This window comes from Bufo gargarizans, chromosome 4 (assembly GCF_014858855.1).
Source record: "Bufo gargarizans isolate SCDJY-AF-19 chromosome 4, ASM1485885v1, whole genome shotgun sequence".
NCBI lineage: Eukaryota > Metazoa > Chordata > Amphibia > Anura > Bufonidae > Bufo > Bufo gargarizans.
This window is the reverse complement of record NC_058083.1, coordinates 410636549-410780727: the sequence shown is the minus strand read 5'-3', so window position 1 is coordinate 410780727 and position 144179 is coordinate 410636549. Positions and strand designations below refer to the sequence as shown.

The 144179-nt window shown below is 44.0% G+C and overlaps 1 protein-coding gene across 1 annotated transcript; it reads right to left on the bottom strand.

The window, feature by feature from the left end:
- Nucleotides 1-66385: 66385 nt before the first annotated feature.
- MYCT1 (MYC target 1) lies at nt 66386-135932 on the bottom strand. Its single transcript, XM_044290105.1, has 2 exons — nt 135731-135932; nt 66386-68442 (listed from the first exon to the last, which is right to left on the bottom strand). The coding sequence occupies exons 1-2, from the start codon at nt 135819-135821 to the stop codon at nt 67913-67915; spliced, it is 621 nt and encodes a 206-aa protein (XP_044146040.1). The 5' UTR covers nt 135822-135932; the 3' UTR covers nt 66386-67912.
- Nucleotides 135933-144179: the final 8247 nt, after the last annotated feature.

The window sequence follows — 144179 nt, the reverse complement described above, 5'->3', positions numbered from 1 at the left end:
GTCCTTATGATTGCCCAGTTAACCTTATTCCCGGCGCAAAATTACCCAAGACCAGGTTATATAATCTTTCGGGTCCAGAGAGACAAGCCATGAAAGATTATATCTCTGAGAGCTTGGCTAAGGGACACATCAGGCCCTCTTCTTCACCCGTGGCTGCAGGGTTTTTCTTCGTTAAAAAGAAAGATGGGGGCCTGCGTCCTTGCTTAGATTTTCGCGAATTAAATCGGATAACCATCCGAGACCCATACCCTCTTCCGCTCATTCCTGACCTGTTTAATCAGATTGCGGGTGCTAGGTGGTTCTCCAAACTTGATCTTAGGGGGGCCTACAATCTGATTCGTATTAAGGAGGGGGATGAGTGGAAGACAGCGTTTAACACCCCTGAGTGGCATTATGAAAATCTAGTTATCCCTTTCGGTCTGACCAATGCTCCTGCCGTCTTTCAACATTTCGTTAATGACATTTTTAGTCATCTAATCGGCAGGTTTGTGGTAATATACCTAGATGATATTTTAATTTATTCGTCTGATCTGAGAACACATGAGGAGCATGTCAGACAAGTACTGCAGGTCCTACGGACGAATGAATTATATGCTAAGATTGAAAAATGTGTCTTCGCCGTTCAGGAAATACAATTCCTGGGTTATTTTTTATCAGCTTCAGGTTTCCGTATGGATCCTAGGAAGGTCCAGGCAATTTTAGATTGGGATCTTCCTGAAAACCTCAAAGCACTACAACGGTTCTTGGGCTTCGCGAATTTCTATAGGAAATTCATTAAAGATTATTCACTTATTGTAAAACCGCTTACTGATATGACTAGGAAGGGGACTGATTTTTCTAAATGGTCTGACGCCGCTAAAGTTGCTTTTTCCTCTCTAAAAGAGAGGTTTACCTCAGCACCTGTACTAGTCCAACCTGATGTCTCTCAGCCTTTTATTGTTGAAGTCGATGCATCAGAGGTGGGAGTGGGGGCGGTGCTGTCTCAGGGTCCGTCTCCTGGCAAATGGCGTCCTTGTGCTTTCTTCTCGAAAAAACTATCTGCAGCAGAAAAGAACTACGATATTGGCAATAGGGAACTATTAGCTATTAAACTTGCATTTGAGGAGTGGCGCAACTTCTTAGAGGGGGCAGTCCACCCCGTCACTGTGATTACGGACCACAAAAATCTCCTGTACCTCGAATCAGCTAAGCGTCTCACCCCTAGACAGGCTTGGTGGTCGCTATTTTTTATCAGGTTTAACTTTGTTATTACCTATTGTCCTGGGGCAAAGAACACCAAGACTGATGCACTCTCTCGTTGTTTCCCTGGAGGGGGTAATGTGAGTGATCCGGTGCCCATTCTACAAAGAGGAGTGGTTGTCTCTGCGGTACACTCTGTTTTGGAGGGGAAGGTGTTAGAGGCCCAGGGGGACGCCCCGGTCTCTTGCCCCTCAGAGAAATTGTTTGTACCGTTGAACCTACGTTTCGAATTATTAAAGGAACATCATAATTCGGCACTTGCTGGGCACCCGGGTAGTAAAGCAACCTTGGAGCTATTGTCTCGTCGTTTTTGGTGGCCAAGGTTGCGTCAGGATGTATTGGATTTTGTGTCTTCTTGTTCTACCTGTGCGCGCGCAAAAGTTTCACATACACGTCCTGCAGGGTCTCTATTACCACTCGTCATTCCCAATAGACCGTGGACACATCTGTCAATGGATTTTATCACTGACTTACCTTTGTCTGCGGGTAAAACAGTGATTTTGGTAGTAGTGGACAGGTTTAGCAAAATGGTACACTTCATTGCGTTACCCGCACTACCTAATGCTAAGACTCTTGCTCAGGTATTCGTCAGTGAAATCGTGAAGCTTCACGGGGTCCCCTCCGATGTTGTTTCGGATCGGGGTACCCAGTTTATTTCTAAATTTTGGAAAGCTTTTTGTTCCCGTTTGGGGGTACACTTGTCCTTTTCCTCAGCTTTCCATCCTCAGTCGAATGGACAGACTGAGCGAACCAACCAAAACCTTGAGACATATCTAAGATGTTTTGTGTCTGAAAACCAAGAGTTGTGGTCATCATATTTACCGTTAACTGAGTTTGCCATAAATAATCGTCGTCAGGAATCCACTGGCAAGTCACCATTTCTTGGTGCATATGGTTTTCATCCCCAATTCTGTACTTTCAAAGAGGGGGGGTCTTCTGGGGTTCCCGAAGAGGAACGTTTTTCGTCATCTCTTTCATCGGTATGGCAGAAGGTGCAAGCTAACTTGAAAAATATGGGAGGTAAATACAAATGCATGGCTGATAAGAGACGGTCGCCAGGTCCGGACCTAGGAGTGAATGACTATGTGTGGTTGTCTACTAGGAATATTAAATTGAAGGTTCCCTCTTGGAAACTGGGTCCTAGGTTTATTGGCCCTTACAAAATTGTAGCCATCATCAACCCCGTGGCTTTTTGCCTGGAGTTACCTCAGACTTTTAAAATTCATAATGTTTTTCATAAGTCGTTACTCAAAAAATATGTTCCACCTCTAGAACCATCACCGCTGCCATCCTCTCCTGTTGTCGTGGATGGTAATCTAGAATTTCAGATATCCAAAATTGTTGATTCTCGTCGGGTCTGCCGCTCTCTTCAATATCTGGTGCATTGGAGAGGTTACGGTCCCGAGGAAAGAATGTGGGTTCCTGCGTCTGAGGTAAACGCCAACAGGTTAGTTCGGGTTTTTCATGCCTCTCATCCTGAGAGACCTGGTCCTGAGTGTCCGGAGGCCCCTCGTAGAGAGGGGGGTACTGTCACGAGGGTATCGAGAACCACGCCTGACTCCGTTATACCCGGGGTCAGGAAGTCGCAGCGGTTGGCTGCACGCTCTATTTAAGATAGGGCTGTTTTCCTTATGGTAGCTTTCTGGGTTTGCTTTGCAAACCCTTTTGGCTCACTCAGGGATCCGTAGCTCCTTCTCCTCAGCTGTTCCTTGTCCAGCACTCCCAAAACTCCTTATATTCCTCTCTCACACTTCTCTGGTTGCCAGAGATAGAGCTTCCTGCCTGGACATCTATCCTGACCCACTGGAGCTGTGTTGCTGCATTCTCTGACTGTTGATTCAGAACGCTACCCTCCGGATCCCTGTTGGACCTTTGTGGACAGTTATTGTCGTCCACCTGGGTGTTTGTGTTTGTCTGTGTTTGTCTGTCCTCTCCCTGGTGTTTCCCTCTTAGTGCAGTGGTGAGGACTAGCGATCCTCCCGGCCCGTTCACTATCTAGGGCTCATTTCAGGGAAAGCCAGGGTTTAGGCACGTGATCGCCGCACGGGTGAGGAACCCGTCTAGGGACGTCAGGGCAGTCAGGTGCCAGCCGCAAGGTGAGTTAGGGGTCACCACCTTTCCCTCTCCCTTAGGCAGGGCTTTCCCTGTTTTCCTCCCCGTGCGTGAACCGGTCATTACATCTACACATTTTTTTCACATGAATGAAAAAAACTTTAAACTAGTACACTGCCCTACCCACTAGTGAAAAGCAGACTACACACGGCTGCCTTCAACGTGCTGTCATGCTGACCGATTGACTTAAATGGACCAGTCCTGTATGAAACACAAATAGATAGAACATGTTGAGATTTTTCCTGAACAAACAGATGGTTAGTTAAAAAAAACCTGATGTGAATCAACCCATGGACTATAATGGAGCACTGTTTAATTTGGATGCTGTCACTTGTAAAATGTACAGTATACAGACAGAAACATCGTGAAATTGACTAAGGCTAATGAGAATAACAAAAACAGAGGTCCATAAACTGTGAAAGACAGGGCTGTGCCCAGAGGTGTAGCTAAAGATTAATGGGCCTTGGTGCAATGTGTTCAGCTTGGGTCTCCCCCCCCCCTTCCCTCAGTGCCATGTGGCAAGGGGCGCACATAGCCTTCCTGCTGCCTGAGATGAAAATTGAAATGGCACCCCCCTCCCATGCCAAATTCTTGACCCAACCTCTTCCCTCCAACCAGTGGTGTAACTTGACTAGCATGTTCTTTCTATAATACACCATCTTCTTATGCGGCACTCAGGCTCCTGGGCCTGGTAGTGACTGCTACACTGCACCCCCTATAGCTACGCCCCTGGCTGTGCCACTACTCCTACATGTGCCCCAGTGATGTCACACATGAGGGAAAAGTCATCTCTGTGGCTAATGATTGGTTGCAATGGCCACATCAAACCACATGTCTACATGTCTCTGTCATGAGGGGGGAGGGGTCTGGGAAAAATCCCCCTGAGGGTGAACCCATTTACAGTAAGGTGAATAGTGATGTCACTTCAAGTGGGTGTAACTCCATAAAGCAAATTCTGTTTTGTAGATCGGCCCAGATCTAACTTCATTGTCTGAAACACCGAAAACACTGCCACATACAATAGTTATTAACCCATATACAGGTCCTTCAAAAAAAATTAGCATATTGTGATAAAGTTCATTTTCTGTAATGTACTGATAAACATTAGACTTTCATATATTTTAGATTCATTACACACAACTGAAGTAGTTCAAACCTTTTATTGTTTTAATATTGATGATTTTGGCATACAGCTCATGAAAACCCAAAATTCCTATCTAAAAAAATTTGCATATTTAATCCGACTAATAAAAGAATAGTGTTTTTAATACAAAAAAAGTCAACCTTCAAATAATTATGTTCAGTTATGCACTCAATACTTGGTCGGGAATCCTTTTGCAGAAATGACTGCTTCAATACGGCGTGGCATGGAGGCAATCAGCCTGTGGCACTGCTGAGGTGTTATGGAGGCCCAGGATGCTTCGATAGCGGCCTTAAGCTCATCCAGAGTGTTGGGTCTTGCGTCTCTCAACTTTCTCTTCCCAATATCCCACAGATTCTCTATGGGGTTCAGGTCAGGAGAGTTGGCAGGCCAATTGAGCACAGTAATACCATGGTCAGTAAACCATTTTCCAGTGGTTTTGGCACTGTGAGCAGGTGCCAGGTCGTGCTGAAAAATGAAATCTTCATCTCCATAAAGATTTTCAGCAGATGGAAGCATGAAGTGCTCCAAAATCTCCTGATAGCTAGCTGCATTGACCCTGCCCTTGATAAAACACAGTGGACCAACACCAGCAGCTGACATGGCACCCCAGACCATCACTGACTGTGGGTACTTGACACTGGCATTTTGGCATTTCCCTCTCCCCAGTCTTCCTCCAGACTCTGGCACCTTGATTTCCGAATGACATGCAAAATTAGCTTTCACCCGAAAAAAGTACTTTGGACCACTGAGCAACAGTCCAGTGCTGCTTCTCTGTAGCCCAGGTCAGGCACTTCTGCTGCTGTTTCTGGTTCAAAAGTAGCTTGACCTGGGGAATGCGGCACCTGTAGCCCATTTCCTGCACACGCCTGTACACGGTGGCTCTGGATGTTTCTACTCCAGACTCAGTCCACTGCTTCCGCAGGTCCCCCAAGGTCTAGAATCGGTCCTTCTCCACAATCTTCCTCAGAGTCCGATCACCTCTTCTCGTTGTGCAGAGTTTTCTGCCACACTTTTTCCTTCCCACTGAGGTGCCTTGATACAGCACTCTGGGAACAGCCTATTTGTTCAGAAATTTATTTCTGTGTCTTACCCTCTTGCTTGAGGGTGTCAATGATGGCCTTCTGGACAGCAGTCAGTTCGGCAGTCTTACCCATGATTGCGGTTTTGAGTAATGAACCAGGCTGGGAGTTTTTAAAAGCCTCAGGAATCTTTTGCAGGTGTTTAGAGTTAATTAGTTGATTCAGATGATTAGGTTAATAGCTCGTTTAGAGAACCTTTTCATGATATGCTAATTTTTTTAGATAGGAATTTTGGGTTTTCATGAGCTGTATGCCCAAATCATCAATATTAAAACAATAAAAGGCTTGAACTACTTCAGTTGTGTGTAATGAATCTAAAATATATGAAAGTCTAATGTTTATCAGTACATTACAGAAAATAATGAACTTTATCACAATATGATAATTTTTTTAGAAGGACCTGTATATATATGACAACACAAAAACCATTATGAAAAGATATTATAACCACACAGTATCGATGATTAAGTACTATACATTGTATTAACAATTGTAATTAGAGTTGAGCGGACACCTGAATGTTCGGGTTCGAGAAGCTCGGCCGAACTTCCCGGAAATGTTCGGGTTCGGGATCCGAACCCGATCCGAACTTTGTCCCGAACCCCATTGAAGTCAATGGGGACCCGAACTTTTCGGCACTAAAAAGGCTGTAAAACAGCCCAGGAAAGAGCTAGAAGGCTGCAAAAGGCAGCAACATGTAGGTAAATCCCCTGCAAACAAATGTGGATAGGGAAATGAATAAAAATAAAAATAAAATAGATAAAAATTAACCAATTTCAATTGGAGAGAGGTCCCATAGCAGAGAATCAGGCTTCACGTCAGCCACCACTGCAACAGTCCATTGGCATATATTTAGGCCCAGGCACCCAGGCAGAGGAGAGAGGTCCCGTAACAGAGAATCTGGCTTCATGTCAGCAGAGAATCAGTCTGCATGTCATAGCAGAGAATCAGGCTTCACGTCAGCCACCACTGCAACAGTCCATTGTCATATATTTAGGCCCAGCACCCAGGCAGAGGAGAGAGGTCCCGTAACAGAGAATCTGGCTTCATGTCAGCAGAGAATCAGTCTGCATGTCATAGCAGAGAATCAGGCTTCACGTCAGCCACCACTGCAACAGTCCATTTTCATAAATTTAGGCCAAGCACCCAGGCAGAGGAGAGAGGTCCCGTAACAGAGAATCTGGCTTCATGTCAGCAGAGAATCAGTCTGCATGTCATAGCAGAGAATCAGGCTTCATGTCACCCAACATTGGAACAGTCCATTGGCATATATTTAGGCCCCGGCACCCAGACAGAGGAGAGGTTCATTCAACTTTGGGTAGCCTCGCAATATAATGGTAAAATGAAAATAAAAATAGGATTGAATGAGGAAGTGCCCTGGAGTACAATAATATATGGTTAAGGGGAGGTAGTTAATGTCTAATCTGCACAAGGGATGGACAGGTCCTGTGGGATCCATGCCTGGTTCATTTTTATGAACGTCAGCTTGTCCACATTGGCTGTAGACAGGCGGCTGCGTTTGTCTGTAATGACCCCCCCTGCCGTGCTGAATACACGTTCAGACAAAACGCTGGCCGCCGGGCAGGCCAGCACCTCCAAGGCATAAAAGGCTAGCTCTGGCCACGTGGACAGTTTAGAGACCCAGAAGTTGAATGGGGCCGAACCATCAGTCAGTACGTGGAGGGGTGTGCACACGTACTGATCCACCATGTTAGTGAAATGTTGCCTCCTGCTAACACGTTGCGTATCAGGTGGTGGTGCAGTTAGCTGTGGCGTGTTGACAAAACTTTTCCACATCTCTGCCATGCTAACCCTGCCCTCAGAGGAGCTGGCCGTGACACAGCTGCCTTGGCGACCTCTTGCTCCTCCTCTGCCTTGGCCTTGGGCTTCCACTTGTTCCCCTGTGACATTTGGGAATGCTCTCAGTAGCGCGTCTACCAAAGTGCGCTTGTACTCGCGCATCTTCCTATCACGCTCCAGTGCAGGAAGTAAGGTGGGCACATTGTCTTTGTACCGTGGATCCAGCAGGGTGGCAACCCAGTAGTCCGCACACATTAAAATGTGGGCAACTCTGCTGTCGTTGCGCAGGCACTGCAGCATGTAGTCGCTCATGTGTGCCAGGCTGCCCAGGGGTAAGGACAAGCTGTCTTCTGTGGGAGGCGTATCGTCATCGTCCTGCCTTTCCCCCCAGCCACGCACCAGTGATGGGCCCGAGCTGCGTTGGGTGCCACCCCGCTGTGACCATGCTTCATCCTCATCCTCCTCCACCTCCTCCTCATCCTTGTCCTCCAGTAGTGGGCCCTGGCTGGCCACATTTGTACCTGGCCTCTGCTGCTGCAAAAAACCTCCCTCTGAGTCACTTCGAAGAGACTGGCCTAAGTGTGCTAAAAATGACCCCTCTTCCTCCTCCTCCTCCTCCTGGGCCACCTCCTCTTCCATCATCGCCCTAAGTGTTTTCTCAAGGAGACATAGAAGTGGTATTGTAACGCTGATAACGGCGTCATCGCCACTGGCCATGTTGGTGGAGTACTCGAAACAGCGCAACAGGGCACACAGGTCTCGCATGGAGGCCCAGTCATTGGTGGTGAAGTGGTGCTGTTCCATAGTGCGACTGACCCGTGCGTGCTGCAGCTGAAACTCCACTATGGCCTGCTGCTGCTCGCACAGTCTGTCCAGCATGTGCAAGGTGGAGTTCCACCTGGTGGGCACGTCGCATATGAGGCGGTGAGCGGAAAGGCCGAAGTTACGCTGTAGCGCAGACAGGCGAGCAGCGGCAGGATGTGAACGCCGGAAGCGCGAACAGACGGCCCGCACTTTATGCAGCAGCTCTGACATGTCGGGGTAGTTGTGAATGAACTTCTGCACCACCAAATTCAGCACATGCGCCAAGCAAGGGATGTGCGTCAAACCGGCTAGTCCCAGAGCTGCAACGAGATTTCGCCCATTATCGCACACCACCAGGCCGGGCTTGAGGCTCACCGGCAGCAACCACTCGTCAGTCTGTTGTTCTATACCCCGCCACAACTCCTGTGCGGTGTGGGGCCTGTCCCCCAAACATATGAGTTTCAGAATGGCCTGCTGACGTTTACCCCGGGCTGTGGTGAAGTCGGTGGTGAAGGTGTGTAGCTGACTGGATGAGCAGGTGGAAGAAGAGGAGGAGGAAGCTGAGTAGGAGGAGGTGGCAACAGGAGGCAAAGAATCTTGCCCTGCGATCCTTGGCTGCGGACGGAGGTGCGCCAAACAGCTCTCCGCCTGGGGCCCAGCTGCCACTACATTTACCCAGTGTGCAGTTAGGGAGATATAGCGTCCCTGGCCGTGCTTACTGGTCCACGTATCTGTGGTTAGGTGGACCTTGCCACAGATGGCGTTGCGCAGTGCACACTTGATTTTATCGGATACTTGGTTGTGCAGGGAAGGCACGGCTCTCTTGGAGAATTAGTGCCGGCTAGGAACAACATACTGTGGGACAGAAAGCGACATGAGCTGTTTGAAGCTGTCTGTGTCCACCAGCCTAAATGACAGCATTTCATAGGCCAGTAGTTTAGAAATGCTGGCATTCAGGGCCAGGGATCGAGGTGGGAATTTAGGTGGGAATTTACGCTTTCTCTCAAATGTTTGTGAGATGGAGAGCTGAACGCTGCCGTGTGACATGGTTGAGATGCTTGGTGACAGAGGTGGTGGTGTTGGTGGTACATCCCCTGTTTGCTGGGCGGCAGGTGCCAACGTTCCTCCAGAGGCGGAGGAAGAGGCCGAGGCGGCAGCAGCAGAAGAGGCAGCAGGGGGAGCCTGAGTGACTTCCTTGTTTTTAAGGTGTTTACTTCACTGCAGTTCATGCTTTGCATGCAGGTGCCTGGTCATGCAGGTTGTGCTAAGGTTCAGAACGTTAATGCCTCGCTTCAGGCTCTGATGGCACAGCGTGCAAACCACTCGGATCTTGTCGTCAGCACATTGTTTAAAGAAGTGCCATGCCAGGGAACTCCTTGAAGCTGCCTTTGGGGTGCTCGGTCCCAGATGGCGGCGGTCAGTAGCAGGCGGAGTCTCTTGGCGGCGGGTGTTCTGCTTTTGCCCACTGCTCCCTCTTTTGCTACGCTGTTGGCTCGGTCTCACCACTGCCTCTTCCTCCGAACTGTGAAAGTCAGTGGCACGACCTTCATTCCATGTGGGGTCTAGGACCTCATCGTCCCCTGCATAGTCTTCCACCCAGTCTTGATCCCTGACCTCCTGTTCAGTCTGCACACTGCAGAAAGACGCAGCAGTTGGCACCTGTGTTTCGTCATCAGAGACATGCTGAGGTGGTATTCCCATGTCCTCATCATCAGGAAACATAAGTGGTTGTGCGTCAGTGCATTCTATGTCTTCCACCGCTGGGGATGGGCTAGGTGGATGCCCTTGGGAAACCCTGCCGGCGGAGTCTTCAAACAGCATAAGAGACTGCTTCATAACTTGCGGCTCAGACAGTTTCCCTGGTATGCATGGGGGTGATGTGACAGACTGATGGGCTTGGTTTTCAGGCGCCATCTGTGCCCTTTCTGCAGAAGACTGGGTGGGAGATAATGTGAACGTGCTGGATCCACTGTTGGCCACCCAATTGACTAATGCCTGTACCTGCTCAGGCCTTACCATCCTTAAAACGGCATTGGGCCCCACCAAATATCGCTGTAAATTATGGCGGCTACTGGGACCTGAGGTAGTTGGTACACTAGGACGTGTGGCTGTGGCAGAACGGCCACGTCCTCTCCCAGCACCAGAGGGTCCACTAACACCACCACGACCATGTCCGCGTCCCTTACTAGATGTTTTCCTCATTGTTACCGTTCACCACAATAAGAAAAATATTATTTGGCCCAATGTATTGAATTCAAATTCAGGCCTTTTTTTTTTTTACAGACACCTAACACTATCTGGCTATCTATTTAGGTACCGTATTACACTAATACAGGCACAGCAGTAACGACAGATTTAGCTGTATATAAATTTGAGGCCTATTATTTAGGCGCTGGGTGACAGGTATACGTTTACTGACAGAATTAGACTTGGAAATGCACAGTAGCGTGTGTGTGAAGTTATTCAGAATGACCCTATGTGCACCTTGAATCTTATATACCCTTTTAGGGATAGATTTAAAATAGCTCTGATACAGCAGAAACCACTAAATTAGGAAATTGCTAAATTGGGAATTGTATTTCAACCCAGAACAAAAACTGTGCTTTGACGGACACTAAATAACTTGACCAGCCACAGCAGTAACCACAGATTTAGCTGGATATAAATTTGAGGCCTATTATTTAGGCGCTGGGTGACAGGTATACGTTTACTGACAGAATTAGACTGGGATATGGCCAAAAAATAACCACACTATTGATGGTTAAATGCACTTGGTGAGACAGCTTGACCAACCACACTATTGAGGGTTAAATGCACTTGGTGACAGGCTCAGCTTGCCCCTGATGTAGTATATGGCCAAAAAATAACCACAGACTATTGATGGTTAAATGCACTTGATGTGAAAGCTTGACCCTGATGTAGGATTTAGCCAAAAAACAACCACACCATTGAGGGTTAAACGCACTTGGTGGCAGCTTGTGCTGGCACACCACAAGTCACAAAATGGCCGCCGATCACCCCAGAAAAAAGTGACTGAAAAACGCTCTGGGCAGCCTAAAAACAGTGAGCAATTCAATAGCAGCAGTTCAATCATCCACAGCTGCAGATCGATCTCTGAATGAAGTCTTTTGGAGGAGTTAATCACTGCCTAATCTCGCCCTAATGTCGCAGCTGCAACCTCTCCCTATGCTGATCAGAGCAGAGTGACGGGCGGCGCTATGTGACTCTAGCTTAAAAAGAGGCTGGGTCACATGGTGCTCTGGCCAAACACAGCCATGCCAATAGTAGGCATGGCTGTGACGCCTCTTGGGGCAAGTAGTATGACGCTTGTTGATTGGCTGCTTTGCAGTCTTTCAAAAAGCGCCAAGAAAGCGACGAACACCGAACCCGAACTTTTACGAAAATGTCCGGGTTCGGGTCCGTGTCACGGACACCCCAAAATATACAGTTCGGGTTCGCTCATCCCTAATTGTAATCAAACATGATTAGCGAGACACAAACATATTTAAAAACATTTAAAATACACCAAGAAGGTGGTCTAGGAGCAGAAAAAGTATATAAAGTATAAGCGCAAAAATAAATTAGAATTGCTATTGCCAATAACGCAAAAAAAATTACCTTGCATGTGAAATGAATAATGGCTCGAAATATGACAAGTGCACAAAGTAAACAGGACCAAGTAATTGTAAAATATAATACTAAAATGGATATAAATACCACAGGTAATGACATTACATATCGGATAATAGTGGCTCAAAATATAACAAGTGCATAAAATATAATACTAAAAGGGATATAAATAACACAGGTAATGACCAGGTCAGTAAAGGATGTAATAATTAAAGAAATATCAGGCAATAAGCATACTAACAAATAATTAATCCCACACCAAAAAAAAAAAAAAGACCTTCTGCTTCCTCAAGGGGATAATGGCTGATGTTTTTTTTTTCATCGTCTGACACTGTTGATGTGAATCAGAAGTCTACAGAAGATATATACAGTACAGACCAAAAGTTTGGACACACCTTCTCATTCAAAGAGTTTTCTTTATTTTCATGACTATGAAAATTGTAGATTCACACTGAAGGCATCAAAACTATGAATTAACACATGTGGAATTATATACATAACAAAAAAGTGTGAAACAACTGAAAATATGTAATATTCTAGGTTCTTCAAAGTAGCCACCTTTTGCTTTGATTACTGCTTTGCACACTCTTGGCATTCTCTTGATGAGCTTCAAGAGGTAGTCACCTGAAATGGTTTTCCAACAGTCTTGAAGGAGTTCCCAGAGATGCTTAGTAATTGTTGGCCCTTTTGCCTTCACTCTGCGGTCCAGCTCACCCCAAACCATCTCGATTGGGTTCAGGTCCGGTGACTGTGGAGGCCAGGTCATCTGGCGCAGCACCCAATCACTCTCCTTCATGGTCAAATAGCCCTTACACAGCCTGGAGGTGTGTTTGGGGTCATTGTCCTGTTGAAAAATAAATGATGGTCCAACTAAACGCAAACCGGATGGAATAGCATGCCGCTGCAAGATGCTGTGGTAGCCATGCTGGTTCAGTATGCCTTCAATTTTGAATAAATCCCCAACAGTGTCACCAGCAAAGCACCCCCACACCATCACACATCCTCCTCCATGCTTCACGGTGGGAACCAGGCATGTAGAGTCCATCCGTTCACCTTTTCTGCGCCGCACAAAGACACGGTGGTTGGAACCAAAGATCTCAAATTTGGACTCATCAGACCAAAGCACAGATTTCCACTGGTCTAATGTCCATTCCTTGTGTTCTTTAGCCCAAACAAGTCTCTTCTGCTTCTTGCCTGTCCTTAGCAGTGGTTTCCTAGCAGATATTCTACCATGAAGGCTTGATTCACACAGTTGTTCTAGAGATGTGTCTGCTGCTAGAACTCTGTGTGGCATTGACCTGGTCTCTAATCTGAGCTGCTGTTAACCTGCGATTTCTGAGGCTGGTGACTCGGATGAACTTATCCTCTGCAGCAGAGGCGACTCTTGGTCTTCCTTTCCTGGGGCGGTCCGCATGTGAGACAGTTTCTTTGTAACGCTTGATGGTTTTTGTGACTGCACTTGGGGACACTTTCAACGTTTTCCCAATTTTTTGGACTGACTGACCTTCATTTCTTAAAGTAATGATGGCCACTCGTTTTTCTTTACTTAGAATTTGTATTACGGCAAGAAAAAAAGCAGCTAACAGTCTATTCAGTAGGACTATCAGCTGTGTATCCACCTGACTTCTCCACAACGCAACTGATGGTCCCTACCCCATTTATAAGTCAAGAAATCCCATTTATTAAACCTGACAGGGCACACCTGTGAAGTGAAAACCATTTCAGGTGACTACCTCTTGAAGCTCATCAAGAGAATGCCAAGAGTGTGCAAAGCAGTAATCAAAGCAAAAGGTGGCTACTTTGAAGAACCTAGAATATGACATTTTCAGTTGTTTCACACTTTTTTGTTATGCATATAATTCCACATGTGTTAATTCATAGTTTTGATGCCTTCAGTGTGAATCTACAATTTTCATAGTCATGAAAATAAAGAAGGTGTGTCCGAACTTTTGGTCTGTACTGTATATACATATACACACACACACAGAATAATTTCATTGTATCTAAAAAAAGTATATATAGTAGCAATGATAACAGGGCCTATTAGGGTCAGTCTGAGCAACAGAATTTGCTTTGTGGTATTTCAGTAGGATCACCAGAAACAACACTGATGTCAGCGAACTTGACACTAGAGTCTGTTTGTATATTTTTGGGCTAGTTCCAAGTTTTTCAACGATCTCTACATTTTTAAGGTGAAGATCACGCGGTTAGTTTGTCAGTTGACATAGCATTTTTATTATTATTATAAGGTCTAAAGGCCCTTTTAATATGAAGCCATAATTTACTGAATTAGCATTCTTAAGAATTGGTCTGTCAAAGTACCCCAAATCCCGTTCAGGCAAAGTTGAGGCTAAAAGTATGAGGTAGAGCTGCCTTCAAGATTATAAACCAACTTAAAAAAAAAAAAAGTTTGCAGTAGTTCTAGGTTCATGAAGTTCTCTGTGCTTCTGGCATTTTCTCATTTTTCTTAAGGACTTGAAAATGAAATAAAAACACATGCTACATTATCTACAAATGTAACAAAATAAAAACACCACTAAAAACGCTTGTTTATCTCACATTTTAATTATTTTGGCATATGAACTATGTTTGTTCTGAATATAAAATTATTAAAAAATCATTTAGTGTGTTGATATCTGGATGCATTATGTATCTCAAACACACAGCTCACACAAACACAGCCATTAAATAAGATCTGTCATATATTCTGACATGTTTGTCTTAGTAGATACTTGCATTCTCCTTGAAATAACCATTCTGAAGCATCTATTCCTATTATTCTCTGTGTTATGCATTTCTTCTGTTATTCCCCTTAGAGATGTATAAATAAATTAGCTAATGAGAACAGGAGATCCCGCAAAGCATAGTGGACATTATTGAGAAGTACTGAGCAGTGTTGCTGTAAATCCAGCAATGTGGTGAGACAGAACACTTACTAGAAGCACTGTGTCACTTTCTCACTCTTTTATTTCAGAATAAGTGACTATTAGGGTTGGCAGTGAAGAAGAGAAGTATCTACTATGTGGAGACAGAGGTGCTTTTTTCTGTAATGAGATATATTACAAAGCTTTTTTGTTTGTTTTTTACCACCGCTTATACTATTGATTTATGGCAAAAACTTGAAACAATAGTTACAAATTTATTTAATTTTCTTCATTTTAAAATCTGGTCAGAAGTTTTGCTAAAATAATGCATGTACTCATGTAATGGCAATTTTCTACAGACATTTTTATTTATCTCAATATAATATATATTAATGATAATTGTAACCTAAGACAAAAATTGCTTCAGAAATATGTCCCAGCTCTGGCACCAGCTTCTATCTCTGGAATGGAGTCACTGGAGTGGAGGGCACACCGTGCATGCACTGCGTTTTCTCTATCCACTGCTATAGGAGTTCCAAAATTGCTGAGCGAGCAGGCTTGCCTATTTTCAGAAGTCCCATAGCAGTGAATGGAGAACGCACTGCACATGAACAGCCCCTTCTCCATTCACCGCTATAGGACTATTAGAAATAGCTGAGCCAGCACTTATTTTGGAAAATCCATAGCAGTGAACAGAGGGTGGCTGCACATGCACAGCTGCTCACCCTTTACTTTGGGAGGGGGGGCTGTTCTTTCTTTGGCGAATAAGTAGGAGCAGAACAGATACTTTTAGATTATATTTATAACCAGCAGATAGAAATTGCTGTTATTGTCCCATTCTTCCGAGTTCAGAAACCCATGCTACAGAAACAGCCTCATTCAGATTAATGATACACATTGTTCTGCCCATCAGGGTTAAAGAATCATTACAGATCACGTCTGCCTCAGTCTTTGTATTTTTTAAGTGTTTAGTAAGGTTATAGCATCATCTAGCAGTTTTAAGTTATATTACACTTTGTTTTTCCTGTTACAATACTACTGCATTGTGAGTGGTGCACTGCATTGTGGGAGTGCAAAGCATCCTGGGAAAGAGCAGTCTCCAGGACACATCAGCATAGTTGTCTTTTTGCATATCTCCTTCTCAAACTCCACCATCCTTGTAAAAGCATATCTGGTGAGAGATCTACCTTTGTTTTAGGAATATTGTGTGTTGCAGAGCTGTTCAGTTAGTTGTAATTGTTACTCAGGGAGTTGTTATTACTGTTAGCTAACTATGCAATCTTATGTATAGGCAACCATTTTACCATCTGCTTCAGTGTTAATGTAATGTTATAGTACATGGTATGCTATGCTTAATACTTATACATGTTATTTGTATTCTTGTAGTTTTACCAAACAATCTTGTTTTACCAATCAATCAATCGTATGTAATCAATTAATCACATATGTACGACCTGCTGACCAATAAACAAGTTAGACTACAAAGAACAGTCCTCTTAGGCTCCTTTCACACCTGCGTTCAGGTGTCCGCTCGTGAGCTCCGTTTGAAGGGGCTCACAAGCGGCCCTGAACGCAGCCGTCTGGCCCTAATGCATTCTCAGTGGAGGCGGATCCACTGAGAATGCATCCGTCTGCCAGCGCTCAGCCTCCGCTCCGCTCAGTGAGCGGACACCTGAACGCTGCAAGCAGTGTTCGGGTGTCCGCCTGGCCGTGTGGAGGCGAGCGGATCCGTTCCGACTTAACCATATGGCTCAATCTTCAAGCGGATCCGCCCCCCATTGACTTTCAATGTAAAGTCTGAACGGATCGGCTCAGGCTACTTTCACACTTAGAAAATTTTTCTAAGTTATAAAGCAGACGGATCCGTTCTGAACGGAGCCACCGTCTGCATTAATATGAGCGGATCCGTTCAGAACGGATCCGATCGAACGCTAGTGTGAAAGTAGCCTTATTTAGAAGACAGGATTGGTTTATGCTGAATGTCAGACTGCACACTGTGTGAATGTGTATGAAGACAGAACACACAGTCGTGGATATTTCTGCAACAAACATAAATGATGCATTAAACAGTCTTCTCCCTGCACAGTTGAGGAGTCTTTGATATTGCCACTATCTATGGACATTTTCCTTGGCAGTTTGTTTTATACCAGATATGGGCACCGTAAGGCTAAAATACACAGATATGTTTGTATCATAAAATCTATCAGAAGTCGCAAGTTTCCACCTTAAAATGTAAGCACACCTATGAATGCTGATTTACAGATATAATGTACATGAAAAGGTGACTTTATAAATGTATTGCATTGCTTAAGGCTACTTTCAAACTAGCGTTTGTTTGTTTTGTCCCCATTCATTGTCAATGGGGACAAAACGTAACTGAACAGAATGCATTCCGTTCCGCTTGTTTGTATTCCCATATCGGAGAGCAAACCACAGCACACAACGGATCCGTCATGACCCACAATGCAAGTCAATGGGGACGGATCAGTTTTCTCTGACACAATAGAACACGGATCCGTCCCTCATTGACTTTTAATGGTGTTCATGACGGATCAGTCATGTGTATTGTAGGAGAGTCCCCGGAATAATAATGGACGGACGATACGTGCCACCAGAGGTCCTGGCCTCGGTGGAGTAAGAACCGGATCATTGCGGTTACAGCGGCGAATGCTGCTGGCGCAGCGTGTCCAGGCCGGTTCTTACTGGGAACAGGTAAAGAGTGGGGGGGTGCCTGTTCCCCACGGCCAGCCCAGGTTTTTGGTGGAGCTGGGCTTTTAAGAACCCAGCCTGCTGATGATGGGGGTGGGGTGTGTCTTGCTGTGCTGGAGATTTCCACAGACAGAGTCAGGGCTGGTGAAGGAGAGTCTGGGCGCAGCACACATTGAAGGATAGCCCTGGGACCTGTGGTGCTACGAGCCGAAGGGGCTCTGGCCTGAGGGAGACAAAGGCAGGTAGCTTACAAGCCTGCACGACCGCTGTGGTCTGTCCAAAACAAGGTGACTCAAACCTGCTGTTTATTTCCTATGGAAGGACTTTTGTTTTATGCACTATGTGAATATGCACCTGTGTGGTCTGCACATTGCCTGTTATGCCTTTGGTGTGAATAAACTCATGGTGTATCACAAAGACTGTCTGTGATTGCCTCAATACTGCCGCCGCTACCGTAGCCTACCACGAGCACATCCCCACAATTGGTGGAGAATGCGGGCATTCCTGCAGTGAGGCAGGCCTGAAGCAAAAGTTGTGTTGGACTGCATGTCATATATCAGGCCTGCAAGTTTTTTGGTTCCTGACAAGATGGAGGAGGCCATTAAGCACCTGATTCAGAGTAATGTACAGCAGCAGCAAACAAACAATCTCCTAATGCAGCAGCTGGCAGCCATGCAAGAGTCGGTGCGAATATCCCTGCAAGGAGTTTCAACTGCGACAACCCCGACTGTGTCTACCGCCAGGGACAAAGTCCGATCCGCCCTGAGGAAAATGGGTCCGGGAGATGATATAGAGGCATTCCTGATGGTGTTCGAAAGAACCGCGGAGCAAGAGAGGCTGCCGTTGGAGCAGTGGGCCGAGGTGGTGGCGCCTTTTCTGGTGGGGGACGCACAAAAGGCCTATTTTGACCTCAGCCGCGATGAGGCCAAGGACTATGAGAGGCTAAAAGCTGAGGTGTTGGCCAGGTTGGGGGTAAACACCTATGTGCGATGCACAGGGTGTATCAGTGGGTGTTTGCCGAGTCCCGACCCGTCCGGTCACAAGCCTATGACTTACTTCACCTAGTAAAAAAATGGCTTCAGCCTGAAATATTGAGCACTTCTCAGATGGTTGAAAGGGTCGTGGTCGACAGGTTCGTGAGTACCCTCCCGAGAGCCATACAGCGCTGGGTGGGACAAGGCGATCCAGGCAACCTGGAACAACTGGTTAGCCTGGTGGAGAGGTATATGGCCACTCAGGATTTGGTGCGGGACTCAGCGGTACTACCGAAGTCACGTCAGCCCCCGTTGCCGACCCGGGATCCTGAAAAAGGGATCCCACCACATAAGGAGGGGAGTGGATCTCCAGTTCATGGGAGGAATACCCTGGGGAGGAGGGAGGCTGCGAGGATCAGATGTTGGCATTGTCAGGACTGGGGACATGTGGCATCCAACTGCCCTAGGGCGTCCGAACCCATGGACTGCGGGTTCGCTCGCCGGTCCTCTTTTTATGCCCAACCGGTGTATATAGCTGACCCCCTGCTGGCGGCGGACACCCCTCCGCTGTGTGATGTCGTTGTTAATGGACACTCCGTGCAGGCCCTGCTGGACTCTGGGAGCCTGGTAACTCTGGTCCATGAGTCGCTGGTAACGGAAAAACTCACAGAAAGGCGAACCCTTACCATTGTCTGTATACATGGGGATTGCAGGGAGTATCCCACCACTAAGGTTACCCTGGCAGTGTGTGGAAAGGAGGTACCACATGTCGTCGGGGTGGGGAGACGGCTCCCTTATGCCGCAATATTGGGGAGGGACTTTCCCCTGTTCTGGACTTTGTGGAGGAACGGGTTGCCTACCTGTGGGGAAGGAAAATGTCCAGGTCCCGAGCCCGAGGACCCCGAGGCAGGGGCCCCAGCTGTAGGGGTCACCGTAGGGGAGGTAGAGTGTAACCCTGACCGGTTTCCCCTAGAAGTATTGGCGGGTGAGACAGTAGAAAGTTCGTCCGTCCTGGATCTGGAGGTACCCCGAGAAACCTTCGGGACCGCACAGCTCCAGGATTCGACGTTATTGCGGGCTAGAGAAGGGGTGTCGGTGATTAATGGTGTTGCCCAGCGTCCCGGCGCCGATACCGTATTTCCTCACCTGGCCTATAACCAGGATCTGTTATATAGGGTAGACAAGGTGAGGCAGGAGGTGGTGGAACAACTGGTGGTGCCCCAGCCTTACCGGCGAATGGTCTTGGATTTAGCGCATGCGCATGTGTTGGGTGGTCATCTGGGGGTTAAGAAAACGCTGGAGCGAATTCTACAACGGTTCTATTGGCCTGGGATATATGAGGAAGTCCGGAGGTTCTGTCAGTCCTGTCCAGTGTGTCAGCTGACTAGCCCCCAACCTCAGTATCGCAGTCCACTGGTACCTATGCCCATTATAGAGGTGCCCTTCGAAAGGGTCGCCATGGATCTGGTAGGCCCCATTATTAAGTCAGCCCGAGGTCACCAACACATCCTGGTAGTGTTAGACTATGCCACTCGCTATCCGGAGGCGGTCCCATTGCGCCATACGTCGGCCAAGGTAATAGCTAAAGAGCTCATGAGTATGTTTGCCCGGGTGGGGATACCAAAGGAGATTCTGACGGACCAGGGGACACCCTTTATGTCCAAAGTAACAAAGGAATTGTGTAAGCTATTAAATATTAAACACCTGCACACGTCCGTCTACCATCCCCAAACCGATGGGTTAGTAGAACGGTTTAATAAGACCCTGAAGTCCATGCTAAAAAGAGTCGTGGCTAAGGACGGGAGAGATTGGGACTTACTGTTGCCCTATGTTTTGTTTGCGGTACGGGAGGTGCCCCAGGCGTCCACGGGGTTCTCGCCCTTTGAGTTGTTATATGGGCGACATCCCCGTGGGCTACTGGATATCGCTAAGGAGGCATGGGAGCAACAGCCTACGCTTCATAAAAGTGTGATAGAGCACATAGGAAAAATGCAGGACCGAATAGGGGTCGTGTTGCCGATCGTCCGTGAGCACATGGAAGCGGCACAACTGGCCCAGAGTCGGGTATATAACCGAACCGCCCGGGTAAGGACATTTCACCCGGGTGACCGAGTTCTTGTACTCGTGCCCACGGTCGAGAGTAAATTCTTGGCCCGGTGGCAAGGACCCTATGAAGTTAAGGAGAAAGTGGGCCCAGTTGATTACAGGATATACCAGCCAGGGCGGCGGAAGCCCGAACAGGTATATCATGTGAATCTACTAAAGCCTTGGAGAGACAGAGAGAATTTGTTTGGAGACAGCCCGCCCTCTGTCGGGACGTCAGGGAGTGACCCGGGGTCACCAGGTGTTCCGGAGAGCGCCGCTGGGGTGACGATAGGGGACGGACTGTCGACCAAACAAGCCCAAGAGGTGAGAGAATTTGTTAGTCGGAATAGGGACGTATTCTCTGACCTTCCTGGACGTACCACCTTGATTGAGCATGACATTGTCACCGAGCCCCGGGTGAAAGTCCGCCTAAGACCATACCGAGTACCGGAGGCTCGGCGACAGGCCATTTCGCAGGAGGTAAGATCGATGCTACGTCTAGGGGTCATAGAAGAGTCAAAGAGCGGCTGGGAAAAGCCCGGTATTTTTCGATCCTAGATCTCACAAAGGGCTACTGGCAGGTACCTCTGACGGAGGCAGCAAAGGAGAAGATGGCCTTTGTCACCCCGGAGGGGCTTTTTCAGTATAGGGTGTTGCCTTTTGGGTTGCATGGCGCTCCGGCTACGTTCCAGCGTCTGATGGATGTCGTCCTCAAGCCCCATCACCAGTATACCTCCGCGTATCTGGATGATATAGTCGTGTTTAGCCCAGACTGGGAGAGTCATTTGTCAAAACTTCAGGCAGTGATAGATTCTCTAAGGAAGGCGGGGTTAACTGCCAACCCCAAAAAAATGCTCGGTGGGACTAGAGGAAGCTCGCTATTTGGGATATGTGATTGGACGCGGAGTCATTAGGCCCCAAGTGAATAAAGTTGAAGCAACCCGGAATTGGCCCAGGCCTCGTACGTCCAAGCAAGTACGGTCATTTTTGGGCCTGATTGGGTACTACATGAGGTTCATGTTATTTTACACAAATCTCCCTAACACGTGTTGGGACTTAGTTCAAATATTATTTACAATTGGCCACTCGGGCCATTAGTGTCCCTTGGTTTACACGTGTTACTAATACTAAAAAATAACTTTTATTACTTCTCCTTAAAATATTTGCTTAGAACTCTATATTTTTCTATAATTAAAATTATCAGCGTAGCCTGCCTGCCTGTTAATATGCTTCACAATGTAATCAGTGATTTCCAAATTCGTCCACTAGGTGGCTCTATGCATCTACAGCAGCTTATTTCATACGTCCTTTATTATACAGGCGTCTCTCTGCTAATGTACTACACGCTGTTAAGCCCACAGTGTCTCACTGCTGTGCCACCTACTTGGACTGATCACCCATCTTGATATCTCTCTCATACATAAATAGAGGCAAGGCTACCGCTGTCTAAGATATTAAATTCACTAACTGCCCCCCGACATGTTTCGCCAACTAGGCGTCTTCAGGGGTTTGGGCAGAGGACTGGATGTTGGGGGCGGAGCCAGGTTTATAAAACCTCCCTTCTCTCGTCATTGCCGTATTAACCAATAAACTTCTTCCTAAATGTGGGCATTTGTTTTTAACCAGTCGCAGCGTCTCTACTGAATAATCCCGGGTATTAGCTCCTCCCCTATCTTTCTGACTCATTAGGCTTTGACCTGCGCCGTACGGGATGCGCTGATACTTAGTATCATTTCGGCTCACATTGCCTTTACCGCGCATGTCTTGGGGCTCCTTCCTGATTTCACTTCATGACGATTATATCGCTGCGTCCTGTCTTCTTTTTATAACGTGTGAGCAGTGCGACTCCTAGTGTGTACCCTCTCCGCGCATGTCACGGTACTTTAACTTTTTCCTCCTTAGTAAGTTATACTGCGCCTGCTCTCCCTCTTGGAGCGAGTCTCAATCAGTATCACTGCTCTTGATTCTGAATTCATGCCCTTACTTTGCTATTCACTATATTCACACCCCTTACTTGATTTGTTTTCGCTATTATAATCTTCTTTCTATATAGAGGCTGTTCATGCAGTATTATATGGCCATACCTGATTATATTAATTCATGCTACTTGATTATTAATTACTTCAACATTCCCATATTAATAAATTTTAAATGGATATTCAGACCCCTGAAAAACTTCTCTCTGATTCCAGATGTTTCCGGTTTTCCCTTTCGTGTCACCGTGTATCCGAGGGTAAGTTCTGTGCATACATTATAATTTATATTATTATTATATAATAGATTATTAATGATTTTTTATTTTTTATATTATTTTTTTATATTATTTTTTATTTTTTAAAAGGAATATTTATTATATTATTTTATTATTATTATTTGTTATGGTGGAATTTTTTATTTTAGTGATTATCATGATTTTGGTGATGTTACCATTACTTCTATCTATTGTGTTTACTTCTAATTCCTTCTTTTAGTGCATATATTTTTATTATTAGTAATTATTAATTTTTTATGATTTTTTTTTTTTTTTTTTTTTTTATATTTTAATTATCTGTGTTATATTTTTATATTATTACTTTTTTTACTTCTTTTTTTTAAAAAGCTTTTTAGAAATTATATTTTAAATATTTTTATTATTATATTATGGGTGCTACTAGTGATTTATTTACCATGCTCCCTTACTTTCCTTCACCGTTTGAGAACTATAATTAACTAGGTTAGTGAATATATGTGATAATTCCACCTATAATATTCTCATGTGTCCTAGTGTAGCTTCCCCATATTCCATTCAGGGGATTAGTCAACTCAGACTCTACTATAATTTTTCCCCTTTTACTTATGGGGGCTTATAGCTACTTATTTTTCCCCCTTCATTTAAATTCACCTATGGTCTATGTTGAATTGATATTAATTTATTATATCTATTTACTACTCCTTTTTCTGTATTATTTTGCTTCACATATCTAATTTACAGTGCGGCTATACAATACAATTGGTAATACTACTTTTTGTACTTGAGATGCTGTTTCTCATACTATATTGCTATTTTACTATTACTGGTTTCTAACCTGGCTCCTCTCCTTTATTCTTATAGTGTTCTATTCATTCCTGTCTCTTCCTTATGCTAATTTCATATTGTTTTAATGTCACTCAGAGAAATGAGGCGAAGGTGAATCCCTCATTTAGGCCTACAGGAGCTAGACTTTTCAGCCGATAAATCCAGCGGGTTTCCTCTTGCTGTAGTCTCCTGTCTAAATTTCCCATTCTGGGGCCCAGTTTAAGTTTTTGTATGCCCCAGATTTTCAAGTTCTGGGTGTTTCCATTATGTATTTCATGCATATGTCTTGCTATGGGTGTATCGCCACTAGTATTTATTACGCTCAAATGTTTGGATATACGTCTCCTAAGCTCTTGGGTGGTTTTCCCCACATAAATTTTTGGACATTCACATTGTATGGCATACACTACTCCCATTGACTTACAGTTGATGTATTCCTTAATTTGATATTTCTTATTATCCCCAGGATTTATAAAATCCTTTTTTGGTGGCATCATTCTGCAAAAACTGCAATCCCCACATGGAAACGATCCACTCGTGCTGAGCCAGGTGGGTTTCTTTTGTTTTTTGTTCTGAACAAAGTGGCTATGCACTATTTTCTCTTTTATGTTCTGCCCTCTTCTATATGTGATTGCTGGTCTCGGAGTGATAATTTCCTTGAGCTCGTCATCTGAGAGTAGTATATGCCAATACCGTGTCAAAATCTTACGAATCTTCTCATGCTGTCCATCGTAATTTCCAATACAGCGTATTATTTTTTCATTTTGAATTCTAGATTGCCCGGTACTCATTAGCAGACTCATTCTGCTGCTCTTTCTAGCTCGGTTGTATGCGCGGTGTAGAGTTTTCTTCGGATATCCTCTCGCTGAGAATTTTTCATACAGGAGCCTACATTCTGCCTCAAAATTTTCAATTGTTGAGCAGTTTCGTTTCGCTCGAAGATATTGCCCTATCGGGATACCTTTTTTAAGACTAGTTGGGTGATGGCTTTTCCAATGTAGGAGGCTGTTCGTTGAAGTAGGTTTCCTATAGATGGTGGTTTGTATGCTACCATCACTCTCAAGAGAAATGGTGAGGTCCAAAAAATTAATGGTTTTATGATTTAATTCCGCTGTAAATTTTAGGCCTAGTTCATTATTATTTAATTCTTTCACAAAATCAAAAGATTGAGTGCTCGTGCTGTCCCATAAAATTAAAATGTCGTCAATATAACGACCCCAGTACAGTATGTGATCAGTGTGATGTTGATTAATTTCAGTGAATACTACCTGTTCCTCCCACCACCCTAAAAATAAATTTGCGAAGCTAGGGGCACAGATTGTCCCCATAGCTGTCCCGGTGACCTGCAAATAAAACTTACCATTAAACGTGAAATAATTATGTGTCAACAAAAACTCAAGTAGTGATAAAACAAATTCATTGTGCTCAAGGAATTGAATACCTTTTTTATTCAAATAATACCTAATAGCTTCCAAGCCAAAATGATGTTTAATACTAGTGTAGAGTGCCTCTACATCTAGACTCGCTATTTGAATGGACTCATTCACCTGAATTTCTTGAATTTTCATCAGCGTATCCTTGGTGTCTTTGAGGTAGGAGGATAGGCTAGATACAAATGGGGCAATGGTTTGGTCCACATATCTACTAATTCCCTCACAGAGACTTTGATTGCCTGATACTATCGGCCTACCTGGAATGGGATCCCGTTTTTTGTGTACCTTAGGGATGGCGTAAAAGGTAGCTACAGTTGGATATGGATTATATAATACCTTTAGTTCTTCTTTAGTAATGAGGTCTCTCTCTTTTGCTACGTTTAGCATAATTTTCAACTCCTGTTTAAATTTTTCTGTGGGATTTTCTCTAAGTGGTCGATAGGTATTGGTGTCTTCAAGGAGGGTCATTACCATACGTACATAGTACTCTTTTTCAAGTAGTACTATGTTTCCTCCTTTATCGGACGGTTTAATCTCTATATTATCATTCTTTATCAGGCCATCCAAGGCTCCTTTCTCTTGTGGGGTAAGATTAGACCCCAAAGATGTTTTATTAGTTCTTATTTTTTGAAGGTCCTTTGTGACTAAATCAACAAATGAGTCTAGAAGTAATGGTAACATCACCAAAATCATGATAATCACTAAAATAAAAAATTCCACCATAACAAATAATAATAATAAAATAATATAATAAATATTCCTTTTAAAAAATAAAAAATAATATAAAAAAATAATATAAAAAATAAAAAATCATTAATAATCTATTATATAATAATAATATAAATTATAATGTATGCACAGAACTTACCCTCGGATACACGGTGACACGAAAGGGAAAACCGGAAACATCTGGAATCAGAGAGAAGTTTTTCAGGGGTCTGAATATCCATTTAAAATTTATTAATATGGGAATGTTGAAGTAATTAATAATCAAGTAGCATGAATTAATATAATCAGGTATGGCCATATAATACTGCATGAACAGCCTCTATATAGAAAGAAGATTATAATAGCGAAAACAAATCAAGTAAGGGGTGTGAATATAGTGAATAGCAAAGTAAGGGCATGAATTCAGAATCAAGAGCAGTGATACTGATTGAGACTCGCTCCAAGAGGGAGAGCAGGCGCAGTATAACTTACTAAGGAGGAAAAAGTTAAAGTACCGTGACATGCGCGGAGAGGGTACACACTAGGAGTCGCACTGCTCACACGTTATAAAAAGAAGACAGGACGCAGCGATATAATCGTCATGAAGTGAAATCAGGAAGGAGCCCCAAGACATGCGCGGTAAAGGCAATGTGAGCCGAAATGATACTAAGTATCAGCGCATCCCGTACGGCGCAGGTCAAAGCCTAATGAGTCAGAAAGATAGGGGAGGAGCTAATACCCGGGATTATTCAGTAGAGACGCTGCGACTGGTTAAAAACAAATGCCCACATTTAGGAAGAAGTTTATTGGTTAATACGGCAATGACGAGAGAAGGGAGGTTTTATAAACCTGGCTCCGCCCCCAACATCCAGTCCTCTGCCCAAACCCCTGAAGACGCCTAGTTGGCGAAACATGTCGGGGGGCAGTTAGTGAATTTAATATCTTAGACAGCGGTAGCCTTGCCTCTATTTATGTATGAGAGAGATATCAAGATGGGTGATCAGTCCAAGTAGGTGGCACAGCAGTGAGACACTGTGGGCTTAACAGCGTGTAGTACATTAGCAGAGAGACGCCTGTATAATAAAGGACGTATGAAATAAGCTGCTGTAGATGCATAGAGCCACCTAGTGGACGAATTTGGAAATCACTGATTACATTGTGAAGCATATTAACAGGCAGGCAGGCTACGCTGATAATTTTAATTATAGAAAAATATAGAGTTCTAAGCAAATATTTTAAGGAGAAGTAATAAAAGTTATTTTTTAGTATTAGTAACACGTGTAAACCAAGGGACACTAATGGCCCGAGTGGCCAATTGTAAATAATATTACTACATGAGGTTCATTCCCCATTTTGCCACCTTGGCAGCCCCGTTAACCGGCCTCTTGAAGGGTAGAAAGTCGGTGATGGTTCGCTGGGGGGAGCAGGAGGAGGAGGCGTTCTCCCGTTTGAAGTCGGCCCTATGTGAGTCCCCAGTTCTGGTGACGCCCGACTTCAAGCGGGAGTTTGTAGTTCAAACAGATGCCTCGGGAGTAGGACTAGGGGCTGTGCTTTCCCAAGAGCTCAACGGGGAAGAGCACCCCGTGGTTTTTCTAAGCCACAAGCTTACCCCAGCAGAAACCCGGTATAGCATTGTGGAGAGAGAGTGCCTCGCCATCAAGTGGGCACTCGAGTCTCTCAGATATTACCTTCTGGGGAGAAGGTTCCGTCTGGTGACCGACCACTCCCCTCTCCAGTGGATGAGTCGGGCTAAGGAGGGGAGCGCTCGGGTTACCAGGTGGTTCTTGTCCCTCCAGAACTTTAAGTTCACTGTTGAGCACAGGGCCAGCCGCTTACAGGGGAACGCAGATGCCCTGTCCCGGGTACACTGCTGTGCATGTGTTCACCCCCTCAGGCTTGAACAGTATGTTCAAGCCCTCAGGGGTGAACAAAGGGGGGGGGATATGTAGGTGAGTCCCCGGAATAATAATGGACGGACGATACGTGCCACCAGAGGTCCTGGCCTCGGTGGAGTAAGAACCGGATCATTGCGGTTACAGCGGCGAATGCTGCTGGCGCAGCGTGTCCGGGCCGGTTCTTACTGGGAACAGGTAAAGAGTGGGGGGGTGCCTGTTCCCTACGGCCAGCCCAGGTTTTTGGTGGAGCTGGGCCTTTAAGAACCCAGCCTGCTGATGATGGGGGTGGGGTGTGTCTTGCTGTGCTGGAGATTTCCACAGACAGAGTCAGGGCTGGTGAAGGAGAGTCTGGGCGCAGCACACATTGAAGGATAGCCCTGGGACCTGTGGTGCTACGAGCCGAAGGGGCTCTGGCCTGAGGGAGACAAAGGCAGGTAGCTTACAAGCCTGCACGACCGCTGTGGTCTGTCCAAAACAAGGTGACTCAAACCTGCTGTTTATTTCCTATGGAAGGACTTTTGTTTTATGCACTATGTGAATATGCACCTGTGTGGTCTGCACATTGCCTGTTATGCCTTTGGTGTGAATAAAGTCACGGTGTATCACAAAGACTGTCTGTGATTGCCTCAATACTGCCGCCGCTACAGTAGCCTACCACGAGCACATCCCCACAGTATGTTAAAGATAATACAACCGGATCTTTTCATAACGGATGCAGATGGTTGTATTAGGGTACTTTCACACTAGCGGTTTTCTTTTCCGGCATAGAGTTCTGTCACAGGGGCTCTATACTGGAAAAGAACTGATCAGGCATATCCCCATGCATTCTGAATGGAGAGTAATCCGTTCAGGATGCATCAGGATGTCTTCAGTTCAGTAATTTTGACTGATCAGGCAAAAGAGAAAACCGTAACATGCTACGGTTTTATCTCCGGCGAAAAAAACGGAAGACTTGCCTGAATGCCGAATCCGGCATTTTTTCCCATAGGAAAGTATTAGTGCCGGAATGCCGGATCAGTCCTTCCGGTCTGCGCTTAAAAATGTGATAAAAATAAATACCGGATCCGTTTTGCCTGATGATACCGGAATAACGGATCCGTTATTGCAATGCATTTTTCTGACTGATCAGGCACTTTTATGACTGATCAGGATCCTGATCAGTCTGAAAAATGCCTGATCAGTGAGAAAAATTACATGCGTTTGCATACAGTTTGCCTGATCAGGCAGGCAGTTCAGGCAACGGAACTGCCTGCTGGAATCCTCCGCCGCAAGTGTGAAAGTAGCCTTATCAGTGAAGAAGCGTTTTTGCTGAGCCCAACTGGATCCAGCAAAAACGCTAGTGTGAAAATAGCCTAACTTGTATTGTTCCTAAATAACAATCCGTTATACACTCACCTAAAGAATTATTAGGAACACCATACTAATACGGTGTTGGACCCTCTTTTGCCTTAATTCTACGTGGCATTGATTCAACAAGGTGCTGATAGCATTCTTTAGAAATGTTGGCCCATATTGATAGGATAGCATCTTGCAGTTGATGGAGATTTGAGGGATACACATCCAAGGCACGAAGCTCCCATTCCACCACATCCTAAAGATGCTCTATTGGGTAGAGATCTGGTGACTGTGGGGGCCATTTTAGTACAGTGAACTCAAGAAACCATTTTTCCAGTCTTCAACAGTCCAATTTTGGTGAGCTTGTGCAAATTGTAGCCTCTTTTTCCTATTTGTAGTGGAGATGAGTGGTACCCGGTGGGGTCTTCTGCTGTTGTAGCCCATCCGCCTCAAGGTGGTGCGTGTTGTGGCTTCACAAATGCTTTGCTGCATACCTTGGTTGTAACGAGTGGTTATTTAAGTCAACGTTGCTCTTCTATCAGCTTGAATCAGTCGGCCCATTCTCCTCTGACCTCTAGCATCAACAAGGCATTTTCGCCCACAGGACTGCCGCATACTGGATGTTTTTCCCTTTTCACACCATTCTTTGTAAAGCATAGAAATGGTTGTGCATGAAAATCCCAGTAACTGAGCAGATTGTGAAATACTCAGACAGGACCGTCTGAAATCACCTTTCTTTCCCATTCTGACATTCAGTTTGGATTTCAGGAGATTGTCTTGACCAGGACCACAACCCTACATGTTCTCATCAAGGGAAAAATAATCAAAGGGTAGTTGTAGAGTCAAAAATCGCTATCACTGAAAACAACTACCTAAAACATAACTTTTATTTACAAATCGTTAAATCAAGGTCCCTGACAGGGGGACTGATATAGACAAACACTGAGAAGAGCAACTGAGGACCAGGCAGAGGGCTGACGCTGACGGAAGGGGTAAGGGGCAACACGTATGCGTTCCTAATGTCTGTCCCTAGGGTGTCCCTCAAAATATCCTCAGCCCAGAGATGCACCTGGATGGTAGGAGCACTCTGTCCACGTGCCTCGACTGCCTGTCCTTATAATGCCCTTGCTAAAGGTATATTAACCCATATGGATGCCTGGGTCCTTGTATACACTGATTACAAAACTAAATGAGATACACATACAAAACTTGAAATCACAACACGTTTCCCCTTATAATTCTAAGGTTCGTCAGGGGACACAAGTATAGAGATGTGTCTCTCGGATACACACCAAATTCAAAACATAACAAAAAAAAAAAAACTGGAGAGCCCTCAAGCCAGCACTAGTCAGTGAGGGGACACACAATATACGTGTAACCACTAAATATAAGTGATATACATGAAAGAAGACCAGTATGATACTTATCTGGTGAAGAACTTTCGATTCCGCTCACAGACCAAAGGTGCCTGGCTTGAGGGGCTCCAGGGGGCAAAAAAAGATAAGGCTCCCCTACACAACCCTACATGCATTAAAGCAACTGCCATGTGATTGGTTGACTAGATAATCGCATTAATGAGAAATAGAACAGGTGTTCTTAAGTTCCTAAGAATTCTTTAGGTGAGTGTATATTAATTGATAAGGATATATTCACAGTTCTGCAACAGAATCTCCATTCCATACAATACATATAAAGAGAGAGGTTTCTACAGGGGAATGCAATGGCTGCACAAATCTCTGCAATAAATTTGCCACAGGTGAATACATGAGGACCTATCACCTCCTCTGACATGGCTGTTGTAGTAACTACTTGCTTTCCACATGTAATAACTTATTCCTAGAAGTTTATGACTCAATTGTCAGCAGTCTGCAATAAATGTCCAGCTGGTTGTTACCATGTGGGGATATGTCCCTGCACAGTCTGACACTATACAATTACTGCTTCCCGTGTCAGAGAAACACTCCCAATAGGTAGCACCCAGATAAACCTTTATTGCTGACTGTTGGCAATGCATTCATAAGCTTTAAGTAGGAATAATATAGGAATAGTAGTTAAACCAGGCATACTGTATCAGGGGAGGTGACAGGTCCTCTTTAAAAATGGGTATGTAATATTTACTGTGGAAGCCAATTGATATTCACAGTGGGGCTGGCATAAACTATCTAGACCTACACCAGATTTATCATAGTGGCTTGATGATAAAGATGTCATATTTATAAAAATTTATTATTTTAAAGGTATGTGACTATTGCCATTCATTACACTGCTAATCCACAATATGTGATTTTTGTTGATAATATCGAAATGCATAGCACCAACTTTGCTCTTGTCCGTTAATGTGATGTACGACCAATAAACTTTGCATCATTTTATCTGACATAATACCTTTTTATAAGATTGCCCCCATTTGTTTTTCTCCATTTTCATATTGCATCCCTTCAAGAGGCTTGATAGTTTTTTTGTAATGTAATGTAAAATAACCTGTTAATTCAACACCCATGAGCAGTTTCAGTAAAATGATGGTAAAGTCACAATTATTGATCACATCAATGCAATATTTCAGGCACTGTATATCATGCACTTCAGAGCTACAAAATTCTATGTATATCTATGGTGCCCTCTAGTGACCATGCTTGATAGTAAACGTAGGTAAAGAAAACTAAATATTAATACAATGATGAAAGAGGTGAAACTTAGTTATAAAATACATTTACATGAATCATAGATTTCCAATTCTCTTAGTTCAATCAATAATGTAAATAACATTTAGTTGCCATTGTATGCAAATATCTGTACTTTGTTCAATTATAGCAATAATAATCTTCATTTATCTAACACAAAAATATTCTGTAGCACTTTACAAGTACCTGTACAAACAAAATCAGACTTTAGAGAGTAACAAATAAAATAATGTAAACATTTGGGCCCTGCTCACAAAAGGGTACAATCTATGAGGAAATAGGGGTGACACAAAAAGGTACAAAGGGTAAGAGAAAAAATCTAGTAGAGGCTAAACAGAGCAGGGTCTAGGGTAGAGCATTCCAGAGAACTGGTCCAGCTTGAGAAAAGTATGAGACATGAGAACGCGAGGTTTGGGCATGAGTAGAGTGGTAGACCAGGTTTGGCGCTGTTCCCTTCCATTTTGTTTTCTTTAATATCACCTTCTATAATCTTTGTAATGTAGTGAGTTAGGGATAGTTAGACATACCCAGAACCTCCATTGTGCTGAGAAGGCCATATTCCTGATTGATTATCTCAAAGACATGCATGCTATAAACTGGACATCCTTAGGAGGAAGGGCTGAAAGGTATAAACCTTGTGAACAAAGACAGATAATTGGAACTCCAATGGGAAAATCATCTGGGCAGGATGTTGTAAGGTTACTACCTCTATCTCTTGTATCACCTAGGGGTGTTGGCAATGTACTACGACATGGTGGCAGGAGTCCCCCCATATTATATTGAGCAGGCCATGTGATTGATCATTATTTATTCTGTACGTGATTTGTCTTACCATATATTTAATCACTAGTGTTGATCGCGAATATTCTAATAGCAAATTCTTATCACGAATATCTAAAATATAGTGCTATATATTCGTAATCGCAAATATTCTATAGTTTTTTTTTTTATCAGTACTACTGCTTCTTGTTTGTGGGCCAATGAAGAGACTGCAATATCTTTGTCAGAGCTTGGCAACATCCCTAGCAACCAATAGGAATGTTGCCTACCCCTTACTATATAAGAAACCCCTCAGCAGCCATTTTCGGCTGTTTTTCAGTTCTGAGAGAGACAGCAGTGTCATTGCTGTGCTCTTATCTGGATCCTCATTTAATTGCATTAGATAGTTAGATATGCCGTAGCTCATAAAATATATATGTATTACAGATAGTCAGTGGGAGATAGTCAGTGTAGATCAGTGTTTCCCAACCAGTGTGCCTCCAGCTGTTGCAAAACTACAACTCCCAGCATGCCCGCACAGCCAAAGGCTGTCAAGGCATGCTGGGAGTTGTAGTTTTGCAACAGCTGGAGGCACACTGGTTGGGAAACGCTGGTGTAGATTAGATAGTGATATAGTGTAGCTTATAGGTTCCAGTGCAAGGTGTTTAGGTAGTGTGATAGGAATTACTGGGCTGTGATAGGGATTAGTGTCTCTGTTAGACACAGTGCTGTGATTTCACAACAATACTTAGTGCACCAATCAGTAATATCTACTCAGACCTGATAAAATGTGAAGTTGCATGTATTGAGCTAAAAAATGTGCATTAGTGCCGTTTTGCGCAACCACAAAAATAATGACTGGAGATTGCAAATTCGCGAATTTATTGTGAAGATTATGCAAAAAATTCACTAAATATTGTGAAAACAAATATTGCCTATGCCGCTCATCACTATTAATCACTTAGCCTGCTAATCATATTTATTCTTAAATCATCAAATTCACGTTAAAACGAACTGTTAAAGTGGTGTTCTGGGTCCCACAAAGCTACTGTAATTGCACATAAAATGCTTGTGATATACCTACTGTACCTACATGAATCAGCCTTTCAGGAATCTGACCTACTGACACTCTTGTTTTGAAAATCCTGCTTCCGTTGATATCACATCCTTTACCAGGTTTCCAGTCTGGGCTATGAATGGGACATCACGTCCACTGTGGACGAAGCCAGAACTATTCCTCTCTGGTGCATGCACAGGTAAGGTAGATGCCAAAATTTGCATATGTACAAGGGAGAAGAGTAGTTGTGGCCCCATCTACGGTGGAAGTGATATTCTGTCCATGTCTCAGGCCATAACTTGGTAAAGGATGCAACGTTGACATAAGCAGGGTTTTAATAAGAGGAGTGTCATGTGATCGGTTTACAGAGGCTGATAGCTTCAGAATGATAAGTGATGAAAAGTATAAACTTTTTTCTACAGGTGTGTTATGTATAATTATAGTGGGTTAGCAGGACCCATTGGCAGGGGTGCACCTAGTCTTTCTGCTGCCTGAGGCGTCCACCCTACCCCCACCCCAGTGCCAAATTCTCAATCCAACTCTTCCCCCCAGCTCTACTGTTAAAAATATATGTGGATGAACATTACATAGAGGGCTATGAAAAATGCAATACAGCACTACATACTTGTTACATCAAATAATATCTCCTTTGATGTAGACCTTCTCTTTCATCATTGTCTCTATTTGGCCCAGACAACTTCTTTCAGCTGCTTATTGTCTATACAAAGTCTGCCACACAGACATTTTAGTTTTCTTACTTTTCCATCATCCTTTCCCTCCTGGTGCCTCAACATTGGGTTCTGCTGCCACCCCCAATACTTTGCCAGCTAATGCTCCCCATTGCCCCAGGTGAAAAGACTGCAGAAATAATAGTGCAATACAGATAGTCCCAACATAGTAATTGTGCTCCCAGACTTCACTTAATAGTAATAGTGCCCCCCACTCGAAATAATTACCCCATAGAGCCTCTAGTAAAAATTAGGTCCCCCTAGAGTGCCCCCAGCAGTAAGAAGGCCCCTCTATATGACACCCCAATATAGCTTACAACAGTAACAATGTCCACAATAGCTATAATGTCCCATATAGTGACCCAAGTGTTTATAATAATCTCTGTTGTTGGCCTACTATTTATAAAGCCCTGCAACAGTACCCTCTGAAGTTATGAAGACCCCTGTAGTGCTATTATAATGTGCCCCCTGTAATATAAATATTTTTTTTTTTTTTAAGGCTGCTTGCAGCCTGTAATTGTGGGCGGAGCGCAGCACTGGGGTCGGTACGGCAGCACTGGGGCCTAGTTGGAGCCGCGGTCCTCAGGTGAGGGACAGGTTCCCTGCAGAGAGGGACTCCATCTGTCCGGTCAGGCGGCGGGATCCCGGTCACCTCCTGTCTTCCTGGGCTTGCGCCGCTCCTGCTAGCCATGCCGGGTCCTCCAACGTGCACCCCAGCTGTCCCGGTCACTCAGGGTCAGCATGGGGGGGGGGGGCCAGGCTGTTCCCGGGGAGCTTGGGGTGGCTAGCAGGCGGCACGGCGCGTCTCAATCCTCTGCTAGCCGGCCCGCTGCGGGCACCGCTCCTCTGTTCCCCACAGATCAGGGGGTGGGTTCTGCCGGCCTGCGGCGGCCTCAACGGTGCCCAGTGTCCCCAGGGCACTGGGGTCGCAAATCGCGCAGGGTACGTTTTGTGTTTATTCCAGGGTTCCTTCAGTATGCAAATTCCTGGAATCAGTCAGGGGCCATACGTCGAAGACAGACATGCAATGTGACAATGCACTGCAATATATAGTACAAAAATTGCATGGAAATAACAAGTGCTACACTATAAGTGCGAGATACTTGGCAAATTATTTTGTACAAAATTATTTGAGCCCGTCTGCCAAGCGTCAAGGCGTTCTCTGTTAGACGGGTTCCTACGCTAAATTCTACCTGTTAGGTGCCATAACGGCTACCATACACTTCAGGGAGTGTAGGTTCCACGTACCTGCATTGTAACCTACCTGTTGGGTGCCATGACGGCTACCATCCACTTCAGGGAATGCAGGCTGCACAGCAGGCCCACTCCACAACACCACCGGCGCCTAAAAGCCACCAAGGACCGCAGTGCGAGTCCTGGTGCTGTGGCTACAGTGAATGAAGTGGAGCAGGCCTGACTATGCACTGACACTAATTAAAATCAGCCAATGGGGCAGACAGGGTGGTCAGAAATGTGAGACTGAGGAGGCAGCCACACCTCAATTACAAACTACAAGGGAAACCAAAAAAGGGGCTCAGTCACATAACAACCGCAGGAGCACATTGCTGGGGCAGGGAAATAACATGAAAGACAGACATGCAATGTGACAATGCACTGCAATATATAGTACAAAAATTGCATGGAAATAACAAGTGCTACACTATAAGTGTGAGATACTTGGCAAATTATTTTGTACAAAATTATTTGAGCCCGTCTGCCAAGCGTCAAGGCGTTCTCTGTTAGACGGGTTCCTACGCTAAATTCTACCTGTTAGGTGCCATAACGGCTACCATACACTTCAGGGAGTGTAGGTTCCACGTACCTGCATTGTAACCTACCTGTTGGGTGCCATGACGGCTACCATCCACTTCAGGGAATGCAGGCTGCACGGTCTGTCCGTGCAGCCTGAACCGCACAGGCGCTTGTGTTTTTTGTGGTATTCTTGAAGCACGCTGGTGCTCTGGCTTCCCTGAATCAGGTGCTCCCTGTTTCGAAAAAAAAAAAAAGAAGTTCAACAGGTTGTCTCCCCCGAGGTGGGTAGTCTGAGTCTCGCGGTTCCCTTCGCGCCATAGGGGCCGGTCATTCATACTAATCGACGGGTCTCATTCCAACACAACTTATTTCTCCACGTAAACAGAGCCTCAGGCCTCCAGAGCTTCAAGCAAGCTTCTATCGTGTCACTAGGCTACTCCTTGTGCAGGTAGGTTCAGCCAGAGGTTGCTGTTGCACCTTGTCCCGGCGTCAAGCATGTCTTCTCACGAGCTTCCGTTCATAGGTTTCTGCTCACCTCTGAGAATAGTAGCGTGAGTCATTCGGGTAAGTATAGATTAAAACACATTTCCGTACCAACCCGTCCTCTGACGGGTGTCGTATTGTTGTCCGTGGGGGGGGGGAATTTTTATTCATCTGTCGTTGTCATACCTCCTCAGGCAGCATAAAGATGTCTCAGGCTCCAGAAACAGACGATAGCCTATCTTTACCCGGGACTTCCGCGTCAGGGCGCGCCAGCAACCCCTCTCTCCGAAGCTGGACCATCCCGAAGCTCATCGCAGAGCTCAACAGGAGGGGAATCTGTCATCCTGCTTCCGCGAGGAAGGCGGAGCTGTACCGCCTCCTGATGACAGAACCAGAGGGCCCCAACGACCAGCCCTCTCTGTCGTCTATACAGCTGTCCATTCTGCAGTTGCAGGCTACCATTGGCAGCCTGGCAGGTTCAGTGGCAGACATACAGACCAGGATGGGGGAATTGGAGTCCCGGCCTACGGCGGCACCACCTTCCCCAGTCCCTCCTGCCTTGCCTTCCATGTCTCAGGACGCAGCTCCAGGTACGGTCCGTGCCAGCCCCCAGATTGCCCCCTCGCACTTCATCCCCGAGAACCTGAAAACACTCTTTTCGCATAGGGGCCGCGTCCGCAGCGTCCAGTCATCAGGTTCCGGCGCACGTCATCCGCAGGATGGGTCGATGGCGGTCATCCTGCTACGCAAGGTATATTCCCAACCCGTGAGCTGAGATCTCCAGAGCCTTCCGTTCACTGGCTTTATAGGCATCACCATGTTCCAATAAATACTTGTACCCTACACCGGGTCAGTTCTCTTTTTGCCCACTTCTCTAGGCCTTACCTCGTCACTGGCACCGGGCACACTCCAGCCAGTCAGGTTAGGGCAGCATATAGGCATGCCTATTCTGTTCCTCGGTTAAGCTCCTACCACAATATATATATATATATATATATATAATGATCTCCTCCACTATAGTATAATTCTCAGAATGTCCCCTTGTAGTGGTAGTATACATAATGTTTTCATCTTATTTTACTTTATAGCCTTTCCCATTGGATTCAAAACTCCTTTAACCCCTTCAGAAACATACCTGTATATCATAGTGGTTGAGGGCTTGTATGAAGCAGGCTACTGAAATGAGCCCGCTCCTTAAACAGAAGGCTGTATAATACAGCAGGCATCTGGCAGCAATGAGCAACACTGGCAATGACACCGAAACCTGTCATTTAACCCCTCAAATGCAAAGTTCAACAGCAATTGTGGCATCTGTGAGGTTCGGCAGAGGGATGCGGCTCCCTCTCCCTTCAGATCAGAGTCCATGCAGTGAACTCGCAGGGCTCCAGTCGGTTATCTTGACAGGTTGGGAGCTGCTGAAGTTTTCCAGGCCTGCCATGGCAAGCTTCCTACTAAGCTGTGAATGAGACATAGCTCAGCAGGGAGCGCATCAGAATGCAATTCACATTAATAGATCTCTATTAGGGTGAATGGGACAAGGGATCAAAAGAGATTGTTAAAAATAAAAAATAAAAATACCCCCTTTCCCAATTTTACATACAAAAATATATAAACAATAAAAAAAATAGACATAACAGGTATTGTCTTGTCCGAAAATGTCTAAATTATGTGCAGCGTACACCGTAACGGAAAAAAAATTAAAACAATTGATCTTCCATTATTTGGTCACCCTGTATCCCCAAACATTTTAATACGGTAACAGTGATCAAAAAGTTGTATGCACCCATAAAATGGAACCAGTAAAAACTACGGTTCATCCTGTAAAAAAATAAAAATTAAAAAGCCCTCATACAGCCCTTTGAACAGAAATATGGTATGGCTGTCAGAAAATGGTGATGCAAGGAAAACAGATTTTTTTTCACTTTTTTTTATTTTTTTAGAAATAGTAAACCGAAAAAAATCATACATTTGGTATCGCTGTAAACATATTAAACCACAGAATAAGGAAGTAATTTTTATCTCACAATGAACACTATTATATCAAAACCCAAAAAACTTTGTCAGAATTGTGGGGGGTTTTCTATTTAAACCCACAAATACATTTTTTTTTGCTGGTTTTCCAATACCAGATGGTAAATTAAGTGGTGCCACAACTTATCCCACAATGGGGATACAATTTATTGCCCCAAAAATACACCCTCATATGGCTATATAATCAGAAAAAAAAAAAAAGTTATGGTTATTGGAACGTAGGGAGGAAAAAATGAATATGGGCCCAGTACTTAACAATGCCAGCCAGAGAGTGCTCACATACACAATAGCAAGATTTCGATGTATTATACTTATGGAAGAAATGTGGGAGCTATATCTCTGATTGAATTTACTTTATTATTAAAAATATTCAATTTTATTATTGAGTATAGTATATTGTAATAATCCAGACCAGATTTTGTCACTATGGTACCTGGATTGTGATCCAGGACTGATCTTTGGGACATCTGGAACCAATTAACAAAGATGGTATAAAAAAGGTGGTTTAGGGGGAGCCAGGTCACCACTGAGGAAGAAGTCAGCACCCCTTGGGACTTCGAAACGCGTCTGGGAGGAATCTGGACCCCACATTACCACCATTTTTGGCGTACGCAAGGAGATCTACAGTTACACCTCCCTTACCAATAACCTCCTAAGTGACCAACTCGTCCTACATCAAGCTCGAAAACTCCTCAGAGTGATACACTCTGATTCACAAGTAAGGAGAAATCAAATATTTGGGACGCTGAGGAAACGGTGACTGAACAAACCAGTCTGAGAAGTGGAGGTAAGGGATTTAAATAGCTTGAAAAAAGGTGGGATGCCACCTAGAGCTAACAACTTTTGAACTTTAATCCGATAAGTTCCATGAACTGTGATATATGCATATTCGGAATAACTTCTACAATGAAATCCAAAAATCCTGCGACTGCACCACAATAATGACAATCGGCGATTATTCTATACCGAATTAATGGTGACATTAGATTAATTTCTCAATTGAAAACTACTGAGCAATAATACATTCAGTGCTCTAGTGTTGGGAATTTAACTCTCTGGATCCATTCAATTAGATTACAGACAAGCACCCATTCGCTGTCTGATGTGTGTACATATACACTACAAGTGATTTTTTATACTGTCAATTGTGACGTTTTATCTTTATGTTATTTAATTTCTGTACAAATTACGTACTTTGTATGACATTTTAATTATTTTTTAAAAAGTTATTGCATCAATAAAGTGACTTGTTTGAGCAAACTTTCCAGATATTGAGTGCCATATCTCCACTATTACATATATATATATATATATATATATATATATATACATATATATATAGTGTAAGGGATCGCTCTCTCTCAGGGGGTCCCAGTCACAGACTTCTTTGCAGACAACCAGTTTTAATGTCCAAACTGGTGCTTTATTGTGGCCCTTCAGCACCCACACAAACATAAGCATCAAAATGAAATAAAAACTTGCCCATCTGGGCTCTAACTAATACACAGTAGTTTTCCCTGACTCACCTCTAGTCACAGATTATCTATAGCATCTCGGGCTCCAAGCCTTTCTGTAAGGTCACTTTCCCTCCCAGTAACACACAGAGAGTTGTCTTATTCCTCCTTGATTGCAGCCCAGCTGACCTCACCTGTGATCTCCTCAGCTTAAGGGAATACCTGTAGTGGACTAGGGGTGTGGACTGAGAGACTCCCACTACCAACCTGTCTCTTAGTCCAAAGAAATCCAGCCCATACCATTTAAAAGAAAACAATCTCCAGCAAGCTATGCCTTGCTAAAGCAGCACTATTTCTGGATTTCAGTTATCTCATCCAGCTAAACTGAGCCACCGGGTGAAATACACACCCCCACCATACCTCGACCGTGCACTTTGTCACAAGATAGATATATATATATATTTGTGGTCATGGCTACGGCCAAGAGGTATCCGAAGAACCCTAGGGAGAAAACAACAGGAACAACCTAACCCAGCTAGGCGTGTCTTAGCTGACCTGACTAAATGGCTTGTTGTGTGCCCTAAGCCATGATCGTGGGTAGGCCTATAAGTGGGCATACCCTGTGGAAATGAGAATATAAGGGAGGGAGGGTGGGGCACCTGAAAACACACACCTGTGAGTGAGGGTGTGGCTCGTATATGAAGAGCCTCCGCCCCTCCCACAAATGCAGGCTGACTAATCAGCCTTACCAACTTGTGGTCATGGCCACGGCCAAGAGGTATCCGAAGAACCCTAGGGAGAAAACAACAGGAACAACCTAACCCAGCTAGGCGTGTCTTAGCTGACCTGACTAAATGGCTTGTTGTGTGCCCTAAGCCATGATCGTGGGTAGGCCTATAAGTGGGCAAAAACCAAGCCAAGTAGGGTAGAAAAGGAATTTGAATGGCATGTACAAACTAATCCCCAAGCCAACTGCAAGGCATCCGGGATCTAGAGCGAAAATTCGGGGTATGTGAGGCAAGACCAGTAGGAAACCTACAACCCATCTTGTGGATGACAAGGCCAGAGACATGATGCTCAATATTGCGGATACTGCACCAAAGCGGAATGGAGGACCGAGAATACGTTGTGAAATGGATCATAAAAACCAACTGAAACTTGTAAAGTTTGGTTCTAGTGCGAGTACTGGCAATGCCCTAGCGTCAGGAGATCGTGGGACCAAAACCTAACTGCCTAGACTATGCAGGAATGAGGGCCAAAAAGAACCATGTAGATAGGAAGAGAATCCTTGAATAGTTACCCAGACAACAGCTATCCGCGCTTTGTTCTACTGTACGCCCCTGAGAATTGTTTTTACGCTTGAGACGTGAAGACCGACCTACTATCTGAATCTTCTACCGTGAGAAAATGCTGGACCTTGTCCAAAATCCGATTCAACGTGGTTGTAGGGAGTCGGAGGTTAGTGCGGCAAGAAGCTATGAAGCCATAATATACAAGATTCTGTCTATGCCCTCCCATGAGTGAGGGAATATAATGCAATGAAGCTACTGGCGAAAATGAATTCCTGGTCGTGGTAAAAAGGCAAAGACTTTGCGTGGGGACCTGGTTAACAAGATATGATCGACTACAATCAGAGACTAAAATGCTAGAGCGAATTGCCCTACTTGTTCTTCCTCTGGCAGGACCTGAACGAAAGCATGAACAATTAAAGAAAGACTAAATATCTGCGTGTCATGGAACCATGAACCAGACGTACAACAAGAGATAAGTGGAAATAAGAAGGCTTTATTGAAAATAAAGCTGTAAGGCAAAGTCCAAACGGATGGCTAAACCGAAGCAGGGTCTTGCGAAGCCAGAGGTCAGGAACCAGAAGGGTAGTCAGACGAAGCCTGGATCAGGAACCAGCAGGGTAGTCAGACGAAGCCTGGATCAGGAACCAGCAGGGTAGTCAGACGAAGCCAGGATCAGGAACCAGAAGCAGCAGCAGTCTTAGAAGCATGTGAACACAGGAGGACCAAGCAAGGAACTGAAGCCACAGACCTCCTATATATATATGAGCTAGGCATCCAGCTCCTCCCAGTGGGAAGGAGAAGCCGCAGGGTGGGAGGCTACAAGAAACCCAGAAACCAAGATGGCCGCCAGCACATGTCAAATGAAGGAGAACAGCAAGAAGGTAAGACCATGAAAGTACCTCCCCCTCAAGGGCCCCTCCTCCGCGGAGTAAAGAACGGTTTCTGAGGGAAGCGTGCGTGGAAGGCTCGGAGCAAGGCAGGAGCATGGACATCTGCGGAGGGAACCCAGGAACGCTCCTCTGGACCATAACCACGCCAATGGACCAAAAACTGCACCCGACCGCGGACCAGGCGTGAGTCCAGGATATTGCTCACCTCATACTCCTCACGATTGCCCACTTGGACCGGACGAGGCCGAGGAACCGAGGAAGTGAAACGATTACACACCAGTGGCTTCAACAGGGAGACATGAAACACGTTGGAGATCCGCATGCCAGGAGGAAGCGCAAGGGCATAGGCTACCGGGTTTACCCTGCGAAGCACTCGGAAGGGACCAACAAAGCGAGGCGCCAGCTTGGGAGTGGGCACTCGAAGGTTGAGGTTGCGGGTGGACAACCATACGCGGTCTCCGACCTGGTAGGAAGGAGCGGGCGCTCGTCTGCGATCAGCCTGGAGTCTCTGGCGCTGCGCAGAGACCTCAAGGGACCTCTGGATCTGTACCCAAGAAGCACGTAGGACGGAAAGGTGATCCTCCACAGCCGGAATATCCTGGGGAGAGAATACCTCCGGTAACATGGCAGGTTGGAACCCATAATTGGCCATGAAGGGAGACGTCCCAGAGGAAGAGTTCACCGCCGTGTTCCTGGCAAACTCAGCCCAAGGCAGGAGGTCAACCCAATTGTCTTGGTGATCGGAGACATAGCAACGAAGGAATTGCTCCAAGGCCTGATTGGATCGTTCTGCGGCCCCATTGGACTGAGGGTGGTAGGCCGAGGAGAAAGAGAGATGAATCCCCAACTGGGAGCAAAAGGCGCGCCAGAACCTGGACACAAACTGACTCCCCCGATCCGACACAATCTCCTTGGGCAAACCGTGCAACCGGAAGACCTCCCTGGCAAAAATCGAGGCCAACTCTTGTGCAGAGGGTAACTTCTTGAGAGGAACACAGTGGCACATTTTGGAAAACCGATCCACAATCATGAGAATGACCGTATGGCCTCGGGATGCAGGGAGGTCCACAATGAAATCCATCCCCAGGTGTGACCATGGACGCTCCCCGGTGGCTATGGGTTGCAAAAGGCCCAACGGAAGGTGCCGAGGGGACTTACTCTGGGCACAAACGGAGCATGCCGCTACGTATGCGGCGATGTCGGAACGTAGAGAAGGCCACCAGAACAGACGTGAAACAGCCCAGGACAGCTGATTCTTTCCAGGATGCCCCGCGGCCTTGGAGTTATGATAGGTTCGCAACAACCGAGTGCGCAACTCCTCAGGCACAAAACATCTGCCGTTGGGTCTCCCAGAGGGAGCACCAGATTGAGCCGCCAAAATCTGCTCACCCAGGGGAGAGGTCAGGCTGGTGCGAATGGCGGCCAGGATCTGATTCGGAGGTATGACCGAAGTCGGAATCGACTCCTCCCCGGACAGCTCGGAGTACTGCCGTGATAAGGCATCCGCTCTGATGTTCTTGGAACCGGGTAGGTAGGAGACCACGTAATTAAAACGTGACAAGAACAGAGCCCATCTGGCCTGACGTGGTGTCAATCTCTTGGCCTCAGAGAGGTAGGTCAGATTCTTGTGGTCCGTCAGGATGAGAACCGGAACCACCGAGCCCTCGAGCAAGTGCCTCCATTCTTTAAGGGCCTGCACGATGACCAATAGCTCCCTGTCACCAATCTGATAGTTGCACTCCGCGGAAGACAGTTTCCGGGAGTAAAACCCACAAGGAAGCAGAGGACCCTCTGGTGTTCTACGCTGAGACAGAAGGGCGCCTACTCCCGTCTCAGACGCGTCCACCTCGAGGACAAAAGGCAACCCAGGGTTGGGATGCGACAGAATCGGAGCCGACACAAAGGCGGACTTTAGAGCCTCAAAAGCTCGGATGGCCTCGAGCGGCCAGACCTGGGGATTACTGCCCTTCCTGGTCAGATCCGTGAGAGGCTTGGCTAGCATGGAAAAGTCCCTGATGAACTTCCGATAATAATTGGCGAAGCCCAAAAAGCGCTGCAGGGCACGAAGACCACTGGGCTGGGGCCACTGTAAGACAGCCGAAACCTTCTCAGGATCCATGGAGAACCCCTCAGCGGAAATGATGTAACCTAAGAAGGTTACCTGGGATCGGTGAAATTCGCATTTCTCAAGCTTACCGAACAGCTTGTTCTCTCGTAACCGTTGCAACACTCGTCTGACATCCAGAATGTGGGCCTCCATGGATTCAGAATAAACCAAGATGTCATCCAAATAGACCACCACACACTGCTGCAACAGGTCACGGAAAACATCGTTGATGAATTCCTGGAAGACTGCGGGCGCATTGCACAACCCAAAGGGCATAACCAAGGATTCATAATGACCGGTCCTGGTGTTAAACGCGGTCTTCCACTCATCACCCGCCTTGATCCTTACCAGGTTATATGCCGCCCTCAGGTCGAGTTTGGTAAAGACCGTGGCCCCTTTGAGGCGATCGAACAGCTCGGAAATCAAGGGTATCGGGTAAGCGTTCTTGATCGTGATGCGATTGAGACCCCTGTAATCGATGCAAGGCCTCAACTTACCGCCCTTCTTTTTCACAAAGAAAAATCCAGCCCCTGCCGGGGACGAGGATTTGCGAATGTGTCCGCGTGAAAGCGCCTCCCTCACGTATTCCTCCATGGCCTCATACTCCGCTACCGACAGTGGATAGACTTTGCCACGAGGAAGAACGGCACCAGATTGTAACTCTATGGCACAATCGTATGGGCGGTGCGGAGGTAGGGCAACCGCACGCACCTTATCGAATACATCCCGGTACTCCTCGTATTCAGGAGGCAACAGAGAGTCCGAGGAAGTACACAGCAACTTGACAGGCCCATGGATTCAACTAGCCCCACACTGCGGTGACCACGAGAGAATCTCGGCCAATCTCCAATCGAAAGTCGGATTATGCTTCTGGAGCCAGGGGTACCCCAAGACCACCGAGTAGTGTGGAGATGAAATAACCTGGAGACAGACCGACTCTCTGTGAACGGCACCAATGGCCATCCCCACTGGAAGGGTCTCCTGAGTCACGTGTGGCGGCAGAAGGGGTCTGCCGTCTATCGCCTCAAGAGCCAGTGGGGAACCTCGAGGCTGCAGAGGAATGGAATTGGCGGCAGCGAACACACTATCAATGAACAAACCACCAGCACCAGAGTCCACCAACGCCTGGGTCGTCACCGAGCCCCCGACCCAGGAGAGGACAACAGTAATCAGTGGTTTGTCAACACGGGAAACCGGGGACGAGGAGACTCCACCCAAGATCTGCCCCCGACAGGATCTCAGGTGCGAGCGTTTCCCGGACGGTTCGGCCATGCCAACCGAAAATGCCCACCGAGACCACAGTACATGCATCGGCCCTCGCGTCTCCGGAGTACCCTCTCCCCCTCGGACAGGCGAGCAAACCCCAGCTGCATGGGTTCACCCCCAGACAAGTCATCCCCAGGAGGCGTGGGAGGAGAGGGAGGCACGGGTGGGACAGCAAACGTAGGCGCCAATCTGTTAGAAGACCTCCGCAGGCTCTCCTTAAAGGAAGGTCTCTCCCTGAGTCTGGTGTCAATCAAAATCAGGAAAGAAATAAGAGACTCGAGCTCCACTGGTAGGTCCTTAGCTGCAACCTCATCCTTCAAGGCATCCGAGAGACCATGAGAGAAAGCAGCGACCAGAGCCTCATTATTACAGCCCACCTCTGCTGCCAGGGTACGAAACTCAATGGCGTATTCAGCTACGGATCGTGAACCCTGTCTGATGGACATAAGGAGCTTCGCAGCAGAGGCAGCACGAGCCGGCACATCGAATACCTTCCGAAGAGAAGCAACAAAACCGGAAAACTCGGCAACCACCGGATTGTTGTTCTCCCATAAAGGGCTGGCCCAGGCCAAGGCCTTGTCCGAGAGCAGCGAGATCAAGAAGCCCACCTTTGATCTCTCAGTAGGAAAGGCATGTGGCAGCAACTCGAAATAAATGCCCACCTGGTTAAGGAAATCTCGGCACTGAGTTGGCTCTCCCCCAAAGCGCTGTGGAAGGGGGGCAGAACTGGTCATACCCCGAAACACCGCAGGCGCAGCAACAGGTGTCGGGGTAGACTCTGGCGCAACAACCGGAGCGGCAGTAGGAGCGGGCCCAGGAGCGACAACCGACCCATCGGCAACGGAAGCTAAATGAGCCGTGCGTTCAAGCAGGGTTTGCAACGCCACAGCGAACCGACCCAACAGGTGATCCTGCTGATCAAGTCTGGCAACCAGCGTAGGTAGCGAGGATGGCCCTGTACCGTCAGAATTCAGGGCTTGGTCCTAATGTCATGGAACCATGAACCAGACGTACAACAAGAGATAAGTGGAAATAAGAAGGCTTTATTGAAAATAAAGCTGTAAGGCAAAGTCCAAACGGATGGCTAAACCGAAGCAGGGTCTTGCGAAGCCAGAGGTCAGGAACCAGAAGGGTAGTCAGACGAAGCCTGGATCAGGAACCAGCAGGGTAGTCAGACGAAGCCTGGATCAGGAACCAGCAGGGTAGTCAGACGAAGCCAGGATCAGGAACCAGAAGCAGCAGCAGTCTTAGAAGCATGTGAACACAGGAGGACCAAGCAAGGAACTGAAGCCACAGACCTCCTATATATATGAGCTAGGCATCCAGCTCCTCCCAGTGGGAAGGAGAAGCCGCAGGGTGGGAGGCTACAAGAAACCCAGAAACCAAGATGGCCGCCAGCACATGTCAAACGAAGGAGAACAGCAAGAAGGTAAGACCATGACACTGCGTAAGACATGACAATAATGCTGTAGGGCGAACCGGACCAGTTTGCGGTAAAAACATAAAATGAGCGATCAACATGGATTATTAGGAAATTAGGGAAGCAGGTATGTATGCGATACATAGGGGCCAGCCTAGATGCACAGATGGACAACCAACCAGGCAATCAGCCCAGCAGGACTGAAAACAGTCGTCGGGCCCCGAAGCCAAGGGGCCGAAGCAGACGTCGGCCCCCCCGAAGCCATGGGGCCAAAGCAGTCGTCGGGCCCCCGAAGCCATGGGGCCAAAGCAGAAAAAACACACAATGAAAGTCAGTCCTGTGTCCCAATAAAGGCAAATACTTGCGCTGCTGCAGGCTCCGGGATAGTGTGGTAGGTGTTCACACTCAGTACAAGTTCTAGAAAGTTTGGAACCGCGCTGCTTTAGACTAGATTCCCCGGTCACTGATGGATGGCATTGGGCTCCAAACCCCTTCCTTATCACCCCAACAAGGTCCGGTCTTCCACAGACAGTAGCCTCTATGAGGTTCAAAAGAATAGGCAAAATAGTGAAGCACCCTTTGTCAAATGATTTTAAAACGTTTTAATCTACTCACAAGAGTTGTTCAACAAAAAGCATGTAACAGTATCGTTTAAGATCGTCTCGTTCCTGCCCGACCCGGGTTTCGCTGCCTCGCTTCTTCAGGGGCGAACTGCGCATATGCGCAATAGGGCTCTTTAAATAGCCCAGCTGTCTCATTACATCACTCAGTGCTTGTTCAGATCGTATCCGGAAATTACACAACATAGTTTTACATTGTACATTTTCAGAAAACAGCATTATTCTTATCAACATATTTACTATAATCAGTCTAATCGTAATCCATGACCACTCTTTTGTTATACCACAGTTTCACTATAATCGGCCTGATCGTAATCCATGACCACTCTTTTCTTATACCACAGTTCCACCTAATGGCTACGTTTTCTCAAAACACACATTTTCCGAAAAACTGCTGTACATTATTCTCTCATCTCGTAGTCTTATTAGTCATCTTCTAATATCCCTTTTATCTATCAATATTCAGGTTGCCGTCATATAAGCTCCACCCTCTCCTGGAGCGTCATTTGAGTCTACCCGATCCCGCCTCCCTCATTACCTCTACCGCATCACACTGTGACGCCGCCCTATCAGGGCGATCCGGCCCCTTGACGTCACTCAAAGGTCCTCAAAAGGCGAGATGTTGATAAGAATAATGCTGTTTTCTGAAAATGTACAATGTAAAACTATGTTGTGTAATTTCCGGATACGATCTGAACAAGCACTGAGTGATGTAATGAGACAGCTGGGCTATTTAAAGAGCCCTATTGCGCATATGCGCAGTTCGCCCCTGAAGAAGCGAGGCAGCGAAACCCGGGTCGGGCAGGAACGAGACGATCTTAAACGATACTGTTACATGCTTTTTGTTGAACAACTCTTGTGAGTAGATTAAAACGTTTTAAAATCATTTGACAAAGGGTGCTTCACTATTTTGCCTATATAGAGGCTACTGTCTGTGGAAGACCGGACCTTGTTGGGGTGATAAGGAAGGGGTTTGGAGCCCAATGCCATCCATCAGTGACCGGGGAATCTAGTCTAAAGCAGCGCGGTTCCAAACTTTCTATTATGGGTCCAAAGCAGGTCGTCGGGCCCCCGGAGCCATGGGGCCGAAGCAGGTCGTCGGGCCCCCGAAGCCATGGGGCCGAAGCAGGTCGTCGGGCCCCCGAAGCCATGGGGCCGAAGCAGGTCGTCGGGCCCCCGAAGCCATGGGGCCGAAGCAGGTCGTCGGGCCCCCGAAGCCATGGGGCCGAAGCAGGTCGCCGGGCCCCCGAAGCCATGGGGCCGAAGCAGGTCGCCGGGCCCCCGAAGCCATGGGGCCGAAGCAGGTCGTCGGGCCCCCGAAGCCATGGGGCCGAAGCAGTCGTCGGGCCCCCGAAGCCATGGATCAACATGGAGCGATCAACATGGATTATTAGGAAATTAGGGAAGCAGGTATGTGTGCGATACATAGGGGCCAAAACAGCCTAGATGCACAGATGGACAACCAACCAGGCAATCAGCCCCGCAGGTTTGAAAACAGTCGTCGGGCCCCCGAAGCCATGGGGCTGAAGCAGTCGTCGGGCCCCCGAAGCCATGGGGCCGAAGCAGTCGTCGGGCCCCCGAAGCCATGGGGTCGAAGCAGTCATCGGGCCCCCGAAGCCATGGGGCCGAAGCAGTCGTCGGGCCCCCGAAGCCATGGGGCCGAAGCAGTCGTCGGGCCCCCGAAGCCATGGGGTCGAAGCAGTCGTCGGGCTCCCGATCAACATGGATTAACATGGATTATTAGGAAATTAGGGAAGCAGGTATGTATGCGATACATAGGGGCCAGCCTAGATGCACAGATGGACAACCAACCAGGCAATCAGCCCAGCAGGACTGAAAACAGTCGTCGAGCCCCCGAAGCCATGGGGCCGAGGTTTTTTTTTTTTTTTTTTTAAGAATTATAACTATGAAAAGTGACATGAATAAGGTGCACGTGAATTAAACCATGAGCCTGACCGATGTGGCAGGCGATACCCAAGATAAACTACGTGGCCTGAATAACATGCAAGGCGAAATATCGTTAGGAACGAGACCTGACCGACGTGGAAGGTGACCCCAATAGAAGGGAAACGTGACAGAAAATGGAGATAATAACGGACATTAACTAAAATTAATAACATAAGCTGGCAAGCAGGTAAAGATATGAGTCATTCAAAAGCATAGCTGCACAGGTGGACAGACAACCATTGGTCAGACCCCTGAAGCCATGGGGCTGAAGCAATTAAATTAAGTAATTAAAACGTAAACCGGACCTGATGGCATATGAAGCGACTTCAATGATTGGATTGGCTAGAAGGTGGCCTAAGGAACATCACTGCCGACAGGTGTTAAAAATATAGACATTAGTAATCCGAAGCACGTGCGTACATAAAACACTAACCACCGCGAACCATAAACGTAAACATGAAATGCCTGAGGCATTGCAAGTTCGCTAAGAGAAGTCTCATATCGTGACAAACAAATGAACAGCTTGTGAAAACATAGCAGAAAATGTACTCCTATCGGCCCACTGACCTCCGCTGAGGAGCTGTTTGGTGAACTGGGGCAGGAGACCAATCTGAGTGAATACGAACCAGAAGTAAAAGGAGACCAGTCTGAGTGAATACGAACCAGGATTAAACAGAAAGTAGGCCTATGGAATGTGACAGACCACTGAGGAAGGGAACGCAAGCCTGAAAAGAACGCAGTTATGTTTGTCAGGAGAGAGGTACCAGAGCGGTGGGTGCAGACTGCCCCGGTGAGATTGAGCAAAACCATGATGTAGCAATAAACAGGAGAATGCAGCTTTGAGTGGGAGCAGAGTACAACACATGATGTAACAACAAATGGGTGAATGCAGCTTTGGATGTGAGTGGTACCTAAAAACATGGTATAGGCGCAGCTCTGAGTATGGGTAGCGCATGAAAAGCATGGTATAAAGCAGACGTGTAAATACAACCTGACAGCGAGTAGAGTATTGACGTGATGCAAAAGCAGACATGTGGACGCAGCTCTAGTAGTGAAAGGAGTATAGGACAAGATGTGAAAAGCAGACATGCGGACGCAGCTTTGGATGTGAACGAAATATTAACTTGATGTGACCGCAGACATGGAAAGCGGCTTTGGAGAGTGGGGTATACGACCTGGTGTAGCAGTAGAAGTGTGAACACAACTTTGGGTATAAGCAGAGCATGAAAATTGGTATAACCGCAGCTCTGGTTGTGAGTGGAGCAAGGTGGGAACACCAGGGTGGTGCGTCCAGAGCATGAAAACGGAGTAACAGTAGCAGCTATGGCTGTAAGCAGAGTATACAACATGTAATAACAGGCATGTAATACGGATCCGGCTGTGGGCTGGGGACGAAATGAGATGTAACAGCCAACAGGTGAGCGCAGCTTAAATGTGAGACCAATCTGAGTGAATACGAACCAAGAGTAGAAAAGTGCAGTACAGTGAAGACGTGCGGATGCAGCATAAGACATTAAATAAAAGCCGAAAGTGTAAATGCCGCTCAGGATAACAGCGGAGCATGAAAGTGTGAGATTGTGGATAAGCTCTGCCTGTATATTTATGTTTAAATTGTACTGGAGCTGTCATTTGGCATTTCGGGCACTAGAGGCCGCTGTTTTGCAGCACAGTCAGCATGCTTCTGGGTGAACCAGTAAGTGTTGATCTGACATGGTGGAAGGATTGTGCTGTGAGGGTCTGAATCCGATTCCATCCTGGCTTGCAGATGTCCGGCAGTGAATGGACACTCAAGGAAGGAGAGTATCTGCTGTCCCCTGTCAGGATCCAGCGCTTTAAAAGAGAGGTTGTCCCAGGAAGACCAGTTCCAGTGTATGGACAGAAAACCTTAGCATCAAGCAAGGCCGCACGGTTGCTGAGAGCTTGGTGGCCATCCTGGGTAAGCGGCATCCTAGGGCCCAGAACGGATGCAGGTCAGTACACCTGATTACCAATTGTACTTCACTGTTTGGCGCCTAAAGTAACAGAGACTAGCCTAGGCCTTGTATGCGCTAGTTAGATAGGGTTATAGCTTTGTTAGGCCTTACTGTACTGGACTGCAGCGCAGTAATTGACTTGCAGGCTCTGCTGCGTCGGCCACCGGTTAGGTGTGTCCTCTATAGCGGCACAGTACGACTTGTAGGCTCTGCTGTGTACGCCAGCAGGCTAGGCCTGTCCCTCGGACAGGGACGGTGACTGTGGGCCTGGGGTATTACTTATACTGTTTGTACTTGTGTTAATACTGTTTCCAAAGTAAAGTTTATATTCTTGCATATAAAGCTGGTGTCAGTGTTGCTTCCATGTCTGTGACTTTGCTGTATCCTGGGGAGCCCACCCCGGTACACGGCTTACGAAAGTGAAATACATGAAGTTTAAAGATGGTGGTAGCGGGGGGAAAGAGGGGGGGGGGGGAGACACATGGCAAGGAACAGCTACAGCAAAAGGCCTAAACAATAAACACTGCGTCCGATCTCCAAACATGACGTCAGGTGCAGCCCGGGTAACTCTTACTTCAGCCGGATTGCTGTAAAGAAACTTTTCATACGAGACGAACGAAGCATTTATAGGAACCAACTCTTATTACCAACAACCAAAAATGAAAAGCAAATGGAAGTATTTAGGCCCAAACGAGCAAACCTGAGGTAGCAGATTCTGAGGCGAAGCCTCCCGTTCGCTAGCAAAGTCGGATCCGACCGGCCTGGAGAGACGGCCCCAGCCCAAGCTACTTACGTAGTATGGCGCATGCATGCTACGGTAGCAGAGAGCAAAATAACAAGCTCCATGCTGCAAAGAAAGACTCCTACCACCAGAGAAGCTAGTGTGCTAATGACACCCAGCGGCAGCTGTGCACCTGAAAACACACACCTGTGAGTGAGGGTGTGGCTCGTTTATGAAGAGCCTCCGCCCCTCCCACAAATGCAGGCTGACTAATCAGCCTTACCAATATATATATATATATATATATATATATATATATATAGGAAAAAAAGTTGGACTGCACTCCTAAATTGTAGTGAAAACAATAAAAACTTTATTCACCCATATTGTGGCAAACTTGCGACGTTTCGGCTCACATGAGCCTTCCTCAAGCCTTAAGGAAGGCTCATGTGAGCCGAAACGTCGCAAGTTTGCCACAATATGGGTGAATAAAGTTTTTATTGTTTTCACTACAACTCAGGAGTGCAGTCCAACTTTTTTTCCTTTTTATAATATTGGGTATTGCTGAAACCCATTGTTCGACATTGCACCCGCTCTCTGGATGGTGCTCCCGTTGGATTTTTCTTCAATAGATATATATATATATATATATATATATATATATCTGTAAGGTGCAGGGTACCATAATGGATGGCAGATACAGGTCATCGAGGTTCCTGGCCTCAGTGAGGTCAGAACCGGGTTTTGTGTGTTAACAGCAGAAGCTGTTGACACCTTTAATACTTTAATACTTAAGTATGGCTGCAAAGCCAATCCGGGCCGGCTTTTATTGGGAGTAGGTAAAGAGTTGGGTGGGTGCCTACTCTCCACGTTCCAGAACCAGGTTTTGGAGCTGGGATTTAAATTTCTAAGCAGCAACCTCAGCTGGGAGGAGAAGGAAGGGAAATCACTGTGACTGTGGGTGGTTTCTGCAGTGTGTGGAGCTGAGGCCTGGACCCCGACACAGGCGTACAGAGCGCCCAGCATCCTGTGAGAATACTTTATGTGGCTGTGCAATCGGCCAGGACAGGACTCATTCAAGTAAAGGATACAGGTGAAGCTCTCTATTATTTTGTGTGTGAATGAACACCAAGTGACTGTTTTGCTTTTTCTCTTTGCGCAAGTGTGAAATAAATGCTCTTTTGCTTCGTTACCTGGACTCCATTTGCCTCTAACACATATTATAATGAATATAAAGCTATAACTGTATTTAATTTAACATTACAATATTATTTAAATATGAATTATGTTTGTTTTTGTACTAGTAATAGTTTCCTGCTCTGTTTTATACTATTTAGTTTTTTCATATCCTCTCTGGAAATTTTCTATATTAATGAAATTAGATTAGGTTTAAAGGAGACTCTGAATTGCAAATATTCTCATGCTTCTTAAAGTATGTTTTATTGAATATTAGTCATCCCCTTTCTGTTCAAGGGCATGACTGATGTGTATTACAGTGCTGTATTCTTTTAAACCTCAGATTTAATATTGCTTACTGAAGTCACACAGAATAGTTTTAGTTAGTAAAGTTCTAGAGGTCAAATTTCCTTGACAAACTCTACCAGAGCCACTGAAATCCATATATTAAGTCTGGGGGTGCACCTAGCCCTGTGCTGCGGGCCCCATAGCAACGGTGTGGTCTGCCTATATTGGCGGTACGCCACTGCCAGAGGACTGCTAGGATAATGCCTCTAGGAGTAACCACATGTCAAATGAACCACAGTTGACACAGTGGTTGCACATACACTGCTTTTATGGGAATGCTGCTAGGTTCTAACAATGCAATTCAAATTGACCCCGACAAATGTCGGGTTATGGTTAACCCATATTTTCTAAAAGCCATTTGGCCCTAAAACCCTTTTTATATTTACCACTCACGGTACCCTTCCCTACTTGTCTTTATTTCCACATTGTGTAAATAAACTCTAAAGCTAATGATTAACCCCTTCCCGATCAACACCGTAAAAGAGCGGCGCTGAGGGAAGTGACTTCCCGACCAGCGCCGTAGTACTATGGCGCGCTGATCGGGTGGGTGCAGGAGCCGCGCCCGCCCAATCAGCTGCAGGGGACCGGCTGTTCCCATTAGCCAGACCTCTGTATGCGCCGGTATCAATAAAAACACCGTTGCCAGTGCATTAACCTTCACTATATCGCATTCAGTGCTGACCATGGCATGTTCAGGATGCGTGGAGGGAAGGAGCTCCCTCCCCTTCCCCATTGGGTCCCTGCGCTGCTGTGACAGGGACCCAATGGCAGGGAAGGCAGCCCGATGCCTTCCACAGGCATTGGGGCTGCCTTCCATGTAAGCCTGTGAGATCCAGCCCCCTGGATCTCACAGGCAGGAAAGCTGTAAGTGTATTACACTGGTAATATACCTATAGCCAATGCATTACAATACAGAAGTATTGTGATGCATTGTAAAGGGGATCAGACCCCCATAAGTTGTGGGGGGGGAAAAAGTAAAAATACAATTTTGCATAATAAAAAAATTTAAGTTTCAAGTAAAACAAAAGCGTTCTTTTCCCATAATTAAGCAATACATTTTTTTTTTAAATAGGAAAAAAACGAAAAGTAAAAAGTATACACACTAGGTATTTCCGCGTCCGTATTGACTGGCTCTATAAAAATATCACCTGATCCACCCTGTCAGGTGAATTCAGTAAAAAAAAAAAAAAAATTTGCTAAAACAGCCATTTTTTATTGACCTTCCCTAACAAAAAAGTGTAATACCAAGCGATCAAAAGGTACCAAAACGGTACCAATCAAACCGTCATCTCATTCCGCTAAAAATGAGACCCTCCTTCAGAAAATGGCAACACAAAAACAAGATTTCATTCTGTTCAAAAATAAAAATTATAGACCTATTTGGTATCGTCAGGTCCGTAACAACTCTATAAAAATTTCACATGAGAGGCCCCCTCAGGTGAATGCTGTAAATCTTTGGGATCTTATACCATGCCAGTCAGCATGTGAGCTAGTATTTGCTACATCACCTGTATTGCTGCTTGATATTTTAGTTCATTGTCCTATACGGTCTTGTTATTACATGTATGTAATTATTCAATAAAATTTTATATTTTGTGTATGTATGGGTATCCCGTGTGGATTACTTTTTGGGTTTCTATGTGATGACATACATCTCACCAAGAGGTTGTTGGTTCAATTGGTTGTACTAAAAGCCATATGGCGCTCCTTCTGTTCTGAGTCCTGCCATGAGCCCCCACAGCAGTTTACTACCACATATGGGGTGTTGCCGTATTCAGGAGAAAATGGGTAACAAATTATGTGGTGCTTTCTCTCCTGTTACCCCTTCTGAAAATGAAAAATTTGAGGCTAAAGCAACATTTTATTAGAAGAAATGAAACTTTCTGAAATTGAAAATGAAATTTTCTCAGCCAAGTGTTTTCAGGTTCCATAAACTACTTAGGGGGTAAAAGTGCTCAGTACCTCCTTAATATATTCTTTGGAGGGCGTAGCTTCCAAAATGGGGTCACTTTTTGAGGGTTTCAACTGTAGGGGCACGTCAGGTCTCTTCAAATACAAAATGGTGCCCAAAAAACATTCTAGCAAAATCTGTCTTTAAAATCCATATGGCGCTACTTTACTTCTGACCACTTCCATGTGCCTATAGAGCAGTTTACCACCACATATGGGGTATTTCTATAAACTGCAGAATCAGAGTATTGTATATTGAGGTTTAATTTGCTGTTGACCCTTGCTGTGTTGCAAGAAAAAATTGATTAACATGAAAAACCTGCATAAAAAATGAAATTTTGAAAATTGGAATCCATTTTCCTTTAATTCTTGTGGAACACCTAAAGAGTTAACAAAGTTTGTAACATCAGTTTTTAATAATTTGAGGGGTTTCGTTTGTAAAATGGGGTCATTTATTGGTGGTTTCCATTATGTAAGCCCCTCAAAATCACTTTAGAACTGAATTGGTGCTTAGAAAAATGGTTTTTGAAACTTAGAAAAATGGCTTCTAAACTTCTAAGCCTTCCAACATCCTGAAAAAATAAAATGACATTTACAAAATGATGCCAACATAAAGCAGACATATGGGGACTGATGACTGCTAACTATTTTATGAGGCATTACTATCTGTCTTAAAAGTAGAGAAATTCAAATATAGAAAATTGTGAATTTTTCATTTTTTTGTAAATTTGGGATTTTTTTTATAAATAAAGAAAAAATATATTGACACAAATTTAGCACTGTTGTGAAGAACAATGTGTCACAAGAAAACAGTCTCAGAATGGCCTGGGTAAGTAAAAGTGTTCCAAAGTTATTACCACATAAAGTGACACATGTCGGATTTGCAAAAAATGGCCTGGGCAGGAAGGTGAAAACTAGCCTGGGGTAGAAAGGCTTAAAAGACCCTGTCACTGCTGCTGCTTTGTTTTGCTAACATATCCATCAGCTTGGATGTGGTTGGTGCACACAACCTGTGTATCCCTATAATACTTAGATATAGGCTCGGACTGGCCCACATGGGTACAGGGGAATCCCCCGGTCGGCCCCTGAGCAAGGTGGGCCCATACTCTCCCACCCCCTGTACAAGTGGCACATAACAAAGTAGACTTACTGCAATACATACATATAGTCAATGTACAGCACCTCAACCAGCCTATTTTTATATTAAAAAAATTAGATTATTTATTATATTTGAATGCATCCGTATGGTGGGCCCTAGGTACCCCACTCCGACACTACTCAGATACTATGGTGTAGTTGTTGTATTCCTGTATAACAAGCTTGCAGCTAGTGACAGATAAAAAATGTTAGACACTGCCCCCTGACATGTTTCGCTGAAGCCCTGGCATCTTCAGGGGTTTAGGACAGTAAATAGTATACCACACCACATAGCTGAGCTTTTATAACCTAGGTTTGATGCTAGTTCAACCTTCCATCAATGGCTAACATCTTCATCACTGTGACGTAACTTACCCCCGCACCACCACTGCTTTCCAATTTTGTTTCATCAGAGCGTTAGCTTGTCCGATGGAGGTCCACGTCCTCACAGGTCCTTTTCTTATAGTGAACAATTTCTTACCGAGCATGTCCCTTCTCTCTTTAGACTGAGCATGTCTGCTGAATTAGAGAAAATTCCCTTCACTCTTCAGCCTGAGCATGTCTGCTGATTTAGACATCAGATCAGCAAAATCCTGCACTTGCCTAAGAAATTGTACCTTAATGCGCATTTCAGGATTTTAGTGGATAATGGTAATGGTGCTAGTCTAATATTTATTATTTTACTTGCATCAACAGTGATGGCCAGTTCGCATGGTTAGCCCGCGAACATATGCGGGCTGCCATCTTTTTTCACAAGTCCGGCGAGGCACAGGTAAGCCCTTACTTGTGCCTGTAAACTAACCGGTTTGAAAACAAGTGCGGTCAGCGGGAGCAGGCAGTTCCGAGAACAGCCACCTGGGGCCTTCATCGGGCTGTTCTCGGCAACTGCCTGCTCCCGCTGACCGCATTTGTTTTCAGACCGGCTCGTGCACAGGCACAGGTAAGGGCTTACCTGTGCCTCGCTAGACTTGTGAAAAAAGATGGCAACCCGCATGTGTTCACGGACGAACAATGCGAACTGGCCATCACTACTTTCAAAGATTCACAAATTCACTTTATACTTTTTCTGGACCATGGTCAGAAACTATTTTGCTTAATTATAGTTTTTGTTGTTATTTTACTCTCATTCTTTGTCACTAGGGACATATCATATTTTACTTTTTTTGTTTTGCTAATGATTATTAGTAAATGCCTGGCTTAGGAGGAGAAGGATAAGGAGCTGCCACTGGAAATGGAGGCGAAGTAGGAGGTGATGATGGTGACATCAGACACCCAATCATCTCAGTAGAGGGCATAGCCATAAAAAAAAACTGCCTCCTCAACCACACTGGCCAGAATGGAAAGCTGTATGCTTACATGCTTACTCTTGCTTGCATGCAGGCTTGTAGCAGTCTGGTGATTACTGCATAGCCATACGTTTAGACTCTCGCTATCAAAACAAAATGGGATAACACTTTCCTTCTCCAAAAAGGAGGCCAAAATACATTATTACCTGGAAAAACTGTGTAACGCAGTGTCCAGCGGCTTTGGGCAAGTAGGTGCCTGACACCTGCATGTCCGCCCCCACAGAGTCACCCACATCCACCACCCTCTTCATTAACAGAAGCAGCAGAAGCTACGGCAGCAGTAGCAGCAACAGCAGCCAGATCAGTCTCCTTAACATAATAGAACAGTTTTTTACATGGCACGCCATGCTGAGGCAAATCAGCAAGCAGAGACATCCTGCCTCATTGCCCAGGTTCAGTTCTACATAGCCTGGCATGTCTCCGGTGCATATCCTGTTCCCTGAACCGAATAAGACAAGAACAGTGGTCCAAACTAGCCCAGTATGTTCTTTGTCTTCTTTCTTGCAAAGTCTTCAGTGTCATCTCGGAGAGAGTTTTCAGAGCTGCACGGTGTCTGGTGTAGTGTGATGACCAAGTTGTCCTCCACAAGTGTCCAAAACATCACTTTTGTCAAAATGAACCAAGCCTGGATTTGGGAGGATTTTCGCACTCCTTCGGCTGAGACTGATGAATAGATCTGGCCTTCCTTATGGTGCCCCATCTTGACACTGTTGCAGTTTGCCTGCCTACCCTCATGTTCTATACGACTGCTGCTGCTATCATGCCACCTGCTGTCTGCCTTCCTGTCAACAAGTACTATATAGCCTCTGCTGCCGCCACTGCCATAGCTGCTACTCCTCGGTGCTAATCCCTTACTTTCACCAGTGTTAACACTATTGGGGTCATTTATTAAACTGGTGTAAAGTAGAACTGGCTTAGTTTCCCATAGCAACCAGATTCCACCTTTCATTTTCCAAAAGGAGCTGTCAAAAATGAAAAGGTTAAAACTGATTGGTTGCTATTAGCAACTAAGCCCGTTCTTCTTTACACCAGTTTAATAAATGATCCCATATGTATCTGTCACATGCTGCTACTGCTACCCCTACTATTGCCGTCACATGCTGCTATTACCTTACACTTTGCACACCGTACGCTTGCTGCTCTCAACTTAAAAGGAGAATTTTTTTAGGCCTTTTCAGAACGAGCCACTTTTTCTTATGACAATTATCACGTATGCATGCATTCTGACCCCGTTGAGGCATAATTTCTGGAGGCTTGGTTCCAACAAGCCACTATTTTTTCCCATAACACCGTGTGTATTAAAACACCATCAGCCTCCGATAAGGGACAACTTTTGGAACCTTCGGAATATGAAAAAACACAATGCAATGCACATGCAATGGTGCAGTGTGTTTTTAAACACACTGTTTGTTAACCCTGACAAACATTAATTTAACCATAGCTATGTATGTCAGTCTCATTCTGACATGATTTGCTGTTGCTGTCATTGTGTTTGAGAGCCTAGGGAGGGGGGGGGGAGAAAAAGCAAAAACTGATAAAAAAAAATATTCTTGCAAAATATTCTTAACAATTTCTTGCACCCACTCTCTACGCTGTCTTTCTTAGATCATGCGTATCTGGCTATGACTACTATCTTCCAATCATTGCATTCTTTGAGCAAGGTCTCTGCTACCTAACCAAATCTAATATATCCCTAGATATGATAGACATATTCAAGAATCAGCACAATGTTTAGATGTGCATTCATAGGTTCATTTTTCCTGTAGCAGTCATCTAAAGGTGGTCTATAGGCACATTTCCAACACAATTATACATGTTTTAGTGTCATGATATAGGGTGCCCAGGAGACCCCATTTACATCTCGCCAATCAGAAAGATTGGGTTGGGGGTCTGCTTTCTGGAAGCCCCACTATTGCTGAGAACAAGGGGCCTCAAATCCCTGTCCTCAATCCAAGACACTGTTTTTCTCCGTACAAGTGAATGGGAGTGTGGAAAACAGTCCAATGACTACAGCTTTCAATAAAAATATTATGGTATATTCACATTGAATAGTAATGTATGTCACAAAAACTTATATTACTTTACCACTAACACGGTAAAAAACATATTTACAGTATATGTGTTCTCTTTGTATGGTGTGGCTTTCTGATATGTGTGAATTTTAATGCAGGAACAATTGACTGGTCCTCTTAGTAATGATAGTTTGTAATTCTCTTCTTTTTACTAATGATATACAAATGTAATTAATCTTGAGAACCTTTCTCTTATGGGAGTGGGTATGAATCACCAAATAATCGTACATTGTTTATTGTAGGGAAACTTGATGAGTCTTCTAATTATATAAAGACCGCATTTCATTTCATCTGCATGTTATCTCCATTTTCATCTGTTCAATATCTCAAATAATGAATCATAACCTGAATCAACAATGTAGCTATTTTCAAAAGAGAAATGTCTGTGATCCCCAAATCTTGCATTATTTTAGGTGGATTCGAACTCAAGAAAACAGAGGTGTATTTGAAGTGGCTAGACCCAAATGCTAAATCTGTTGAAAGACTTCCCACTAACCATGTACCATTTATAACCCTAGAGACTTCTAGTGTAAGCAAGGATCAGTAGTTGCTCAAGCCCCCCATAGAAAAGCCCCTAAAATGGAGCATCAGATTTTCACTATAGAGACAAATGGGGGGATATCGCTAGGATATACCACCATTGTCTTATAGGTGTGGGTCCCACCACTGGGACCCACACCTATATGGAGAATGGAGCCCCGCAAGTGGAGGAGGGCGCACTGCGCATGCATGCGCAGCCACCCTCCATTTATTTTCTATGGGGCCTGCGGGCATAGGCCCCATAGAAATGAATGGGAGTGAGGGCTGCGCATGCTCGGTACACTCCCATTCACTTCTGTGAAGAGCTGGTTGGTGGTGGCCAGACCGGAGTCCTCCAGCCACCACCTTGCGGGGCTTCGTTCTTGATGTAGGTGCAGGTTCCAGCGGTGGGTCCCATACCTATAAGACAATGGTGGCATATCCTAGAGATTGTCCATGATGAAACAACCCCTTTAACATATCTGAATAGAAATAGGGTGAAGCATTACGACGAAAAGGTTATATGGAGCACAGACGATATAAAAATTAGAGACAGGTGAAGTTAAAACTTGGAAGCAAGACAGGCTAGGCTTAGAGATGCCTTCTTCATTGAACACCTACATCAACAAAGAGTTTGTGATGGACATGAAGATATGTAATGGTTCTGAAGGTCTTAAAATTTTAAATGGGGTTTGTTTCACCTCAGACATTGCTGGCATATTGCTCTGAGACCCTCATCCATCTCTAGAACAGAGCCCCCAAAGTGAACGGGGGTGCATTGTCTCATTAAATACTTTCTTCAATCCAAATCATAATAAAGTTAATGCAGTACTTAATTAACCCCTTAACGCAGAACGCCATGCATGTATGGCGGGGGATGCATTGCCAGAATGCATTCCGCCGTACATGGCAGGATGATCGGGTGGGCACCGGAGCGGTGCTTGCCCGATTACTGCAGGGGTCCGGCAGTTCCTGGTAGCTGCTGTGGCGGGGACCCGATGCGTGACATGGCAGCCCGATGTCAAGCAGAGGCTTCCCAATGCCCTGCACGGCATCGGGACCTGCCTTCTATAGGTGCCCAGGAGATCCAGCCTCCTAGGCAACCTGTTTGTGTACTGCTCACTGTAGTACACGAACAAGCAATGCATTACAATACAGATGTATTGTAATGCATTGCAGAGGGGATCAGACCCCCAAAAGTTGAAGTCCCAGAGTGGACAGAAATAAAGTTTAAAAAAAAAAGTGTCTTGAATAAAAAAAGTAAGTTTCAAGTTAAAAAAAACACCCCTTTCTCCTGATTTTATAATAAAAAATATCAAAAAATGAAAAACCACACATATTAGGTATCGCCGCGTCCATAATGACCGGCTCTATAAATATATTACATGATCCACCCTGTATGATAGACACCATAAAAAATAAAAACTTTGTAAAAAAAATGACATTTTTGTCACCTTATATCACTAAAAGTGCAACACCAAGCAATCAAAAAGGCATATGCCCCCAAAAATAGTACCAATCTAACCGTCACCTCATCCCGCAAAAAATGAGCCCCTACATAGGACAATCGCCCAAAAATTTTAAAAAAACTGTGGCTCTCAGACTATGGAGACACTAAAACATGATTTTTTTTGTTTCAAAAATGCTTTTATTGTGTTAAATATAAAATATAAATAAGTATACATATTAGATATCACCGCGTCCGTAAAAACCTTCTCTATACCACATGACCTAACCCCTCAGGTGAACACCGTAAAAAAAAAAAGTGTCAAAAAAGCAATTTTTTGGTCATCTTACATCATAAAAAGTGTAATAGCAAGCGATCAAAAAGTCATACGCACCCCAAAATTATACCAATCAAACCATTATCTCATCCCGCAAAAATGATACCCTACCAAAGAGAATCACCCAAAAAATAAAAAAAACTATGGCTCTCAAGCTATGGTGACACTAAAACATGATTTTTTTTGTTTAAAAAATAATGTTAGTGTATGAAACTTAAATAAAAAATAAAAAGTATACATATTAGGTATCACCGTATCCGTATCAACCTTCTCTAAAAAAATATCACATGATTTAACCCCTCAGGTGAACTCAGTAGAAAATTAAAAAATTGTGTAAAAAAGCCATTTTGTTACCTTAAATCACAAAAAGTGTAATAGCTAGCAATCAAAAAATTCATATGCACCCCAAAATTGTACCATTCAATCCGTCATCTCATACTGAAAAAATGAGCACCTTCATAAGACATTCGCCAAAAATAAATAAATATGACTTTCAGAATATGGAGACACTAAAAAATCATTTTTTTCAAAAATGCTTTATTATGTAAAACTGAACCAAACAATAAGTCATAGTCATATTTGGTATTGTCGCATCGTAACAACATGCACTATAAAAATAGCTCCTGACCTGTCAGATGAACGTTGTAAATGACAAAAAATAAAAACAGTGGCAAAACTGCAATTTTTTTGTTACCTTGCCTCACAAAAAGTGTAATATAGAGCAGTCAAAAATCACCTGTACCCTAAGATAGTACAAACAAAACTGCCAGATTATCCAATAGTTTCCAAAATAGGGTCACTTTTTTGTAGTTTCTACTCTAGGGGTGCATCAGGGGGTCTTTAAATGTGACATGGCAAGTTAAAATTATCCCAGTGAAATCTGCCCTCCAAAAACCATATGGCGTTCCTTTCCTTCTGCGCCCTGCCGTGTGGCCATACAGCAGTTTTTGACCACATATGGGGTGTTTCTGTAAACTACAGAATCAGGGCAATAAATATTGAGTTTTGTTTGGATGTTAACCCTTGCTTTGTAACTGGAAAAAAAGGATTAAAATGGAAAATCTGCCAAAATAGTGACATTCTGAAATTTCATCTCCATTTTCCATTAATTCTTGTGAAACACCTAAAGGGTTAACACAGTTTGTAAAATCAGTTTTGAATACCTTGAGGGGTGTAGTTTCTAAAATGGGGTAATTTTTGGGTGGTTTCTTTTATGTAAGCCTCACAAAGTGACTTCAGACCTGAACTGGTCCTTAAAAAGTGGGTTTTGGAAATTTTCTGAAAAAATTCAAGATTTGCTTCTAAATTTATAAGCCTTCTAACGTCCCCAAAAAATAAAATGTGATTCACAAAATGATCCAAACATGAAGTAGACGTATGGGGAATGTAAAGTAGTAACAATTTTAGGAGGTATCACTATCTGTTTTAAAAGAAGAGAAATTGAAATTTGGAAAAGTTGCGAATTTTTCAAATTTTTGGGTAAATTTGGTATTTTTTTAGAAATAAAAATTAATTATTTTGATTCTAATTTACCACTGTCATGAAGTACAATATCAGAATGGCTTGGATAAGTAAAAGCATTTTATAGTTATCACCACACAAAGTGACACATGTCAGATTTGCAAAAATCAGTCTGGTCCTTAAGCTGAAAAATGGCCCGGTCCTTAAGGGGTTAAAAGTATTTTTTTTTATTTATTTACAGTCTGATCAGTTTCTTGTAAAATGGGAGTTCAGCTTTTGCTATTTTACTGTCTCCATAGTCCCATTTAACGAGTACTGTCATTGTACTGTATGTTTGTAATGGAAACAAACCAAATCTTTCTTCATACTTTGCTGTGTGTTTTCTGATGCTCCCTCTTGGTGCTGTGATTCCAGGTCTGAGGATATAAGCCGAGTCCTTCTTTTTTATCTATTAATACCCGCACACATAAATGAACCATGGACACCTATGACCATTGTCCTGGTTTACTGGTTTTATTCTTTTAGACCACTTTTAGTTGGTTCTAGCCACTGTATACCAGGAACATTCCACAAGAACTGGTATTTTGGAGTTGCCCATCTACCCATCATATTTTACTCCTTGTCAGAGTCATGGATGTCATGAATGGATTGAGTCAGCCCAAGTGGAAGGCACTGCTTGTAAAGAGCTCACTGCCCGCAGAAGGGAGTCCAGAGATTTACCCCTCTCTATGGTGTCCATATTCCCTAATAGGGTATAAGACCAGTGGTTGTGTGGTACATTGCTTTAACAGGCAAATGTGATTTTCATTTTAGTTTCAGGAAGGAATGTTTCCTGTTTTGAATTCAAATAAGGAAATGGTTACTTGGCATTCCTTGTGGGATACTTCTTGATGACTGAATGATAATTTATGCTGTACATTTCTCTACAACTGTACAGATTCTCTACAACTATTATACCAATTGAACAAGACGTCTCTGCACACTTTATATATTTTTGAATGCTATTTTTGATACATTTTTTTATTTTTATGTGTTTTTAAATGCGTAGTACAATAATATGGAAGGAATATACTAATCTATGAATTTGTTATGAATTTATCAAAAGATTCATATTTCAACAAATCAGACACTTTTGGAACTAGTCCCTCATGAATAGCTGGGCACCACTTTATACTTCAGAAGACAGAAGAAGGCATCTGGCACCAAAAGGGATAACTTTTGCATCTTTTTTTTTTTTCTAAAAAAAAGTCCAACAGTACAGTGTGTTTTTAAACAGGCTTTTTCTCTCCACAACTACCATACGTTCACCCATAGCTACATATATATTATTGTCATTTTGACATTACTAAGGGTGTCTTGGCTTTAAAGATCTTGCCTATGGATCAGAAATCACCCTTTGTGGGTAGGTGGGAGGAGGACATCTATTCACAAACACTTTTATCTAAATGGCATACCTGTTGCACCACTGTTAGAATAGTAAAGGCAGCTGACAGGTGACTCTGGTGGAGACATCTCTCAAAGTTTAATAAGTTTGGTGACAGAATGCCTCAACAATATTCAGTCTTACCAGTTTCTTTCAAGGGCTGCGATACAGTGGAATCGATGTACCCTATCTGGTGGGCCTGACCCATTGTGAACATTTGTTCCATCATCTCTGATATCTACCTCCTGTTATACTGTAAGATACTCACAGTTTATCTTTTAGGGGACAAACCCTTTGCAGCCAAATGGCAAACCCCAAACATTTTAATTTAAGTTAAGCACAGGATAGATCAAATCGCAATTTTTGAGAAATGTGTGGCAATTCAGGGTGATACTGTTTATAATTACCTAAAAGTGTGTCAACTGTAGCTGTCCTCCTCCCATATGACTTACTACATACCTCTTTGAAGTTCAGGTGGACCTCCTTTCTGGTCGAACTTTCCTTGTTCTGTCTTACCCCCAGCTTCATTTCCATTGTGCACAATTCACTATAAGGGTACAGTAGTGATACAGTCATGTTGCGGCCATGCTGCAGTCAAGAACCGCGCAGCTAAATAACCCACAGCTGCCTTTCATTTAACTAATGAAGGCTGCACTTTATAGTTGGCCTTCATTGTCAATGACTGCAGCACGGCCACAACCCGACCATATTATAGACGCTCCATGTGGCCATACCTTAACTGTGGATTAGTTGATGTATTTTGATGTTATACTGCATTCATGTTTCCTTTTATTGATTGTTTAATACTGTACTAAATTAATACTCATTAATGTCATTTTTTTCCTTAGTCGTTCCCCCCTGCTTTGGGCTGTATCCTATTCGCACATCACACATGATCCTGAATTCTTTATTTTGTTTGTTCATCAATAAAACATTTGAAACCAAAAGATCTTGAAGAGGTTTGTATTGTTTTGAATCAGATCTAATTTATAGGAAACCAATTTATTCAACCGAATTTAACCCGAAACAAATTTTGGGAAATTCACTCATCTCTACCTTTAATAAATTTCCGTGTTTTCAAAATGAGCATTTTGTTGTAAAAGGAAACTTGATTGATTTAGAAAAGTTTTCAGCATTTTTATTACAAATGACTAAATTAATTACAGCAGTGCTTACAATATTTACACATTTCCTCTAGAACCACTTTGCAAAACATGGTAGAAGACATACTTGATTGTTACATTGTACTTCTTAAGAAAATAGTAGAGCAATGCATGCTATATAAATGCAATATTAGATACAAAAAAATAAATAGAATAAAAAAGTTTTTCATGCAAGATTTTTTTTTAAGGATCAAAAGCTAAATTAAAATTTTAATATTGTATTGCATATTGTTTCCAGTTATACGGTTTTTCATAGCTACAGATGTCATACATAGATTATACTTCCAAAGCTAACTTAAGGCTGCCCTATTCATATAGTGATAGCGTGCCATGTAGCAAGAAAGGCATGGCAAAGCCACACACAGTTTACCCTCAAATTTCCAGAGTTTTGCAATGCATTTTTGGTCATAAGGATTGTACAGGTGAGACACATTAAACTGCAAAGCCAGATTGCAAAACCAAGGTAGATGATACTGCTATGTGTACTGGCAGCCTAGTGGGTATTGAAAAACAATGGTTCTATGGGGTAAAATCATCATGTCATTCAGGGCACTTACACTTTTATGGAGCATATGTGGCTGGTATTATAGGAGAATCTATGGCATGCACAGCATTTGAGGTTAACATAACTATTCCTAACGAAGCTGTAAGTCCATCCATTGTTTCAACCTTCTTCCACTCTTGGAAGTAGAGATGTTGTACTTCCTTTTTGTCAGTGCAGTAACTGACCAAGAGGCCAGGAGAGTGACCATTGCTGCAGTGTGTAGGACAGAGTGCACATCTCCACCACAAATAAGCAGCATACGTTCATCAGATGCTGTTTGCAGTGAACAGGACGTTTTAAATACTTTTCTAGGCTCACTTTTTTTAAAATAAATATATCAATAAAAGTTACATTTTAGTGCTTTACATTGACCTGGGTCACGTGAGGTAATGAGCCCTTGAGGCTTACAGTGGTTCCGTGTATAAGTATACCTCTACCCAAATCAGGTCCCTTGCGTTATTATTATGATATGTAGATGCAGTGCAGCTGAAAACCATGTGGGGGTGGAATATATGAAAGTCCAGCAGTTTCCGAATAATAATGGCCCTTGCATCACTATTTCCAATCAACTATCAATTCAAAAAGAATTTTTAAACAGGTGTTGACCACATGCCTCCCGCATCTCACGTTTTCCATGATTGAAAGGTATACAAAATGCAATATTAAATGTAAAGCTTTTGCTGTGCAATGCAAATGGTTATCTGAAGAAAGCAAACCACTCCAACAAGCAGTTGCAAGCGGCATACTGTTGATTCAATGTCAATATATATGTAGCTGTTCTACACCGCACAGTTAAAAAGTGAGTCAAATGCTGACCCAACATTGATGACGTTTGTAGCAACCTAATTTTTCTTGTACAGTTTGTAGATGTTTTTTTTTTTTTGCCTTGAACTTTTAGTGTAATGAACTGTGTGAGTGTTTTTTACAACAATCCAACAATTTTTAAGGGTCAGGAAAAGCTTTAATGATACTTTCATAGGCTGGAGGTGGTGTGTGAGTTGCGTGACCAAGACGTAGGCTATTGCTAGACCAGTGAAAGTCAGGACGTCCAAAGTTGCCAGTGGTGTTAATTGTTGGCGATGTGCTGTTGGCACGAGGTAGAGTAACAAGTTGACTTTCAGCTTCAACCGCTAGAGGAGGAGATTGTAAAAATGGATGAAAAGTAGATGCTCTGAAGCTAGGTTTTCTTGTAAATGGATCAGGCTGCTCTTGTGAAGTCTGCCGTTGAAAAGTCAGGCTGGCTAGGCTGAGGTTGCTCCTACGTTCACAGCTACTGTTACGATAAAACCCAGATCTATTTGATGCCTGGTTTTGAGAAGAAGTTCTAGGACGACGACTTGATGAGTTTGTCAATCTTGGGGAAATAGCTGCACTGGCACGCCGGCGGGACAAGCATGTGATTAGAACCCATATCATACCTCCAATTATCAGTCCAATTGCAATGGAGACTGTAAATGATAGTATTACTCCACCTGTTAAAAAATAAAAGAATATTATTACAAATATAGACTCAAGTAAAGTCATAGAAATTAACATCCCATGAACATGGCGGGACTGCTTTATATACCCTATCAGGCATCATATGATAGAGGGCCTAGCAATGTGATGTCACGCCCATCATACACATCGCCTTTCTGCTGCTCAGTTCATTTCAAGTGAATGGACTGAGCTGCAGTACCGAGCATGACCAGTACAGAAAGGAAGGCACTGTGCTTAGTGTTCAATGAAGAGGCCACAGTAATCTGATATTGATGACCTATCCTTGACGATAGGTCATCAATATTTGGGTCCTGGACAAACCTTTTATGGTGTTGTGCAATATCACTGCAGAATTATTTGTATAACACAATGTATTTTAATCAATACCATAATTTTTTACCTTTCAGAAAAACTCAAATTTATTGTTATATGATCAGCATATATAAAAGACAGGAAAATTCTACTGACTATTATCCGATTTTTTTTTATTACCAATGCCCAGTCATTGAAGAATAAACAGTTTGAAAATTCCTGAGTACATTCCAATCATCCCCAATTGTAACTGTCCTTATATTAATCAATACATTAGGCCACATTCAATTGTGGCAGACTTGTTGCGGCAGCTGCATCAGAAATCTGCAATCAATGGCAGCACAATGCTAGTTAATGGAGTTTTCAAAGCCTCATTTACAGGAAGAAGAAAATATCCAGTTGGATTTTAGCATGTCTATCATGTTTCACCTTTTGCATTGCAATGCTTTTCACTCATTTCACTATAACTAAGCTGAATATTATCTACCTGGTAAGGGGGGAACTAACTCTGCTGTATACTGTGGGGGGGGGGGGGCTGTATACTATGTGGTGGACTGTATACTGTGTGGGGGGCTGTATACTGTGGGGGGCCTGTATACGGTGGGGGCCTGTATACGGTGGGGGGGCCTGTATACTGTGGGGGGGGGCTGTATAGTGTGGGGCTGTATACTGTGGGAGGGCTGTATACTGTGTGGGGGCTGTATACTGTGTGGGGGGCTGTATACTGTGTGGGAGGCTGTATACTGTGTGGGGGGCTGTATACTGTGGGGGCCTGTATAGTGTGGGGGGGCCTGTATAGTGGGGAGGCCTGTATAGTGTGGGGGGCCTGTATAGTGTGGGGGGCTATACTGCTGTACTGTATACTGTGGGGGTCTGTATACTGTATACTGTGGGTGCTGTATAGTGTGGAGTGCTATACTGCTGTACTGTATAGTGTGGGGGGCTGTATCGTGTATAGTTTGGGGTGCTGTATGCGGTGAGGTGCTATACTGTGAGGTGTTGTATATGGTGGGGTGCTGTATACTGTGGGCTGCTATACTGCTCTACTATATACTGTGGGGTACTGTATAGTGTGGGGTGCTATACTGCATACTGTGGGTTGCTGTATACTATAGGGTGCTATACTGCATACTTTGGGGTGCTGGGGTGCACTGTAACACTAGGGTGAGCCGAGCCCCGGTCTCCTTCCTGCAGAGCGGTGCCCACTTCCAGCCTGAGCCCAGCTGCCCAGAGCACTGATCCTGAGCCGCTGGAGTCTTCAGAACTGGAAGTATTTCCAGTCATTCACTGTACTCTACCAGGTGTGTGGATTTTTTGTGTGTGTGTTGTGGTGGAGGGCGTGATTGCCTGCTAAGGTGTGGGAAGGCGGGATCCAGGGAGCCCAAGTAAATTTTTGCCCAGGGTCCAATCAATATTAAAGACGGCCCTGTGCCTGCTCCCGGTGACCGCATGTGTTTCAGAGCGGCTCGCGGCTTTGTCATATATCTTAAAGTCAGGTCAATAGCTGTGTTTGGTAAGAGAATAAAATGCTGTTGAGTGACAAATGGCTATTGTAGACTTGAAGGAGACATGCTAAACAGGACGTCTTATGAGAAACATCCATTGTGAAGTGAAAAAATTTAGATATCTGTGTAGTAAAGAACATTATCAAATAATATGGACATTTGTAAAACATTTTATGTGTGCTTTTGTACAACTGCAAAAAAAGGGGGTGAGTCAGCACATCCCAATATGCAGGTGCACGCTGCCATGGCTAGAAACATACAGGAGAGATGGAAGAAATCAAAGTTAACTAGGCAGATTTCTGCCTGGTAATGTGCGCGAATTGACAATAGAGCAAGTTGATCAATGCCTGTTTAAGATTTGTCACACAGGAAGATAATTGCCTAAATGAACAGCCAGAAGAACAATCTAATTGTTTATGTGGCCAGGTTGTTTGCATTATTATTGGAAGCAACATCCCCTCTTTACACGAGGAGATGTGCGGCTGAACTGGGGAACAAAGTGGCAGGTTTGCTATTCTGGATATATCCCTAAGGAATCTGCTAGTAGACATGATTTAAGAGAGATTAAGTTCTCTCTCTCTTCCTCAAGCCATGGTAAAAGCACACGTCAGAAAAAAAGACAATGCAGCAGCACTGTGCAAACACAAATAAAGTACAATAATGCCATTATTTAGCAACTTTGAGATTCTTGGCAAATACATTTTGTACAAAATTATTTGGGCCCGTCTGCCAAACGTCAAGGTGATATCTGTAAGACGGGAACCTACCACTAAATGCTACCTGTTATGTGCCATAATGGCCACCATAAGAGTCAGGGAGTGCAGGGTCCACATGCATTCTCGGTCCACTCTGCTTTTTACCATTTTTGGTGCCATAACACCCTCCATTAAATCCAGGGATGCAGGTACCAACACGCATGCTGAGCCCATTCACGTCTATAATTATGGCATTATTGTACTTTATTTGGTTTTGCAGAGTGCTGTTGCATTGTCTTTTTTTCTTTGTGTTCTAGCCATGGCAGCGCGCACCTGCACATTGGGATGTGCTGACTGACCCCCTTTTTTTGCAGTTGCACTGGAGCTGGAGGTGTGGCTGACTCCTGTTGGTCTTGCACTCCTGACCAGCCTGTCTGCCCTATAGGTTGATTTTAATTAGAGTAAGTATAAAGCTGTAGGCTGCTCTCATTATATTTATTAAAAGCCATCTGGCACCAGGAGAAGTATAGAGTGGGCTCAGTATGCATGTTGGTACCTGCATCCCTGGATTTAATGGAGGGTGTTATGGCACCAAAAATGGTAAAGCGCAGAGTGGGCCCAGCATGGAACCTGCACTCCCTGAATTTTATGGTGGCCATTATGGCACATAACAGGTAGAATGTAGTGTTAGGTTCCCGTCTTACAGAGATCGCCTTGACGGTTGGCAGACGGGCCCAAATAATTTTGTACAAAATGTATTTGCCAAGAATCTCAACATTGCATAATAAGCATAGCATTAGCACCAGTTTTCTATAATTATGGCATTATTGTACTTTATTTGTGTTTGCACAGTGCTGCTGCATTGTCTTTTTTTCTGACGTGTGCTTTTACCATGGCTTGAGGAAGAGAGAGAGAGAACTTAATCTCTCTTAAATCATGTCTACTAGCAGCTTCCTTAGATATATATCCAGAATAGCAAACATGCCACTTTGTTCCCCAGTTCAGCCGCACATCTCCTCGTGTAAAGAGGGGATGTTGCTTCCAATAATAATGCAAACAACCTGGCCACATAAACAATTTGATTGTTCTTCTGGCTGTTCATTTAGGCAATTATCTGCCTGTGTGACAAATCTTAAACAGGCATTGATCAATTTGCTCTATTGTCAATTCGCACACATTCCCAGGTAGAAATCTGCCTAGTTAACTTTGATTTCTTCCTTCTCTCTTCTATTTCCACATGGCAGACAACTGAAAGATGTTAGCCAAGTGGAGGTGATTAATAGCAATTGTTTTCAATTGAAGATAGTTGGGGGAGGCTGCCTCTGCAGACATTTTTCCTCACAGTAATGGCTCATTCACACGGCTGTTGCCCCTCTGCTGCCGTATTGCGGCCCGCATATGGCGGGTCCACAATACACGGGTCACTGGCCATGTGCATTCCGCATTACAGATGCAGACCCATTCACTTGAATGGGTCCACAAATTCGGAGATGCGGTGCAGAATGGAACGCATGGGTTCCGTTCCATGTCTCCGCACCACAAAAATATAGAACTTGCTCTATCTTTTTGTGGAACGTATGGATCGCGGACCACATTCAAGTGAATGGGGTCGCGATCCGCATGCGGCAGCCCCACGGCCGGTGCCCTTACATTGCGGACCGCAATTTGCGGTCCACAGCATGGGCAAGGAGGGGCAACGGTCGTGTGAACAAGCCCTTAGACAGAGTTGTGAGAAGGAATGGTGTTTAGCTGATATTCATGGGCACATACATTATGGAAGAATTACTTATGTATTTGTTGAGAATTCAAACAGGGCTGCTTTAACCACTTATGCTGTTGATAAGTGTAATGTTGTGGCCATCATTAATATACAACTGTCTCAGATCCGGCGGGACAGTTGGGAGGCCACAGCATGTCCTGAATTTAACTATATCTGTGTATCTGTAACTGCCACCAGCAAACTCTAACTCTGCTATGTATCTTCCTTCACCACTCTGGTTAGTAAGTGTCACGGCTGAGGATGGGGAAAACCCTCAGCCGTGCGATGCCGGAAGATGGTCGCTGCTAGACCAGGATGACAGGATTAGGGAGCAGGTCACCTCCTAAAGCGTCCCTAACCTGACCCTAACCTCCTAGCTGCATGGGCCGACCTTTAAGGTAGGAGGACCCATGCTCAGGAACCCTGGATCCCTAACTCACCCTCCGACCGGTCCCTGGACTAGGAGTCAGGGTAAGACGGCCTGTTCCTTCTGAATACGGAGGAACAGGGTTCTCACTGGCCAAGCTGCAGGGAAGGGGGAACACTAACAGTCTTACGGATATGGCAGGTGAACCGAACTAGTTGCACCTACCTGCCACAGCCTTGCTGACTGGATCCCTGTGCTGGCAAGCTGATGTCCACACAACCTGAGATGAACCCAGCAACCACACATCCACGCACAGGAACCCAGATCTATAAGCTGCAATAAAGAAGCATAAAGACCAACACATCTTCTAAACACCAAACGACATTATTTTATGACCAGAAGGGTGGCCCCCACTGGCAGTTGGTAAATAACCAGGAGGATGTCTCCAGCAAGCATGGCTGAAGCACCCTCTCTGACTACTGCCTTCAACTGAGGCTTTATAGGGCCAAGAAGCCACACCCAACAGTCAGACACACCCCGTGACTCACACACACAGAAAGGGAGTTAACCCTTCCAATACCAAAAAAGGGAAAACACAACTTAAAGGGGAAGTGTCCAAACCAAGAACACACTGTGGCTGATATGGGTGGCAACCATGTCCTGGGAGTCAGCCCGAAGGCCGGGACACTGCCACCACATGTACACAATACAACCAAACGTTGCAATGGGCAACCACAGTGAAGGGAAGATGTCAGTGCACACCAAACATAAAACAGAGTGCACACAGACATACAAAAGTGCATACATACACGCACAAAACTCCAAGGCAACCGCACACATACCTGTTGTCTGCGGCAACCGCACTTGAGGCAAACAACATTATGCCTCCAGCTGCGGTTGACACTACAACCCAAACCGCGGGCAACTGTATGTGGCTCCCAAGGAGTCACGGCCATAAACATGGTCGTGACAGATAGGTCTAAGGCTACCCCTAGGTGTTCACAAAAGCTTGTGATGAGACCAATTGGATTTTGCTGCTAGGGTCCCAGTTTACATCTGCAGAGTAAGGTGGCAAAAAACATGCGCAAGCACACAGGTAGCAGACCTATCAGATGCCAAGGAGTAGCAGGAGAGTAGAACAATCTAAACAGTAAATCAGGAAAATCAATAGAAGCCTAGTCAGTAAACAAGGGGTATATCCTTAAACAAGCTGAGATCAATATACACAATGGTCCACAGAAATGCAGCACAAAGAACAAACTGGAGCCAAGAATCAAAGAATCACAGGCACTAACAAACAGTACGTGCCTAACCTAAATCCTCCATCTAGCTCTGGGATTGGATGCTAAGCCAGGGACCTGAATGGTCTTGCATCTAGACTCACTAATTGGTTAATCAGCTGAAGCTTGGCTGGTCAGCTTGGCAACCCTCCCGAAACAACCGTGCACTGAAACGTAGCTAAGTAGGTTTCTCATATTTTGTGTCAATTTCAATGATTAGTGTTTCTTTACAGATCAGCAACCTTTTCTCTAAGATTTACATTCACATGGGTTCTTTTTGGATATTTTCTCTCACATTTTTGAGAGCTAATTTCATGTACAGTTTTACTAATAGTTTTGTCGATTTTGAAGAATTTTCATTTTTTATAGAGTACTGGTCTTCACTGCCAATGCCAATGATGGCATTTGTGTGACTGAAAACCAAGCGATGACCTAAAAGTGGCACATTTTTGTTTTCAGTGCTCTTTTCATTTGTATTTTCCCTTAGGTCAGTGTTATCCAATACATTCCAGAACTGTAAGGGTTACAAAGCATCATAAATCAATAAAATGCTATGCCACCCCGTCAGTGCTGGGAGGCCAAGACGGGTGCTCTCGCTGACACATGCTTTGAATCCAATGCGTGGAACTCACTCATGTGAAAGGGGCCTTAATGAGGTAAGACAACCCCTTTAAGTGCAAGGAGATATAATATCATACATAAACATAGCATAGTGTTCCCAGTGAACAGTTACAGAGCTACGGTTTAACTTAAAGTAGAATTCCCGAAAACAATGCTATTCTCTTACCTGCTAGAAAGGTATATGATGTAATCTGTAGTGAAGATAATTTTCTTATCAGTGTCTGTATTTGTGAGTTATCCCCTCCTTTCTGCTTCTCATCTGTGTCATGTGACAGCAATCAGACTTTCCAAATAACACAGCAAGTGTTGGCAGTTTCTCTATGTATTCTTATGGGAGTCTCAATGTCAGTCTCATAGGAATGAAGAGAACTGACTTCCTGTCCTGTGTTAGTTGGAGATCAGACACAGCTAAGAATCAGAAGGGAGGGGATAACTCACAAATACAGTCACTGATGAAAAGATTACATTCACTACAGATTACATCAAGTACCTTTCTAACAGGTCAGAGAATAAAAATGTTTGCGGGAGTTGTTCTTTAAGTGGCATTGCTGTGGCATCAAGGTCAATGGCAACACAGTTAGGATACATGTTTTTCTTGTTAGATGTCATGGCTGCTTTTAACTATTTTACATGGACCTTTAATTAAACATATCTTAGGGGTAGGAGAATCCCTTTAAATGTAGTTGCTAGTACTAACCATCAATAAAATCTCTCTACTTTCGATCAATCAATATTCATATGTCCTGGACATTTGATGAACATGCATGCGCACAGCACTTTACAGTTAGTAAGCAGTTTCAGAGCCGTGCCTTCTAGCAAGCTGTGATCTTCACATGACCAGCACATTAAAAAGAAAAATCAAGCAAGCAGAGATAGAAGATGTCAACATATGCTACTATATAGGCATTCATTGACATATGTCACACATAAACTTCCATATAAAAACATATGCCACTTGGTAAACATTTTGCCTCCGCATAAAAATGTGTAGTTGACGATACTTTTCTATGAATTACAAAAATAGGTGATGTATACCTGCCCAAAAGGAAACTCTTGGCCTCCATTAGATGAACAGGGCCCTAAGGGTATGTTTGATATACTGTATGCACCAGGAGCTTTCCCAGAATATTTTTCATAAAATGTGACGTGAACAGATCCTTATATTGTTCTCCTAAAGTACAAGACTTTAATTTTTATAATGCCCATTTGCAGCATTGTACAGGAACTACCTGAAGAATAATTGTAACTGCATCCTTTTATATTACGTTATGTAAGCTGATTGTTAATTTGGTTAGTCCCATTTGAGAATGCATAATTATTTTTTAACTGTGTTAAAAGTAGCATACACCAGTCAGACCACAAAGCAAGATCAAATTTCACTTCATCCTGTTTTATGAAAATCATTTGCAGATACAAACACTAGGATGGAATTTTGTATACTTCATACTTATATGGATTTTAATATTTACCATCCACCATAGATGCTTCTTTTTTTTACCCAGAGATCTGTGCTGACTAATTTTTTAAGACATCTCTTACGTAGCAGGTATGGACTCACTGTGTCCTTTGAACAGTTTTGGCTTGGGGCTACTCCCAAGGACCCCTTGGTATTCACCCCTTTACAGACATTTAGAACTTTGCTGCAGGGGAACCACCAGATCACTACCTGTTCGGGTAATCTCTGTTTGAGTAACTGCTGACCCACGGGGGGGGGGGGGGAAGGGGGCAAGAGGGATCAGAACAGAACACTGAGGGATCAGACAAAACTGTAGTCGGAGACAGGCCAATGTCAGGGCAGGCAGAGTACGTGAAATCTAGCAAACAGTCCAAGGTCAGGGCAAGCAGCTCATGGTCAATATGGAGATCAGGCAGAAGTCGAAACAGGCAACAAGAGTCAAAATCCAGAAAACAGACAGTAGTCAGTGCACTGGCAAATGAACATAAACAGCACGTCTTTGCAGGAACTAGAAAACTGGAACCTATTGCTCAGGCACTTTGTGAGCCGGAGGGAGTTTGCGCACCCTACGAACAGAGCAATAGAGGTCTAACCAGCAAGAAGCAGGATGTAGCCTATGTGGAGGGACAAAGCTACTCTGACAGCAAAGTCCACTGGAAAGAAGGGGAGAGGGGCTGGCAGGCCTACGCTGCCAGAACCCGAAGTAACAGAGCAGGAGGGAAGCTGGTCTCTGAACAGATGGTGATTAAATGCAGGCACTTACTATTTACTGTTTTATTATTAAAAGGCTTCTTTCACCCCTCCCAAAACTCATTTTTCATTTTTGGGCATATTAAAATCCTTATTGTATGACTATTCCCTATATAGGGCTCTTACCTTGTTCTGTGGCTTTGTTTCATTAAAAATGTGCAAATGACTTCACTACCAGCAAGTAGGGCGTCTACTTGCTGGTAGCCGCCGCATCCTCCTTTAAAAAAAACGCCCCCTCCTCCTGTTGATTGACAGGGCCAGCGAGCGTTCTCCTCCTCCGGCTGGCCCTGTCTGCAATTCAAATCCTGCACCTGCACCTTACGTGTCTAAACCCGAAAGAGAAGACGTCATCGGCGCAGGCGCACTGAGGAAGTGCTGAGGAAGCGAGCGTCCTTCTCTCAGAGCGCCTGCGCCGAATGAAGACAAGTAAGGTGCAGGCGTGGGATTTGAATTGCAGACAGGGCCAGCCGGAGGAGGAGAGCACTCGCTGGCCCTGTCAATCAACTGGAGGAGGGGGCGTTTTTTTTAAAGAAGAATGCGGCGGCTACCAGAAAGTAGACACCCTACATGCTGGTAGTAAAGTAATTTGCATATTTTAAAAGCTCGATTTTTTATGAAACGAAGCCACAGAATAAGGTAAGAGCCCTATATAGGGAATAGTCGTACAATAAGGATTTTAATATGCCCGAAAATGAAAAAAAATGAGTTTTGGGGGATGACAGAAGCCCTTTAAGTTCAATGTAGCAGGCTTCTGAGCTCCCTCTAGTGGCAGCTGTAAGAAACCAACATGTATATTAGTCATCTGTGTAGAGGATTTTGAGTTCTATTTTTCCTCAACACCTTAAACATACATTAAATGGGTTGTCTGGTTTCAAGAGAAAACTGGTCAACTCAGGGGGTCAACCTGTAATAAAGAATAAGTGATTATTTACCAGACAGATCCTGCACCGCAGCTCTGGTTCTCCCTTCAAGGGTCTGTTTTCCCGGCAGTGACATAACATTGACAACATGTGACTACTGCACCCAATCACTGACCTCTTTAGTGCACCGGCAGAGGCCAGAGAAACCTGACCTTAAAGCGGTATTCCAGTTAGAACCTCTGAGACCCCCACTGATCATGAGAACTGGAGCCATGTGCCCCCCCCCCCCCCCCCCCACCTCACCCCGGAGTGGTGTTACTATTCTTTCACTCCGCTACTGTCTTTTATTGATAGCACCAATGTTATTCTGTGTATTTATTTCCATGTCCTTCTTAAGTGTGCATTGATTTTACTATCTTGAAATTGTTATGTTCATGTAATGTGTCTGGTTCACCAGCAGGTGCCAGGGTATATGGCAAAGCTATCCTTAGATGGAATGGAACTCACCATTCCATTATCCCCCCTACATGAGGGATGATGATGTCTATAGCTATGAAAGGTCTACAAAATTAGCGATCCTGAAACACATGCCTAGAAAGATCTTTTTCGGGTAGGTGTAGTAATTTATGTAGTGAAAAGTATTGCATAACTACAGTACATAATAGTTTTTTAGATTAAAGGGGCTGTCTTGTAAAAGCCCAAAAATGCTATATTTACCCTATTCTCCAAAGCTATTCTCTGCTGCACTGGTACAGTTTTCTTGCTGCTGTGTGCTTTTCAAACGGCAAAAGTGCCAGTATATAGCATGTGACCGTTGTAGTCAGCGGTTTAAGGTATGTGACATGCACAGTGGCCAAACAGTATTTGGAACATCACCGCTGAAGCCAATCATTGTCCTCAGCAGTAGACCATTGAGGACAGTGACTTTCTGTAGTAGTTATGTGCTGTATTATGGCACATCACCACTGCTGTTTGTAAAGCACACAGTGGTCAGAGAACCAGACCAGCACCAAAGAGAACTGTGCTGGAGTATACTTCATTTTTTTTTTTTTACCCCTTTAGGGCTTGTCCGAGACAATACAATTAACAGGAAATTTCACTAATACATTTGCAAAAGCAGAAAAGATTTCAGAACTTGAAACTATTTGTTTGCATTCTTTCATTTTATAAAGTAACACAGCACAAGGTTAAAAATTAAAATGTAGCCCTGGTTGTAAAGTCTATGCGCCCCTGCAAACTTGTCTGTCAAATACTTGTGAAATTTGCTGCAGAAACTGGTATCACAGCAAGAAGCTTAAATCTGTTCAGTATATAGGGAAATATGGGAAAGCTTGAAATATATGCAGCCTGTGGAAACAAGGATGCCAGCAAAGGTACCACCTGAGAAGGAAAACTATAGTGCTTCTTACCATCACACTGCATGTATTAGACTCTTTTGAAGTTTACTTAATATTACTTTAATATAAATATATTCCCAAATAACTTTAATTAGCACAGAACCTGTCTTAATTACACAGTAGGACGAGTTACTTCACAACACTGAGCTAGAGAGCTGCCTCATCCTCCTCTCTACTCTACTTGTCAGGGATTATGATCCTGAATGTAGCTGATAAGATCTTCAGCTGAATCTCTGTAGGAATGGAGTTCATGAGGAGACAGATGTACAGAGTGGACGGTTAGGACAGACTGGTAATGTGGGGCCGTGGTAATGTAGCTGACTGCATACAAGTGTGGCTGGTAATTAGCCACACTCCCACCCTCCTCTTTGTACTTCATGTCTCCTCATAAACTTCATTCCTACAGAGATTGAGCTGAAGATCTTATCAGCTGTATTCAGGACATAATCACTGACAAGCAGAGCAGAGAGGAGGATGAGGCAGCTCTGTAGCTCAGTGTTCTAAAGTAACTTGCTATCATTTGAAGCCATTTTATTTGATGATTGCTCTTTAGACAAAATTTGCCATTATAACTAATGAAAGGTATTTGGGAATAAATTGATAAGTAATATTTAAGTATTGTCAGTAATGTTTTATTACTAATTCCTGGAGAACCCCATTAACTTCACAATTGTAATGCACTAGTGTTGATCCAGCATGCTCTGCCGAACAGGCTCTGCCGAACAGGCTCTGCCTGCCGAACATCATTATGCTCGGCACATGGCGGTACTCGGCCGAGTACCGCATGTGCTCGAGCACCATGCTCGAGTCTCCTCCCCGCACATTTCTTGGCTGCTGCACAGTCAATAAACATGCAGGTACGTACTGCCCTCACTGTAATGCCAGTAGCCATGTTGGCTACTGTCATTACAGTGATTGGCTGGCCGGAACGCATCATCGGGTGCTATATAGCACTCGATGACGCATGTTTAGCTCATTCCTAGTCAGGGAGAGCTGACCATAGGAAGGGACATAGAGTGTATGGAGTGTAATTAAATATTTTATTTGAACAAAAATGGTTCAGAGACCCAAAAGTCCTTGTAAGGACTATTGTGTGTGACAGCAGCAATATATGTTTGTAGCGCAACCTGCGTTAAATTGCTCAGTGTTAGGGAGAGCTGTGCATAGAAAGGGACACAGTGTAGGGAGTGTAATAGGAAGATTTTTATACAAAAAACTTTTCAGAGACCCAAAAGTCCTTTTAAAGACTATTGTGTGTGACAGCAGCAATATACATTTTCAGCGCTAAATACCGTGTAATAGGCCGCTGCGGACAGTTAAATTATTTGTGCCACATCTCCCGTATAAAGTGTGCAAATACCTAAAATATCAGTGACATCCAGTATACATTTTCCGTAGACACTGCGAACAGTGACATTACCTGTTGTACCTATCCTGTATAATGTTTCCTCATCACAAATACCTGTAAAATTTTTTGCGCATACACTTCCAAATCCTACGCTACTGTACGTGTGACATACTTTCAAGCATATATCACATTTAAAATGAAGAAGGCGAGCAGTAAGGGACAGGGAAGTGGCCGTGATGCTGATGGTGCACACAGAGACCGTGGCCCTGGGCGCTGAGACACTGTGCCTGCTGCCAGAGCACAAGAAAAACAATCATCCACGATACCTAGCTTCATGTCCCAGTTTGCAGGGCGGCGCAGGGCAACGCTTGCGAAGTCAGCCCAGTGTTTGCAGGTGGACCTCTTTTCATCGCCATTACTTGATTTGGCCCTCTCGCCAAGCACGCTTGAAGAGGGACATGAGACCTTGTGCCCTGATACCCAACCTCTTGAGCATCCACAGTCACAACAACAAGACGGTGGGGAACGGCAATTAGTGTTTAATGAGGTGGATGATGTTGAGACACAGTTGCCAATGAGTCAACCGGAATTACTGTCTCGAGGTTAATGAAGAGGATAAGACACAGTTGTCAATCACTGAGGTTGTGGTTAGGTCAACAAAATAGGGGGATGGTCAGAGTGAGGAAGTGGAAGAGGAGGTAGTGGACGATGCCTGGGAAGGTGGAAAGCCGAGCGAGGACAGCAGTACAGAGGGGGAGGGATCTGCAGCGCTGCAAGAGGCTGGAAGAGGCAGTGGGGTGACAAAAGGGAGAAGGCGGGCCACACCAAACAGGCCCGCAACTGTTCCATGGAGCACACTCTTGCGGAAATCTCCCTTGCCAAGGGGTAGATGTTCCGCAGTACGGCACTTTTTTGAGAAAAGTGCGGACAACAAAAGAATAGTAGCTTGCAACCTGTGCCATACGAAAATGAGCAGGGGTGTGAACACTAGCAACCTCAACACCACCAGCATGATGCGCCACATGGCATCCAAGCACCGTAATAAGTGGGACGAACTCCTGGGTCCACAATCTGTGTCTGCGGGTCGAAGGCCGGATGCCTCCCACCCTGCAACTGGACCTTCGCAAGTACCATCAGCGACCACATCCACGTCTGTGTCCCAGTGCAGCGTCCAAATGTCCTTACCCAGGCCTTTAAACACAAGCAAAAATACCCAGCCACCCACCCACAGGCCATAGCACTAAATGCACAGCTTTCCAAATTACTGGCCCTGGAAATGTTGCCATTTAGACATTACGCTGTCCCCAGCCGCCACTATTTTTCAAGGTGTGCCGTGCCCGCCTTACACCAACATGTGTCCCGTAACATCACACATGCCCTGACCAACGCAGTTACTGGGAAGGTCCACTTAACCACAGACACATGGACAAGTGCATTCGGCCAGGGAAGCTAAATTTTCCTGACGGCACACTGGGTGAATGTTGTGGAGACCGGGAACGAGTCGTACCCTGGGATAGCACAGTTGCTACCGACTCCAAGGATTGCGGGCCATACGTCAATCAGGGTTTCTGCCAGTACCTACGTTAGTGGCTCCAAACCCCACTTCTCCTCCTCTGCCTCCTCCTCTACTTCCACCTCCGAATTAACCTCGTGCAGCACCAGTCAGTCATCAGTCGTTAGCTGGAAGCAGTGTAGCACTGCAGTGGGGAAGCGTCAACAGGCCGTGCTGAAGCTGATATGCTCAGGGGACACACTGCCACAGAGCTGTGGCAGGGGGTAAGAGACCAGACTGAGCTGTGGCTCTCGCCACTCACCCTACAAGCAGGCATGGTTGTGTCTGATAATGGCCGTAACTTAGTGGCGGCTTTGGAGCTCAGCAAGCTCACACATATGCCATATCTAGCCCACGTCTTAAACTTAGTGGTTCAGCGGTTTCTCAAAACCTACCCCAATTTGCCTGAGCTACTGGTGAGGGTGCGCCACGTGTTCACATTTCCTCAAGTTATCAACAGCTTCAGCCAGTCTGTCAACGCTGTAGCAGCGCTTGAAATTGCCAGCTCACCGTTCCATAATTTGACCAGGCTTTGTGAGCAGCAGAGGGCAGTAGTGGAATACTAGCTGCAACATGGTCGTCACCTTTCCAGTCAGCTTCCGCTATTCACAAGCGAGGAGTTGGCATGGATGTCTGACCTCTGTGAGGTTTTAAGAAACTTTGAGGAATCAACACAGATGGTAAGTGGCGATAACGCTATTATCAGCGTAACAATCCCACTTCTGTGTCGACTTAAACGCTCGCTCCTCACAATTAAGGACGATGCTTTGCATGTGGAAGTGGTGAAAATCAGGGAAGACAGGGATAGCCACACCACCCTAAGTTTGTCTTCTCAGCGAGAATTGGACCATGAAGAGGAGGAGGAGGGGCAGGAGACGGTTCAGGGGGTAGTACCCATGGAAGTTTAATTCCATCTGTTCAGCAGGGGTGGGCAGAAGAGGAGGGAGAGGATGAGGAGATTGAGTGTGATCCTCCTGACGATGACAGCAAAGTCTTGCCTGTTGGTACTTTGACACACATGGCTGACTTCACTTTAGGCTGCCTTTCCTGCGACCCGCACGTTATACGCATTTTAGACAACACGGATTACTGCTTGTTCACCATTCTTGACCCACGCTAAAAAGAGAACTTCTCATCTCTCTTCTTATAGTGGAGAGGACGAGCAAAACAGTGCAATACCAGAAGGTTCTTGTTGAAAAATTGCTCCAAACATTTCCATCAGACAACGATGGCGGCAGAGTCCGTAGTTCCTTAGCCAACCGAGGAGGGGAGACAAGGGGAACACATAGCAGTTCCAACAGAGGCAGGGCAACACTCTCCAGAGCCTTGGACAGTTTCATGACACCCCGCCAGTACTCTCACCCTGATGCGCTGCCTAGTGTCACAAGGAGGGAAAAATTTTGGAAGATGGTGAATGAGTACATAGCAGACCATGTCAGCGTCCTCTATGATCCCTCAGTGCCTTTCAACTACTAGGTGTCGAAGCTGGACATGTGGCACGAACTGGCGCTCTACGCCTTGGAGGTGCTGGCCTGGCCTGCCGCCAGCGTTTGGTCTGAGTGGGTATTTAGTGCTGCTAGTGGCATTATAGCAGATAAGTGTATCAACCTGTCAACTGAAAATGCAGGACAGGTGACAGGCTTACTCTTATAAAAATGAACAAGGCCTGGATTGACCATGATTTCTCGACTCCACCAGAGGAAAGCTGATAAACAAAAAGGCACTTTAAATGTGTTGTTTATAATGTACTGAATACACTGTATTTCCATGCACCCCTTCTACCACAAACAAGAATATATGGTTGAATCTTCCATTTCTCATCCTCCTTCTCCTCTTCCATCATATCAACACATGCTTATTCGTCGCATATAATGCCCTCGCATATATGCCCTTCGCATATAATGTTTTACAGGGTCAGCTCACCAGCAGACCCTCACCTAAAATGTTTTACATGGTCAGCTCACCAGCAGGCCCTTGCATATAATTTTTAGAGGGTCAGCTCACCAGCAGGCCTTGCATATAATGTTTTACAGTGTCAGCTCACCAGCAGGCCCTCGCATATAATTTTTTAGAGGGTCAGCTTACCAGCAGGCTCTTGCATATAATGTTTTACAGGGTCAGCTCACCAGCAGGCCTTCACCTACAATCTTTTACAGGGTCAGCTCACCTGAAGGCCCACACCTCAAATCTTTTATAGGGTCAGCTCACATGAAGGCCCTTGCATATGTTTAAGAGGGTCAGCTCATCTGCAGGCCCTCACCTACAACCTTTAAGAGGGTCAGCTCACCAGCAGGCCCGCACCTAAAATCTTTTACAGGGTCAGCTCACATGCAGGCCCTCGCATATAATGTTTTAGAGGGGCAGCTCACCTGCAACCTTTTAGAGGGTCAGCTCACCAGGAAGGCCAGCACCTAAAAAAAATTCAGGGTCATCTCACCAGCAGGCCCGCAACTAAAATCTTTTACAGGGTCAGCTCACCAGCAGGCCCTCGCATATAATTTCTTACAGGGTCAGCTCACCAGCAGGCCCGCACCTAAAATCTTTTACAGGGTCAGCTCACCTGCAGGCCCACACCTAAAATCTTTTACAGGGTCAGCTCACCTGCAGTCCCTCACCTTAGTATAACTAATAGGTAATTTGCTTGAATGCTGCCTTGCTTAGCTGCCTTGCTTAGCTGTTTCTCAGGCTCCCTCTCCGGAATCGAACCATGATTCCCCCGTTACCCGTGGTCACCATGTTTTGCGCTGAAAATGACATTGAAAGTTGATAGGGCAGACATCCGAATGGATCGTCGCTGTCACGGGGACGTGAGATTGGCCCCAGGTTATCTAGAGTCACCAAAGTGGAAGCAGGCCCTCGCCCATAATGTTTTAGATGGTCAAATCAGCAGGCCCTTGGTCCAAATGTTTTTAAGGGTCACCAGCAGGCCTTCACCTACAATCTTTTACCGGGTCAGCTCACCTTCAGGCCCTCACCTAATTATACCTAATAGGTAATTTGCACGCATGCTGCCTTGCTTGGATGTGGTAGCCATAGCCGTTTTTCAGGCTCCCTCTCCGGAATTGAACCATCATTCCCCCGTTACCTATGGTCTACATGGTTTGGGCTGAAAATAACATTGAAAGTTGATAGGGCAGAAATCCGAATGGATCGTCGCTGTCACGGGGATGTACGATCGGCCCCAGGTTATCTAGAGTCACCAAAGCGGCAGCAGGCCCTCGCCCATAATGTTTTAGATGGTCAGATCAGCAGGCCCTTGCTCCAAATGTTTTTGAGGGTCACCACTACCTGAACAATTGTACCACAATGTGAATGAGGCACTCATTTATGTGATATACAGGTTGTATCGGAGTTCCTCCTCCTTGTAATGTTTGGCAGCACTTGCACTTTATATTCAAATAAATATACAGGAAAGAATGTTTCCTAACAATTTTTCCTCTAAAATCGATTTTATTTTTGGTTTGGTGCATCATATTGTCATTCTGTAAAAGATTTATACAGACATCCTCCCCATGCTGTTCCCGAAGCATTTAGGTGGTGCTTCCATCATTTCCTGACCTTTAGCTATGAACCAGGCACCCTCCCCCTTCAGAGCAGGAGGTGCCTGGCTTAATGCCCGGGTTCTCCCATTGACTTCCATTATACTACTTCTACCGATGTGTTCGGCCAGAACATCCGAGCACTTTGGTGCTCGATCAACACTAGAATGCATTAACTGTGCTTCTCTGCCGTCTATTTGCCTTAGAAACGTAAAGGGGTTATTTAAAAATGTGTTTTTCCCAGAAACAACGCCACCTTTGTAACAATATAGAGGGCCATTTATCAACCAATATACAGTGCCTTGCAAAAGTATTTACCCACCTTGATTTTTTTCATATTTTTTTACTTTACAGTTCAATGTTTTGTTAATCTGAATTTTATGTGATGGATCAGAACACAATAGTCTAAGTTCGTGAAGAGAAATGAGAAAAATATATAAATAAAACTATTGTTTAGAAATAGAAAACAGAAAATTGGCATGTGCGTATGGATTCGCCCCCTTTGTTAGTAAGCCCGTAGAAAGCTCTGGTGCAACCAATTACCTTCAGTAGTCACATAATTTGTGAAATGATGTCCACCTGTGTGCAATCTAAGTGTCACATGATCTGTCATTACATATACACACCTTTTTTGAAAGGCCTCAGAGGCTGCAACACCTAAGCAAGATGCATCACTAACCAAACACTGCCATGAAGACCAAAGAACTCTCCAAACAAGTAAGGGACAATGTTGCTGTGAAGTACAAGTCAGGGTTAGGTTATAAAAAATATCCAAATCTTTGATGATCCCCAGGAGCACCATCAAATCTATCATATCCAAATGGAAAGAACATGGCACAATAGCAAACCTGCCAAGAGACCGCCGCCCACCAAAACTCACAGACCGGGCAAGGAGGGCATTAATCCGAGAGGCAGCACAAAGACCTAAGGTAACCCTGGAGGAGCTGCAGAGGTTCACAGCAGAGACTGGAGTATCTGTACTTTCAGCTAAAAACAAAAAGGCACGTTGTGAGTTTGCAAAAAGGCATGTGGGAGACTCCCAAAATGTATGGAGGAAGGTGCTGTGGTCTGATGAGACTAAAATTTAACTTTTCGGCCATCAAAGAATACGCTATGTCTGGCGCAAACCCAACCCAACACATCACTTAAAGAACACCATCCCCACAGTGAAACATGGTGGTGGCAGCATCATACTGTGGGGATGTTTTTCAGCAGCCGGGACTGGGAAACTGGTCAGAGTTAAGGTAAAGATGGATGGTGCTAAATAGAGGGATATTCTTGATCAAAACCTGTACCACTCTGTGCGTCATTTGAGGCTAGGATGGAGGTTTACCTTCCAGAAAGACAATGACCACAAACACACTGCTACAGCAACACTTGAGTGGTTTAAGGGGAAACATGTAAATGTGTTGGAATGGCCTAGTCAAAGCCCAGATCTCAATCCAATAGAAAATCTGTGGTCAGACTTAAAGATTGCTGTTCACAAGCGCAAACCATCCAACTTGAAGGAGCTGGAGCCGTTTTGCAAGGAGGAATGGGCAAAAATCCTAGTGGTAAGATGTGGCAAGCTCATAGAGACTTATCCAAAGTGACCTGGAGCTGTGATTGCTGCAAAAGGTGGCTCTACAAGTATTGACTTTAGGGGGGTGAATAGTTATGCACATTGACTTTTTCTGTTATTTTGTCCTATTTGTTGTTTGCTTCACAATAAAAAAATAAAAATAAACATATTCAAAGTTGTGGGCATGTTCTGTAAATTAAATGATGCAAATCCTCAAACAATCTATGTTAATTCCAAGTTGTGAGGCACTAAAATATGAAAAAAGTCAAGGGGGGTAAATACTTTTGCAAGGCACTGTATGCCACTTTTGGCATATATTAGACACAGATTTTGTTGCAAAGGTGTGGGTGCAGCAAATTCTGCAAGTTTTCCCCTTTTTACGCTGCTCACGCCAGTGCCGAGAAAAGTAGGCGTGGGCATGTAAGAGGGCAGGCTAGCAGGCCTGTCTCAATTATCATTTTCTACTCCAGTTTCTGGCATAGAAAATGGCTTAAATATAGGTTTAAGCTTGTTGTACGCTGCTGGAACATGTGCCTAGGTTATGTAGAGGCTGGCACCTTTGCATAACTTAGGCGTATCCACTTCACCGCAGGGGTATTAAGACCTCCGTATAAATTGCCGGTCTTAATAAATAACCTCAATAGTTTGTAAGGCTGATCCAGAGGAAGGCAAAACAAAACCAATGTAATGACAATTTTCCCCATTATAGGAAAAAAAAAAACTTCCTGACTCCAATCTGGAAATCAGAATAACTATCAACAACCCATCTCAAGAACTCTAATAACTATTATTGGTAATATTACTAGGCTCAACAAATGTATCCACCTCCTCTGGCAGAGAGTTCCATAGTCTCACTGCTGTTAGAGTAAAGAATCCCCTTCTATGTGGTTGTAAAAACCTTTTTTTCCTCCAGATGAGGAGGATGCCCTCTTGTTACTGTTATGGTCCTTAGATGGCTCACAGCTTGCTTCTGGAAAATGTAATAAACCAGCACCACTTAAAAAAAAAAAGAGAGTAGAGGTGCTATAAATTTGTTATCCATACCATACACAATCCATACCAGACCCAAAGCAAATTAAATAACCATGCACAACCAAATATATGAATGCTGTCGAGAAATTAGTACAATAACCCAAAGACCATTTATATAGGTGATAAAACCGATACATTTCAGAGGACCATTATTAATACTAATGTTCCCTCTGCACTACTCACCCATGTTAAAGGGCATCTGTCATCAGGAACATGGTTATTACACTGGCTGACTTTAGACATGTCCTAATGCCAGCTGAAGCTAGCAGACTTTGTCCCTTCTTTCGATGTGCCTCCGTGTTTGTGAAAAATGAACTTTTATATTATGCAAATGAGCCTCTAAGAGCAATTGGATGTTGCACCTACTCCTACAGGCTTGGTTCTCCTTCCTCTGGTTGCACGCTCATCATGTTGATTGAGTGTTCACATCATCCTGCCTGACCCTGTCAATCAATATGATGAGGGTGTGGCCAGAGGATGAAGAACAGAGCCTCTAGGAGTAAGGGCAACACCCCCATTACTCTTTGAGGCTCATCTGCATATTTTAAAACTTCAATTTTCACAAACACAGAGGCACATAGAAAGAAGGGACAAAGACTGTTAGCCTAAGCTGGCATTAGGACATGTCTAAAGTCAGCCAGTTTAATAACCATGTTCCTGATGACAAAAGCTATTTAACCTCTTAAGGATACAGGGCGTACAGCGCGCGGCGGGCAGTGATCGGTACTGGGTGCCTGCTAAATTAATCTGGGACCATGCCGAGGGGGGTCCAGTGAACCCCCCGTATCGGCGATTGCCGCAAACCGCAGGTCAACTCAGATCTGCAGTTTGCAGTGCATTCGGAAGTTTCTGATCCCCGCGGTCCGTGACCATGGGGATCAGAAACTTCAAAATTGCCTAAATTTTTATTTCTGCCGGCGGGCTGTGCGGGCAGTGTTGGGGGGGCGGGCGGTGCAGGGGGGGCGGGTGCGCGATCATCTCGCCCGCCCCCTCTCATTTCCAGGATGGCCGAGCTGTTAGCAAGTAGAGTGTCAGCACATTGCTGACACTCTGCTTGAAACGGATGACATCTGTTATGTCAGCCGTTTAGCCCTTTCCATGCCGCGGTTCGTAGGGACCACTGTATGGAAGAAGTTAACAGAGAGGGAGCTCCCTTCCTCTCCCATCGGAGGCTGCTGTGCCTTTTCAGCCTCCAAATCTTGACGGGATCACAGAGGGAGGGGGCCCCCCCCTCCCTCCCTATCACTTGCTGCACTGTTGTGGCAGCGAGTGATGGTTACCATGGCAACCGGTCGCCTTCATAGGCTTACAGCTGTCCATGGTGCTGATCAGACTTCTGCTAAAGGCAGAAGTTTGATCAGACTTTGTAAAGTGAAAATACAGTACAGTACACTAAATAGTGTACTGTACTGTATTATACAGACATCAGACCCACTGGATCTTCAAGAACCAAGTGGGTCTGGGTCAAAAAAATAAAATAAAAAAGTAAAAACAAGTAGAAAAAAAAACACATTTATCACTGATAAAAAAATTAAAAAATTAAATTCACTATACTAGTAGGCATCTCTGCATCCGTAATAACCTGCTCTATAAAAATATCACATGACCTAACCCCTCAGGTGAATACAGTTTTTTTTCACCTTACATCACAAAAAGTGTAATAGCAAGCGATCAAAAAATCATACGCACCCCAAAATAGTGCCAATCAAACCGTCATCTCATCCCGCAAAAATCATACCCTACGCAAGATAATCGCCCAAAAACTGAAAAAACTATGGCTCTCGGACCATGGAGACACTAAAACTAGATTTTTTTGTTTCAAAAATGAAATAAGTGTAAAAACGTACATAAAAAAAGAAGACATATTAGGTATCACCGTGTCTGTAATAACCTGCTCTATAAAAAATACCACATGATCTAACCCGTCAGATGAATGTTGTAAATAAACAAAGAATAAAAACGGTGCCAAAACAGCTATTTTTTGTTACCTTGCCTCACAAAAAGTGTAATATAGAGCAACCAAAAATCATATGTACCCTAAAATAGTGCCAACAAAACTGCCACCCTATCCGATAGTTTCCAAAATGTCGTCACATTTTTGGAGTTTCTACTCTAGGGGTGCATCAGGGGGGCTTCAAATGGGACATGGTGTCAAAAAAGTCCAGCAAAACTTGCCTTCCAAAAGCCATATGGCATTCCTTTCCTTCTGTGCCCTGCCGTGTGCCCATATAGAAGGTTACGACCACATATGGGGTGTTTCTGTAAACTAAAGAATCAGGGCTATAAATATTGAGTTTTGTTTGGCTGTTAACCCTTGCTTTGTTACTGGAAAAATGGATGAAAATTTAAAATTTGCCCCCCAAAATTTGAAATTCTGAAATGTTATCTCCATTTCCCATTAACTCTTGTGGAACACCTAAATGGTTAACGACATTTGTAAAATCAGTTTTGAATACCTTGAGGGGTGTAGTTTCTAGTCATTTTTGGGTGGTTTCTATTATATAAACCCAACAAAGTGACTTCAGACCTGAACTGGTCCTTAAATAGTGGGTTTTTGAAAATTTCGTAAAAATTTCAAGATTTGCTTCTAAACTTCTAAACCTTGTAACATCCCCAAAAATAAAATTGGATGGCTTGGCTCTCGCCCATGGTCAACTTGGACGTCAATCGGCTGCACCAACCCACATCACCCCACGATTTTACCTCCACCAGAACTGTACTACCAAAAGTACAATCTAACCAAGGTGAGTAGCAACCACTCACCCTGGCTAGGAACAAGTAACAACATTTCTTGTCAACCACCACCTATGAGCGCCTTCTCCCCTTTTCTTTTTGGCCATTTAATCACCAAAAATAAAATGGCATTCCCAAAATGATCCAAACATGAAGTAGACATATGGGGAATGTAAAGTAATAACTATTTTTGGAGGTATTACTATGTATTATAGAAGTAGAGAAATTGAAACTTGGAAATTTGTAAATTTTTTAAAATGTTTGGTAAATTTTGTATTTTTAAAAAAATAAAAATGTTGTTGTTTTTTTTACTCCATTTTACCAGTGTCATGAAGTACAATATGTGACGAAAAAACTATCTCAGAATGGCCTGGAAAAGAAAAAGCGTTTTAAAGTTATTCACACATAAAGTGACACTGGTCAGTTTATGTGTGAATAACTTTAAAATCATTATGGTAAAAATGAGCCTGGTCCTTAAGGGGTTAAGGTGTACAGAGTTGGGCTAGTCTATATAATATATATATTCTATTGGCTCTATCTTTAGACTAAGATCTATTGTTTCGAGCTGTGCACAGACTTCAGAGCATGGCAGCATTCAGTTTTATTTCTTATAGGCTCTATTGCCAGATGCTTCCCTTCAACAACAGCTAATTCATGTCTCCTTCTTGATATACATTCAATTGTGCGTAGACCGATAAAAATATCTCCAGATAAGTAAAGATTAATTGCACCTCACTGGAAAAATGATAAACAAAATTAACTTTTGACTTTTGCTGTCTAGAGTGATCTCATTATTAGGATGTTCAAGTTACCCTGATGGATGAGATATTGTTTCTTATTTGACCTTACGTCACTGATATTTAAGGTTACAATCACTAAAGTCTTTAGGAAAAGAACTGTCCACCCCACAGGACACATATTCTTATATATAGTATTATGGTTTTTTATAGTGAAAATTGTTAGTTATTTTTTTTTTTTATTAAAAGAATTGGATTTTATCCTGACATGCGGAAACCTTTTTTTCTACACAAGATAGAGTTGTCGACTCTTGACCCTTCTTTTTTCCCATTGCCATAGAGCCTTGTCACAAATCATACACCAGAATACAGTTGGGGTGCCACTTACACTACGGTTATATTCACATTTATTTAAGAAATGTAAGCCGTTGAAAATAAGGGTTTCTACCATCAGAATGTGTTATGTAGCTGACTAGCGATGCGCTAATGTCAGCACTACATAACAGTGTGTTTTTTACATTTCTCCCTGCAGCCGTTCTGATAAAATACACACTTTTACAATATACTAATGAGCCTCTAGGTGCTATGTGGGCGTAGAATCAGCACCTAGAGGCTTCCGTCTACTCACCCTTTATCCCGCCCAGGTCTCCTGTTCTGCCCGCCCCGCTCCTCTTGATTGATGTCACGGTTCGCAGCATCGCTCACGAAATCCCGCGCCTGCACTTCTGTATTCGGTGCAGGTGCAGTAAGTGAATGATGCGCTCCTGGTGTCGGATTCCTCACTGCGCCTGCGCCGACTACGTTACAGTGAGGAAGTCAGCATCAGGAGAGCGGCCTTCACTCACTGCACCTGCGCCGAATACAGAAGTGAACGGCGCAGGCGTGGGATTTCGTGAGCGATGCTGCAAACCGTGACATCAATCAAGAGGAGCGGGGCGGGCAGAACAGGAGACCTGGGCGGGATAAAGGGTGAGTAGACAGAGCCTCCAGGTGCTGAATCTATGCCCACATAGCACCTAGAGGCTCATTAGTATATTGTAAAGGTGTGTATTTTAGCAGAACGGCTGCAGGGAGAAATGTAAAAAACATACTGTTATGTAGTGCTGACATTAGCGCATCGCTAGTCAGCTACATAACAGTATTTTTGGTGGTAGAAACCCTTTAAACTCTACTGTGATACAGTCATTCTGGAGGCAAGCACTTTGATTTCTGTAAGCCCCATTCAGAAGAATATACAGTATATGGTACAGAAGTCAGCATGTACACAGACTAGTGATGGCAGATTTGGGTTTGTCTGTTTACAGCCCAATCAATGAATCTGGGTTTGGATTTGTTCCGCAATACGGTTCAGCATGTTCCGCTAGTTACAGTAATGGCGGGACTCCCATAGTCTTGCGTTACTTGCGACCATGTTCACTCGGCCACAGCAGGGCAAATATGGTATAACTTACATACTGCAATCAGGAGCTCGTAATATTTACTGGAAACAGAAAAAATATTTGGATTAACCACTTCAGCCCCGCTAGGTGAAACCCCCTTCATGACCAGAGCACTTTTTACACTTCGGCACTACACTACATTCACCGTTTATCGCTCGGTCATGCAACTTACCACCCAAATGAATTTTACCTCCTTTTCTTCTCACTAATAGAGCTTTCATTTGGTGGTATTTTATTGCTGCTGACATTTTTACTTTTTTTGTTATTAATCAAAATGTAACGATTTTTTTGCAAAAAAATGACATTTTTCACTTTCAGCTGTAAAATTTTGCAAAAAAAACAACATCCATATATAAATTTTTCGCCAAATTTATTGTTCTACATGTCTTTGATAAAAAAAAAATGTTTGGGCAAAAAAAAAAATGGTTTGGGTAAAAGTTATAGCATTTACAAACTATGGTACAAAAAAGTGAATTTCCGCTTTTTGAAACAGCTCTGACTTTCTGAGCACCTGTCATGATTCCTGAGGTTCTACAATGCCCAGACATTAGAAAAAACCCACAAATGACCCCATTTCGGAAAGTAGACACCCTAAGGTATTCGCTGATGGGCATAGTGAGTTCATAGAACTTTTTATTTTTTGTCACAAGTTAGCGGAAAATGATGATGATTTTATTTTTTTTATTTTTTCTTACAAAGTCTCATATTCCACTAACTTGCGACAAAAAATAAAAAATTCTAGGAACTTGCCATGCCCCTCACGGAATACCTTGGGGTGTCTTCTTTCCAAAATGGGGTCACTTGTGGGGTAGTTATACTGCCCTGGCAATTTAGGGGCCCAAATGTGTGAGAAGAACTTTGCAATCAAAATGTGTAAAAAATGACCGGTGAAATCCAAAAGGTGCACTTTGGAATATGTGCCCCTTTGCCCACCTTGGCAGCAAAAAAGTGTGACACATCTGGTATCGCCGTACTCAGGAGAAGTTGGGGAATGTGTTTTGGGGTGTCATTTTACATATACCCATGCTGGGTGAGAAAAATATCTTGGTCAAATGCCAACTTTGTATAAAAAAATGGGAAAAGTTGTCTTTTGCCAAGATATTTCTCTCACCCAGCATGGGTATATGTAAAATGACATGCCAAAACACATTCCCCAACTTCTCCTGAGTACGGCGATACCAGATGTGTCACACTTTTTTGCTGCCAAGGTGGGCAAAGGGGCACATATTCCAAAGTGCACCTTTCAGATTTTGCAGGCCATTTTTTACACATTTTGATTGCAAGGTACTTCTCACACATTTGGGCCCCTAAATTGCCAGGGCAGTATAACTACGCCACAAGTGACCCCATTTTGGAAAGAAGACACCCCAAGGTATTCCGTGAGGGGCATGGCGAGTTCCTAGAATTTTTTTTTTTTTGTCGCAAGTTGGTGGAATATGAGACTTAGTAAGGAAAAAAGAAAGAAAATGAAAAATCATCATTTTCCGCTAACTTGTGACAAAAAATTAAAAATTCTAGGAACTCGCCATGCCCCTCACGGAATACCTTGGGGTGTCTTCTTTCCAAAATGGGGTCACTTGTGGCGTAGTTATACTGCCCTGGCAATTTAGGGGCCCAAATGTGTAAGAAGTACCTTGCAATCAAAATGTGTAAAAAATGGCCTGTGAAATCCGAAAGGTGCACTTTGGAATGTGTGCCCCTTTGCCCACCTTGGCTGCAAAAAAGTGTCACACATGTGGTATCGCCGTACTCAGGAGAAGTTGGGCAATGTGTTTTGGGGGGTCATTTTACATATACCCATGCTGGGTGAGAGAAATATCTTGGCAAAAGACAACTTTTCCCATTTTTTTATACAAAGTTGGCATTTGACCAAGATATTTTTCTCACCCAGCATGGGTATATGTAAAAAGACACCCCAAAACACATTCCCCAACTTCTCCTGAGTACGGCGATACCACATGTGTGACACTTTTTTGCAGCCTAGATGCGCAAAGGGGCCCAAATTCCTTTTAGGAGGGCATTTTTAGACATTTGGATCCCAGACTTCTTCTCACACTTTCGGGCCCCTAAAAAGCCAGGGCAGTATAAATACCCCACATGTGACCCCACTTTGGAAAGAAGACACCCCAAGGTATTCAATGAGGGGCATGGCGAGTTCCTAGAATTTTTTTTTTTTTGCATAAGTTAGCGGATATTGATTTTTTTTTTTGTTTTTTTCTCACAAAGTCTCACTTTCCGCTAACTTAGGACAAAAATTTCAATCTTTCATGGACTCAATATGCCCCTCACGGAATACCTTGGGGTGTCTTCTTTCCGAAATGGGGTCACATGTGGGGTATTTATACTGCCCTGGCTTTTTAGGGGCCCTAAAGCGTGAGAAGAAGTCTGGAATATAAATGTCTAAAAATGTTTACGCATTTGGATTCCGTGATGGGTATGGTGCGTCCATGTGAGATTTTATTTTTTGACACAAGTTAGTAGAATATGAGACTTTGTAAGAAAAAACAAAAACAAACAAAAAATTTCCGCTAACTTGTGCCAAAAGAAATGTCTGAATGGAGCCTTACCAGGGGGGGGTGATCAATGACAGGGGGGTGATCAATGACAGGGGGGTGATCAATGACAGGGGGGTGATCAATGACAGGGGGGTGATCACCCATATAGACTCCCTGATCACCCCCCTGTCATTGATCACCCCCCTGTAAGGCTCCATTCAGACGTCCTTATAATTTTTACGGATCCATGGATCAGATCCGCAAAACACATGCGGACGTCTGAATGGAGCCTTACAGGGGGGTTATCAATGACAGGGGGTGATCAGGGTAATCAGGGTGATCACCCCCCTGTCACTGATCACCCCCCCCTGTAAGGCTCCATTCAGACATCCGCATGATTTTTTACGGATCCATGGATACATGGATCGGATCCACAAAACGCATGCGGACGTCTGAATGGAGCCTTACAGGGGGGTTATCAATGACAGGGGGTGATCAGGGTAATCAGGGTGATCACCCCCCTGTCACTGATCACCCCCCCTGTAAGGCTCCATTCAGACATCCGCATGATTTTTTACGGATCCATGGATCGGATCCACAAAACACATGTGGACGTCTCAATGGAGCCTTACAGGGGGGTTATCAATGACAGGGGGTGATCAGGGTAATCAGGGTGATCACCCCCCTGTCACTGATCACCCCCCCTGTAAGGCTCCATTCAGACATCCGCATGATTTTTTACGGATCCATGGATACATGGATCGGATCCACAAAACGCATGCGGACGTCTGAATGGAGCCTTACAGGGGGGTTATCAATGACAGGGGGTGATCAGGGTAATCACCCCCCTGTCACTGATCACCCCCCCTGTAAGGCTCCATTCAGACATCCGCATGATTTTTTACGGATCCATGGATACATGGATCGGATCCACAAAACGCATGCGGACGTCTGAATGGAGCCTTACAGGGGGGTTATCAATGACAGGGGGTGATCAGGGTAATCAGGGTGATCACCCCCCTGTCACTGATCACCCCCCCTGTAAGGCTCCATTCAGACATCCGCATGATTTTTTACGGATCCATGGATACATGGATCGGATCCACAAAACGCATGCGGATGTCTGAATGGAGCCTTACAGGGGGGTTATCAATGACAGGGGGTGATCAGGGTAATCACCCCCCTGTCACTGATCACCCCCCCTGTAAGGCTCCATTCAGACATCCGCATGATTTTGTACGGATCCATGGATACATGGATCGGATCCACAAAACGCATGCGGACGTCTGAATGGAGCCTTACAGGGGGGTTATCAATGACAGGGGGTGATCAGGGTAATCAGGGTGATCACCCCCCTGTCACTGATCACCCCCCCGTAAGGCTCCATTCAGACATCCGCATGATTTTTTACGGATCCATGGATACATGGATCGGATCCACAAAACGCATGCGGACGTCTGAATGGAGCCTTACAGGGGGGTTATCAATGACAGGGGGTGATCAGGGTAATCAGGGTGATCACCCCCCTGTCACTGATCACCCCCCCTGTAAGGCTCCATTCAGACATCCGCATGATTTTTTACGGATCCATGGATACATGGATCGGATCCACAAAACGCATGCGGACGTCTGAATGGAGCCTTACAGGGGGGTTATCAATGACAGGGGGTGATCAGGGTGATCACCCCCCTGTCACTGATCACCCCCCCTGTAAGGCTCCATTCAGACATCCGCATGATTTTTTACGGATCCATGGATACATGGATCGGATCCACAAAACACATGCGGACGTCTGAATGGAGCCTTACAGGGGGGTGATCAATGACAGGGGGGTGATCAGGGAGTGTATATGGGTGATCACCCGCCTGTCATTGATCACCCCCTGTAAGGCTCCATTCAGAGGTCCACATGTGTTTTGCGGATCCGATCCATGTATCCATGGATCCGTAAAAATCATGCGGACGTCTGAATGGAGCCTTACAGGGGGGTGATCAATGACAGGGGGGTGATCAATGACAGGGGGTGATCAGGGAGTGTATATGGGTGATCACCGCCTGTCATTGATCACCCCCCTGTAAGGCTCCATTCAGACGTCCGCATGTGTTTTGCGGATCCGATCCATGTATCCATGGATCCGTAAAAATCATGCGGACGTCTGAATGGAGCCTTACAGGGGGGTGATCAATGACAGGGGGGTGATCAATGACAGGGGGTGATCAGGGAGTGTATATGGGTGATCACCTGCCTGTCATTGATCACCCCCCTGTAAGGCTCCATTCAGACGTCCGTATGCTTTTTGCGGATCCGATCCATGTATCCGTGGATCCGTAAAAATCATACGGACGTCTGAACGGAGCCTGACAGGGGGGTGATCAATGACAGGGCGGTGATCAATGACAAGGGGGTGATCAGGGAGTTTATATGGGGTGATCATGGGTGATCAGGGGTTTATAAGGGGTTAATAAGTGACGGGGGGGTGTAGTGTAGTGTAGTGTGGTGTTTGGTGCGACTGTACTGACCTACCTGAGTCCTCTGGTGGTCGATCCTAACAAAAGGGACCACCAGAGGACCAGGTAGGCGGTATATTAGACGCTGTTATGAAAACAGCGTCTAATATACCTGTTAGGGGTTAAAAAATTCGGATCTCCAGCCTGCCAGCGAGCGATCGCCGCTGGCAGGCTGGAGGTCCACTTGCTTACCTTCCGTTCCTGTGAGCGCGCGCGCCTGTGTGCGCGCGTTCACAGGAAATCCCGGCCCTCGCGAGATGACGCGTATATGCGTCGTTGAGCACAGGGCTGCCACCTCCGGACCGCACATCTGCGTTAGGCGGTCCGGAGGTGGTTAAGAAAGTCATCCAGATGGCTAGTAAATGGGGCTGAGCGAATCCGAACTTTACAGTTTCAAGTTCGGTATTCGGGTTGTGTAGGAATTCCATTATGGATTACAATACAATGGAATTCATAGGCAGAATGAAAAATGGAAGCCCTTAAGAGGCATTCCGTTTTGATCCGTCATAATAGAGGTCTATGGCCAAACATAACGGATCCATTTGGTTTCCGCTATGCAGGACTTTGTTTTCCGTCCTGCATAACGGAAACCAGACGGATCCGTTATGCTTGGCCATTGACTTCTATTATGACAGATCAAAACAGAATACCTCTTAAAGGCTTCAGTTTTTAATTCCGTCTACGAATTCAGTTATATTCCGGAATCCATAACAGAATTCCTACACCACCCAAACACCGAACATGTAAAGTTTGGGTTCGCTCATCCATACTAGTAAAACTTCTTCCATAGAAAATACCACAAGTCCAGTTGCTCTGACTTATTACTACTAATTAGTGTTGAGCAAACCTGAAGTGTAAAGTTTGGGTCTATACCGAACTTTACGATTTTTGGTACCCGGACCCGTCCCTGAACTTTGCTGGAAAAGTTCGGGTTCGAGTTCGGTGTTTGGCCATTTAATAAATTTTGTTGAAAGGCTGCAGGGCAGCCAATCAAAAAGCGTTTAAGCTGTGTGCCCTTAGAAGCCTTCACAGCCATGCATACTATGGCATGGCTGTGATTGGCCGGTGCACCATGTGACCCAGCCTCTATATAAGCTGGATCACATGTAGCACCGCCCATCAGCTCTCAGTAGTGAAGGGACAGAAAGCAGGCAGCTGAAGTGAGGGACAGTGTTAGTGCGATTTTCTTGTGGGTGCAATACACCATCTTTGCACCCCTGACACAGAAAGATAATCATAAATCTGGCTGTTAATTCTGTGGGTGACCTACAGCGATTTTTTTTCGTGGGTGCAATGCAATATTGTACTTTGTACCCCTGACACACTAATATAATAGTTAATCCGTCTGTTAGTTAGGTCCACGTCATATACCCATTTATTGCATGAGGTACACCTGCACTGCATACGTGACAGGGAAAATAATATAGTTAATCCGTCTGTTAGTTAGGTGCACGTCATATACCCATTTATTGCATGAAGTACATCTGCACTGCATACGTGACAGGGAAAATAATATACTCTGTTCAGTGGGTGACCTCAAAGAATGAGGAGAGCATCAAATAAGGGACGTGGCCCTGGTCGTGGTGCTGCCAGGGTTGGTGGAGCTCCTGTTGCAGGGAGAGGACGTGGTCGAGCTGTGCCAGCTACACGCCCAAATGACACACCTTCCTCAGGTGCACGTAGGTGACAGAACGTTCAGTGTTATTTTGTAGGCCCGAATACCGGTCTACGAATGTTACGGCCAGAACCAGTAGCGGCAGTAGTAGATTGGGTGGCTGACATGGCCTCCAGGTCCTTCACATTGTCTCCCACCTGGTCCCCTGCTGAAAGCACAGAATTGGCACATGCAGCCCATTGGCATCTGTCTTTCACCTCACCCCCTTGCAAATCAGCCAGGCAGTCTGAGTACCAAGTCATGCAGCAGTCTCTTATGCTTTTTGATGACTCTGCTGGCAGGGTTTCCGAGGGCCGTCCACATAGCCCTGCTCCAGAAGTGGAAGAGATTGAGTTCACTGATGCCCAACTACTTATGTTTCAGGATGTGGACATGGGAGGACCACCATAGCACATCTCCGATGATAACAAAACACAGGTGCCAACTGCGGGGGCTTTCTGCATTGTGCAGACTCGCAAGGAGGGCAGGAGTGAAGAGTGGGTGGAAGATGATGTGGAGGATAATGAGATCCTAGACCCCACATGGAATTAAGGTCATGCGAGTAACGTGTGCAGTTCAGAGGAAGTGGTGGTGGTCACACAGCACCAGCCGCACAGCAATAGAGGGAGCAGTTTGCAAAAGCTGAGTGTCCGTCCCCTAGCCAGTACGCTTGCTACTGCCCACTGCACCCAGTGACTGAGCACAACAAAGCCAGCTCCAAAGAGTTCCCTGGCGTGGCAGTTCTTCAGACAATGTGCTGATGATTATACGCTAGTGGTTTGCACGCTGTGCAATCAGAGCCTGAAGCGTGGCATAAATGTTCTAAACCTGAGCACCACCTGCATGACCAAGCATCTAAATGCAAAGCACGAGCTTCAGTGGAGTAAACACCTAAAAAACCACGAGAGATCTCAGGCTCCTCCTGGTCCCTCTTCTGCTGCAGTCTCGGCCTCTTGTTCCCCCTCTAAAGTGTCAGTGTCACAAACAGAGGATGTGGCAGCAACACCACCACCACGTCCATCACCGTCACCAAGCATCTCCACAATGTCCCAGGGAAGCGTTCAGCTGTCCATCTCCCAAACACTGGAATGAAAGAGGCAGTATCCCCCTACCCACCCGCGATCCCTGGCCCTGAAAGCCAGCATTTCAAAATTCCCAGCCCTTCAAATTCTGTCATTCCGTCTGGTGGAGACGGAGACTTTTAAAAAAACTTATGGCGGTGGCTGTCCCACAGTACGTGGTTCCCAGCCGCCACTACTTTTACAGGTGAGCCATCCCCGCCCTGCACAACTACCGTATTTTTTGCCCCATAAGACGCACTTTTTCCCCCTCAAAAGTGGGGGGAAAATGCCCCTGCGTTTTATGGGGCGTATACTTCCATTTTACATCGCAGTCTGAGAGAGGAGGGGCTGAAGTCCGGAACTAGGGGCGGGGCCCGGTGCAGTCACTGTACTCTTACAACGGGCCCGCTGCTTGCCGCAGTATTTATAAACATTAATCCTTATCCTGTTAATAAGTTTAACTAAAGCTGTGCTCTCCCCTGTTCCCCTGTATCCCCTGTATCCGTACAGCACTTACAAACAAGCTTCCATAGCAGGCAGAGCGGACGGCAGCAGTAGCGTCACTGACTGACATCGAGCGCCTGCTCCTTTCACTTTATAAATGAAGCCGGTAGAGCATGTGCGCAACGTCAGTGAGTGACGTTACTGCTGCCGTCTACTCTGCCTGCTATGGAAGCTTGTTTGTAAGTGCTGTACTGATACAGGGGAACAGGGAAGAGCGCAGCTTTAGTTAAACTTATTAACAGGATAAGGATTAATGTTTAAAAATACTGCGGTGAGCAGAGGGCCGGTTTATTGGGGGACACTGTTATGAGGGAGATCTGTAGTTGACATACGGTATAGCAGTGTCATCCACAGATACCCCCATAACAGTGCCATCCACAGATCCCCCACTCCATAACAATGCCATCCACAGATCCCCCACCCCATAGCAGTACCATCCACAGATGCCCCATAACAGTGTCATCCACAGATCCCCCATAACAGTGCCATCTACAGATCCCCCATAACAGAGCCACCCACAGGTCCCCCATAACAGTGCCATCCACAGGTCCCCCATAACAGTTCCATCCACAGATCCCCCACATGACAGTGCGTCATCCACAGATCCCCCATAATAGTGTCATGCACAGACCACCATTAATTCAAAACCCACCAAAAGCACACCTTTTGGTGAAAATTTATTTTTTTCTTATTTTCCTCCTCGAAAACCTATGTGCGTCTTATAGGCGGTGCGTCTTATAGGGCTAAAAATACGGTAAGTGGCAGACAAAATTAAGTATGCACTGTGCAACGCCATCTGTGACAAGGTACACATAACCACCGATATGTGGACTAGTAAGCATGGGCAGGTACTGTTATCTACCTAACTGCACACTGGATAAATGCATTGGCGGCTGTGGATGAGGCGGATAGTAGTTTGGCGCATGTCCTTCCGCCACCAAGGATTGCAGGACATTTCTCTTTGCCTCCTGTTGCCTCCTCCTCCTACTCAGCTTCCTCCTCTACCGCCTCCTCATCTGGTCAGTGTAACACCTTCACCACCAACTTTAGCACAGCCAGGGGGAAACGACAGCAGGCAGTTTTGAAACTCATCTGTTTGGAGGGGAAAACCCCACACCTCGCAGGCGCTGTGGACTGGCGTGGAACAACAGAGCAATGAGTGGGCCTAGCTGTTTGATGCACATCTCTTGCCTCGCGCATGTGCTGAATTTGGTGGTGCAGCGGTTCCTTAAAAATTACCCTGATATGTCTGTACGTCCTGGAGAAACTGTGCGAGCAGCAGCAGGCGATAGTGGAGTTACAGCTGCAGCACGCATGGGTGAGTCGCTCTGCGGAACAGCACCACTTCACCACCAACGAGTGGGCCTCCGTGCGGGACGTGTGTGCCATGTTGTGCTGTTTTAAGTACTCCACCAACATGGCCAGTGCCGATGACACAGTCCTCAGCATTACTATCCCACTTCTATGTCTCCTTGAAAAAACTGAGAATCAGAAAGCCCTGATGCGTTTTTTAGGATTTACTAATTACTACAGAAAATTCATCCTGAATTATTCCACCATTGTCAAACCTTTGACAGATATGACTTCTCTGTCTGGTCGGATGATGCATTAGATGCTTTTTCTGCTATTAAGAAATGTTCTGCTCCCATTCTGATGCAACCTGATGTGTCTCAACCCTTCATTGTGGAGGTTGGCATCAGAAGTGGGAGTCGGAGCAGTCTTGTCGCAGGGTCCATCTCCTAGCAAATGGTGCCCGTGTGCTTTTTTCTCCAAGAAACTCTCGGCCGCCAACAGAAATGATAATGTTGGGAATAGAGAGTTGTTGGCCATCAAATTGGCCTTTGAAGATTGGCGTCATTGGCTAGAAGGGGCTACCCATCCGATTACTGTATTTACTGACCATAAGAATCTGGCTTACCTGCAATCATTTAAATCCTAGGCAGGCTAGATGGTCATTGGTTTTTACCAGGTTCAATTTTGTGGTTACCTATCGCCCTGGGATTAAAAACGTCAAAGCGGATGCGTTGTCACGTAGCTTTCCGGGAGGGGAAGATTCGGAGGATCCCGCTCTGATTTTGGCTGATGGGGTGGTGGTTTCCGCTCTTTACCCCGAGCTGAAGACGAAAGTGGTGGGGGCTCAAGAGGAGGCACCTGATTCTTGTCCTCCTGGCAAGTTGTTTGTTACTTCTGAACTGCGATACAAGATGTTCAAGGACATCCTGGAAGTACATCCACTCTAGATCTTATTTCCCAGAGATTCTGGTGGCCAGGGTTATGTAGCAGCCTTTGAGACCTGTGCACACACGAAAGTGGCTTACACTCGGCCATCAGGATCTCTTCTTCCTTTGTCCATCCTATCTCGTCCTTGGAAGCATTTGTCCATGGACTTCATTACTGATTTGCTAAGTTCCTCTGGGAAAACTGTGATTTTGGTAGTAGTGGACCACTTCAGCAAGATGGCTCACTTTGTACCATTATCAGGTTTGCCCAATGCGAAAGCTCGCTCAGGTTTTTATTGATAACATTGTGAAATTACATGGCATTCCCTCTGATGTGGTGTCTGATAGGGGGACGCAATTTGTTTCCAGGTTTTGGAGGGCATTTTGTTCTTGTCTGGGTATTCAATTGTCTTTCTCTTAGGCTTTTCATCCTCAGTCGAATGGTCAAACGGAGCACACTAACCAAAACCTGGAGACCTATTTGAGGTGTTTTGTCGCTGAGAATTAGGATGAGTGGTCCCCGTTCTTGTCTTTAGCTTAGTTTGCCTTGAATAACTGTAGGCAGGAGTCAACTGACAAGTCACCATTTTTTGGCGCATATGGTTTTCACCCTCAGTTTGGTACTTTTTCTGGGACGGAATCTTCTGGGATACCAGAAGAGGAGAGATTCTCTTCCTCTTTGTCATCTATCTGGTGTAGGATTCAAGTTAATTTGAAAAAAAATGGGTGAAAGATATAAACGGATGGCTGACAAGAGACGTATGACTGGTCCGGACCTGTGTGTGGGTGATTTGGTGTGGTTGTCCACTAAAAACATTCAGCTGAAGGTGCCCTCTTGGAAATTGTGTCCAAGATTTATTGGCCCTTACAAAATCTCATCTATTGTTAATCCAGTGGCGTTCCACAGGCCTGGAAGATCCATAATATGTTTCACAGGTCTTTGTTGAAGAAATATGTGGAACCTGCGGAACCATCTCCTTTGCCTCCTCCTCCTGTATTGGTTGATGGTAATCTGGAGTTTCAGATCTCTATAATTCTCAACTCACGTGTTCTTCGAGTTCCCTTCAGTACCTAGTGCATTGGAGGGGATACGGTCCAGAGGAAAGAATGTGGGTTCCGGCTACCGATGTTAATGCTAGCCGCCTTGTCAATGCCTTTCACAGGGCACACCCGGATAAAGTTGGACCTGGGTGTCCGGAGGTCACCCGTAGAGGGGGGGTACTGTCACACCCTGCCCTGTGGGTGTTCTGAGGAGATCTGTCAGAGTTGCTGCATGTGACTCAATCTGACAGTTTGTTTTGTTAAGGGTTTGAATGGAATACCACCTCCTCCCAGGTGGTGTTCTTTAGGTAATTGGTGAGGCTATTTATTCCTCCCTCTCCCTATAGCCTTTGCGGGTTATAGTTCTGCCTTGTGTGAGCTCTGAAAGTTTGGTGGATTGTCTGCTACAACACATCACTAGATAAGTCCTTTTCCCTTTTTTCCTTCTGTATTTGTTTTTACGAGGCTTCTAGGGTGACGCTAGATCCTTCAGTTGTTGAAGGAGCTGGGTGTCTCTTTCACTCTTCCCTACAGCTGAGGGTTTGGTTCAGTGTGTTATAGTCTTAGGTATGTGGGCATGTGCATATCTACCATTGAGATATGCACATGGGCATAGCAGCTTACGGAAAGTGTTTTAGGGATTGCTAGGTGGTGACCCCTTTGTTCCCTAGCATTTGGGGCCTAGTCAGTTGTTTTGCTTGCCTTGTTCTGTTTCCTTCTCTTATCTTACCTACTGTGACAGAGGGATGATTTCCATGGTTATCAGACCAGTTATTCACAAGTGGCTCAGAGGGTGGGTTCCTGCACCAACAGAGGCCAGGTACACAATTGTCCAACTAGGGCAGTTCTGGAGGATGAGGAGGAGGATGATGAGGCGGAACCGTGTTGACAGTAGGGTGGCTCCTAAAGCAGCTCATGGGCATCACTGCAGCGTGGCTGGGGGGATACAGAGGACACAGACGATACACCTCCCACAGAGGACAGCTTGTCGTTGCCTCTGGGCAGTCTGGCACACATAAGCGACTACATGCTGCAGTGCCTGCGCAATGACCGCTGAGTTGCCCACATTCTAACCAGTGCTGATTACTGGGTAGCCACCCTGCTGGATCCCCGCTACAAGGACAATGTGCCGTCCTTAATTCCATCACTGGGGCGTGATTGGAAGATGCACGAGTACAAGCGCACACTGGTAGACACGCTGCTGATGGCATTCCCACCTGACGCCGGGGGCTCAGTGGAAGCATAAGGCGAAGGCAGAGGAGTAGGAAGAAGTCGCCAACACAGCTGGGGCACCACCAGCACCTCAGTAGGGAGGGTTAGCATGGCCGAAATGTGGAAAAGCTTTGTCATCACCCAACAGCAACCAGCACCACCAGATGATATTGAACGTCTTAGCAGGAGGCAGCATTTCAGCAACATGGTGGAACAGTACGTGTGCACACGCCTACACGTGCTGAATGATGAGTCTGCCCCATTTAACTTCTGGGTCTCCAAATTGGGCAAATTGGGCACCTTAGCTTGCCCTTTACGCGTTGGAGGTGCTGGCCTGCACTGCGGCCAGTGTATTGTACGAATGTGTGTTCAACACGGCAGCGAGGTGATCACAGACAAGCGCAGCCGCCTGTCCACAGCCAATGTGGACAAGCTCACTTTCAATAAAATGAACCAGGCATCTATCCCACAGGACTTGTCCGTAGCTTGTGCAGAATAGACAAGTATACCGGCCGCAAACAAAGAAATTGTTATAGTCCAGCGCACTTTTTCTTTGTTTTCTTTTTTATATTTCCCAATGCTTTGGGGTCTTCCTAAATTTATAAAAAATAAAAAAAACTACTAAAATAGTGTTGGCTACCTCCTCCACCACCACTTCCTCCTACACCACCACGTCCACCGCCTCCTCAACCTCATTCTCCACTTTGACCTCCGCCTCCTAGTTCAAGATCATTACTTTTTACTTTTTTATTTATTTATGTTCTATTAATTCATTTACCTATACACATTTGTTTGCAGGGCAATTGTTCTGCTCTTACCCCTATTTTGATTCCATTTGCAGCCCTCTAGCCCTTTCTATGACTTTTTAGAGCCATTTTAGTGCCCCAAAGTTCGGGTCCCCATTGACTTCAATGAGGTTCGGGGTCAAGTTCGGGTCCCGAACCTGAACTTCGTGGCAAAGTTTGGCCGAACCAGGCAAACCCGAACTTTCAGGTGTTAGCTCAACAGTACTACTAATATACCATGACCTGGATGAATGAGAACCTTCACAGATGCTATGCTATTGTTTATCTGTAGCCCACTTCTTTTTCCAACTCAGCTATTTTAGATTTCCCCACACTGATAATCTCTTTTGTTATATGTCATTCAAAGAAAAGCAATTTTGCCCTTCCAGATGATCACACTAAGTGCATATGCACACGAGTAATGTTCACATCCATGTTCTGATCAAGTGTAGAACAGACAGCACACTGGCACATTGCAGTCAATTGTCCAATTCATATGTCCAATTTTCAAAATAGAATTTCAAAGCATCCATTATTTTGGTATAATTCTCAAGCTAGACTCACCTATACAAGTCAATAGGTCTGCAAAAAAAGCAGAAAGCATAGGGACAGTATCTGTGTATGATCCTCTTTTCGCTGACCGTTACTAGGAGACACTGAAAAGAATTGAAAGCAGTTTGTTGATGGACATGAAAAACGGATGACATACTGATGCTATAAGGATGAAGCGGAACTCAGTCGAAGACTATACTGATTTGACCTGCATGGAAAATCATCTATATTTAGGGGACAGAGTTTTAGAACGCTAATCTGAATAAGATGTAAGGCAACCCTTATGTGACTTGATGCCCTGCGAGACTTCTTTATTGTTCTATTATAGAGTATACAAATAGTATATTACCAGCATTACACAGTATAAAGCCTTAATTATAGTGCTGTATATTGACCAAATGATACTTTCATACTGGTGCCTAAATACTAATGCTATATAGTGCTCGTATCACCATAATCTGAAAAACAAATATATCCTCCATAGGAATCTGAGTTATCATAAAGTGTTCAAATCATACCAACATTTGACGACCAATTACCAGCCTCATACGTAAAGCAGTGCATGTGGAACCACTGTGTTAACCAACAGAATTGACTTAGGGCTAATCATAAGAGCATTATCCTAGCAGTCCGCTGGTATTCAACTTTTAACCCCTGGACAGGGATACAGATTTTGTTACGGGGAGCCACCAGGCCACTACCTTTTGGAGTAGTCTCTGTGTGGGGGTCAGAGATACATGTGCAGGGCACCGAAGAGTAGGGCAAAATCATAGTCATGGGCAGGCCAAGGTCAGGGCAGGCAGAATACGTGCTTAACAGTAAGCAGTCCAAGGTGAAGGGTCAATGCAGAGGTCAGGAATAGTGATGGACAAACATCGGCTGGGACGGTTCGCGAACGAGTGTTAGCGATCAAATGTTCGCGGACCGCATGTTTGCAACGGCACCATTGACTTTAATAGCAAGCGAACCTGAAAAACCTTCAGATCATATTTGCAGCCACCAAATGCTTATTAGTAGTGCACAAATAGGGTAGAGGGGGTGTCCATGTGCTGAAACATCTCAATTGGCTGTCCTGTCCCACCTGATGGATGTGTCCTGGGTCAAAGTTCGGCACAATGCAAAAGAATATGGCACTGGCGGACATCGCCATATGTTTGCATGTTTGGGGAATCGCGAACGCCCAAGGTTCACCGCGAAACGACCACCGGGCGAACCACAAGGCCATCTCTAGTCAGGGACAGAATAGGTAAGGCAAACAGGCAACAGCCTGTGTGGAGGGACATAGCAGACAGAGCTGCTGGACCTGCCAGGTAGAAGGCAGCAGGAGGTGGGTCCAGGCTGCGGGATAAGGTGATCGGCGCTACTGCGGCTCACAGCCAAGTTAAACACTTTAGGACAAAGAGGGTAGAAGGAAAGGAGCCTAATAAGTAGATAAAGAAGCATTTTCCTAAGATGCAGTACAAAGTTTCTTATGTTCACCTAACTATAGCCATTTAGCTTCTTGATGGCCTAACCCAATTTATATATAGATACTTTCCTAAAACAGCCAATGTAACTTTTACTGAGGAATATGAAAATCTCACAACAGCACCTGCCACACACCAATGCATTATTATCTAAACTGTACATAGATTTGACTTAATACCTCTTTTAGCAAATGTCTAATCACAGTTTAGGCCCCTTTACATGGGCCAATGATCGGACAATTATTGCAAAGTAGCACTCCTAGAATTATTCCAGATAACTGTCCTGCAGCTAATCGCCCTACAAATGACCAAACACTCCTCGGGTGAAAACATCACTGGTGCGGACACTTCAGTCATCGTTTGTGCCATCAGATGGCGTTTTCTACACAGCGATCTGCTGCTAGAATCTGCAGCAGCAATCCCTTATCCCCATACAGCAGTGGATGCTGATGCCCACGAAAGTATCAGGAACCGTGGGTTCATTCCCAATAAATACCTGATCAGTCGGCCCATGCAAAGCGACCTTTACAAATATCCTAATTACACCAATTAATAGTAGCAATAAACCTACATAGTTTGTAAATTAAGATAGAATGTACAGGGCTCAATTAACTTTGAACATGTTTTCCCTGTTTCAGATGGAATTTTCCAGTAATGATAACAAATGATAGCAATTGGCACAACAGTGTGATGTAAGTATACCCACCATAGAAAAAAGATTAAAAAGCAAACACACAAAAAGATAAGCGGATGGAAACTGTTATGCCTTTCGAATTATCTTGCTAAAACGACGCTATATTTAATAGAAACAGATTAATCAACAGCAAAGCAATGTTTATTTTCCAAGCAGGAAATTGATTAATGAAGTTTTTGTATCTACAATGAGAAGAACTTCAGACGCAATATCGCTCTTCACCAAATATAGACCTATTTATCAGCCATGCCCTTTCCTGTAGCTGGATGGTAAACATTGGAGGTAAATTGCTCCCCTATTATTAGCACATTATATAATGGTGTACGGTACACTAGGAACTCACCTAAACACAATGGGCTAAATATGAAAGATGTGCAAAACAAGTCTTTATTAACCCTTAGGGACACACCCAGTTTTCACCTTACGGACCAAGCCAAATGTTACTATAACTTTGGCATGCTTATACTTATCCAACAGATTCAGAAATTGTTTTCTCATAACCTATTGTACTTCATGTTTGTGTTAAACATGGGTCGATATGTTTTACCTTCATTTATAAAACAAAATCCAAAATGTTAAGAAAATTTGGAAAGAATCTCTAAATTAGAATTTCTCTGCTTTTAAGACATACCTCACAAAATAGGTATTAATTAACATTAACTATATGTCTACTTTATGTTGGCATCATTTTGCAAGTGTCATCTTTTTTTAGAAAGTTATAAGGCTTGGACTTTTAGAAGCAATTTTTAAAATTTTCAAGAATATTTCTAAAATGACTTTAAGGACTAATTCAGTTTTAGACCTCATGCATTCGAACGTGTGCTGGCCAGGCCCATGCTGTGGACCGAGGGGTAGCCGCATGCGGATCGTGGACCCATTCACTTAAAGGCATGCACTATTTTTTTGCGGTGCAGAGGCACGGACAGAAAACCCACAGAAGCACTCCATAGTGCTTCCATGGGCTTCCGATCCGTGCCTCCGTTCTGCACTGTATCTCCCGGATTGCGGACCCATTCACTTGAATGGGTCCGCATCCGTAATGCGGGGTGCACACAGCCAGTGCCCGTGTATGGCAGACCCGCTGTTTGCGGGCCGCAATACGGTCACGGTCGGGCAACAGCCATGTGCATGAGCCCCTCAAGTGACTTTGAGGGGTTTACATAATAGAAAACACATTAGAAAATAATTGACCCCATTTTGTACACTCCACCCTTCAAGGTATTATGGGGTGGCGTGAGAATTATGACGCCACAGGTATTTTGCAGAAATGAATGTGCAGCGGACTGTGCAAAATAAAAATTTCAATTTCTCCACAGATATTGCATTTCAGTGCCCAATGTTGTGCCTAGTTCATGCTATCTGAGACTTACACCACGCTACTGGAATTCATAGTTGGGTTCTGCCAGCTACACAAATGACATAAATGTGGATTTAAGCTGCTGTATGGGGACATAGTAGGGCTCAGAAGGGAAGGAGTGCCATTTGGTTTTTTTAAATGCCTACTTTGCTGGAATTGTTTTTAGATGCTACATCACATTTGCAGGAACCCTGAGGTACTCCTATAGTAAAAATATGGAATTTCAGTGCCGAATATTTTGTGCCTAGTTTGTTCCATCTGAAACACACCATGCCCCTTAAATTGTTACTGGGTACTGAAATGCCATAAATGTCAGTGTAGATTGTTATTTGACTATAATGCAGGGTTCAGAAGGGAAAAACTACCTTTTGGCTTTTGCAGTACATATTTTGATGGATTGGTATACAGGCATCATTTTGCATTTAAAATGACTCTGAGATACCAGTACAGCTATTTTTTGACAACCATACTACTTTTTATTTTTCTCTTGACAGAGATTTGTTAGGGCTTTGCTTTTGTGGCATGAGTTGTCATTACTGTTGGTTCTATTTTGGGGTACATACAATTTTTTATCACTTTTTATTTCGGTTTATGGGAGGCATGGTTAAAAAAAAAACAGCAATTCTGCCATTGCTTTTTGGGTTTTGTTATTGCAGTGTATGTTGTGTGGACACCTAGCCTTTCTGCTGCCTGAGGTGAAAATTAAAAAAGCGCCCCCCCCCCCCCCCCCATACCAAATTCTCAACCTAACCCCTTCCCTCCTAACATTACGTATATCAATACAGAACATACAGGGAAATACATACCTCTTACATCCAGTGATGTCTCCTTTGATGTAGATGTTCTTTCCTCATCTTCTTCTTTTAGACCTTCAGACCACCATTTTTCAGCCATTTCTTTCTCTGCAGTTTGATAAAAAAAATCCTTGTTTACTACTTTTCCGTAATCTCCAATCTTCTGGATAAATCATTCTATCACCCCCACTGTACCCGCTGTGCTCCCCAATATTATAGTGAAAAAACAGATAAACCCCCTGATAATACTAGTACCATGCAGATAGTGCCCTTCATTAATTATTGGCACAAGTGTCCTAAAATAACTTCGCCCAGCAAATAGTGCCCCTGACACTAATAGTGTAAACATAATGTCCCCCAAAATAATTGTGGTAAGCTGATACTGTGCCAAGGTTCCCCCACAGTAATAGTGCTCCCCAAAGTCCCACTAATAGTATTAATTCTCTACTAGAGCACACATGATAGTAACAGTAATAGTGCTCCTACAGTGCCCCAACCCAATGTTCTCCAGAAGTAATAGTGCTCCTATACTGCCCATACTAGTAATCATGTTCCACATAGACCCCCAGTAGTAAGAAAGCCCACTATAAGGCCCCAGTAGTAATAATTCGCCTGTGCAAAAAATACTCCCTTTTAATGCCCCCAGTTGAGCTAATGTCCCCCTAGTGCCCCCATAATGTGCCAGTATAAAATACCCCTATATAGTACCCCTAGTAAATGCCCCCAGAGTGCTCCTCTCCCCCCTTCCTCCTAGTGCCCCCTATAATGTACCAGTATAAAATGCCCCTATATAGTGTCCCAGTAGATGCCCTCAGTGTCCCCCATAATTTGCAAGTATAAAATACCTCTTCTTAGTGCCCCCCTGTAGATGGCCCCATAGTACTCCTCAACCCCTTCCCCATAGTACCCACCATTATGTGTCCCAGTATAAAATGCCCCTATACAGAGCCCCCCATATAAAATGCCCCTTCTTTGTGGCTTAGTAGATGCCCCCATAGTGTTCCTCACCCCCCTTCCCTCATAGTGCGCCCCAATTAAAAGACCCCTTCTTTTTTGCCTCAGTAGATGCCCCCACAGTGCACCCTAATAATGTGCCAGTAAGTGCCCCCATAGATGCCCCCCAATAATGTGCCAGTAAGAAGTGCCCCCCATAGATGCCCCCAATCATGTGCCAATAAGACGTTCCCTCCCATAGATGCCCCCAATCATGTGCCAGTCACAAGTGCCCCACAGCTCTCTTCTCCTGTATTATACAACAACAAAAAAACTCACTTAACTCTATCAGGCTGGCAGCGATGCGATGCAGGCCTCTTCTGGCCTGTGTCCCGCGCTGTACAGCTCAGGCGGCGCAATGACGCCATCGCGCCACCTGCACCGGCCTCTGATAGGCTGCAGGCCTAGTGCGGACTTGTATGTGGACAAAATCACACATTGTCTTTATTCTGTTAGTCAGTACAATTACAGGGATACAAGTTTTATATATATATTTTCATAGTCTTGCTATTATTACACAATTAAAGCATTATAAAAAAAAAATCATGGTTTTGTGTCACCATTTTCTGGGGGCCATATTAGCTTTTTTATGGCAATGGTCTTGTGTGGGGGCTCTTTTTTGCAGGATGAGTTGACATTTTCATTTGTACGATTTTGAGGTACAACATTATTTGATTGCTTGATATTATGTTTTTTGCGAGGCTAGGTGACCCAAAAATGGCTGTTCTGACATAGTTACAGAATTCACCTAATAGGGTAGATGATGTGATATCTTTATAGAGCAGGTTATTACAAACACGTCAATATCAAGTATATGTCTATTGGGGTCATTTATTAGCCAGAAATATGCCAATATTAGGCATATTGCTGGTGGAGATTGTGGCGCAAAGGTTAGTTGAGCCGCAATCTACAATTTTTACCTGCACATGCCAGGTCTAAAATAGTGGGCGTGGCATGGGCGGGGAAGGGGGCGGGCGGTAGGCCCATCTCATTCATCATTTTCTACGCCTGTTTTAGGTGTAGAAAATGGTGTAAATGTAAGTCAGCTAGGAAGCTGTCTTACATTTAGACTGACACTGGATGCACCAAAGTTATGTAGCGTTATGTAGAGGCCTACATCTCTTCATAACTTCGGCAGATGCACTGCCAGATATAGGGGTTGTTAAGACCTGTGTTTTAGATAAATGACCCCCTATATTTTAATTTTTTTTATTTTGATATAAGAAAACTAATGTTTTTGTGTTGCCATTGTACGATGGTCTTGTGTGAGGGATAATTTTTTGTGGGATGAGTTCACACATTCATTGGTACCATTTGCAGTTTTCAGTTATGCCAGAGGATGCAGCAGTGGTGTGGCTGTCAGTAACAGATTCTGTGCCCGCTCGATCAGAGCACCGTATATATATGATGCTTTGCCCAATGCCATGTTCCCTACGTCGTATATGTATGGCGCTTTTCTTCTAAGGGTTAAACTCTGTGCTGTGTTATGAACATTGTGCCCAGATAATAAACTGTAACAAGCACTGACTGAGGATATAGCAAGTCATCCAGCACTCAGAGATATTTTAAACTGGTAAATTATCAGGGGTAAACAAGTGCAAGAATGATCATTCATAACCTACCATAATTCATTCCCATTAGTGCATGCAGCCCTCTCTACTGTATATAACAAACACATTTCTAATGAACTTTTCTAACCCAAGGGGTTATGCAGAGGGTTGTAAAGCAGGGAAGTGAGTGGTTACCATCAAGGCGCTCATTCCTGAAAATATAATAAGGTACATTTTCGTAGAAAGCCAAGTAACCAACCACTCAGAACAGTTTTGGAGAATGGGAAGAAACTTATACAAACACATGGAGAACATACAAACTCCTTGTAAATGTTGTCCTTGGTCATATTCAAACTCCTGCACTGCAGTAATGCTAACCACTGAGCCCCCATGCTTCACTGTAAGATTTGTCTACAGTACCCTGCCGTTGAGATTTAAGCGGTTGTCTCATATATCATTGGCACATATGACGTAGAGAAAGTTAATACAAACCACTTTCTAATGTATTGTGATTGTCCATATTGCTGGCTTCATTCCTTTTTCCATCACATTATACACTGCTCATTTCCATGGTTACGACCACCCTGTAATCCACAGCAGTGGTCGTGCTTGCACACTATAGGAAATAGCACTAGCCTATGCAAGCTCCTACAGGCCCGGCAACTAGAGGTGAGCGAATCGAATCCCACAAAGTGTAATTCGATCCAAATTTCAGAGTAAATTCGATTCACCTGAAATAGTGTAAAAAACTAAAAAAATATTTAACTTACCTCCTACATTTGCTCGCGACGGGCCGCCAGCCTCCATCTTGATTGAAGATGTCGGCCGAAATCCCGTATGACGTCACCATGCCGGCCAGCGCGATGACGCAATCTCGTGCCACGCAAGATTTCGCTGCAGATCTTTAAGCAAGATGGCGGTGTCCGGCCACTTGTGAGCAAATGGCCGAACACGGCATCTAAGGGTACAATGACGGGGGAGGCGCTATAGCAGCTCCCTGTCATTGCACCTGCTACTTACAATAAAATGCGCTTCGTGACAAAGTAATTAGTCACTAAGCAATTTTTTTGCAAAACTCAGCAAATCAGCCAAATCCAACTTTTCAATCATTTGCTCATCTTTACCGGCCACTATTGAGGCCGGAGCTTTTTCCTATAGTGTGCAAGCACGACCAACGCTGGTGGATTGCAGTATCGTCCTAACCATGGAAACGAGCAGTGTATAATGTGATGGCAAAATTAATCCAGCCAGCAACAGAAGCAATATGGACAATCACAATACATTAGTAAGTGCCTTGTATTAACTTCCTCTACATGATAAATGCTATTTGCTGTAGTGAGACAACCCCTTTAAGTTTATGTTCACAGCAATGCCATAAACTGGTGCTGTGTATGAGGTTCATGCACAAGCTGTACTATGGTATAGCTGTGTATGAAGCTGTAACATGGCCACCATAAAAATGCCTCCAATTTCATACAGAGGCATACAGTGTTTTTGTTTCCTGTAAGATTCCATATGAATCTGGCAGAAAAAATATTCCGGCATGCTCCATCAGACTCCATGTGTATGAAAATATTCTCCCTTCAAAGCACTTCAGTCCATCAGTGCCTGTAAAGCCTCTGTCCACTACAGACTTTGCACAGGGCTCTGGCATGCACATGAGCAGGGGTATACACAGATCTCATTGGGCCCCCAAAAACTTTGTATGGGCCCCCCTGCATCACCAATTTCCCAGTACATGTGCATCAAACACTTTCAGGCAATGCAAAGCACAATGCTCCAGATTTCTGACCAATTACAATTTTTTTTTATTAAGCAGAAATTTTTTATATACATAATTTTTATAAAATTTTTATAAAAAGTCACCGTTGGCCTCACCTACTTTACCTCAATGTCTGTGTCCTTAAAAATGGATCAGGAGTGTCAAAATATGGTGCTCGAATGATACTGGATGGTTGGCACTCCACTAATTTTAAATCCCGGTGCTCTGTGATGGGGTAATGTCCCAAAATTATAGAAAACAAAAATCATGGCACTCGGATATAGAATGCAAGTTAATCAAATCTTTATTTCATCCGAAATGTTTTCACTGGAATTAGCCAACGTTTCGGTCCATCCGGACCTTGTTCACGGCCTATGAGTTAGCAGAGTCATGAAGTCGGATGGCGTTTGACTTCATGTTTCTGCTAACTCATAGGCCGTGAACAAGGTCCGGGATGGACCGAAACGTTGGCCAATGGCAGTGAAAACATTTCGGATGAAATAAAGATTGGATTAATTTGGAAAATATGGTGCTCATCCTGAACAGCAAATATTTCAATGTATTTGCACCAGACTTCTAGCATAAATACATTCCAGCCTCACTTCACATATTACAAAGCTGTCCGCCTGCAGCCATTACTAGTGGGGAGCCCACTGTATAGATGATTTTATACAGTGCAATGGAAGCATTGAATCTAATAATGTTTTGCACTGAGCCACCACTAGAGGGGCTGCTTCTTTTCACCTCGAAACGTAAGAAGGAGAGAATGAGATCAGTGCCAACCCCCCTGCCCCGGCCCCTAGCAGTCATGTTGTCTGTCTTAATTGAAGGTACACCACTGCACGTCATCCCTTCATTATTAGGTTTTTCAAACAGTATATAGAATGAGGTTCATGAAAGGTAGCCAGTGGGACCTAAAAAGAATCTGGTACCAAGACAGAGCCCTTAACTTATCTACCCTAAGAAACAGCTGATGTGCATATGCTGATCAGCTGAGTCCCCATTAGTTATAATGGGGACACCACTAAGTTATAATACCCTTACCGATACTCCACCACTACTGTGACACCACTTCCCAGGTCCCCTCACTGGTTTCTGCATCCTGGCCTTCAGCAATGTAGTTTTGACTCCGATCAGTTATCAAGCTGTAATGGACTGAGGTCACCTTTGCAAGCAGTGAATGGTTGCAGTCGTCAAATGTTTGTGTCAAAACATTAATATTGGAAGTAGGAATAGAGAGATTGTCTAGGGACCCAGTGGGGATTCAGTACGATCAGTATTATTCAATTTGTTATTCTAGACCAGTAATTAAGGAGCAGGCTGGGTAATACAAATGAGTCCCAGCCGCACTGAAGTGTGTAGATCATCTTCGGACACTTTGTTATATATCTATTTTGGTCCCATAGAGTGTACATGACCTCAATATAGTTATATTTATATGCTCAACATATACAAGTCGCATATATTAATCACTTTAGTAGGTACAATTGCCCACACTTCTAATGTTATCAGTTTATAGATCATGAGGCAGCACCTTATGGTCAACAAGTCAAAGGATTTTCAGACCAAATACCAAAAAGAGGAAGATGTGTGAACTGAGTAGCTTTCAAGGTATGTTCATAGATTTTGGTGCGGATAGGTACAACCTGATGGTGTGGCTGGCCACTTCTGGCCAAGCCACCTCGTACCAGCAGCAGCAGCCAGCGGCCACACGATTTTGCAGCAAAATCATGCACCCATTGGCTGCTGCAGGTAAGCACGACTTGGCCATATGCAGCCGGCAGCACCATTGAGTTGTACCCTTAAAATAAGCATCCAATTTAGGCCTCATGCACACAACCGTACTTTCTGTCTGCATCCAATCCATATTTTTTGTGGATTGAATGCGGACCCATTCATTTCAACGAGGACGCAAAAAATGCACACAACACACTGTGTGCTGTCAGCATCTATATGTCTGTTCTGAGGCCATGCAAAAAAGATAAGACATGTCCTGTACTTGTCCGTTTTGCGGACAAGGATAGGACATTTCTACAGGAGTGGTGACATGCGCACGTTTGGTATCCACGTTTTGCGGACTTCAAAACAAATATGGTTGTGTGCATGAGGCCTAAATGGGAATCCACACAATAGTTTACACACCTGGCATGTCCAATTGACATGGCCATTCTTGCTGCAGTTTCTGCTCAAAAGCTGCATTTGGTGGCCACACACGGCTTATCCGCATTTGATGGGATGAAATCCACATGCAAATCCATGGCATGTACAAATGCAAATCTGCAGATTTGTGCCCCTTACATTTCTGATGAATATACCACAGAAAATACACATCAGAGTTTTCTAACATGTGTCCACAGTGTCCACATACCATACTTGTAGCCAGACATGGTGTTTGAGTATCTGAGGCACCACTGATCTCACATTAACAATACTACTGATCTCACATTTGAGCACCGATTCTTGAACATGCATTAGTGAGACAGGTCAAAACTGAATGGCCAGACTAGTTCAAGAAAGATGTGTTACAAAAGAGGTATGTGAAAGAGTATGTCAAAATTAGATTCTGGTTCCACTACTATCACCTAATTACATACACGTCTTCATTGCGCATCAAAACTAGACTGTTGAACATTGAAAATAACAGTATCTCATTTAACAAATCTTTCTGTAATATATTGAAGGTATGGCCTATAAATTCATGGATCTACCTTGCCATGTATCAGGTTCATGTTAGTGGTACATTGATGTGGGAAATAGTTTTTGGCACACGACAAGGCCTTTAAAGGGTTTCTACCACTTAGGTGTCACATATTTAGCTGTCAGACACTAGCGATCCGCTAGTGTCTGCTCTGGCCAACCATCCTAATATAATTGCTTTTGGGGTGGTGGTTTGGCAAAAAAAAACTACTTTTATTAATATGCTAATGAGCCTCTAGGTGCTATGGGGGCGTCATTAGCACCTAGAGGCTCCGTCTACCTTCAGAAACTGCCGCCGCCGAGCGCGTCCCTCCAGCCCGCCCATCTCCTCCTGAATGCGATCGTATGTATTCTGCGCATGCGCAGTGAATGTCTGACCGCTTCCTTGCTCAGACATCTCCACTGCGCCTGCGCGATGACGCCATAGTGCTCCGAGGAACAGGCGCAGTGGAGATGTCTGAGCAGGGAAGCTGTCAGACATTTACTGCGCATGCGCCGAATACAGGCGCTCACAAGGAGGATCGCATTCAGGAGGAGATGGGCGGGCTGGAGGGACGCGCTGGGCGGCGGCAGTTTCTGAAGGTAGACGGAGCCTCTAGGTGCTAATGAGCCCCCATAGCACCTAGAGGCTCATTAGCATATTAATAAAAGTAGTTTTTTTTAGCCAAACCACCACCCCAAAAGCAATTATATTAGGATGGTTGGCCAGAGCAGACACTAGCGGATCGCTAGTGTCTGACAGCTAAATATGTGACACCTAAGTGGTAGAAACCCTTTAAAGGGGTATTCCAAATTTTAGGCATGGATAACCTATCATCTGGAAAGGTCACTCACTTCAAAGGGAATTGAGCTGCAATCTTCTGGCATGGCCACTGCACAGTGGACAGAGCACTCTGCCTCTGGCATCATCACTGTTTAGTTTCTGCTGCTGGTGGTTGCCAAAAACAGCCAATCAGTGGGGGTATAAGATGTTGAACCACCATCCATCTGATATTGATGTCCAGGGGCACTGCTCGGCTAAAATATCTGGAGTTTGGGCATGATTTTTCCTAAAGATCCAAACACCGAGACCACTCCTCATTTAATTGCCATGCCATCCTTAGGATGGTGTAAAGTTCAATACTGTGGTGTGGCTCCCTTCTACAAGGTAAAACACTGACACCACTGGGGATCTATTCAGACCCTAAAAAAAAACTGGTTGATGACCCATCCAGAGGATAGTTCATCAATATCTAACATATAGAATACCTCTGTTTTACCAATTGAGCACCATATGAATGTTCCAGTTTTTCATGGCTAAAGTATATAATCTCCTAATATCTATTTCCAGCAGGATAGCACACCTTTGCACAAAAGCACATGCCGCCTCAGGCTGGTTCCATGAACATGACCTATCAGTTTGCTTACTCCAGTAGCCTAAAGAAGCACTTGATCTAAATTGGAATACCTTTGGGATGTGGGTGAATGAGAGTTTCACAACATGAGTGTGCAGAAGGCAAATCTGGAACAACAGCTTTGACATTATAGCCCTTGCTTTGTAGCGTTAAAGAGGTATTCCAGTTTTTATTTTTAAATGTTTTTGTTTATATAATAGGAAATCAGAAATTGTTCTAATGTACATGTATTCAAAACTCTGCTTCCATCAATTTCTTATATCAGTCAGTGTCACAACCAGACAGCTGAGAAGCTCTGACAGAGGCCTTTCAGAACCTCCTCCTTGAGTTTCTGTGTTGTGGTATTCAGCTCCTCCTCTCGTTAGCCTCTCTCAGCTGTCATGTGTTGGACTAATTGCTTCCCTTTAAATTCTTCCCCAGAAGGCTTTTCTGGGCGGCTTATACTACTTCCTGGAGTGTGTGTGCACGCTGACTCTGTCCTCCTGTTTGCTTCAAAGCTAAGTGTTGTACCTTTATCTGTTATTTTCTGTTTGCTGGATCCCAGGTGACCCTGACTCCCTCCGTATCTTGTGTAGGGAGCCGGTGGTCGTGTCCCCTCACTATTGTAGGGTGCTCAGGGCTTTATAGTCAAGGTTCGTGGATATGCAAACCTCCACCATTCGGATCTTTGCATAGGCTGAGCAGCCAGGGAAAGTGCCAGGTCTTCTGCAGGGGTCTCCCTTGGTTCCTTAGTTTTTGGATCCAGCGAGTCGTTTATACATGTTGCTTTGCCTTGTTTCCTGTACACCGTCCGTGACAGTCAGTTGACCTCTATATGCAATAGAATGGTATAGCCCATGTATCAGTCCTATTTTCTGCCCCTAAATATACTAATATTCACCTGTTAGATGCCTGAGCAGTTAATTGAAAGCCAGATCACATGACATATATGAGGGTCACATGACTGACACCATGTTTAGTCCTATCCAGCTCTCCTATGGATACATTTTACAGGACTAAAATGGGCCATACCATTTTTTTTCTTTAGATAGAAGTTACTGCTCTGACATAAAAAAAAGTTCTGCAGGCAACATTTTAAATAGATGTATATTTGAAAATAGTGTAACATTAGTGTTGATCAAGCACCGTAGTGCTCGGGTGCTCTGGCCGAACACATCGGGATGCTCGGGTGCATAAAGCTAGGTATGATCGTGGATGATTGTTTTTCTTGCGCTCTGGCAGCAGGCAGAGTTTTAATGTGAGAAACCTATATAGAGCCCAAAACCAAAATGCAGGACCCACACCTAAATATATCAAGAGAAACCAAGATGAATGGGTCATTAAATAAACAAAATCACATATAAAAAACAAAGTAATCACAAAATTACATGATTTTTATAGAACATTGCACAGACACATGATTAACACAAGCCACAGGACATTTAAAAAACATAAAGAACCAATGGGACCTATTGTGAGTGGTCGGTGTACAATAATAAAGTGCAAGTGCAATATTAATGGTCAGCCTCTGATAATCACAGTTGGTATAACCAAACAATTCAGTCTCAATGATAAGTATTATAAAAATTCATATTACAATACATCCAAAGCACATTGCTATGTAAATAATGTCACAAGATGCCATCACATAAAACGTATAAAGCGTGGAAGCAACAAAGTATCATGAGCACAGCAATATATCAAGAGCACATAGCAGATACTGACCAGCCAAACTGAGACACCGCACACAAACACCACCAGCCACGGCCACGGCATCTGCGTGAACCATCAGCATCACGGCCCCTTTCCCGTCCCTTACTGCTCGCCTTGCACATATTAAATGTTATATGCAGGCATGACACACAAGATGTGGTACGGATGTCACAGTTCACAGCTGGCACAGTATATGGAAAAAGTACGTAAAAGTATGGAAAAAGGAAAATAGATTTCACTTATATTTCTCCAATCTCTGGCCCTGACATACAGAAGGTATTGGACAGATGTCACAAGTCACTGCAGACACCCTCTATATAAAAAGTATTGAAAATGATGGAAACAAATATAAATTTTCAGTTATATTTCTCCAATTTCTGGCCCTGACACACAGAAGGTATAATACAGATGTCACTAGTCACTGCCGACACCCTCTATATAAAAAGTATTGAAAATGATGGGGGGAAAAAATTTGTACTGTAGCTATAAAATACTGCCAGCCTGCCACCACACACTTTTGGGTCTTTGAAACGTTTTTCTACTGAATTGATTGCGATGAGACTCCCTACAATCTCCATCCCTAACTAAGCGCAGCTCTCCCTGACTACAAATGAGCAGAACATGCTTCATCGGGTGCTATATAGCACCTGATGACGTGTTCCGGCCAGCCAATCATTGTAATGCCACTGTAACTGGCATTACAGTGAGGGCAGTACTTACCTTCACGTTTATTGGCTGCAAGGCAGCCGCGAAAACGTGCGGGAAGGAGGCTCGAGCATTGCGCTCGAGCACATGGGGTACTCAACCGAGTACCGCCATGTGTTGAGCATAGCGATGTTCGAGCCGAACAGCAGTTCGGCCGAGCATGCTCGCTCAACACAATTTAACATCCTATTCTCTAAAGAAAAAAATGTAATCATTAAAATCATATTAAAAACTTTTTAAGGAATGTTTCTCTTACCCTACACAAAAAGGTCCTCTTCAAAGTGGCCAGTGTGAGGACATGATCGTCTCATGTCAGTACACACTTTATGTAATCCTAATGAAACCCCTTCATATACCAGAGTACAACATTCAAGCTCAGATATGGCTTGCATAAATCATGCCCATGTGTTTCCCTGTAATGACATTTTCCTCATCACAAACAAAGCAATAACTGCAATTAGACCGAAAACAATTCAGGTCAGATGATGACTGGATCAATAGAGGCAATCATTTTATTCTTTTAGCTTTAGTGAATATTTTTATAATAAAATGTTTTCCTTTAGATTCTACCAACAAATCCAAAAATACTTGCAAACCTACTGCCCGCACAATCTCTCCAAAATCATCATTTTGTTAACAGCTCAGATGCATTTCGCGAACACAATCAAATGTTCACGAACCGCAAGTGTGCGGCGGGTCCTATTCATTTTAATGGCAGGCAAACCTGAAAAACCTTCAGCTCATATTTGCAGCCAAGAAATAATTACTAGAAGTGCACAAATAGTCCCACAACATGGACAGTGACGTACCAGATGTATTATTCGAATTTGAGATCTCCATTCATTATAATTTTTTCCAGTACCGTTTGTCACTGTGTGTAGCAGAGGTAACGCAGCAAAACCGCAAACAAATGCTGCTGTAACCAAATACACTATAAAGAAAGTATATTATTAGTATATAACACCCCGCTTCTATCAGTTTTTTTTGGGGGGGGGGGGCGTCTGGTATATCACACCAGTTATAATTATTTTTTCTAATTGCGTTTGTCACTATGTGTAGCTGCAGTATCGCTGCATAAACGCTCACCACCACTACTGCACAATACAAATCCACTATAATATGGTTTCTATGTTAGAAAGTATAAGTGTATTACACCCCTCTGTACTGCACACCTATACCAGTTCTTAAACAGACTTTTGTGGCTCTATTAGCTAGCGTTTGGTGTCCCTAACAGTCTGTCCTTGCTCCACACAGCAACCACTCCCTACACTGACAAAAGACAGAATGTAAAATGGCGGCCAGATCAGGTCTATTCATAAGATAGGGGGTGTGTCCATGTGCTGAAACTTTTCAATTGGCTGTCCTGTACCACCTGATGGATGTCTCATGGGTCAAAGTTCTTCACAATGTAAAAGAATATGGCGGGCGCGAATATCGCCATATGTTTGCATGTTCGGCAAATTGCGAACGAGCAAAGTTTGCCAGGAACCGACTGCCGGGCGAACCGCAAGGCCATCACAATTCACCAGTTGATGATAACCGTGTTAGGAGCTGACTCTAGGTCTGTCTACTACTTATGAATTAATTCACATACTGTATATTACACCATAGTTTGTGATCATCATTTTCTTTGATGGAAAACCACGGTCTGATGCAGTAACGAATACAGTATTGTACAGGTAAATAGAACTGATAATATACGTAGAAAGATAATGTCTTAAGAGCTCATGTATCAATATTGTCATTAGAATTTGTTTGCCATAACTATAAAAAATATATGAATATGTCTTCAGCCAACGTTGATTCTAGGAGTTTTCCAAGGCTCTGATATTGATGACCTATCCTCAGTATAGGTCATCAATATCAGATCGGCGGGGTCCAACACTCAGAAGCCCCCACTGATCAGCTGTTTGAGGAGACATCACAGGTTACCAATCACAGCTCCAGCCATTGCTTGGTATCGCAGCTCAGCCCCATTCACTTGAATAGGACTGATCTGTACCTAGACCACTGGCCTATGAAGAGGCGGCAGCACTCAGCGGAGCAAAGCAGCATCTTCAAGCAGCTGATGGGGAGGGGGTCTGGAATTGTGGGCCCCTACCGATGTCAAAATATTGGAAAACCCTGTTTAAGCACTTTATGCCATGTTTTGGCAAAACATGCTTAAATGTCTCATGTGATGATGTGTGACATTTCAGTGGTTTACTGGTTGGTTCATCATAGAAAAAAAAACTCCCATTAAAAATTAACTTTTAATAGATACTGTTAAAAGCCACAAAAACCCCAATATATTGTAACAAAAGTGATTAAATCCAAGTATCTGCTCCAAGAATCAAATAGATATAAAGCGTTATGCAGTTTGGATAGTGCAGGGATGCCCGTGTTGATCCTTCCTTCTCAGTAGGTCAAGTGGGGTTCAGCAATAACCAAATTTAGATTGGGTGAGGTCACTTGATGATCACAATCAGTGACGGGTGCACAAACTGTAGTGGAGGTCGGGGTTGATGTCAGGAACAGCTCTCCCTGTTCCTAAATTGCCCCTAAACTACCTCTGCCTACCGGCTGAGCAACCCCAGCTCTCGGGGGCTAACACTCATCACTGCAGAATCCGCCAATTGTTCCTTCTGTGTGTCCCAACGCATTTCCCCAAGTCGGTTCTTCAGGGGACTAGAGCAACTAGTAATAGGTAATCTAAAGTCTCATAGATAAGGACAAAGAGCAAAGCTAAATAACAACTACTAGATGATAATAATAGAGAGATAAAAACAAGCTCAATGGCTTTTCAAGATAACATTACTGGCATCTGATGGTGGTTTACTGGTTGCAACATTTCACATCAAGTGTGGTCTCCAAAGAAGATGTAGTTTTGGCCATACTTTGGATTTAGAATATGAGAAAATAGCTCACATTTTGGTGTAATTTAACAATGCTTATAGTAGACATAGATTTTATTTACTTGCTTTTTTAGGCAGCTATAATTGTGCTAAATGTGACGCAAAATGTGTAGAAACAAAGACAGAGGGGAGAAGTAAAACCTGCCTCTCAAAGGATCATTCTTGCCTAAGCAAGAGGTAAAGCCTGTATTACACTACCCGATTTTTTGTCATCTGGCAGTGTAATACTGCCGCCGAGCAAAGTTCGATCATCGGCCAATCCATATCTTTTGACAAGTTAAAAAAAATATTGTTTGCAAGTGGCAGATTATGGTATCTAATAACGATCTGCCGCCGGCAAACCACTATACAGCATGGAGATCGCTCCTCCCTAGGCGGCGGCGGAGATCGCTGCATTTAATAGCAGCAGTCTCCTCCACTAGCGAGCAGGCAATTGCCAGGAGTGAACAATTCCCTCCCAACTCGTCTGCCACATTGGACTGTGCAATACAGCCTTCGGTCATCACTGGACTCGCCACCACTGGCACCCGAGCAGAGGCTGCTTCTTTTCTAAATTACTCATCTACGGTATATTCCACTATAGATTATCCACCTAATAAAAGTAATTATATACCTATGTCTTTGCTACACAAGTCCTTTATAACCTCCCTTCTCCTGACTGGAAATGACACCACTATGACTGTGTTGGGTGAGGATTCTGTGTCACTGACCTCAAAGTGAGCTGTAACTTTTAAAAGATATACAACTTCCCGCATTTTGTACAAAACACAGGATGTTTTTCATGACGATAGTCCACATTCTGCACCTGGCAGCTTAAGGCCCATCTATGGTCTCATTGATGGAACTCAATAAAGCTGACTGGTATTGAATTAAATGTTGTAAAATATAAAATATATCGCTGTATCCAGGTAAGCATATATATAAGTGTATGTTTCATTAACTGACCACTTTTCTATGTGCTTGAGGTGTAAAACTGTGAGTCCATATGGCTCCATATTAAAGAGCTGTAGGTGCTCAGGGAGGGGACTCCAACGGTGAGCATATTCACCATTAAGTAATGCTTCTGGTGGACAATAACTTGATACGGGGATACACATGACTAGTATGGGGCCTGTGAGGGGGAAGGGTTGCTTCTCCTGTTCCCGACGTGAAAATACTGCATTTTCCATTAGCCGTCACTAGGGGGAGCTCAGTGTTAGGAGATTATTTGCATCTTCCATTAAATGTAATGGTAAATGTGTACATTCCTATGCACTGTGCTCCCCCTAGTGGTGGCTGCCAATATACTGTGTGAAGGGAAGCAGGAGAATTACCTATGTATGTATATGGTTCACAGATTAACCACCATATTCATGAAGCACTTGTTCCACTGTGGATTTCAGATAAAGTGTGTGCTTGTTGCAATAAATACATAAAAAATCATACATTTAGAAATTAGACATCTAGGGAGTTTGCATTTGGGTGGAGCAGGTGGGGGCCCATGCTAATTTTTGCAATGGGTGATATGAGATCTGTGTACACTCCATTCCCATAAAATGTTATGCGATGCAGCTATGGATTTTTATTATATATTTCATGTGATTCCATGATAAAAATAAACCTCTGTGTGCCTCTAATTGTACTTATGGATCTGCAGCAGTTTAGGGGTGCTGTATTACAGATTTAGGTAATGTGGCTATGTACACCAGCCATTATCTTGATAACATGCCTAAAGCAGTTAATATTGTTGTTCTCGCCAACATCGATTTTTCATTGTTACTAACATTATGGAAACTTCTTAGTTTCATCTTTCATCAAAATAAATAGGCAATTCCAGCATAGAAAAAGGGAACAAAACCCATCAGTCCAGTAACAAAAAATTTCCACCCCCCACACACAAATAATGGATACTTGCTCTCTTACGTCTAGAATTCTTGGTTCTACACATATGTATTTGTTTCAATGCCATGGCTTCCTCCAATACAAACTATACTTATATTAAGCATCCTGTTTAAACAGAATCATAAAATAACTATGCTAAAAGTTAACAAATGCATATTAGAACAATACAAGCTTACTACAATGCCCTGCATTCCACAAAGGGCAGCAAATCCGTAATACACACAGTACATGTTCTTTCAATTACTGCAGCAAGAAAAAGTGTTCTTATAATAAACTTGCAGGGCACTGTAGAACATTAATTCATTCCTGACCAATGCCCTGCAAATCTGTCTGCAAAATACAGTGGGCCTTTACGAATCTGTCAGCAATATACAGTAGTCCCTTACAGATGTCTATGTTTTGCCTATGTAGCGGAAGTAGTAGACACTGGCTGATAATGGATCTACAGGGCAGATGCATTGTGATTCCTTGAATCTCTTCAGAGTGGTATGGGAATACTATAAATACAGCTCCCTTATATATTAGTGAAATAAGCTACAAAAGGGAAAATTTCACTTAAAAAAGTGTTCCGATGACTCTTAAAGGAAACCTGTCACCATGATTTTGCTACATAGAGCTGGGGACATGGGCTGCTAGATGGCCACTAGCACACCTGCAATACCCAGTCCCCATAGCTCTCTGCGCTTTTATTGTGTTAAAAAAACGTTTTGATTGATATGCAAATTACCTGATATGAGTCCTGTAGCCGGAGCCCAGCACCGCCCCGCGTCCTCCGAATCTCCTCCTTGCTGGCTGACGTCACAGAGCTGGAGCGCCGAAATCTCACGATGCGCAAGCTAGCGCATGCGTAGTTCGTTCCCTGTGCTGATGCCAGTACAGGGAATGAACATGATGCCGACACTGCGCATGCGCTAGCTAGCGCATCGCGAGATTTCGGCGCTCCAGCTCTGTGACGTCAGCCAGCAAGGAGGAGATTTGGAGGACGCGGGGCGGTGCTGGGCTCCTTTCCGCTTGACTCATCTCCGGATACAGGACTCATATCAGGTCATTAGCATATCAATCAAAACTTTTTTTAACACAATAAAAGCGCAGAGAGCTATGGGACCTGGGTATTGCAGATGTGCTAGCGGCCATCTAGCAGCCCATGTCCCCAGCTCTATGCGCAAAATCATGGTGACAGGTTTCCTTTAAAGGGGTTGGAATGATGGAAATATGGGGAATCGGCAATTTTGGTTTATTTTTCCATTCCTTAGTTCATCTTATGGGATGAATATGTTTATATTTTTTATAGTTTGGGCACAAAAAATCTTTATTATTGTTTATTTATTATTATAGTTTGAAATTTTGATTTTTTTTTTTTTAACTTTTTTTATTTTTTATTTAACCTCTTCCAGACCAGGCCATTTGCCTCCTTCCTGACCAGGCCTAATTTTGAGAAAATGTACATACTGTATGTCACTTAATGTGGTAATAACTTTGGAACGCTTTTACTTATCCAAGCCATTCAGAGATTATTTTCTCGTGACACATTGTACATCATGTTAATGGTAGATTTGAGTCAATATGTTTTACCTTTATTTATAAAAAAAATCAAAAAGTTACCATAAATTTCAATCTCTCTGCTTTTAAGACAAATAGTGATATCTCATAAAATACTTATTAATTAACATTCACCATATGTCTACTTTATTTTGGCAACATTACGGTAATGTAATTTTTTTTTTTTTTAGGATGTTAAAAAGGTTTATAATTTCAGAAGCAATTTTTTTACATTTTCAAGAAAATTTCCAAAATCAACTTTTTAAAGGAACAGTTCAGTTCTGAAGCCACTTTGAAGAGCTCACATAATAGAAATCACCCATAAATGACCCTATTTTAGAAACTACACTCCTTAAACTATTTAAAACAGTTTTTTAGAAATGTTAACCTTTTAAGTATGCCACAGGAATGAAAGCAAAATGGAGGTGAAATTTAAAAATGTCACTTTTTTTTGCAGATTTTCTATTTTAATCATTTTTTTTCCTGTAACACATCAAGGGTTAACGACAAAACAAGCTTCAATATTCATAACCCTGATTCTGCAGTTGGCAGAAACACCCCATATGTGGTTGTAAACCACTGTATAGGCACACGGCAGGGCTCAAAAGGCAAGAAGCACCATGTGGTTTTTGGAGGGCAGATTTTTCTGGAATTTTCTCCTAAATACGGTAAACTCCTGATTGTAGTCGGAAACTGTTCACGGCTCAGAAGGGAAGGAGCGGCATCTGGCTTTTCTATCATGGAATTTTTTAACATGGTTTTTAAAAGCAATAACTTTTTTGGGTCACTGAGCTGCATGAGTGCTAATTTTTAGTGGGACAAGCTGTAGCTTGTATTGGCACCATTTGGGGTACATTTAGGTTTCTGATCACTTTTTATCTAATTTTTTGAGAGGTGAAGTTGCAAAAAAGCTGTTGGATGTCATTTTTCTAGATTTTTCTTACACCATTCAGTTGATGGGGAAGATCATGTGATGTTTTTATAAATCTGGTTGTTATGGATGCAACAATACCAAATAGGTCTATTTCTTTTTTTTTTTTAACGTTTTACACAACTTTTGTGTTGCCATTTTTTTAGAGCCATATATATTTTTCTGGCTTATTTATATTTTTCTGGCTATGGTCTTGTGTAATGGCTTGGATTTTTGCAGGATGAGATGACATTTTCATTAATACCATTTTGGGGTACATACGACTTTTTGATTGATTGATATTATGTTTTTGGAAGGTGACGTGACTGAACTGAACAGAATGCTCCAAAATGCATTCCATTCCATTAAGTTGCGTTCCCAGACCTAAGAGCAAACCACAACATGCTGCGGTTTCCTTTTTGGCCTGGGATGCGGAGCAAGTTTTCTCTGCCACAATCTGCCACAATAGAAAATGGATCCGTCCTCCATTGACTTTCAATGCGGTTCATGACGGGTCCGTCTTGGCAATGTTGAAGATAATACAACTGGATCTGTTCATAACGGATGCAGATGGTTGTATTATCAGTAATGGAAGTGTTTTTGCTGAACCAGCAAAAACGCCGGATGCAGCAAAAACGCTAGTGTGAAAGTAGCCTAAGCTGTTTTGGCATATTTTTTTTTTTTTTTTACGCCGTTCAGTTGGTGTGGTAGATCATGTGATATTTTTGTAGAACCAGAGGCGGCAATACCAAATATGTCTATTTTTTTTACACAATAAGAGCATTTTTAGAAAAAAAATATATTTTTCTGGTGCAATTCTTAGAGCCATATTTTTTTATTTTTCTGGCTATGGTCTTGTGTGGGAGCTCATTTTTTGCGGTATGAGGTGACGTTAAATAACATTATGTTTTTGGGGAGGTGTAGTAACTAAAAATGCTGTTTTGGTGTAATGTTTATTTATGATGGGGTAGATCATGTGATATTTTTATAGAACCTGTCTTAATGGACGTGACAATACCAAATAGGTCTATTTATTTTTTTTTTTCTATTTTTAAAATTCTTTAAAAATGACTTAATTGGGGGGGGGGATTTATATATGAAACAATTTTTTTTATCAAACACTATTATTTTTATTTTTTTATTTTACACTTTGTGTCCCTCATAAGGTCATACAAGACCTCTGGGGGATATTTAACTTCACTTTTTTTTCACTATTGATTTCTTTTTTTTTTATTTTTGTCAAATCTTTATTTTAATTTTTTTGACAGATATCCATTTGTATGACATTTGAAGTTTTACAAACAATAAATTTTTTCACTATTGATTTCTACTGTAACTGGGGCTGACATAGTAGCCCCGGAGAGGCTGTACAGTGTTATACAACACTGTACAGCTTCAATGCAGGGCTGATCGAGGTCTGTAGAAGACGCGACAGCTCCTGCACTCCCCCGGCCTGACGGTCACATGACCACCGGGCCAGGAAAAGAAGCTGCACATCACTTCCTCATTCAGCATTGTTTATACAGCAATCTAGAATGCAGGAAGACCCAGGAACTGTCCCTGCCTTCTCTCTGGGGTGTCCTGTTGTCACTGACAGCGGGCTCCCGGCACAGCAGCTGCACAATTAGCGTGCAGCTGCAATCTCTTATCAGAGATAAACCCGACCGCCCAGGACGTTTATAGTCAATGGGTGGTCGGTAAGTGGTTAAGCCCCCCTAGGGACCTAACCATGCGATCATTAGATCGCTTTTCACAATTCTGTGAAGTGTATGGGAAATTCTGTATATTCCTATGGAGCACTGCCACCTACAGGCCTCCATAAGAATATACTTGTGATAAGCCTGGTAGTCTTGCACAGGCTCCAGCCTATCACCATAAATGAACAGCTTCTCTGATCTCAGAGTTAAGAAGCCTTCGGGCCCAGCAGTGTAGTGTTCCTGAGGAAAACCACCTCAGATGCCTTGGTCATGGCATCTGAGGGCTTAAATATCTGAGATCAGCATTATCACTGATGACAGATATTAGCCCTGGGTGTCTGCTGTGTGAGACATCAAAAACCAAGCAGCTATAGCTCCGGGCACTATTTTTAAAGTGCTGAAGGGGATAATCACAACCTGTCCTATAAGTTTTGCCATTTTTGAGATTTTTCGCTACTTAAAGGGGTATTCCAAAAAATTGCCTCATGAATATACTAAGCTAAGTGAACAATTGACACTTTTTTTATTATTAAGTCACCCCCAAAAAATATACATTGCAACAAGAAAAATGCCAAATTATGGTACAGTTAATAGCTAGAGATGGACGAACATCGGCCGGGACGATTCGCAAGCGCGAACGTGCATTCGCGATCAAATGTGCGCGAACCGCGCGTTTGCATCTCGCCCATTGACTTTAATAGCAGGTGAACCTTAAAAACCTTCAGGTCATATTTGCAGCCACCAAATACAAACTATGAGTGCACAAATAGTCCCACAATATGGACAGTGACATGCCAGAGGGGGCTCAGTGGCAGAAATTCGCACAAAAAATATGTATTTTAATCAGGGACCATTTTTATGCGTCTTAAAGGGAAACTCTCAAAAATGTGCCCTGCTGGAGCCTAGAAAAATTGAATTTCCTATCTGTTTGATGTATACAAATGTGCAGCACTCCACGTTTTTGTATCCTGCAGAGTCCATTAAAAAAAATGCATACGTTAACGTAAATGTTTTTTTCTACCATGGAACTAAATGGTGAACGGACGCCACTGTACGGCATCAATCTGAGGCATCTGTTAACGCATACAATTTTGGCATGCATTAAATGGATGGCAAAAATAGGATGGTAACCCAGCCCAAGTGTCAGAATAAGCACAAGTACACAGCGGAGCAGCAGGGCACAGTATAATACACTAGAATCTATATAATATAAAGATATTAGCCCTACCCCCAAATAATGATACAATTAGGTGGTCATTTATTATATAGAAATACATCTATGTTAGGCGTATTTCTGACACAGATTGTGGTGCAAAGGTCCTTAGCACCGCAATTGCAAATTTTTCCTGCTCATGCCAGGTCTAAAAAAGGATGGCGTGGGCAGGGAAAGGGATACAGTTATGGCCATCCAGTTATTGGATACCACCGCCATACATTGACCGGATAACACTTCTGTACAGTGACCTGATAACACCACCATACGGTAACCAGATAAAAGGCAATAAGAGGGCACAGTACAGGGAATGACTAGGGGCACTGCATAGGGTGTGGTAAGAGGGCACAATGCAGGGTATAAGGGGGCACAGTACGGGTGAGGGGCACTGTACAGGGTGGGGGCACAGTCACATGACCCTGTGACATTAGAAGGTCCTTATGGTAAATGCGGTTCATACACCACCATAATGAGAGTCAGAGGAGTGAGACAAGGGGTGTGATTATGTGGCTAGAGATAAAAAATTTAACTGTCGGCCAGTACAGGCCCCAAAAATTAGCCAAAAGGCATTCAACTGACAGCAAAGAACTTTGGATTCTGTGGCTGGAGGTGCACTAGGCGGTCACAGGATAAATATATAACTGTCGGCCAGTACAGGCCCCAAAAATTTGCCAATAGGCATTCATCTGACAGCAAAGAACTTTTGGATTCTGTGGTTGGAGGTACATTAGGCGGTCACAGGATAAATTTGTAACTGTCTGCCAGTACAGGCCTAAAAAATTAGGCATTCACCTGACATAAAGTACATCTTCACCACCACTGACATTAGAGATCTCGGAGTAGGCAGCAACAGCGGGGACCACCCTCTTTGGGATGATCTGGGTACTGTTGTCAGACCACTGGGTGGCGGCCGTTGCTACCTCCTCTTCCTCATCCTCATCAGAATTGCTGTGCATCAGTAAAGTCTGGGAATGGGTGGGAAAAAAATTCCTCTGACTCGAGTGGAGGGGCTATGGTGCTGGTGGTGGTGTCTTTGGGGTGCACACAGCAGAGAGTGAGGAGGATGCAGATACAGAGGATGAAGAGGGTGCAGAAGCGGAAGGCTGGGTGAGCCACTGAACCAACTCTGGTGCGCCCTATGAAGTTATCGCACGTGCCTTCTCCAACTTCCTACTTAGGCTCCTGCCTGGTGCACCTGCCTGACCCCTACCATCCCTGTGGAACGGTCTGCCTCTTCCTCTGTCTGACATGTTCTTTATGACCCTCTGCCTAAGTACGTAGAGAAGAGCAGTATTTGTGGAAGAAGGTATATCGCAGCCCTCAATCAGTATTTGGTGGAAAAAGGTATATAGCATTAGCACCCCTCAATCAGTATTTTGTGGAAGAAGGTATATAACACCCCTCAATCAGTATTTGGCGAAAACAGGTATATGGCATCCTTCAATCAGTATTTTTTGGAAGCAGGTGTATCGCAGCCCTCAATCAGTATTTGGTGGAAGAAGGTAAATAGCAATAGCACCCCTCAATCAATATTTAGTGGAAGAAGGTATATGGCACCCCTCAATCAGTATTTGGCAGAAACCGGTATATGGCACCCCTCAATCACTATTTTGTGGAAGCAGGTGTATTGCAGCGCTCAATCAGTATTTGGTGGAAGAAGGTATATAGCAATAGCACCCCTCAATCAGTATTTAGTGGAAGAAGGTATATGGCACCCCTCAATCGGTATTTGTTGGAAACGGTTATATAGCACCCCTCAATCAGTATTTGGTGGAACAGGTATATGGCACCCCTCGATCAGTATTTTGTGGAAGCAGGTGCATCACAGCCCTCAATCCGTATTTGGTGGAAGAAGGTATATAGAAATAGCACCCCTCAATCAGTATTTAGTCGAAGAAGATATATAACAATATCACCCCTCAATCGGTATTTTGTGGAAGAAGGTATATGGCACCCCTTAATCAGTATTTGGTAAAAACAGGTATATAGCACCCCTCAATCAGTATTTGGCGGAAACAGGTATATAGCACCCCTCAATCAGTATTTGGCAGAAACAGGTATATGGCACCCCTCAATCAGTGTTTTGTAGAAGCAGGTGTATCGCAGCCCTGAATCAGTATTTAGTGGAAGAAGGTATATAGCAATAGCATCCCTTAATCAGTATTTGGCGGAAATGCACACAACTGCTGCACAATACAATTACAGTATAATATAATTTCTATGTTAGAAAGTATATTATAAGTATATCACACCCCTCTATATCACACCTATCGATAGCACACCTATACCAGTCCTTAAAAATACTTTTGTGACCCTATTAGCTAGCGTTTGGTGTCCCTAACTGTCCCTGCTCCAAAATGAATCCTCCCCCTACACTTGCAAAACACAAAATGTTAAATGGCTGCCAGATTGGGTTCTGTTATAGGGTTGGAGGTGTGTCCATGTGCTGAAATGTCTCAATTGGCTGTCCTGTCCCACCTGATGGACGTGTCATGGGTCAAAGTTCGTCGCTATGCAAAAAAATATGGCACATGTGAATATCGCCATATGTTCGGCGAATCGCGAACGAGCAAAGTTCGCCGTGAAATGACCGCCGGGCGACCCACAAGGCCATCTCTATTAATAGCCACATATACTGTAAACTAAGAAAAACACTATTCTCAGAATAATGTAATTATATATAATTATCACAATTCAATAATTACTATTATCAATGACAATAATAATGATGATAAATTATTAAATTAAACATTTTAAAAATATACTTATTTAATTTAAAAAATATATTGAAAATCAATTATGCAGATGGTGTTGTCAGACTGTGATGTAGGACACATATGGACACATCTGAACACAGTAAATGCTAATATAAAAGTCATACAAAGGATGTATAAACATTGAGTCCCATTCGTTATCTGTCACAATAAAATCCATGTACAGTTCGATGATAAAGTAAATAGAAAACAGCAGTCATATACAAGATAAATCTAAGGCCTGGATCCTATCTTTAAAACTTTTAGAAGCTTTATGATCACCCCCTTAGATTTTATAATGTAAATGATGCTCTTACCAACAAAATTGTCAGGCAGTGTTGTAAAGCACGATATGTTCTTTGGCTCCGCATAACATGTAACGTTCTGATGAACTGTGATGTTACCCATATCCAACGTAGGAATCTACGACAGATAGGTCCAATTCAATCATGCAAGGATTGAGAATGTACGTTTCAGTGGCAGACTGAGTGAGTAAGCCTACATCCCTGGTGCACTTTGGTTGTGTCCAAAGGAAACATGAGTGTAGCACATTTCCTGTATTTATACTCATAGCAGGCAAGCCACTTCTTATCTCAGGACACCACACAGTTCCTGAGACATGGAACAATTTCCTTCTCGTCATTTCCCTGCTTGCACTGAATTGACTCTAAACAATGCACAATTCCATGACATTGTCAGATATGCTGGCCTCACATTTACAGTACTTCTTTCACCAGTGAACAGGCTGCAATCTCTAGGGTCCATGGGACATGTTACTGTACTCTAGCAGCTTTTCCATATGAAGTGGTCCTCTGTATTGTAGAAATATGGAGTAATATGACTTGAAGGATCTGCAGTCAGTGTGAAAGTTTATAACAGAAGATCTATAGCATTCCCTTCCTGAAATAACTAGCTTCCTCAGTTTACTGTATATCCCAGTTTTCCCACAAATCTCTACCTTATCACATAAAAAACTCCTTCTGATAAATCGTGACTTTCCCTTATCTCGTACAAGCTGGTTTTAATTGGCATTAATCCTTGTTGTCTAAATCAAATATTACTACTTTATATTATTACATCTTATATTAAAAAAAAATATTTTCCTTTTCTATTGTATAATGATTCACAAACAAAACCTCACATGGCTATTGAAGGGTTATCTGAGCATTTAACACTGATAACCTATTTTAACCTCCTAAAAAATGTAATAAAAAGTTAATCAAAAAATCATACATGCTCCAAATTGTATTAATAAAAACTAAAGACTGCCCCAAAAAAATGAACCGTCATAGAGCTCAGTAGTAGAGTTGAGCGGACACCTGGATGTTCGTGTTTGACGGGTTCAGACGAACGTTACAAAAAAGTTCGAGTTCGGGACCCGAACTTGACCCCGAACCCCATTGAGGTCAATGGGGACCCAAACTTTGGAGCACTAAAATGGCTCTTAAAAAAGTAATGGAAATGGCTAGAGGGCTGCCAAGGGCAGCAAAATGTGGTTAAGAGCATGGAAAGTGATCCGCAAACAAATGTGGATAGGGAAATGACTTAAAATAACCTAAAATACGTAAAAATAAAAAAAGAATGTGCACTGGAGTACAACATTGGCTGTGGACAGACGGCTGCGCTTGTCTGTGATAACCTCTCCTGCCGTGCTAAACAAACGCTCAGAAAAGACACTGGCTGCAGGGCAGGCCAGCACCTCCAAGGCGTAAAGGGCAAGCTCAGGCCATGTGCCCAATTTGGAGACCCTGAAGTTGAAGGGGGCAGACCCATCAGTCAGTACGTGCAGGCATATGCACACATACTGCTCCACCATGTTGCAAGTCCCCGTGACGTTCACGATCCAATTGGATATCTTCTTTTTATGTTCTTTTATGCGCCTACCATGGTGATCACGGGTAACAGGGTTCCATGCCGGAGAGGGAGCGTGAGAAAGAGATACCACATCCAAGGGAGGGCAATGGCTCAAATGTGATCGGGCGGAAATGTGGGATAAGTTATTAAAGCAGAAGCATCCAAGTAAAAGGAGAGGACGCGCGGCAATTACCCACTCCCGACTCGGGGAGGTAGTGACGACAAATAACAATACAGGACTCTTAAGATGCCTTGTTATTAGAATGAGTAATAAAAAATTTAAGGAAATGTCGCTTCAGTATTTTGGATTAGGAAACGTTCTACAGGAGAGGCCGTGCTGCCGCTTTGTTGACTATAGATAACTTCTAACTGATCGCACATCCCCGTGACGTCCACGATTCAATTGGATGTCTTCTCTATCAACTTTCGATGTTCTTTTATGCGCCTACCATGGTGATCACGGGTAACAGGGAATCAGGGTTCCAGGCCGGAGAGGGAGCGTGAGAAAGGGATACCACATCCAAGGGAGGTCAATGGCTGAAATGTGATCGGGCAGAAATGTGGGACAAGTTATTAAAGCGGAAGAATCGAATGAAAGGAAGGGGCGCGCGTCAATTAAAGACGAATTTTAGAAATTTAAATCCCTGTCATCTATGCAGAGCAGGGGGTTTTCAACGGCAAAAATGGGTTAATATCACCCACCAATGGAACAGACGATTTTTAATCATTTTGGTCCCTGTCAACTATGCAGAGCAGGGGTTTATTCATGGCAAAACTGGGTTCATGTCACCCTCCAATTGAACAGACGATTTTACAAAAATTAGGTCCCTGTCACCTATGCAGAGCAGGGGTTTATTTACGACCCAAGAATGTAACAGACGCTTTTGCACCTTCCTCCCTCTTTTGCTGTGCTGGAGCCTCTGTGCGACCACCGCCTTTTCCTCCAAACTGCACACGTCACTCGCATGACCTTGATTCCATGTGAGATCTAGTACCCCATCATCCTCCACATCATCTTCCACCCACTCTTTACCCATGCCCTCCTTGTCGGTCTGCAGACTGTAGAAAGCTGCAGCAGTTGGCACCTGTGTTTCATCATCAGAGACGTGCTACGGTGGTCTTCCCATGTCATCGGTGCACTTAATCTCTTTCACTTCTGGGGCAGGGCTATGTGGATGGCCCTGGGAAACCCTGCTACCAGAGTCATCAAAAAGCATAAGAGACTGCTGCATGACTTGGGGCTCAGACTGCTTGGCTGATTTGCAAGGGAGTGAGTTGAAAGACAGATGGCCATGGACTGTAGGTGCCAAATCTGATCTTTCAGCAGTGGACTGGGTGGGAGACAATGTGAAGGAACTGGAGGCACTGTCAGCAACCCAATCTACTATCGCCTGTACTTGTTCTGGCCCCACCTTTCGTAGAGCCGCATTAGACCCTACCAAATAGCGCTAAAAGTTCTGTCGTCTACTCGCACCTGAGGGAGTTGTTTCACTTTTGCGTGTAGCTGACACAGATCGACCACGTCCTCACCCTGGAACAGGAGCTCCACCAACCCCAGCAGCACCACGACCAGGGCCATGTCCCTTATTTGACGCTCTACTTATTCTTTGCATTCACTCATCAAACTAACAGATGGTTTATGTCAGGTGACATTGTAACCGCCAATAGTCAACTATTAAGTTCACTGACAATAAGGCAGTGCTGGTGTCATAAAGAGAAAACATTACTTGAGGTCACACAACAGTGTGACAGGCGAATTTTATGCAATTACTTCACACTCACAAAAATGGTGAATTTGTCAACCAACAATGTAACAGCAGTATTGACTGGTTGTATTGGACTGTCAGAAATGCAGCGCAGGCCGCAAATGTAATATCTAGCACAAAATGGGTGTTTTTAAAAAATAAAAAAAATAACAGCAGTATTTAACTGTTGTATTGGACTTTCAGAAATGCAGCAAAGGCCACAAATGTAGAATCTAGCACAAAATGGGTATTTTTTTCAAACCACTATATAACAGCATTATTTAATTGTTGTATTGGACTCTCAGGAATGCAGCAAAGGCTGCAAATGTAGTATCTAGTACAAAATAGGTGATTTTTCAAACCACAATATAACAGCAGTATTTAACGCTTGTATTGGACTGTCAGAAATGCAGCAAAGGCCGCAAATGTAGTATCTAGCACAAAATGGGTGATTTTTGAAACCACAATATAACAGCAGTATTTAACGATTGTATTGGACTGTCAGGAATGCAGCAAAGGCTGCAAATGTAGTATCTAGTACAAAATGGTTGTTTATTTAAGAAAAAATAAAACAGCAGTATTTAACGGCTGTGTTGGACTGTCAGAAATGCAGCAAAGGCCACAAATGTACTATCTAGCACAAAATGGGTGTTTTTTTCAAACCACAATATAACACCAGTATTTAACGGTTGTATTGGACTGTCAGAAATGCAGTAAAGGCCGCAAATGTAGTATCTAGTACAAAATGGTTGTTTATTTAAGAAAAAATATAACAGCAGTATTTAACGGCTGTGTTGGACTGTCAGAAATGCAGCAAAGGCTGCAAATGTAGTATCTAGTACAAAATGGTTGTTTATTTAAGAAAAAATATAACAGCAGTATTTAACGGCTGTGTTGGACTGTCAGAAATGCAGCAAATGCCACAAATGTACTATCTAGCACAAAATGGGTGTTTTTTTCAAACCACAATATAACATCAGTATTTAACGGTTGTATTGGACTGTCAGAAATGCAGTAAAGGCCGCAAATGTAGTATCTAGTACAAAATGGGTGTTTTAAAAATAAATAAATATAACAGCAGTATTTAAGGGTTGTATTGGACTGTCAGAAATGCAGCAAAGGCCACAAAGGTACTTTATGAAAAAAAATATATGATTTTTTCACCTACAGTGAAACAGATGGATTTACTGATTTTATTTCACTATCAGAATTGCAGTGCAGGCTGCAAGGGTACTTTTTAGCCAAAAAAAATATATTTGTCACCCCAGAATCTAACAGATGGATTTACTGAATTGATCACACTCACATATGCAGCACAGGGGAACTTTACAGAAATAAATGTGAATATGTAAACCCCTGGGTCCCTGAACTCGGATTACCTATATTATTTTCCCTTCCCCTGGCACATATGCAGTGCAGGTGCACTTAAAAAATGGGTATATGTTGCCCACTGAACTAAAAGAACAGGATTAAATTATTGTCCCTGGCACATATGCAGTGCTGGTGCACTGCTGTTGCACAAAATGGCCGCCGATGCCCACCTAACTAACAGACGGATAAAACGTATTTTTCTGTGTCACTGGGCTCAGGGCAGGTTTCAAAAATGTTGCGCTGCACCCACAAAAAAATAAATAAATAAATGAAAAATTGCTGTAGATCGCAGAGTTAACAACAAGTTCTGATATCAGATAGATTCTTTCCTATTCTCTCCCTCACAGCAGCAGCATCCTATCCCTACACTAGTAATAGCAGAGTGAAGTGCAGCGCTACGTGACTCCAGCTTATATAGAGGCTGGGTCACATGCTGCACTGGCCAATCACAGCCATGCCATTAGTAGGCATGGCTGTGATGGCTTCTAAGGCCACACGAGTTAAATGCTTGTTGATTGGCTGCTCTGCAGCCTTTCAAATAGCGCCATTAAATCGCCGAACACCAAACTGCAACCCGAACTTTTCCTGAAATGTTCGGGTTCGGGTCCAGGGTCAAAAAATCCTAACGTTTGGAACCTTTACAGTTCAGGTTCACTCAACCCTACTCAGTAGACATAACTATAAAAAAGTTATGAATCATAATATGGTAAGGCAAAGGAAAAAAAAAATCAGTTTCCACAAGTTAGTGTTACAGACAGTTGTAAGCTCACACAAAAGGTCAGAACCACCAGTGCAAGGCATTGGAAGCACATGCAAGATTATAGACAGAACTTGACAATGAAATGGCAGGAAACAAGTGAATTAAAGGCAAAACACTTACAGACGTGGACAAAATTGTTGGTACCCTTTGGTCAATGAAAGAAAAAGTCACAATGGTCACAGAAATAACTTTAATCTGACAAAAGTAATAATAAATTAAAATTCTATAAATGTTAACCAATGAAAGTCAGACATTGTTTTTCAACCATGCTTCAACAGAATTATGTAAAAAAATAAACTCATGAAACAGGCATGGACAAAAATGATGGTACCCCTAGAAAACACAGAACATAATGTGACCAAAGGGACATGTTAATTCAAGGTGTGTCCACTAATTAGCATCACAGGTGTCTACAACCTTGTAATCAGCCATTGGGCCTATATATATGGCTCCAGGTAATCACTGTGTTGTTTGGTGATATGGTGTGTACCACACTCGACATGGACCAGAGGAAGCAAAGGAAAGAGCTGTCTCAAGAGATCAGAAAGAAAATTATAGACAAGCATGTTAAAGGTAAAGGCTATAAGACCATCTCCAAGCAACTAGATGTTCCTGTGAGTACAGTTGCACATATTATTCATAAGTTTAAGATCCATGGGACTGTAGCCAACCTCCCTGGACGTGGCCGCAGGAGGAAAATTGATGACAAATCTAAGAGACGGATAATCCGAATGGTAACAAAAGAGCCTAGAAAGACTTCTAAAGAGATTCAAGGTGAACTTCATGCTCAAGGAACATCAGTGTCAGATCGCACCATCCGTCGTTGTTTGAGCCAAAGTGGACTACATGGGAGACGACCAAGGAGGACACCATTGTTGAAAACGAATCATAAAAAAGCAAGACTGGAATATGCCAAACTACATGTTGACAAGCCACAAAGCTTCTGGGAGAATGTCCTGTGGACAGATGAGACAAAAATCGAAGTTTTTGCCAAGGCACATCAGCTGTATGTTCACAGACGAAAAAATGAAGCATATCAAGAAAAGAACACTGTCCCTACTGTGAAACATGGAGGAGGCTCTGTTATGTTCTGGGGCTGCTTTGCTGCGTCTGGCACAGGGTGTCTTGAATCTGTGCAGGGTACAATGAAATCTCAAGACTATCAAGGAATTCTAGAGAGAAATGTACTAGCCAGTGTCAGAAAGCTTGGTCTCAGTCGCAGGTCATGGGTCTTGCAACAGGACAATGACCCAAAACACACCGCTAAAAACACCCAAGAATGGCTAAGAGGAAAAAATTGGACTATTCTAAAGTGGCCTTCTATGAGCCCTGACCTCAATCCTATTGAGCATCTTTGGAAGGAGCTGAAACATGCAGTCTGGAAAAGGCACCCTTCAAACCGGACACAACTGGAGCAGTTTGCTCATGAGGAGTGGGCCAAAATACCTGCTGAGAGGTGCAGATGTCTCATTGACAGTTACAGGAAGCGTTTGATTGCAGTGATTGCCTCAAAAGGTTGCGCAACAAAATATTAAGTTAGGGGTACCATCATTTTTGTCCATGCCTGTTTCATGAGTTTATTTTTTTACATAATTCTGTTGAAGCATGGTTGAAAAACAATGTCTGACTTTCATTGGTTAACATTTATAGAATTTTAATTTATTATTACTTTTGTCAGATTAAAGTTATTTCTGTGACCATTGTGACTTTTTCTTTCATTGACCAAAGGGTACCAACAATTTTGTCCACGTCTGTAAATACTTAAATAGCCATTAGATTACCATTTTTCCCATCCGTGTGAATGTAGCCTAAGGCTAAATGTAAGATATTACAAAGTTTTTTCAAGCTGGATAATCAATCCAGCAAATTGCTGGTGTATTTAAATATGGCCATATAGTCAGGTTTCCAGATATAGAATCGGGGAGAGGTCATTATAGGACTTCCTTTTTATACTTTCTCTCCTTTTTTGATCCACTCCTGTTTTTGGCTTCTAAAACTGCATCAGTATACCAAATGTTGTGGCCATACCCTAAGGCCTCTTTCACACGGGCTTTCCGGATTTGCTCCAGATGTGTTGCGTGTCCATTGCAGGAAAATCGCAGTTAGTTTTTTCCGTGAGAGTGCAATGCGTTTTGCACACGCGCAAGAAAAAAACTGAATATGGTACCCAGACCCAAACCCGGACTTCTTCACTGAAGTTCGGGTTTGGGTTAGGTGTTCTATTAATTTTATTATTTTCTCTTATAACATGGTTATAAAGGAAAATAATAGCATTCTTAATACAGAATACTTACTAAAATGTTGTTTTGTTCAATTTACTAACATCATCTCCTAGCAACCATGCATGAAAATCGCACTTGAACGCGGATGCTTGCGAGTTTCACGCACACCATTCATTTCTATGGGGCCTGCGTTGCGGAAAAAATGTGGAATATAGAACATGCTGCGATTTTCATGCAACGCACAAGTGATGCGTGAAAATCACTGGTCATCTGCACAGCCCCATTGAAGTGAATGGGTCCAGATTCAGTGCGGGTGCAATGCGCTCACCTCACGCATTGCACCCGCACGGAATTCTCGCCCGTGTGAAATGGGCCTAAGGCTACATTCAAACAAGAGTGAAAAAAAATGGTTGCAAATCCATTTTCTGTCCGTTTTCATTCCATTTCTAAAAGGCAGTGAAAAACAGCCATTAAAAACAGATGCTTTTCCTTGGGTTTTTAACCCTTTTGCTACCAGTGCTGTACTTGTACGTAGCTATACCAATATGTAAACATGGCGTCCGATCGTACGTTCAGCGGGCGCCATGGCCAGCAGGTATCTGCTATTTCATACAGCAGAGACCTGCACCTAATTAAAAGGCTTTAGATACCGTGAGCAAGTGAGATCACAGCATCTAAATGCGCAAAAACCTAGAAGCTCATGCTTCCTACCAATGCCCCCTGTGGCCAATGGGGGCATAGGTAGTTGCGCTGAACACTGTAAGCCTCGCTGACAAGGCATATAGTGTTCATGATGCAATTCTTATCTTGGCCA

Bases quoted from the DNA above. Each gene is read 5' to 3' on its own strand.
- MYCT1 (XM_044290105.1), bottom strand. From the start codon at position 135,821: ATGGGTAACATCACAGTTCATCAGAACGTTACATGTTATGCGGAGCCA. The intron at 68,443-135,730 runs GTAAGAGCATCA...ATTTTTTAACAG, and splicing joins ACTGCCTGACAATTTTGTTG to GTGGAGTAATACTATCATTT.